This window comes from Mastigoproctus giganteus, chromosome 6 (genome assembly GCF_048544385.1).
Source record: "Mastigoproctus giganteus isolate SK-2022 chromosome 6, ASM4854438v1, whole genome shotgun sequence".
Taxonomy (NCBI): Eukaryota; Metazoa; Arthropoda; class Arachnida; order Uropygi; family Thelyphonidae; genus Mastigoproctus; species Mastigoproctus giganteus.
In genome coordinates this window covers 129,473,847-129,618,025 of record NC_143580.1, presented here as the reverse complement: position 1 = coordinate 129,618,025, position 144,179 = coordinate 129,473,847, and the positions used below count along the sequence as shown (strand labels likewise).

The window sequence follows — 144,179 nt, the reverse complement described above, 5'->3', positions numbered from 1 at the left end:
GGTCTCCACAAAGGTCCAAATCGAGACATCTCCAAATGAGTAACAAAATAACTAAATTTTCGTCTAACAATTTATTTTTAAATCAAAATAACCTTTCTTTAGCATTGGCATTACTAGTCGCAAATGATGCCAAAAAACAAGCTTATACACCATCAACCAAAAAAAAAAAAAAAAAGCACTTCCCATTTCATCTATTCATTCCCTCCAATAGTTTTGTCTAGTTCTTCCTTAAATATATTTAAGCTATCAACTTCCACAAGAGATGGAAGTTTCTTGAAATAATCGACCACCCACTGGCTTAAGGAAAACTTCCACACATCCATTCTGCAACCTTCCTTCCTCACTTTGAATTTGTGCCCCCCCTCATGAGTGTAATCTGAGCAAGAGGAAGAATCCTGTCAGCACTGAGCTTGCTCAGTACATTTAAACAACATGGCGCCTCCGTAGCCAGGTGGGAAGGAGCTGCAGTGCGTAGCCCATGCTTCTTGATTAGACCGGGGTTCGAGCCAGTCACCACCAAATATGGAGGATGCGGAAAGGTCAGGGAATGACCACCGCATATCCTGGAGCAATATGGCCTTAGTTGCTAATGCTCCTAAAAAAAAACCAAATCACAAAATCACAATCACATTTAAACAGATTGAACAAGCCCATGATCTAATTCAGGTGCCTTAAAGACCTCAATCAGATCACCTCACAAGTGCCTAGTATTCAGATGCTGCAATTTGCAGAACTGAAGCTTTATTTCTATGAGGCCGCCAACAAATCAGGCAGCATATCGAGTACTGAATGCAGTACTCGATATGCTGCCTGACCATTGCTTAATAAATGGGATAATCACTTCCTTTATGCTGCTGGAACAAGTACAGAGAAGGGCAATGAGATTGGTGAGTGGAACAAAGGTGTTACTAAGAAAGGCTTAAGTTCTGCAAACTGCAGCTTCTGGAGACTAGGCACCTATGAGGTGATCTAATTGAGGTGTATAAGGCTAATGCTAATGGGATTCTTCCTCTTGCTCAGATTACTCACCTGGGGCGACATAAATTCAAATTTAGACAATTGTAGACTAGATGTGCAGAAATTCACCTTTAGCCAGCGGTTGGTTGATAGTTGGAACAGACTTCCATATGTTGTAGTTGAGGTCAACAACTTAAATAAGTTCAAGGCAAAACTAGACAAACATTTGGAGTGAATGGATGGGTGAAATGGGAGGTGGGTTTTTTTTTTTTGATGATGCTATATAAGCTTGCTTTTTTGCATCATATGCCTCTACTAATGCTATCCCTGCTAGCAAAATTCCTGTATAACATTGACAACACCCCAATGAGCTGTCCTGGCAGCCTGTCTGTATTGTCAGAGAACTTCATATCAGACTGAACAATTATTCCAAGCCTTTTTCCTTTTCTGCAAACTTGAGTGTAGTACCACACAGTTGTATGTTACTCTGGGGTTACTGCTACCCATATGCAATACTTTGCATTTGTCAATGTTAAACTTTAAGTACCATTTCTCAGTCCATCTGCCTAACTTTTCTAGATCCTGTTGCAATAGCATACTGTTAGTCCTGCCATTTACCACCCTCACAAATTTAGTACCATCTGCAAATTTGGACAATAAGCCTGATATGCCTTCATCAATACCACTGATTAATATAAAAAAACAACATGGGCTGAACACCAAACCTTGGGGGCTCCACTAATAACATAAGTCCACAAAGAGCAGTGTCCAAAGAGCAGTGTTTGATTGCTCAAAGAAATGAGCACAGATTCAGATAATGGCAGTAAAAATCTGCAATCTACAAAGCACTACACACACGCACAAACAACAACAGTAAATGTGCAAAACAACTCAGAGGAGGAAGACATTATCCCAACTTCTGCTTCAAAAAAGAAGCAAAATACAAAAATCAAAGCTAGCACTGCCCTGGATAAAATTCTCATGACCTGACCAGACCCAAACTTGAGCACAAAAGAATGCAAACAAAATCAGGAATAATCCCAAGGTAAATGAGATGGGCCTGAAAAAAGGAAAAACCCAAAATTATGGGTCCAAACATTATCTTTGATATTAATAATTTGGTCTTGTTAATATCTTTGATATTAACAAGATCAAAAGTGATATCACTGCAGAAATTTATGAAAAGAATTTCCAATATTTCATGACTAAAGAAGAACAGAACAATTAATTTATACTATGATATAACTCTAAAGCCAAGTCAGCACAATCCACCAAACTGGATTGCTGAAATCTCAACTAGATTATGGCAATTACTTAGCAACCAGAAAAGAATATACATTAGTTGGGGAAGCCATAGGTATAGGGAATATTTCCCAATACCTAAGTGCTACAGATGCGTGAAATGTCTGGGCACATTTTGCACACTCATTCCCAAAAAGAGCAAACCTGTTGTTGTTGTTATTTGGTTTTTAGGAACATTAGCAACTAAGGCCATATTGCTCCAGGGATATGCGGTGGTCATTCCCTGACCTTTCTGCATCCTCCGTATTTGGTGGTCACGGGCTCAAACCACGGTCTAATCAAGAAGCATATGTTACGCACTGCTGCTCCTGCCCACCTGGCTATGGAGGTGCCAAGAGCAAACCTGTGGCCACTGCACTGTCAGGGGCCATGACTACAAGGGACCTAGAAAGACCCAAGAGGCCAAGTGCACAAATTGTAAAAATGCTGGAATGCCCCACAAGCACTGCCTTAGGGATCCAAAATGCCCCATGTATATCAAAGCAGCCAAACAACTGAAGCAGAAAATAAATTATGGATAATCAGAATAATGACCAAGCCTTGAAGTTCCTGCAACTAATTCCCAGAAAGCCCATGTAGTAGTAGTAGTAGCAGACTAACTCAAAATTATCAAGGAAAGAAAAAGAAACAGGCATTGCCTGTATCCAAGAGCCCTACGTCCAATGGGGGGGGATAAGGTTCAAGGATATCCTAGATCATATAGAATTGTTGAGGCCAACACAGACACCTTGTGAGCTGCCTTGATAATAAGAAACCCTAGTTTAACTAGTCAGAAATTTATGCAACACTTTAGTAACCTGTGCTCAAATTATCTCCCCCACCCCTCCCAGGAAGCCTCCATATTATATCACTATACTACAAAACTGGACAAATTATAGGGCCAAATTTAGAATACCTACAAACAGCTCTACTATCTTTACCTGACATTATAAATCTTGGTGTCTGTGGATGCCAACTGCAGATCTCTACTCTGGCATAGCCACAACTTTGACAAATCTAATTAAGACAGAGCATGGCTTGATTTGGAGGACTTTGTTGTTACTTCACCATTTAGAGTCTTAAACCAACTGCACCATCTTGCAACTTATAGGAGTACATTGCATGTGAATGTGATTGATGTAACAATGGTCATAAATGCCAATGCTCACAAATTCATAAATCTGATATATGATATCATCAGATATAATATTAATAAGGCATTTTGGACCAAATTTACTGAAGCACTGAATACTACCTGTCAGAGAATCTCCCAACAATATAATAATCAATTACACCCTGATGAACAAGTCTAAATTAACTAAACTAATTATAAAGGCATTTGATGCCACCTTTAGAAAGAAAAGGCCTCAAACAAATGCAGTTCCCTGGTAGGGCCCTGAAATGGGAAACCTCCGGGGAAGGGTGCACCAGACAAGAAGATCTAGATCTGGCTGATCCCCAGCTGAAATAAATGCCTGAAGGGAGACACATTGCTTCCTGAGAAATAACTATGCCTAACTAACTAGACAAATTTAACCCCAGGGGCTCACGTCCGGTGAGTATGGGCTTGGCACACCAAGGGTCCTGAGCTGAATATCATCATTCTTCTCTCTCTTGGTGATTCCTTTCTACTTCTGATTCTAGGCGTCTCCGTAGCCAGGTGGGAAGGAGCAGCAGTGCGTAGCACACGCTTCTTGATTAGACCGGGGTTCGAGCCCGTCACCACCAAATACGGAGGATGCGGAAAGGTCAGGGAATGACCACCGCATATCCAGGAGCAATATGGCCTTAGTTGCTAATGCTCCTAAAAACCAAATAACAAACAAACAAACAAACAAACTTCTGATTCTCTTTCTCTCTCTCTCTCTCTCTCTCTCTCTCTCTCTCTCTCTCTCAGGGTAACTCGTGAATTTTTTTTGGCTGGTGCAGCATAAGCCTCAGGCTTCCTTGCACCATATGGCTAATAATAATAATAATAATAATAATAAAATAATAAAAGGGAAAAAAAATCATGGAAGGCTCTTGTCAGTACCTTTGGTAATGCAGCCCACTAGGATGTTGTAGACTGCATAGTTACTAACAAGCTGCCAAAAGATGATGTTCACAACACTGATACCATGACAGAACTAACAACATACCCTTGGGATAGAACAATCAATAACATCCTTGACTCCATTCCCAGATGATGACCAAGCACTCACTTATGAACAAACCAACATCTGCAATGAGAATGAGGCCTATGTATCTCCAGATTATTTCATAACGGTAAAACTAACAAATGCTCTTAATAAAACCACAAAAAATAAATGTCCTGGCCATGACTTAATTGAACCAGAAATGATAAAAGTACTTGACAAAAGTCAGCTTCAACATCTACTCCAACTATTTAATAACTGTCTAAGCAAAGGTATATTTCCCACCACATGGAAACTGGCAAACTTGAGATTCATCTTAAAGAATTCAAAAAAACCTCCACATGATTCTAAATCATACAGGCTAATAGTCTTGTTCCAGTTCTGGGCAAAGTATTGGAAAGGCTAATACTATACTGCCTAGAAGCAGATTATCTGAATGCAAACCTTCAGTGGGACAGACAATTTGGTTTCAAACCTGGATGTTCGACTGAGGATGCAATGAACAAACTAATGACTGCAGCTCAAACAACTCGGGGAAACCTACAAGCTGGTGCCCTTGATACCTTATGGTGGCCCAGCATGCTCAGGGAGCACACCATGCTGGTATTCCACAGAACCTGTATAACTGTATCAATGTTTATCTCAATAACAAGAAAATAGGTGTGCAAACTAGGTTTGAATGTTGACCATGGATGCTCCCAGGGTTCAATGCTGGGTCCCTGTTTCTAGAACCTGGTGCTAGACAAGTTCCTAGAGGCTGACACAGGCCAAGTGGACAAGGTTGACTTTGCAGATAACCTTGTTCTCCTTGTGAAGAGAATCACCAGGGCCGACCGGGCTAGCCGAGTGGGTAAAGTACCTGCCCGGCAACCCAAAGGTCGCGGGTTCGATTCTCGCCTCGGGCTTGGATCAAAGTACTGCAAAAACCTTGGGAGGTGCAATATGGCCACAGAAGCCGATGCGCCAACAACTACCAAATCAAAAAAAAAAAAAAAAAGAATCACCAGAAGGGCTCTGAAAGAATAGGAAAATCATGCTGTGAAACTTCTACAGAATTCAGCACAAACCCATAAGCTGGTAATTTCTCGCACAAAAATAAAATCCATTCTACTAAAAGACAACTTAAGAAGATCACCTCTGATAAAGATTTCAGGAAAAACAATAACGCTCACAACAGAACTAAAACATAGTAAGTGTCAGTTATAGTGATTAGAATCAGCTGCTTTATAAAATCAAATTTCAAAGAACTAATTCAAATCAATAAAATGCACTAGACTTTCATTGTTATCGCATGCTGTTATAAGAATCAATTTTGAACGACTTTGGGATATTTTTCTAAAGCACATTTCTGGATGTCATGACCATAAAACAATAAAAACAATTTGCACTTTCCTGTTAGTGAAAGCTATTAAAAACAGATAGTAAATTTGATCTTATTGCATTTGCAATAATACCAAATTCCTGGAATTCTGTGTATTTTTACATTATTATGGTGAAATATGTTTCCCTTCACTGAAATCTGCTCTTTAATTCCTATATCTAAACTTCATAAACTTTTTACTCTGTATCTCACTTGTGTGTCGTGTTAGTTCAAATTTGTGTGCTTTGTTATTGATTGAGGCCTACCTTTTTTACTGTGTTTTAAATTTTACTACCCAAAAAAATGTCAGTGAATAGAAAGAGAGTGAATTTGAGTATAAAAGATAAGTTACGAATTATAGAAACATATGACAAATTAAAGTTAAGCAATATGTGTCAAAGGGAAATAGCAGCAGTAAAATTAGGAATGCCTCAGTCAGCTTTAAAAAAATTATTAAAATCACATCACACATTAAACATTAATGTGATTAGTGAAACCAGAAAAAGGAAACGTGAAGGGAAATGCCGAACAGTAGATGAAGCTCTGTTCGTTTGGTTCAAACAGGCCAGCTCGTTTAATGCAATAATCAATCGTAGCATTCTTCTTCAAAAACCTAATGATTCTACTGGAAAACTACATGAAGAGTTTAAGGCGACAAGATGGAAAGAGAGACAAGATATTTTTTATAAAAAACTTATAAACTTATAAAAGGAGAAAAACAAGATTCTAATGGTTCTGCAGCTGACAACTGATTGAAAACCTCTTGGCAAACTGTGTTAAGCACTTATAATCGTGAAGACATTTTTAATACAGATGAAATAGGGTTGTACTATAGGACAACCCCAGACCATTGCATGATTTTTAAAAATTCCTCTGTGTCTGCAGGTAAAAAGATCAGAGACAGGATTACAGTTCTTTTAACATGCAACATGATGGGAACAATCAAGGTGAAGCCATTAGTAAATTGTTAGTGAATCACCTAGATGTTTCAAAGGAGTAAAACAGCTGCCAGTTGATGTCATCCAAGCGTTGCCAATAACGCCAACGCTTGGATGACAGCTTCTTCATTTGAAGATTATCTTCGTAAATGGGACATGCAACTGGATAAGAAAAAAAAAATTGCATTAGTTTTGGACAACTGCCCAGCTCATCCAAAATTGACTTTCAGAAATATTGAATTAGTTTTTCTACCTTCGAATACCACATCACTGATTCTACTTCTCGACCAGAGAATAACAAAATCCTTTAAGACCTTTTATAAATCAGATATAAGGCAAAGAATCATCCAGTTTACAGATGATGGTTTGGGAACATCATCCAATATCACAAAGCAGATAACTGTTCTAGATGCACCTCATATGACAATGAATGCCTGAAATGCAGTTCCCGAAACCTGCATTAGCAATTTCTTCAAAAAATGTGGATTGATTATTCATGATGGTCAACTATGTCACGATACTGATTACATTGGAAAGCCTGAAGATATGGGTGAACAGGAGTTTAATGATTGGGTAGACATAGATGGTGATCTACAAGTTACTATAGCTTTAATAGATGAAAAAAATTGCCCAGTCTGTTACTGATAATTTCACCAAGGAGAAGGAAAATGAACACGAAACCGAACAAATTCCAGTTACAAAACAGCAAACTCATGAAGCTATGGCTGTCCTGAGGACAACATTAGAAGAAACGGGTGCAAATGATCGTGAATACAGACTGTTATACAATACTAAAAAATTTATAAATAGACTTTGCAGTGATAATTTAAAACAATTCAAAATAAGTGACTATTTTAAATTATAATCATATTACAAAATGTTATGTTTAATTAATATGTAATTAATATGTATATTAATTAAGCTATGCATGTAAGTATAAATATATTTTTATTTTGCTAACCTGTGCATAATATTCTTTCAATTTTCATGTATCATTTAATTGGTAATAAACTTCTGGTAATAAAGTGTCAATTTGTGCTTTAAATCTTTATTTTTATAGCCTGTGGATAATATTCATTAATTTTCGCTTATTAGAATTGCCATTTGTTAGAATCAAAATTCAATTTCCAAACATGATCACTATAACCAGTGCTTAGCGCTTAGTCATCTTAGACTCCAAACTAACAATTCACCCTCATCTAACATATGTTGGTTAAAAAAAAGTGAGAAGCTATGCTGGCATGACTGCCAGAATAAGTAGAACCAAATGGGGTTGAAAAAGGAAGACTTCAGCCCTCACTTATAAAGCTATTTTCCTCGCAGTAATTACTTAGGGGGCTGGCATCTGGTTCCATAGGATGTTACTAAGTAACAATAGAACTAAGAGCCATCCAACATGTCATTCTACTAATAATTATCAGGGCATGCTGCATGGTCAGCACCCCTGCCTGCAGGTCCTGGCTGGTGTGCTGCCATTAGATTTGGAAATAATTTGAAGAGGCCTCAACTATAGGCTTAGAAGGCAGATCCTTACTGACATCTTAGAGATCAACATAGACCTAACAGCTGATCCTAAACAAGAAAATAAAAGGATACCAGCATGTCTACACCAGCGATTGCAACATAGGTGGGCCCAATCAGATAAAGGAGACATCACTAGGAGGTTCCTGCAACAGGTAACCCTAAACCTCCACCTTGGTTTGCACCAAGGTGGAGGTTTGGGATAGACACACTACATTTTTGTTAACAGGGAATGGCTCCCTGAATACAAAACCCAGGAAGCAAAATGTACCTGCAGTACTGATGAAGGTTGGGTCCATGTCTTATATGACTGCCCCAATTATCATCACAACTTGAATGGACGTTGAATAATTTTATAAAATCAGAAATGAAATATCACATTAGATTTACAGCATGACCTCTTTAGGATTAATTCTCGTAAAATAATAAATTTTACTTTACATTACCTTTGTCATCTTATATTTATGATAGCATCCCATCTTACACCTGCATAAAATTGTAAGTGTTTAGTGTTTGTTATATGTTAAATGTTTACATGAATTTTATATTTATCAAATTGTTTTAAAGAATTATATGAATGAGTAGCTGAGTGTTAATGTTTACAGTCACCTATATGCCTGCCAGAATACATGTGTGCGTGAAGGAATATGTGTTAGTGTAAATATGCGTAACTTGCTGGGTGGGAAATGAGTCCACTTAATCTGGAAAAAAAAAAATTTTTTTTGTGTGATATGTCTTTCAGGGTACTATTAAAAAAGGATCAGTATGTGTGAATGAAAAGCAAATGAGAATGCCCAAAAGATGTTAAACTGTTGTACCCTGAATATCTATATATATATATATAAAAATAACTATTATTCTCCAAGTTAAGATGTACAAATGTGAGCGCAAATAAAGTCACCTGTGTAAACTGTGTGGTGGCCAAGTGAACGTCGTGATAAGCTAAAAAAAAAAAAATGTGAATGTCCTGATAGTTGTGTTTATTTAGGTGGCATCCTGTCTCTGAATGTGTTATGATTATGAAATGAGACACATGAGTGAGTGATTGTTGTGCATTATTACCTATCAGTTTGGCCCTAAATAAGTTAAAAAAAAAAGGAAAAAGTGTATACCTGTGTATCTGCAGGAATGTAAGATGTGCAGAAGGCTTGAACGTATGAAGAGTGTGTGTGTGTGTAGTTCTGGCAGGTTTCCTGTACTTGGGTTGCAGTGGAGTAACCAAAGGAGAACCTCCCCTGCCTTGCTGAAGCCATGCATCCTCTCTTTTGGGGTATGGTGGGATTTCATGCATAGTGGTACACTGTATCCACAGAGTGGACTCCACCCACATAGGGCACTCTGATCCTATGACTTTCCTCCCCCATACTCCAATCTCCCCCTCACCTCCCATCCCAACTTTTCACCTGGTGGATTCTATGGATTCTACCACCACAAACCTTTTACTTCTGCTTAACAGTTCCCCCCCCCCCATGTCAGGAAAGGTTCCTCCCACAGGGGTGCCCGTCTATCCCAGTAACTTCCTATTTCCAGGTGGACAGCCCTCCGATCATCCACCTTAAACTTCATCTGTTCTAGGGCTTACAATACCGGTCAAAATCTTAATACCGGTATTTCAGTATTTTTAATTTATAAAACTGGGATACCAGTATTCCAAAAACAAACATTTTTCTAAATAAATTTTGATGATAGTTAGGTGCAATAAAGTAAGGAAAAAATAAGTATTGTAATTACTTGAATTCAAGTTTTAAATAAACTTTTATTGCAATAAATATTCTGAAAAAAATCATTAAAATACAGTTATTCTAAAAACAAAAAAAATATATAATGTTACTGCAAAGTTTAGTTATGTTTAAGCATCCACACTACCTGTCCAAATAAAGTGAGCTCTTAAAAAACATAAGCAATCAAAAGTATGATCGTTTAAAATGGTTCTAATTTTGGTACATATTTGATTAGCGGCAATACAAGCCTTTTCGGATTCTATTCTGATACTATTGTACTGAGATAATTGTAGACAATCTCAGTCCATATTTTCAAGACTTTGAACTTTTTTAGCAAAAACAGTTAAAAGTATTTCATTAATTTCTGACTCAAGTTCATCTTTTAAAATCTCATTGGAGTCAGGTAGTTTCTTATTTTGGAAAGAATTTGTGGAACACTGATGTTCTGTTCCATGTTGGTCTTCCATGATTGAATTATGTTCATCATTTTCTGAAGGAGAAAGACATTTTATTCAGCGAAGTATAATTTTCACTTAGTATCTTTACTGAGTCTGGGAGAGAGCAAAGAGTGCAGTTAAGGAATTCTTCACATATATAAATGCAAAGAAGGGAAGGACAAATCAGATCGGATGCATATTTAATTGCATGGGATAGCATTAGATACCCCAACTGATGTTGCAAATGAACTCGACAGTTACATCGATTTTTACAGAAGAAAAACCCTTCACGTCAATGAGAAATTATGGGAGCAAAGTTGAAAAAAATGTAATTAATGATGTCGAAATTTCACATGTTGATTTATTGAGAAAACTTTCGCGCCCACAGGCAAGTAAGGCTCCTGTGGTTGATGGCATGTACCCTATAATCTTAAAGGAGGTGGCAAGTGAGTGCATTGAACCATTAAGGCTAGTTATGAAAGAATCACTGGACTCAGGAGAGATTCCGTTGGATTGGTGTAAACTGGAACATAATGGCAGTTCTAGAAGTAGTAGTAGTAGTAGTGGCATGTGATGCAAGAAAGCATGTGTATGAGCTTATCCAGCATCAGCCAAAAAAAAAAAAAAATCACACCATTCCCTCCAAATACCTGTCCAGAAATTTATTCAACCTATCAACTTCCACAACGACAGATGGAAGTTTGTTCCAGCAATTAACCAGCCACTGGCTAAAGGGAAATTTCCGCACATCTATTCTACATCTGTCTTTTCTTAATTTGAAGTTATGCCCCCTTAGGTTTGTAATCTGAACAAGTGGAAGGATCCCATCAGAATTCAGCGTGCTCAACCCATTCAAGGCCTTATACACCTCAATCAGATCACCGTGCAGGTGCCTAGTCTCCAGCCACTGCAATTTGCAGAACTTAAGCCGCTCTTGGTAAGAGGATCCCTTCATTCCCCTCACCCATCTTGTTTCCCTTCTCTGTACATGCTCAAGTAAATCTACATCCTTCCTAAAGTGTAACGGGAAATTACCAACCAGCCAGTCTAACTTCAGTAGTAGGGAAAATCATGGAGGCAATGATCAAGGGTGGAATTCAGGATCATTTAGATGGAAATGGAATTCTGTAGGATCAGCATGGTTTTGTAAGGGGAAAATAATGTTCAACAAATCTGGTTAGCCATTTTGAGAGGTCACTCATGAGCTGGATTTAGAGAATAATTCTGACATTGTTTATTTAGATACCAGCAAAGCATTTGACTCTACCCCACATGAGCGGTTACTTTATAAGTTGGAGCAGGCTGGAATCATAGGGAAAATCCTTAGATGGTTAGCATGATAGCTTGAGGGCACCAGGCAGGGGGTTGATAAATGATTATTCCTCAGATTGGGTTAATGTAAGAAGTGGGGTTCCTCAAGGATCAGTATTGGGACCACTGTCGTTTTTGATTATCTTAAATGACATCTATGAAGGGATATAGGGTGTGATGTCTAAACTTGCAGATGATTAAAGATCAGTGGAGTAGTTAATGATCGCCGTCAAGCAGAGCTTCTTCAGAGTAACCTAGATAGACTTACGGGATGGTCAGAAAAGTGGCAGCTATATGCTTTACTTCAGCAAAATGCACCTGGGGGAACAGCAATCCCAAAATAACTTATACACTTGGTGGAGTTGAACTAAAGTCAGTAGTGCAGGAACAGGACTTACGATACAGTCAGACATGAAGTTGTCCGAGAATTGTGGACAGGTTGCAATGTTGCATGGTGTCTTATCGATGATTTATCGAACATTTGCTAGTAGAGATAAGGACAACATAATCATATAAAGGTGATTTTATAACCTTTATGTGATTAAATTATAAACTTTTTTTTTTTAATTGGTACCGAAAAACCAGTATTTTTGTATCAATACCGGTATTTGAATACCAGAAAAAAATAACCGGGATCTCGGTATTGTAAGCCCTAATCTGTTCCCTCCTTCTTCACTGTCATCCCCTTTCTCCTCTCTCTACATGTGTGTGTGTGTGTGTGTGTTTTTTCGCTTGGGCCCTCCCTTGGCAAGCTCAGGCACAATCCAGGGTTCGCCCCTGTCAGAGAACTGTCTACCTGTACTACATCTGGCTACCTCTTCAAAGCCAGGAGGGGAAATATGTGATCGGTCCCTCTAGGGTCCCTAGGCTAAATGCCAGAGGAATAACAGACTAACACTACCCAACATTATACTAAGCAAACTAACACTTAAACATACACCACCTCTGGCATTTACAGTTTGTAGCATTGCAATGTATGTTAAGGTTTGTAGATGGAATCCCTGGTACCGCTTGACAAATTACATAACACACAATGTCCTTTCTGTATACATTGTACTCCCCATATTCCAATTCTGCATCCCTTATATTTGAGTGACATCACATCTTTGATATCCCAACAATGTCTGCATTTGATGTCTTGACCAGAATTTCAAATTCATAAAATTTATTTACTATGTTCCTAGCATTGGTATACATGCAAGTACAGTAATCATGCACCTGCTCTTACTCTTAGTTATCTTAACACAGCCCATGTGTTTACTTGTTTCAAATTGACTCCCAGAAGTTCTTGAAATTCCCAGTACCTTTGTTTCAAGACCACTGCTTGTTCAAATAGAAGCAGTGCAAGAATCAATATCACTTTAACCTCTGCCCACAACTATTGTTAATCTATTGATCTGTATATCCCCCAAATGTATTTTTAAAGTAAAACAGGTTCTGCTTAAAGTGGTCACTTTGTTATAAATAACTCATAGCAATAAAGGGTTAAATTTTGATATATTAAAATTATCCTCTTTGCATATTTTTCATCACTACATTAATCATTAAATGGGAGATAACAAGATATGGAACTTTCAACTTTTTTTTCTTACTATGCACTTCACAAATAAATCATAATTATATTTAAACATATAAAATTCATATTTATATAATTCGAAATTGGATTACATATAAAACATCACATGATACAGAAACCTATGGTAGATATAAACTAGTCTGCAATCAAGTCATAAAGGAAGTTAGGCAAGCTGGCAGATTATGAGAAGGCTGTGGAAAAAGATACAAAGAAAAACAGCAAAGTCTTCTTTACATAAGTAAAGAAGACTGCTGTTTTTCTTTGTATCTTTGACATCATGAATCACGTTGGACCACATGATATTAATGGTTTAAATGTTGATCCTGCACAGGTTGCTGACAAAACTGAATGCATATTTTGGATCTACATTAACACATAAAGAATTCATTAGGAAAGGAGATGCCAGATGTTTATCAAACTCTAACAGGGAGCAAAATGATTTTGTGATAAATGAGAAAAGTGGAAGAGGAATTGTTGAAGCTGAACAAAAAGGCACCTGGGCAAATGGAACCTATTCAATTATATGAAGGGCAGCAAAGGCAGTAAGAAAACCTTTAGTTATAATATGAGGGTTTCCTTGTATTCAGGGGAGGTTGCTGTGCACTGGAGATGTGTGAATGTATCACCAATTTACAAAAGGGATCGAAGGGCAACATGAGTACAGGTAGTTCCTGAATTTATAAGTTAATTCGTTCCTAGTGCACACTCATAAAACAAAAACTCGTAAAGCGGGAATTTATTTCCCATACACAATGTTAAAAATAGGGGTTACGATATCAACAATGAAATTAGTTAGCTAATTAGTTTAAACAATGATTGATTTATGAAAGAAATGAAAACGCAGCTTGTAAAATCAAGCAAATTATAATTATAGAGAAATTATTTATGACCTACAAATGTTAAAGAATGTTTATTCTTCATCATCATCAACTAAATGCACACTTGTTTATCACTTATTATTGGCTCGGCACTCGTTGGTTTGTTGCACAGAGTCGACTTTTTCAGAAACACTTCAAGAGGCATTTATTTCCAAGATAATCTTCTCTTTTCTTTATAAATTTCAATAGCATGCATAAGCATTTTTTAATGAAATGCACAAATTGCAACTAACACGATTTGCGCAGAGTAACAAGTTTATGAAGCTTAAAAAAAAAAAAAAAGAACGAAGAGAAGGTTCCAAAAATTTATTCATGTTTTTTATACGATTGAAGATTTCAGTGAAGGGAAAACACATTTCACCATAATAATGTAAAAAAACCACACAATTCCAGCTATTGGTATTTTCAGAAATGCAATAACATCAAGTTTACTACCTGTTTATAACTGCTTGCACTAACAGAAAAGCCCAATAAACTGGAAAGTGCAAATTGTTTTTATTGTTTTATGGTAGTGACTCCAGAAATGTGCTTTAGAAAAATATCTCAAAGCCATTCAAAATTGGTTCTTATAACAGAACATATGATAATGATGAAAGTATAGTGCATTTTAATGATTTGAATTGGTAACTAATACAATTTACACTATAAAAACGAGCTTTTAGAGAGCTATATAGTGAAAATTTCAGCTTCCAAGGTCGTGTAACGAATTACCAAAAAAACGTGTTATTGGGTTCACTACAATATTTTCATGTACAATGGTAACGAATTAATACTGAAAAGCAAGGTACACTGTATTGTATAGCTACGCGCATGGTTTGAAATGTGGTATTTATGAATTTTAACATTCATTTTTTGCAATTAATGTTCATATTTTCGATTTTGTTGATACTTGATACTTGAAAAAAAAAAAACTCATAAACCTGGGAACTCGTAAAGTGGGAACTGCCTGTATTTAGAAGCCCGTTAGTTCATCTGTTCCAGTGAAAATAATGGAGAGTCTAGTTAAAAATTTAAATAAAGCAGGACCATCTAAACAAGAGTGCAGCTATACTGCAGTCAAAGTATGGGTTAGTTAAGGGGCAATCTTGTCTGAACAATTTCACCGAATAATATGATTCAGTAACAAAGGAACCAGATGAAAAAATATCATATTCTTGGATACTATCATGTCATATACTTGGATTTCAGAAAAGCTTTTCATACTGTTGCACGTAAAAGACTACTCTACAAATTGGAGCAGCATGGCATTAAAGCCAAGTTACTGCTACGGATAAAAGGATGCTTGAGTGGAAGAAGACAGCGTGGTTATCAACACTCACGGATTGTTATTAGTGGAGTCTCCCAGGGTTCAGTGATGGACACATTGTTGTTTTCTATATTTCTTAATCATATTTATGAAAATATTTCATGCTTAATGTCTAAGTTTGCAAATGATACAAAGGTTGGCAGGGTGGTTAGTGACAGTAATCAAGGTAAGCTACTGCAAAAAGATCTATAAAAATTAGGCAGGGGCTGAGAAATGGCAGTTGAAGTTTAACACTGACAAATACCTTCATATCAGAGATAAAAAGATAACCGTGAGGTACATAAGAACAATCATCTTTCCACCTTTACTCTATGCTGCTGAAATTTGGGCGTCAGCGGCACCATCAATAAAGAAACGACTCTTTGCCACAGAATTCTCTCCTAAAGTGGGCCAACAGGAAGCACAACCTTCCAGCTCTGATTCGTATCACGCAGCTTGCCAACTCTCTCAGGATTCCACGGCTTCCCACCTTAGTCGACAACCAACACCTCCTAGCAACAGTCAAGATGATAACAGGCATAATCGCAACACCTTCATTCTGGGGGGGATACCTGTGGCTGGAGGATTCCTGCTGCCCTTAGGGCCAATCCCGAGCTCTACTCGCATTCAGCGCGACTCCATCTCTCGGACAGGTTCCTCCCTCAGCAGATGTTCAAGCAAACCCAGGCACTTGACGCCGACCTGAACAAATTCGCTGTTGACCGGACTTACAGGAAAAAAATTATGTCTAGTAGGACTAATCAGCAATGACATGCGTACCTTGCATCTGTTCCTGTCTGATTGAGCTGGTGCTCTTATCTCGATGTTAAGCCAGCTCAATCAGACCTAACTCTCGTAAGGAGTTCTCTCCTTTGTATCAAAATATGTTTTCTTTTGTAAAATTACCTGTTTTTGTAAATTAATTGTTCTATTTTCCCGGAAGTTTTGGGAGGCTGTAAAAATGTAAACCCCTGGCTTTTTGGCCGTGAAGGGCATTAAAGATTATCTCTCTCTCTCTCTCTCTCTCTCTCTCTCTCTCTCTCTCTCTAAATGCAAGGTACTGCATATGGGTAGCAGTAATTCCAGATTAACATACCAACTGTGTGTTACTACAATCAAGATGGTGGAAAATGAAAAAGGCCTGGGGGTAATTGTGCAATCAGATATGTAGTCTGAGCAATGCAGACAGGCTGCCACAGCAGCTAATGTATTGCTCAGACTGAAAAAAAGATTCTTGTTATGTCAGTGACATACAAGAATTTTTCTAGCAAGGATAAGAAGGTGATTATCCCATTGTAAAAGGCAATGGTTATGATGGATCTGAGTTCTGCCTATAGGTCTAGAGGTATCATTTTAACAAGGACATATGTCTGCTGAGTGCAGAGAAACAGATCCATATCCTTGGTGAGGTGAACAAAAAATTGTGCCCTTACCAAGAAAGGCTTCTAAAATCTACAAATTACATTATGTTTAGACTAGGCATCTGCAAAGCAATCCAACTGAGATGTTTAAGGTTTTGAATGGCTCGTGCTGAGGCATTCTTCTTTTTGCTCAGACCAAAGAGAGAAGACAAAAGGAGAATAAAGCTCTAAAAGGAAGAAATGTGGTATAAAGTTGGTACTACAAGAATGAAGCTCCAGGAATTTCAAAGCAAATTTTTCATCACAGCTGATGGCCAGCATGCATCAAATGTCTGAAAACTTTAATTTAGACAAAGGACACAACTTCTCTCAACTATGTTGGGGAGTTGAAGAATCTGGAATTTGGTAGTCATGTGCCTATAAGAAAGCCACTTCTTTCTATAAAAAATCAAAGTATTTGATTGGAGTCCTTAAAATGCTGCCAATGCCAAGACAACTGTGGAATGTGGAATGATGAAAAAAAAAAAAAAGGGTCCTGCTCTGACAAGTCTAAACTTACACTTTTGTAGAGTGAAATGCCACCAATCTCACAAAGCCATGAATTCAGATTGTTTCATGTCCACCACTTAAGCAGATGTAGGTGGTATCATGGCATGAGGTATAATGTTCTGTTGATACAGACTGGGTCCATTCATACTGAAGGTTATATTACCTCTAATGAATATCCTTCTGTTATATCGGACCAAATTCACTCACAATGCTTTGATTTTATCTGGATTGTGATGGAAAACAAGAATGCAAATATCGACTATGACTTGTATTTGAATAGTTCAGGGAACATTCCCAGTGGTTACCTAATTCTCCAGATGTGAATCCAATTGCAAATAACTGGGATATGTTGGAAAGGGTAGTTTGGCTTCAGTTCTCTACTGACAACAATACAGCAGCTGATAAATATCATTATGGAAGAATAATCAAATCGGAAGCTAGATTCTCGCAGACACCTAATGGAATCCATTCCAGATATGTACTGGCTGTAATTCAAGCAAAAAGTGGCCAGACTAGATACTAAATAAATGTTTTTTAATTTTCTAGCATCGGTGTAATATTATATTAAAACTTCAATTTCATTAAGCTAACATAAGAGTTTTTCTGGTTTATTCTGTTTTTATATCTTATGTTGGCATGATAGGCACATAACTTTTCAAACTTGACTGTTTCCCATACTTTGTTGCCCCTCCTCCCTTTTATCTGTTATTTTCATTATATTCAAAATTCTCACTCAGAAACATCTAGTATGAGTTGAGGAGTTATTGAAATATTAGGCTCTTCCTTTGTCCCCTGGAGTGCCTTGTAGTTTCCCTGAAGAGACAAGGCATCAGTGGCAGAAATTTCCTTCTACATTTTCTCAGGTACATATATTTTACCAACCTTTCTTTATATTTAATTTTCTTCAAAATTCTTTTTAGTTTGTGAGAGCTGTAGTCCAATAAAAGGAGAAATTATCTTGCTGGTTTTCTGGAATTTTTCACTTCTGAATATTCTCTTATAGTCAGTTTATGTAATTTATTTAGGATAAATTTATGTCTGAAAGGAGATTTACCAGCTCACTGACATTTTATAGTTATCCTTCTTTCTCCAATCACTTCATTCACTTTGTACAAAGGTGGTCTTTACTTATCTCCTTAAAATTTTGAAAAGTTTTTAGATTTCCACCCCTTCCCCATCTGCTCAGTCAGTGACTGCTAGAATGTTATGTGTTGTTAGCAATGTCTGAAGAGTGTCTCAAATTTCACTCAATTTTGGAACATACTGATAAACTTCAATAACCCTGTTATTGGGCTGTGTAGTTCCTTTTGACTTAACTTCATTCACTATATCACTCACTGTGTATTCTCCTATCACTATAATAGTTGCAACAATGCTTACTCAGGCTTTGAACTCCCAAGAGAAACAAAATCTATGCATTATAACAAGTTTACCTTCTATCGATTGCAAATTTTTGTTTTCTTTTAAAATATCAAATTCATTGGGTTTTTAAGAACTAAATTTAAGAAAAACTGTTACAGACTTTTTCTCAAATACCCAAGCATTGTCCATCACATATACTGCATCTAATAAGTTGATTTTTTTCACAATATCATTTAACCCAATTTCTGTTGGTCTCAATTTATGACTTTGCATTGCATTGTACACTGTTTTAAATATTTAGTACCCTGATCCAAAGGCTGCACAATTATAATTTCATCAGCCAGATAAAAGAAAGCTTCACACTTTCTAATTAAAGCATAGGGTGAGCTGTGCAGTTATCTGAGTGTTATTTTTCCTTATTTCTGGAAAGTTCTTTATCCCATTCAGTAAGGAAATTTATAAAAATCTGCTGAATTCATCCAAACATTTGTTGTTCCTCTACATAAAAGGAAAATTTTTGTCACCTCAAAAACAGCAAAACAAACAAACAACTTATTGTTTGATATGCAAACAAGAAGTTACTTGATTTATTTTCTGTGCCCATCATGTTGCATATGAGAAACGGTACCCTTTTTGTTTCTTTTCTGCTTCCGATGGAAACCAGAACCAGGAAAGAAACTTGGTAGCCGGCACTGCTCTAAAATATACACCAGTTTCATCATTTTCCAAAATTGCACAGCACTAAATTCCTCTAATGAACTAGGCCCATGGTTCTCAACTGGGGATACACACACCCCTGGGATACCTCAAGTGGTATCAAGGAGTACCTTGGGCACTGCGGTGCCTCCGTAGCCAGGTGGGAAGGAGCAGCAGTGCGTAGCACACACTTCTTGATTAGACCGGGGTTCGAGCCCGTCACCACCACATACGGAGAATGCGGAAAGGTCAGGGAATGACCACCGCATATTCCCGGAGCAATATGGCCTTAGTTGCTAATGCTCCTAAAAAAAACCAAACAAACCAAACCTTGGGCACTGCATCCAGAATGGTGGATTTTCAAGTGCTTAGTTTTTAAGCAAAATATTTATCAGCTAATTGCAAAATTTTACTGATTTTACCTTTATTTATTTCTGATGCCCTAGAATTTATCGTGTTTTGAGAAAACTAAATCAAAACCAAACTGTCTGGCTTATCATAGTGCGAAGTGAAGTGACATGATTTCTCCATAAATCACTTGTTGTGTATATTTTTGTCTAGTTTAACCCTTAGCAGTTTTTGCTATCCTAAGTGTAACTTCTATTCGACAAAAGGATGTAATGTGCTGTTGTTTACAAAAATTTAAACTTACTGACAAATGGTAGCCGTATTCCCCTCCAGAGGTAGCTGTTTGTAATTAGTGTTCCGGGGAAAAATACTCTTTTATTGCATCTCCAGCTGATGGGAGAAACTGGGTGTTTACAGTAATTATTCACTGACAAGTCCTGTTGTTAACAAAAATTACTAGGCAACTAAAAATTGAATAAATCGAAGCGAATATACAGCCAATTTTTAGCAACCCTCCCCTCTTACAAATATGGATGTATAGTAGATATGAGTCTTAGAAAGGCTTTGTGTTGTGCGTTTGGCTAGAGTGACATGGGGTTTTTCTGCATAACTGTTTCTCATTTTTATTTCACACCATCCAATCATGGATAAATTTTTAGTAAGAAAAATAAAGAGAAAATTAGATTCTATAGAGAAAACACAAAATTCTGAGAAAAGATGTGAAGCCAAGTCGAGAATACCTCAATATGAAAGACCAAGTGGCGAGTGTAATCATTACCATTCACCAAGTCCATCTACAAACAAATCAGCTCCATGATAAAGGGGAAAAAATGACAACATTATCAAAATGAATATTTGAAATATATCTTCTATTATTGGGGTAATAAGCAGAATCAAATTCTTTGATGTTTAATATGTAAACAGAAACTCAGCAATAATTGTATGAAACCCTCTCTGTTGATGAGACATTTTAAAAGAAATCACTGAGACTTGAACGGTAAGTCCATGGCTCACTTCAATAAGAAAAAGAAGAATTACATAAAAAAAAATTCATTGATGATATCTATATTTGTGAGTTTAAAAAAGAATTATTAGAAGCCTCACTGAAAGTGAGCTACTGCACTGCTAGTTAAGGAGTGGCCCACACTATTGGTGAAAATTTGATAATGCCATGCACTATTGACCTGTATGAGAAAATATTCATAGCCAACGAATCAGCAAAAATAAAACAGGTCTAGTGACACTGTAAAAAGAAAAATCTTATTTTGCTCAGCCAATCTTCTCAACGAACTCATTGGTAGTGTTAAGTTTTAGCTTTATTTTACTGTGCAACTCAATGAGAGCACTGATATCACAAGCCTAGCTGTGCTGTTGGTATTCGTTTGATACCGGTACAATGATGAGCTGTGCAAAGACATTCTTATCTGTGACGGTTTGATTTGAAACCACTACAACGGGAGCTGATATTTTTGAAAAAACTAACAGCTATTTTTGTGCTCATGAACTTGACTGGAAGAAGTGTATTGACATCCATACTGATGGTGCCAGGGCTATGCAGGGTCCCATTTCAGGTGTTGTTACAAGAATCAAAGCAGTAGCACACCCTTCCTGTTCAAGTAGTCACTGTGTACTCCACAGGTAAAATTTAACTGTGAAAAAAATTCCTGCAAAACTGAAAGATATTTTTAAGACACTAACAGAAATCATGAATTATGTGAAATCTAGTGGCTTAAATACAATGCTTTTCTGGCAGATTTGCAACAAAATGAGTAACGACTTCAACTGCTTCCTTTTTTTACACCGAAGCACGTTGCCTCAATCAAGGCAAAGTGCCGATAAGATTCTCTGAATTACTCTTTGAAATTGTGATGTTTCTTACTGATCGTAAAGCTGAAGCCACAAGAAAAAGAACTCAAGATAAACTGCAGAGATTCATCGACTTTATCTGTAGCGATTACAATTCACAAGAAGTTGCATACCTTGCAGATATATCTGACAAAACTGAACACACTGAATCTATCACTTCAACATAAAAACATGACACTTTTCAAGGCTAATGATAAAACCTCTACATTCAAAGATAAATTTATTCTTTGGAGCTGAAGCAGGACAATATAATACCTTTGATACTTTTATTACATAACTTGTATAAAAAAAATATCTCCGCAGAATAAGACTTACAGAAAGCAATAACTAACCACCTCACACAGCTGTCGATCTCTTTTGAAGAATATTTTCCTGTCAATACAGACACTGAAAATTACAAGTGGATGGCTAACCCTTTCTTGAAAAACCAAAACTCCTCTATCCTCTCCATAAAAGAAGAATTATATCTGATTGATATCTCTTGTGACATGCCACTCCAAGAAAAGTTTTTTAGTGTTCCACTGTCTTTGTTCTGGGCTAGTTTGTTGGACACTTTCCCTAATATAACAGACAAAGCAATTCACAAACTTTTACCATTTGTGACAACTTATGTGATCATGGATTTGCCAAATATTGTGACACAAAATCAAAAAGGAACAGACTTGATGCTTCAGCATACATTCTGTCAATTATCAGCTTTGACACCTAATTTCAGAAAAATCACTAAAAATCTGTAGTAACAGGTCTCATAAGATTCATTGAGTAAGTCTAATTTTTTTTTTTAATTTTTAATTTGGAGTCTTAATAATAATACTTAAATTTTTTTTTTGTTTAAAATTCTAAGAATAGTGATTATTTTTGGTTCCATTATAATACAGCCCATGTGCAAAAAAACAAAAAAGCCCCTTTCTTGCTGAACTTCCAGAAGGCACACTGGCCAAAAGGGTTGAGAACCACTGAACTAGGCAAAGCATTTTCCATTCAAATATTTGCTGTGAACATGTCAAAGTCTCATTTATCTCTATGCAGTTTCTTATTACAGTGTTGTACCTTTCCTTCCACCTGCTGAACCACTGGAGTTAAGTCTTCTTGACCAAGTTCATTTGTAAATTCCATTACTTTTTACTTTATCACACAGAACTCTGACAGAAACAATCTGTAATCCGTAGTTTTAAACCACTGGAAGAGTGCTTCTTGGATATTTGCACTCTTATTAATTCTTCCCTCTTCAATTTCAATTTTCATTTGCAATCACACCATCTCACAAAATTGACAGTGTTTTAAGTTTACATAACAGAGGCTGTGAATCAAGTTTTATCACTGCTTCTCTCTAACTACACCTGGACAGTGCATCACCACAAATTAAAAGCTTTAGTTTATCATGTGAACTAAAATATTTCTTCCAAGCAGGAAGAAATCCACACAAAACTATCAGTGAAAACTGAGTTTCTGAAAATAAAGTGAAATGGCCAAAAGACTTTTTTTTTTTTTTTAAAGAAATGCTAATTTTTTCACACAGTACAGTACAGTGTTGGCCAATTAACAGTTCATCCTACACTAAAAATGTGTAAACATATTAAGGGTAGGGTAACCACATCCATGAACTAATCCAGCTCAAGAAGCATTATCAATCAATTAGAGAGACAATACACTGGAATGAACAAAAAATGATGGTGAAACAACTCGAGCTTATAACATAGATTAAAGTTGAGAGTCAGAGAATCACAATTTCTTAGCCAGGAATAGATTAAATCTATGGATTAGGTTACCAATATCACGTTTACCAGAAAGGCCTTAATACCTATCGGGATTTGTCAATAAGTTCACTAAATTTCTCATCACAATAGGTGGAGGAAGTTGCATGTTTTTTAATGTTATTTGTTTTGGAATTCCATATTTAATTACACAAAATGGCTGATAACAATAATCAATGATAACATGCCAACCACTATAGCTGCAACCATTATTATTTTCATTTGGTTTACCAAATTTAATGTAATATTCACGGAAATGCTAATACTGATCTCAGGAACTACAGTGAAACTTCTCCTAACGGACACCTCTCGTTAACGGACATCTCTCTACAACGGACATTTTCAAATTCCCCAACTCACCTCCATTGGTTTTAACGTGTTTGCAGCTTCTGTCTAGCGGACATTCTCTGTAACGGACGCGGACAGGCAGTCTGCACTGTTTCGTTTAGATTAGCACTTAATTTGATCTCCCCATAGCGGACAGAGGGCGAGCTCACGCCATTTTTCTAGGAACCTTTCTTCCACGTATTGTCTCAATCGTGTGTTTATTTTCTATTTCCGATTCTCTGAATTTTATGAAGGTTTACGTTGCGGTTCTAAACCCTTTTTCGAGAATTTTAAGGCACGTGTAAAACTTCTGATGAATTCGTTGTGTGCAGAGGGGGGGGGATTTGGTCGGCCTTTCGTCTTTTCAGTTTCCAGTTTTGTTCAGTGTCGTGTGAAGTGCACAATGTCTTCTCGTAAACATTTAACTTTAAAAGATAAAGTTGAACTCATTAATGCGTATGATCGGCAAAAAAATAGTCTTCGCAATCTCGCTGCAAAATTCAAAATCGGGAAGACGCAGGTAAGTGACATCCTAAAGGGAAAAAAATTAAATGCTCAAACAATTTTGGCAACACGGAAATAATCAGGTTCAAAAATCATTCCCGAAAACTGTTGGACTTCAAAATGACAATGTTACGCATGAGTGGTTTTGTCGCAAACGTGCTAAAAAAATTCCCATTAATGGACCTATTATTAGGGAAAAGGCTTTGGAGGTTCCGAAATCTGTGGGAGTAAATGAGTTCAAAGCTTCTGTGGGATGGCAAGACAAGTTCAAAACTCGGCATAAAATTTCTTGGAAAACCGTAAGTGGTGAAGGTGGATCTGTTGATACTGGGGTTGTAACAGAGTGGACCGTCAAATTGGAAGATTTATGTCGTGATTTTGAAGCTAAGGATATTTACAACTGTGACGAAACAGGGTTGTTTTTTAAAGCTCTTCCTGAAAAAACAATGAGTCTAAAAAACGAAAAGTGCCAGGGCGGAAAAATTTCTAAGGAACGCTTGGCTGTACTATTTTGTTCAAATATGCTGGGAGACTTTGAACAACCTCTTGTTATAGGAAAACCACAAAATCCTCGTTGTTTCAAGGACAAAAAGTTGAATCTTTTGAATGTTGACTGGAAGTCTAATAAAAAAGCGTGGATGAGAAGAGATATGATGAGCGAATGGATAAGTCACTTTAACCAAAACATGATTCGTCAAAACAGAAAAATTATTCTTTTCATGGATAATGCTGCATCTCACCCGCACATTGAATTGTATCATTCAAACCGTTTTTCTGCCACCAAACACATCTGCAGAGTGTCAGCCCTTGGATCAAAGGATAATAAAAAATTTTAAACTTCACTACAGAAAACGTGTTTTAAGACATCTCATTGCAAACATGAACGATGTAACATATGCGAGTGACCTTGCAAAGAAAATCAGCATCTTAGATGCGATTCAATGGATTTCCTCTTCGGGACACGCAATTAGAAAACAAACTGTCGTGAACTGTTTTGTAAAGTCTGGCTTCTCAAACGCAAAAATTGAAGTTGTGAACAGCAATGTGGAGCACCAATAAGAACAAGAACTTCAACATCTATTGATAATGTATGACACTTCAGCTACAAGTGACCCTGGCTACAAAGATATAGACTCGAACCTCACTACAGAAGATGGTGCTATAGATATCAACAACATCATCGATATTTTTCAAGAAGTTCCTCATGAGGATGAAGAAATGGAAGGTCATTCTGTCGAAGAACATATTAACGACGAACCATCGATTAAAATAGAAGCGCTCATACAAATCAATCATTTAAAAATGTTTTTTGCCGCTGAAGAAGATACTGAAGGACTTTCGATGGTTTCTTCAAGCCAAACAAATGTTGAAAACGAAATTATCAGCCGGAAGAAGGTGCAGAAGAAAATAAGTGATTACTGTATGTATTTTTCTTAAGATAAAGTCATAATATGCATAGCACAATTGTATGTATATTATTTACAAAAATATTGTGCAAAATCTGTATATAATTTAATTTAATTTTACATTAAACGTTTAACGATTTTTCTTTCTTTCTTTCTTTTTTTTTTCTCCCTCAGACTACTTGTTAGCGGACACTTCTCTCTAACGGACACATTTTCGTTCCCCATGGCTGTCCGTTAAAGGGAAGTTTCACTGTATTTTGTGGTCTATCACAGAATTATAATTCTTGCATATGCTATTATTTTTATTATTTTTTTTTTATTCAACTAAATTGCAACATTTTGGTGGGACATTACACTAATATTTTGTAATTTTTTCATAGTCCATTACATCATTATACATGTCTGTCACAGGACGATCTTTGTCTGCAATTTTTGTTGCACATGACAAGCCTATGGGTGGGGAGAGAAATGGTGGTATCATCTGTAATGTGAAATAGTACTTAATCAACTGCAATAAAGAGTTTTTAATGCAGGAAGTGCTCAACTTTTTGAATCAAACTTTAATACAGGTACAAACACCAGAAAACCTGTGCTTTTTTATTTGGTACTGTAATTGTTATATAAATTATTATTTATGAAACTAATTTATACAAATTATTAAAATATGCACTACTTTATCTAAAAAGAAAAAGCCAACAAGTGCAATCATTTTAAAGAACACTTACCCCCCCAAAAATTTTTATAATGTATGAAAGTATTGGAGTCTTCTAAAACATGCCTCCTGATGAAGGAAATGGTTTATCAAACTGACAGGAACTTGAAGGCTCTGATTCATCAGTGTTTTCGGGTGCATGGTTTTGTTCCCTGTCTGACTCAACTAAATTGATTTTGGAATAACAATTACATAAGCATCTTGTATTCTGAGTTTTTTTCTTGGAGACTGCAATATTTTCTGAATTATCAGTACAAAGAACAGATGAATGAAACTGATCTTCTTTGACTAGTACATAATGACACTCACAAGAACATTCTTTATATGTTTTTTTGGCATATTTATCACCACAGTTCTCAGTAAGCCTGCCACTGTTTTGCAGTTCTTGGGGTGTTGCCTGGTCACTTAACACTGGTGAAATATATTTAGATTCACAAACATTCCCTTCACTTTGGTCACTCTCATCCTCAAGGTTTATATCAAATGTTACCCACTGTTTTTCACTCAAATGTGCTGTATCGTCCACCACAATACATGAATTTCTTTTTATTGAATCATATGCAACTTGATCACTGGAGTCTGAAATAACATCAGTTGGTGTTTTCTGAAAATCACCTTCATCTCCTTGTGATCTTTTACGAAGACGAGGACTATGAAGACCTTCTTCGCAAAAATCTAGCCAACTTTTAGCATTTCCTTTCTTTGGACTTTTGGGCCTTGAAATAAACTGATCACCAGGAAGAGAAAGTCTAATTTTTTCAACTGCTGTATCTGGAGAGGGTAATGCAGACTGAATGAAAGCTTCTAAAGGAGCAATATTAATAGGTGTAGTGCTTCGTGGTCTTTCAATAGGTATGGTTGTTATTTCAAGTCTTTGACGGCGTGTTGGAGTTTTGATTTGGCTCCTTGCTGTTTCTAGAACAGGAGAATGGAATTCTATAGATGAATAGTCATCAAGTTCAATTGAATCTTGAGTCAAAAGTGTTTCAGCTTCATAATCTTCCTCACTACTCCTTTTTTGCAAACTACATTTTGTGGAATTTACTTCAAAAGTCAATTCTGACTCAGATGATTCATGATCTTCATCTGCAACTGATATGTGAGAATGCACATCATATGAGGTGCATTCGGGATAATCTGAAGACTCACTTTGTATATATGCTAAACCACTTTCTTTCACCTGATTTGTTGGATAAAATTTAGATGTATTGTTTATACTGTTCTCCTTGATTTCTGTTATGTCAGAGGAATCCCCATTTAAAATACATGAAGTGGTTTCTTTATCCACTGCAAATTTATTTGATATTTTATGATCATGAAATTTAATATTTTCATGTGCACTAATTACTGCTTCATCTGAAATTTGGTTATCTATTGTCTTTTTTACCTCTATGTGTGAATGTACGCTATCTACAGGAGTTCCTGGTGCACCTTTTTTAAAATCAGCAACAGTAATTACAGGCACTTCAGAAAGCTCAGCAGGTGACTGGGGAGGAGATGGTGTCACACTCTTTGGCGACTTTCTCCCTCCTATTTTAAATAGTGATAAAAATTTTCCCTTTTCTTTCTTTTTTGATTCATTTATTGCAGAATTACATTCTTTATATACTATCTCTGGATGATGACATTCCTGTATAACTGAAGCCCTCTTAGGAGACCCATGGGGTGAATGACTTTTCTGACTCCAACCATGGCTGTGAAATATATCTGTCCACGACCCTTTTCGTTGCGGTTCTCCACCCGAAGATTTTGCACTTTCATAAGTAGCCAAAAGTAATGAACTTGAGGAGCCCTTTTTCTGTTCACAACTTATACTTTTATCATCATCCCTTAAGGATCTAGTGAGAGATGATAAGGATCCTGCTTGCACACTTGGGGTTCTACTTTTGGCAACTTCGTAAGGAGTGATAGTAGACTGAGAATCAAAATCACTCTCAATTTGTGGTGTTGATGAAGTAGATGCTGTAAGGGTTTTTGGCGAAGATGCAGTACCAATAACACCTCTGGTTAAATCCAAATTTACAGAAGGTCTACTCTCGCGATTTCTACCAGTGGTGTGAATACCTTCTTGGGACACACGCTGACTGTCAGGACTTTCAAGTTCATCAGACGGTAAATCTTCAAAAGAAGCAAGAGGTGCAGGACCTGCTCTTACTTGTTTTGATGGGTAGCTACTTTTCTTCCCTTCAGCCATGAGGATTCTGTTCACCTATAAATGTCTGCATGCACTACAAACAGGACTCCTTCCCTCTTAGTTAAGAATAACTCTTCTTCTCCATTATCCTGAAAATTAAAAAAAAAATAGAAAAAAAGAAAATTGATAAGGTCACATAAAAATATATTCATTTCCCTTATATTACACAGATGAATTTTCCTTTTTATAAATAATCAAATCAAATCAAATCAATAAAATATTAATGAAACCACAAACAATAATTTAAACATAATGTGTATTTACTTTAACTCTTAAATGAATAAACATGCAAAGCTATCCTCCAATGCTATTTACTTGTTTGTTATGAAGGTCAAGCATAGTTTCTGCTTTGAACTTAAGCAGCAGGGGCACATATTTAAATGCATAGGGAAGAAAGTGCCAGTGCCTGCACACATCTTGCAAAACAGCTGATGTTAGTGATGGTGTGAGGATTATCTGGCAGTGCACTGATAGCAGTTTTCTTAATAAGTGCAACTTTCTTTAGTATATAATAATTTATTACATTAATATAACCCTTACAGTGTAACAGACATCTGTCGTTTATAAATTTCAGTTAATTACTGTGTGAAAAGAGCCAATTTTCCATATTTACACCTGAAAAGTGTGCATTGATGTTCACTTTCATTGACATGATTATAAATTGAAATGTGAGCATTAGCGCTTGCATTTCAATTTACAATTAAAAATATGGAAAATATTAAGTTACTTGATAATAACACTGGAAGGTACATCAAAACAAAGGACATACATTTGTCATATGTGAAAAGTGCAGTCTTTACCTGAGCAAGAACAAAATTGGCTTCAAAGTTAATTAGGCACAATAACACTTTTTTACACAACTACTTTTGTAAATTTGATTTCATCTCAAAAAATACATTGAATTACAGTGTTTAAATTAAATTTTTAAAAAAAGGAAAAAAAACTTCTATAACCACAATTAACCACTATAACCCTGCCAAAGTTCATATTCCAGTGTTTCAAAGAAATCTCTGCTATAATTGCAAATTGTACAGTAGCATAAAATTAATTGCTTTCTGAAATCAATTATAATTAACTAGCAACATAATGTATGTTGTTTCAATGTATATTTTTTGGAACTGGTGACAGAGTAACAAAATAAGAGGTTTTGAATAAAAGCAAAGAATAAAAAAATTTGAAATATCAACTGTTTGCCATAAAGTCAATTTTTATTTTTTCTATGATACAAAACCAATCCTAAACCTACCAGAAAAAAATTCATCACTTAAAAAAAACTGTGCACTTAAGGGTAAATAAATTGTTAAACATCATATTCCCAGTGTAACATTGAACATACCAATTTGCCTCAATGCAGAGCTTAATCCATTTCCACAAAGGGCCCTATCAGAAAGGGCAACAGCTTTGGAGTAGGCTGGATCTTTCAGGTGGCAATGCTGCTAAAACAGCTGCCCTGATATTGCACAAACAAATAAACAACACTAATGTTAAGAAGTACAAGTGTTATTTATTTGTAATGTTATTGGTATTATTAATGGTAATGTAGAAAAAAATAAGGAAGCAAAGTGCATTACAGCAACATTCACTCATTCAACTTCCATTCTCTGGAACAACCTTTCTTCATACGTATTTCCTGAAAATCACATTCGACAGAAGTTCAAATCTTATGTCAACAAATATCTTCTTTCATCTTTTCAACCTTCAACTCATGCACAGTACTAAGTACTATAGGTTCTAATACCTCTCTTGTTTGGGGTTTTCATATTAAAAAAATAAATAAACAGCGAAAAAAAAATTTGTTACCCAATCCGCTTCATTCCTTCTGTAGTTAATGGGATGGTTATGTGGAAGGAGACAATGAGTATTTAAAAACATAATCAAACTATCCACTTTCACAATACTACATAAAAGTTTATTCCAACAATCAATTACTCTCTGGCTGAATGCTGCACTTCTATTTTACAACTATCCTTCTTCAATTTAAATTTATGTCATTTTAGCATTAGCATCAGTAGAGGCATATGATGCAAGAAAACAAGCTTATATAGCATCAGACAAAAAAAAAACGCTACCATTTCACCCATTCATTCACTCCAAGTGTTTGTTTGTTTTTTTTTAGTTCTGCCTTGCACTTATTTAAGTTGTTGACTTTCTGCACATCTATTCCACAATTGTCTTTCCTCAATCTGAATTTATGTAACCTCAGATGAGTAATCTGAACAAGAGGAAGAATCCCATTAGCATTGAGCTTGTTCAAACCATTCAAGCCTTATACACCTCAATTAGATCACCTCCCAGATACCTAGTCTCCAGAAGCTGCAATTTGCAGAACTTAAATCTTTCTTGGTAACAACAACCCTTTGTTCAACCCACCAATCTCATTGCCCTCCTCTGTACTTGTTCCAGCAGCTCTACATCATTCCTAAAATGAGGACTACAGACATGTATACAGCACTCAAGCTGTGGCACTCACCATTGTCTTATACAAGGGAACAATTACCCCCTTATCCTTGCTATCAAAATTCCAGTATATCATTGACAAGATATCATGAGCTACTCTTGCAGCCTATCTGCGCTGCTCAGAAAACTTCATATCTGACTGCACAATTACCCCAGGTCCTTTTCATTCTCCACTACCCTGAGTGTAGCACAACCCAGTTGATACATTACTCTGGGGTTACTGCTATCCATAGGCATTTACATTTGTCAATGTTAAACTTCAGTTGCCACCTCTCAGCCCATCTGCTCAACTTTTCCAGATCCTGTTGCATTATTGTCATTAAGAACCCTGTAACCTTCGTATTGTGTGCAAACTTGAACATTAACCCTGATATACCTTTATCAATATCCTTGATAAATACTGAAAACAACAATGGGCCCAACATCGAACCCTAGGGGACTCCACTAATAACATAAGTTCACAACCCCAGGTCCTGAGCTGAATATCATCATTCTTCTCTTTCTTTGTGATTCCCCCCCCCCATCTCTCTCTCTCTCTCTCTCTCCCTCAGAGTAACTTGGGAAGTTTTTTTTTTTGGCTGGTGCAGCATAAGCCTCAGGCTTCCTTGCACCATATGGATAATAATAATAATAATAATAATAATAATAATAATAATAATAAGAGCAGTGTCCACTGATATTACCATTCTCTGGCTTCTCCCGCTAAATCATCCCTTTATCCATAGCAGCAATTTACCCTTAATGCCATACTGCTCCAATTTGAATAGTAGTCTTCCATGTGCAACAGTATCGAAAGCTTTCCTAAAATCCAAGTATATTATATCAAAATTATTATTTATTTATTTTTTTTTTTGATTTGGTAGTTGTTGGCGCATCGGCTTCTGTGGCCATATTGCACCTCCCAAGGTTTTTGCAGTACTTTGATCCAAGCCCGAGGCGGGAATCGAACCCGCGACCTTTGGGTTGCCGGGCAGGTACTTTACCCACTCAGCTAGCCCGGTCGGCTTATCAAAATTATATTTTGCATCCAGTTCCTTTGTGACCAGACATAGTATCCAATCAAATGTTTCAGATAAGACTTCCCCTTAACAAACCCATGCTTTGTCTGAACTACAACTGTAGTATTGTCTAGATGATCCTGCATCGCTTCCTTAAACAGTGGCTCCATTATTTTCCCTGGAACTGAAGTAATTATTCGTGTCACCCTTTGATCCCCCTTTGTGAATTGGGGACATATTTACACATCTCCACTCTATGGGGACCTCCCCCAAGTGAAAAGAAGCTTTCATAATTATGGCTAAGGGTTTGCTTACTTCCTTTGCTGCTTCCTTTAAAATAACTGGATAGATCCCATCCACCACAGGTGCCTTTCTTATGTTCTCCTCCACTTTACTCTCAGTTATTACAAAATTATTTAGCTTTCTACCAGAGTTTGATAAGCTTCTGGCCTCCACTTTGCTACGGACCTCCTCATGTGTGAATGTATATACAAAATACTCATTCAGTTTGTCAGCTCCCTCAGTAGGTTCATTAACAATCAAATCGTTGATATCAAATGAACCATTCTGATTCATCACCTTCCTTCTAGCTTACATAAGTAAAGAAGTCATTACTGTTTTTCTTTGCATTGCATGCCAAAAATAATGCTCTTAATCTGCCTTTGCTTGCATAATTGTGCAAATTTTATTTGAGAAAATATTATGCGACTACGATGGACTGAGACAGTATTTAAATTCTATACAGTGGGACCAACTGATGATGTTACCAACAGCAAATTCAAAATGGGAAGCATTCAAAGAACTTATCTTGGAAGCTACTAGGCTTTACATACCAACTAAGACATATTGTTCAAGGTTTAGGCCTAAGTGGATGTCAGATGAACTAATGAGACATACGGCAGAGAAGAAAAATGCATGGGATACATACAAATTAACACATGACACAGAAGCCTATGATAGATACAAGTTCATCTGTAACCAAGTTACAAAGGAGGTTAGGCAGGCGAAGGCAGATTACGAGAAATCTTTGGCAAGGGATGCAAAGAAAAACAGCAAAGAGTTCTTTGCTTATGTAAACTCTAGAAGGAAGGGGATGAATCAGATTGGTCCACTTGATATCGATGGGTCAACTGTTGATGATCCTGCTCAGGTAGCTAACAAACTAAATGAATATTTTGCATCGACATTCACACATGAGGAGTTATTCAGCAAGGGGAATGCCAGAGGTGTATTCAACTCTGGCAGTAAGCTAGAGAATCTTGTCATAACTGAGAGTAAAGTGGAGGAGAAATTGCTGAAGATAAATACAAGAAAGGCACCTGGGGTGGATGGGATCTATCCAGCTATATTAAAGGAGCCAGCGAAGGAAGTAAGCAAACCCTTAGACATAATTATGAGAGCTTCCTTGGACTCAGGGGAAGTACCCATGGACTGGAGACAAAGGAAGATCAAAAGGGGACACAAGTAATTATAGACCTGTTAGTTTAACTTCTGTTCCAGGAAAATTAATGGAGGCACTGGTTAAAGAAGCACTGCAGGATCATCTAGACAAGACTTCAGTTATAGCTGGAACACAGCATGGTTTTGTTAAGGGGTCTTGCCTGACCAATTTGATTGGATACTATGATGCAGTCACAAAAGAACTGGATGCAGGGAATAACTCTGATATTATATACTTGGATCTTAGAAAGGCTTTTGATACTGTTGCACATGGAAGACTGCTGCACAAATTGGAGCAGTGTGGCATTGGAGGCAAATTGCTGCTATGGATAAAGGGGTGGTGAGGGGGGGAAGACAGAGAGTGGTAATCAATGGACACTGCTCATCGTGGACTAATGTTATTAGTGGAGTCCCTCAGGGTTCAGTATTGGGTCCATTATTGTTTTCTGTATTTATAAATGTCACTGATGATGGTATATCAAGCTTAATGTCCAATTTTGCAGACGATACGAAGGTTGGCAGGGTTGTCAAGGACACTACTGACACTATGCTACTGCAACAGGATCTGGAAAGGTTGAGCAGATGGGCTGAGAGGTGGCAAATGAAGTTTAACATTGACAAATGTAAAGTACTACATACGGGAAACAGCAACTCCAGAGCAATGTATCAACTCTGTGGTACAACACTGACAGTGGTAGAGAATGAAAGGGACCTGGGGGTGGTTGTGCAGGCAGATATGAAGTTTTCTGAGCAGTGCAGACGGGCTGCAAGAGTAGCTCATGGTGTATTGTCGATGATATATAGGAATTTTTCTAGCAGGGATAAGGAGGTGATTATTCCCTTGTATAAGGCAATGGTCAGACCACACCTAGAGTACTGTATACAGGTCTGGATGCCTCATTTCAAGAAGGATGTAGAGATGCTGGAACGAGTACAGAGAAGGGCAACAAGATTAGTGAATTGGTGCTTTTACGAAGAAAGGCTTAAGTTTTGCAAATTACAGTGTCTGGAAACTAGGCACCGGCAAGGTGATCTGATAGAGGTGTATAAAGCCTTGAATGGTTTGAGCATGCTCAATGCTGATGGGATTCTTCCTCTTGCTCAGAATAATCACCTGAGAGGGCATAAATTCAAATTGAGGAAAGACGTGAGGAAATTTGCCTTTAGTGAGCGGGTGATTGGTTGGTGGAACAGACTTCCATCCCTTGTCGTGGAAGTTGATAGCCTAAATAAGTTTAAGGCTCAGCTGGACAGGTATTTCGAACGAACAGAGGGGTGAAGTGGAAGTGGTTATTTTTTATTTAATTTTATTTTATTAAAATAAATAAATACATTTATTTATTTATTTATTTTTTTTTTTTTTTTTTGGCTGATGCTGTATAAGCTTGCTTTCTTGCATCAAATGCCTCTACTAATGCTAATGCTATTTTTTACTCTATCAGAATTCAGTCTACAATCCTTTTAAAGCCTTAACCCTTAAATTACTTCACATACAGATAAAATATAGAATCACAGACCTCGGTGGAAATAATTTCCTTCTGTGCTCTAACTAACCTTGTTCTTCTTTGCACCCTTTCAACAGTTGCATGTCCATTCTAAAATGAGGTTTCCAATGTATGCAGTATTTCAGATGTGATCTACCCATTCCTTTATAGATCAAATACCAGAACCTTATGAGATGTTCTAGCAACCTAGCTGCACTGCTCACATAGCTTCACATCAGACTACAATTACCCTTAAGAATTTTTCCTTATCAACAACCTCTGTTTGGTGCTACCTAATTGGTATGTAATACTGGGATTACTGCTACCCAAATGGAGTACTTTGCATTTATCTATTCAGGTTTATGTTAAACCTCAATTGCCATTTTCCAAACAATCTGTCTTGTTAATGTAGATTGTGAAATCATCATCAGCCATTTTCAATTCACTGCAGGATGAAGGCCACTCCAGCAACCTTCCAGTTACTTCTGTTTGCGCAATGGCCATCCATTTACTATCCACAAACTCATGAATTTCATTTTTTCCATCTCCGCCTTTGTCTTCCAGGTTTTCTTCTAGCTCCTCTTGGGTACCATTCTGTTATTTTCTTAGTCCATCTGTCATCATATCTTTGAGCTATATGTCCTGCTCAATACCATTTTAGTTCTATAGTTTTGATAAGAATGTCCTTTACTTCAGTTTGCTGCCTAATCCATGTGTTTTTCTTCTTATCTAATAGACTGTTCCCAATACAATTCGTTCCATTCTTCACTATGTAGTTCTCGGTTTCTCTTCCATTCTTTTGGTGAGTGCCCAAGTTTCACTTCCATAAGTCATGGTGGGGAGAATACATTGGTTCATTATTTTACGTTTCAGACAAATTGGGATATTGCTTCTCAGTATGTGACTATATTTCCTGAATGCTATCCATCCAAAATTTATTCTTCTCTTGACTTCCAGCCATTTATCATTATTACAGCTAATGTCCCAGATAAGTATATGACTCCAGCTTTTCAATTATTGCTCCTTCAATGATTATATCCCTTTCTGTGGCTTACTTGTTCATCATTACTTTTGTTTTAGCCATATTCATCTTTAGTCCAAAATCCTTACTAACTCTGCATAATTGATTAAGATTTTCCTCTAATTCTTTGGGATCGTGGCTTATGACCACAATTCGTAAGAGGTTTAGGTACTCTCCATTCACATTGACTCCTTTCTGCAATCAGTCTAATTTTCTGAAAGCTTCCTCAAAGGCAGTAGTAAACAATTTCGGGGATATTGTGTCTGCTTGTCGAACTCCTTTCTCAATTTTAAATTTACTACTGTCTTTGTCTAGTCTAATAAAGGAGGTAGTATTTTCATATATTTTCTTCAAAATCATAATATATGGGGTATCTATACCTTGTCTTTCCAGTGCCCGAAACATTGCCTTATGCTGTATAGAGTCAAATGCCTTTTCATAATCCACAAATGCCAGACATAATGGTGTTTTATATTCATTTTCTTTCTATATTGGTTGTGATATTATGTGAAGGTGATCCATAGTTGAGAATCTTGTCCTAAAACCAGCTTGCTCTTTCGGTTGATTCTGATCAAGTATTTTCTAATCGGTTAGTAATGACCCTTGTGAAAAACTTGTAGATGTGGGATAACAAGTTAACTGGTCTATAATTTACAATTTATCTCTTTTCTTATGCAGCAAAACTATGATTGCATTATTCCACTCCTTAGATGTCACACCTTTTCTAATGCAATTTGTGAAGAGTCTTGCCAGTTTTTGTGTCATGTCTCTTCCTCCCAATTTTAACAATACAGTAATTTCATCTTCTCCCCACGGCTTTCTGATTCTTCAAAGCATGTTCTACCTCATCAGGAAGGATATCGGGTATATCATATGAGTTACTAATTTGTGACCTATCTTGCCCACTGTTGGCATCATTCCCTCGCTCCTTGTATAATTCTCTATAATAGTGTTCTGCTATTTGAATTATGCCTTCTCTGCTATTTATAAGTATGCCATTGCTATTCTTCAGTTTCATTTGTCCTTCTGTATTACTGCTCATGGCTGCTGATTTAAATCCTTTGTTTTCCCTTAATACTTGTTCTACTTTTCTTGCGTTAAATTTTCTTATGTCCTCTCTGAGTCTCTTTCTAATGGCTTTGCATAACTCAGTATACTCGATTTTCTCCTTGTCAGTGTTTTTCTTGCCCTTCATTTGTCATCTTCTATTCATCATGACAAGTGTTTCTTGACTAATTTTTTCTTCTTTGGATTTCTTCTTACCTATAGATTTCTTGGGCTTTATCATTTTCAGAAAGTTGTAATATTCCTCGTCGATATCTTGGTCTTAGGCAGTCTGCAGAAGCTGAAACTTGTTCTTAAGTTCCAGTACATACTGCTTTTTCTCCTCTTCTGTTATCTTAAAGACCTTTGTATTATTTACTGAAGTCAGTTTTTTCCTTTCTTTTCTTACATCTATATCGTGTTCATCTCACCATTCTGTGATCACTTCCAACATTTCCTTGTTCAGGACTGTAACATCATTCACGATATATCTTCTGTTAGTGAGGATGAAGTCAATTTCATTAGTTGTTAATCCATTTGGGCTCTTCCATGTCCACTTTCTGTTCACCCTTTTCTTGAAAAAAGTGTTCATTACTGACAATCCTTGAGATTCTGCAAATTCCAGAAGTCTTTCATTTCTTTCAACAATTCCAAAATTTCCTATAGTTCCCCTTTCTGCGCTGTTTTGTCTCTTTCCAACCTTAGCATTGAAGTCCCCCATAAAAATAGTGTAGTGAGTTTTCTGTTCATCTAGAAGAATCTCAATTTCGGTGTACATTTCTTCAACCTCTTCATCATCATGGCTCGATGTTGGTGCATAAATCATTATAACCTTAGAAATCCTGAGTAGCAGTCTTGAAGTGAAAAGACCTTCGCTCCTTTCACTGTTTCCATTGGTGTACAGCAGATTTCCACTTGATAAACTTATAAGTGATTTATTTCTTCTTCTTGTTTCAGCAAAACCGATGATATTCCACTTCACATTTTCTACTTCCTTTTCCAGCTCTAATATCCTGTCTTCCCCGATCAGCGAGCTTACGTTGTAACAGGCCAAGTTCAGTTTCCGTGATCATGAAATAGTATGCCGTAATTAATATCACAGCATGCTATTTCAAGATTTTTCACTGGGTATACCTTCAGAGTTCAGAAAACTGCTAGCTGGGGTGGCAGATAATATAGATATGAATTTATCTGATGCTTGCATCAAAGTAATGCTTCACATATCAAAATTGTTGTTTTTTGCCCCAATAAGTTAGACATCTTAAAGGTATGTGATGTTTCAAATAAATGTAAAGCTCATGCTAGGAAAACAAGCTTAAATAACTATAAGAGGCGTACCAGGATGTAAACTATAGAAGAATGCTTACCCTTAACGTTTTACCCGTAATGTCAGGAGTGTTGTTAATAAAACAAGTGAATTTGAAATCCTGGTTATAACTAATGTTGACAATAAACTCAACAAAAACAAGGTGTCACCTGGAAATAAGGATGATGAGTTTCACTAAGGTATATACAATATATTTAGGAAAAACAGAGGAAGGAAAGAGTGGCTGATGTTGTTATTTGGTTTTTAGGAGCATTAGCAAATAAGGCCATATTGCTCTTGGAATATGCGGTGGTCATTCCCTGACCTTTCCACAAACTCCGTTTCTGGTGGTGATGGGCTCGAACCCTAGTCTAATCAAGAAGTGTGTGTTATGCACTGCTGCTCCTTCCCACCTGGCTACGGAGGCGCCGGAAGGAGTGGTGGGATCATGCTTCTTATCAAAAGCAGCCTGAGTGTGAAGAGAGCTTTTGCAGATTCAAATGTTATGTGCCAGCAGACAATGTGAGATGTGAATTAGCTGGAAGCAAGGACTTCTGGCTGTGAAGGAACAGTAGTGTTCATTTTTTTCATAGCACAATAAAGGGGGAAAAAATGTTCTTGTTTATACTCAAGCACGACCACCAGGTCAGTGCAGGCTAGGGAGAGTAATCTACAGACCAGAAGATCATAATGGGTATGATATGTCTCTATATGTAGATAGAATCGGCAAAAAAGTGTAAGTGTCTGATTATACCCTTAGAAATAATTAAGAAATAAGAAATTAGAAATAAGAGAGCTTCCTTGGACACAGGGAAGGTCCCCATGGAATGGAGATGTGCAAATGTGTCCCAATTTCACAAAGGGGATCAAAGGGTGACACGAGCAATTAGAGACATGTCAGTTTAACTTCTGTTCCAGGGAAATTAATGGAGTCTCTGGTTAAATAAGTAATGCAGGACCATCTTGACAAGACTGCAGTTATAGTTCAGACACAGCATGGGTTTAAGGGAAAGTCTTGTCTGACCAATTTGATTGGATATTATGATGTGGTCACAAAGAAACAGGAAACAAAAAATATTTTTGATGTAATATACTTTGATTTTAGGAAAGCTTTTGATACTGTTACACATGGAAGACTACTGTACCAATTGGAGCAGTATGGCATTACATAATAGCAAATTGCTGCTATGGATAAAGGGGTGGTTTATTGGAAGAAAACAGAGGGTAGCAATCAATGGACACTGCTCTTTGTGGAGTCTCCCAGGATTCAGTGTTGGGCCCATTGTTGTTTTCTGTATTTATTAATGATATTGACGAAGGTATATAATGACAGTACTCTACTGCAATAGGATCTAGAAAAATAGAGCAGATGAGCTGAAAGATGGTAACTGAAGTTTAACATTGACAAATGCAAAGTACTACATATGGGTAGCAGTAACCCCAAAGTAACATATCAACTGTGTGGTACTACACTCAGGGTAGTGGAGAATTAAAAAAGACCTGGGGGTAATTGTGCAGTCAGATATCAAATTTTCTGAGCAGTGAAGACAGTGAGAAAGAGTAACTCATGGTGTCTTCTCAATGATATACAGGAATGTTTCTAGCAGGGATTAGGAGATGATTATCCCCTTGTATAAGGCAATGGTCACGCTACACCTTGAGCACTATATACAGGTCTGGAGGCCTCATTTTAGGAAGGATGTAGAGGTGCTAGAACAAGTACAGAGAAAGGCAACAAGATTGGTGAATGGAAGGAAGGCTTGCTCTGATGAAGAACGGCTTAAGTTTTGCAAATTGCAGTGTCTGGGGATTAGGCACCTCCGAGGGGATCTGATTTAGGTGTATAAGGCCTTGAATGGTTTGAGCAAGCTCAATGCTAATGGGATTCTTCCTCTTGCCCAGATTAATCGCCTGAGGGGGACATAAATTCAAATTGAGTAAGATTTGTCTTCAGACAGCGGGTGGTTGATCGCTCGAACTAACTCCCACCTGTTGCTATGGAAGTTGACAGCTTAAATAAATTCAAAGCAGAACGAGACAAACATTTGAAATGAATGAATGGGTGAAATGGGAAGGGGTGGTTTTTTGGGTTTTTTTTTTTTTTTGGCAGATGCTGTATAAGCTTGTTTTCTTGCATTATATGCCTCTACTAATGCTAATGATTGGCAATTTCAATTTACACCTAATTGATTGAAGTAAGTGAGAGGAAACTCACCATGGGATTCAAAATTTTAAAATAAAATAGGTTAGGTTAGAAGGTTAGGTTAAAATAAAATAGGTTAGGTCTTCTTATAAAAGACTGTTAGAAGAAACTAGAGGTAAGAATAGTCTAGACTTGATCATTACTTACAAATCAGTTGTATCACAGGGCTCACAGTAGAGGAACCATTGGCAGGAAAGGATAATGCAGTCATTACGTGGAAGATAAAGAAAGATGTTTCAGCTGTTAACAGTGAAGGCATGAGTTTTAATATCAGGAAAGGGAACTACAACAGATAAAATGCTACATGACATCAATCAATTGAGCAAATTATAGGTAGGTGGCTACCATACAATGATGGAATACTTTTAAAGCAATAGTCACAGATGCCATGAATGCATATACAGGGTGATTCACTACCAGTGTGACAAACTTGCAGGAGGTGTAGGGGGCACAAAGACAAATGGGAATCACATAGCATTGCAGGGTCCGAAATGTCTTCATCATGCGGTAGAGGACGTTGAACGGGAGGTCGCGTGAACAGCGATCCCGCTGGAAGGTTACGTGAGACTAGTTGTTTCACGAGAGGTACCATGAATCGAGAGCGAACGACGAGGACGCCAGACAATGAGGAGAATGTCCTACGTCTTGCAGAAGGCAATCTGAGTACGAGTACTCGAGTGATAGGCCAACGATTGGGTATTTCCCAATCCACTGTATGGAGGATACTGTCAACAAACCAAATGAGTTCATACCATCTGCAATGCGTCCAATCATTGGAGCCTGCAGATTATCCACTCCGGAGGACTTTTGCTACTTGGTTTCTTCAACAGAAATGGTTCACAAATGCTGACTTCCAGCGGGATCGCTGTTCACGTGACCTCCCGTTCGACATCCTCTACTGCATGACGAAGGCATTTCGGACCCTGCAATGCTATGTGATTCCGATTCGTCTTTGTGCCCCCTACACCTCCTGCAAGTTTGTCGCACTGGTAGTGAACCACCCTGTATATACCATTATCAAAATATAGCACAAGAAGGATGCCACGATGGATGGTAAGTTACAGAAGAAAAAAATGGCTTGGAAAGTTACAGAGCTATGAAAAGTACTGAAGCCTACAACAGCTGTTGTTGTTGTTGTTGTTGTTTGGTTTTTAGGAGCATTAGCAACTAAGGCCATATTGCTCCGGGATATGCGGTGGTCAGTCCCTGACCTTTCCGCATCCTCCGTATTTGGTGGTGACGGGCTCGAACCCCGGTCTAATCAAGAAGCGTGTGCTGCACACTGCTGCTCCTTCCCACCTGGCTACGGAGGCGCCGCCTACAACAGCTACAAGGTTAATCTGCAAGAGTACCAAGGAAAGGTTATAATGGCAAAGTGTATGACAAAGCACTGGCTGAAAGAACAGACAAGACGTTTTTCAGGTATGTGAATAGAGAGAAGAAGAAAACGAATCAGACTGGACTGTTATGTAATGGGTAAGCGAAAGTCTTAGATAACCCAGCTGGTGTTAATGATGAACTGAATGGGCACTTCACACCAATTTTTACCAATAAAAGATACAACATGGTGTTGTATCTTTTAGGGCTGTACGACTGTGGGTAAGATATGTGAAATTAGCAATTTCAAAATTACAGATGATTGTTTATTAGAAAAAAATTTTGAGCCATAAAGGAAGTAAGCCTCCTGGCATGTATCGAGCAATTTTGAAAGAAGCAGCAAGAGAATTCACTGAACTAGGTTTAATTATAAGGGCATGGCTGCACTCCAAAGAGATTCCTTTGGACTGGAGAAGTTTCTAAGTATTGCCAATACATAGAGGTGTCTCTCTACAAGTGAAGTGAACAACTGCAGATCAGTTAGTCTGCTTTCACTGGTTAGGAAAATTCTGGAGGCAATGATTAGAAGTGCAATCCAGGGACATTTAGATGTAAATGGCATTCTGAAGAACACATCATGATTTTGTTATGGAAAAATTATGTTTAACTATCCTGATTAACTGATTTGACACAGTTACTCACGAAATGGATATAGGAAATAAAAATATATACCTTATTTTATATATATGTACATAAATTAATAAGTTGTAAAAAGTTAAAAACAGTTGACACATTTTCATTGTCAGATAAAATCTGACTGAGCATATAAGGCTCAGTCAGATGGCTAAAAGTAGTAAAATGTGATTCATTAAAAATCAATTAAAATATGTTTAAGAGATAGAACACTGTCACAGGACTCACACCTAAGAGGATCATCAGCCTCAGCAAAAAAGAAATGTGTAAGATGACTGTGTCCTATTAGGAGTCGAGCAAGAACAACTTCCTTTTTCATGATTCTGCATATAGACTGTCTATGTGCAGGAATCATGGGCAGGCTACGCAATTACAGGCAGGCAGGCTTTATCTGATGTAATTCATTTATATTCTGTCTATTCCATGAATCTGCCATTAGGAAAATATCTTGTGTATTACAGTAGAACAATATTAAGAAGTTTTCCAAAGGAATGGAGGTTTAGAACGTCTTAAGAGGGAAAACTTCTTTAGAAGAGAATATGACCTACAGGTATTAAGTACACAAATAAAAATGAAACGATTACCTTAATAAAACCCATTTCTGTGGCAAAAAGCTAATCATGTGAATTGTAGAAAAAAAATTGTCATTTAATGCAGAACAATATTTATTAGTCATAATTTAACAAGATTTCAAAATTATAAAGAGGATATAAGATGAGAAGAAAGGTAATGAAAATGATAAAAATCAATTACAATAATTAAAATATATTACAAAAAATAATAAAAAATGTTTATAATTTTTTCAAGTAGCTAGAAAAGATAAGTATCCAGAGAAGACTGCTTCAAATATTTTGGGGAGAGAAAAAATTAATTTCCCTAACACATGTCAACACTGACTCAGGAACATCGGACACACTAAGAATGAATTGATGCACTGAAGAGAAGCCAATCATTGCATCTCAGAACGTTGGTACAGTAGGCTTATCTTTTTGTTCAAACTAACTATCAGTCTTGTTTTGATCTTCATTGCAAATATCCTCAATACTTTGCAATTCACATGTGATATAAATGAAAACAATTACAATACGTCACTTTCATTATATCAAAATGTTTATATTGTTTAATATTTTTTAAATATAGAAATAAAGAATTTCTATATTTAAAAAATATATTAAGTGGGAAAACATTATAAAATACACTGTATTCTTTAGCATGTACTTTTTATGCGAGAAAATGTTTTAGTTGGGAAACTTCTTACACGGAAAAATAATAGATTACAATACACAGAGTTGAAATTGGGAATTACTCGGATAATTTCTTATCCGAGTTCTACTGTATTTGTCTGTAGTCTGTAAACTAACAGGCTGCAATTATTAGCGAGAATTAGCTAGGAATCTGGCAGAAATGGACAGAGAAGTGGATTCACGTTCATAGAGTGGACCATCTGCTGGACTCAAGACAAAACTGGATGAGGGTTTTATCTCACTGATAATAAATCCTGTAATACACTCAAAGAATCAGAATATAAAATGACAGTGGGTAAAATGACAGTGGGTACTGGCCTTGGATCATATCAGTGATTTGAGGCTAACTCAGCATGCAGCTCTGCAGTAAATATGCTACATCCAGGAAGAATCTGCTTGGATATTATAGTGTCTGGAAAGACAGCAGCAGCAGATTATACATATGATTCCGACTCAAGATGTCTAAACTAGCAAGAAGTCAGCATGTTCAGCTTAACATACTGAACAGAGCTACAGGTATACAGATGATGGAGACCATGACTTTCCCCAGTTTCTCACATTCTGGTGTGCGACTTTTCTTGAGGGAAAAGTCGCACACCAGAATGTGAGCATGCCAGGGTGGAAGTGCCTTCTTTGGTAATTGAGAAACCTTGTCTACCATGATGTCTCTGAGTAGCTCTTAGACACAAATACTGAATGGACAATACGAAATCTGACAGGCATTGTACAAATTTTCCCATCGTTGCTCAAAAAGAGATGTCCACAAAGGATGGTTTGGCAGGGATTTCAGTTTTAAAACTTATTTTAGAGAGAAATGCTTATGTCAAAGCAATAATGGCGGATCATTTTCTTCCGAAATGCTCCAATAGCAATATGGATAGCCTGATGATGGATAGGATCCAGTCATTGAAGTATAGGCAAATCAATCATTTGCCTAAGGCATATGGATTACCCAAAAAATAAAATAATCTGCAAAACAGCAAAGTGTCCCTATCCAAATGGCACCCTAGGCATTTGCCTGGAAGCCTACCATGCCACGACGGTACTGGCTACTGGAATAGCATTTCGTCCAAGTCTCAATTCAGGTCCTGGATGAAGATTATGCTTAAAACAAAAATGTATGCAAACAGTCTTTTGGGGCGAGAACTTGAATCCATTAGCCAATTGCCCAGGAGTTGAAGCGATCAATAGCTTGTTGCAGTTGTATTTCAATAACGCTCATATTGCATGACTGAGAAAAATGCTGAAGTCATCAGCATAGAGGGCACTGTTTAGCTGGAGGAAGTTGTTCTGTGATGGAATTTACTTTGATAGCAAAAAGCACAACACTTAATACTGATCCTTATGGTACTCCATCCTCTTGACAAAAGGGGTGAGAGAGTGAGGATCCTACACAAATTGGAAAGACCAACCAGCTAAAAAGTTCTTAATAAAAACAGAGAGATGTCCTCTACACCCAAGGTTATACAGGTCTTTTAAAATTCCAAATCTCCAAGTTTGTCATACATGCTCTCCAGGTCAAAGAATATGAAGAATATGACTGGAAACATCCCAGATGGATGTTTCCAGTCTACTTAAATGGTCTAGAGTGGACTGGTTTCTTCGAAAGCCATGTTGCATGCTGGAGAGTACATTTGATTCTAAATACCAGCCAAGATGAGTATTGACCATTCTCTCCAGAATTTTGCACAAACAGGTGGTCAGGGCCATAGGACAATAATTAATAGGAATTTTAAGATCCTTGTCTGGCTTTGCAAAGGCAACAACAGTTGCCAATGTGCCAGGCATCCATAAATTGCTCTTGAATAAAGATTGCTATACAGAAGGAGTAGGTGATCCACATATTTTGGTGAAAAGTGCTTAATCATTTCATAATGGATGCCATCTAGTCCATCTTGCCTTAGAAAGGATGAGAGCTCTTTTTAGCTCCTGCATAGTGAATGGACAGCTGTTGGAATAAAGGCCCTTTGATGTAGAATTAAGTGTCTCATTCCTGCTTTTGTGTTTCAGTACCAGGAACATGATGATATTGCAGAGATGTCAGAAAATGTTTCCCAAGAGCATTGGCTATTGCAGTTGGCTCTGCAATAGTACATCTATTATATTCTAGGACTGATGAAGGGTGAGATGCATATTTTTGCTTCCTTTTCTAGATTTTATCCCAGACCACCTTACTACTACTGGACTGGGTAACTGATAATGTGAAACGGATCCACGATTCCTTTTGACTCTGATGGCCAATATAGTGTGCTTAGGCTCATGTACATTTAAAGGCTATTAGATTGGCCGGGGTAGGAAATTTTTGGAATATCCCCCATAAACACACAAAGGGCCAGAGCAGTGGAACACCAGCTAACACTCAAGTCGCAAGATTGATGTCTTTCTTCTTCAGGAGCCATACACCCACATGGGGAGGTGTGATGGGCAATCCCACCTCCTACAAGGTTATCCAGTGTACTGACGACCAACCATGGACTGCCATTATTATGTCGATTATCAGCAACCCTGAGACTGTTGCTGAAAGCATCACTCCACTCTGCACATCCATCACTGCCTGTGCCCAAATCTCAACATCTATGGGCTCACTGCATCTTTCGTCATTGTACAGCCACCTTGGAGAAGATATTGCCATTGTCACACCGATTATACAGGCTGCTCTAGACCTCCTTACTGGGAGGCGACTGCTGATCTGCATGGGTGCCAATTGTCATTCTACTCTTTGGCACATTCTAACTCCAGACTGCGATATGTTAAAGTGTAAAATGTGTTAGTTGTCTGCAGGCAACAGGGGGTTTCCCCACGTCCACATCATATTCTTTGTACATGTGACAAAGAACTCTGTGAAAGCCATAGATTTAAAGGTGTGTGGGGAGTGGAATGTCATACAGTGTTATGTTCTGTTGTTGTTTCTCTGACCATTTAGCCATTGGGACAAACTGTTAACCACACTTTGCCACAAGGAGGCAGGTCAGGCACCCAGTAGATTACTTAAGCACTCTGGCAAGTCCCGCCACCTAATTTCAGAGGATTTCAGTGGGGACGCTTTTATATATAAAAAAGAGGGAGGGGAGAACACAACAATTTGAAAAGCCAAAAGAGATTTACGAGAAAGCGATAATATTTAGAATTTGGCAGCACAGATTAGAATTTGGCAGCATTGTTAGGGGCATACTCGGTCGGTTTAGTCAGAGTAGGGGCTGGGAACTGAAGACTGGGGGGGAAACAGGTAGAAGGATGGGGACGATAGATTAGGCATTCCCAAAAAGGTCAGTGGGACTGAGCCCCACTAAGCAAAGTATGGGGGAGGCAGGGATGGGAGGAGACATAGAAACATTCTTTCCCCCAAGCCTAGGGATGGGGTTTTAAAGGGAACTGGGTTTGAGTACCCAGTTCAGATCGCCAAATGGTATGCCGACAGCAGAGCTGCAGCAATTCGTCTCCATCGGTGATCGTTGTCAGGTCCATGTAAGTGTCGAATCCAGCAGGAAGACCAAACTGCCCATCCTGCTCTGGGGGTGGGATATGTTACAGGCAGTACGGAAGCCACCAGACAAGGGGGGGGGGGGGTAATCCCCCCATCCAGTGTGGAAAGAGACAGATTTATTTCATTCATAATCTGCATTCTATTTTTACAATTTTTTCTTATACTTTATGATAATTTTTTTTGTTAGGTTATATAGTGTGTGTGTGTGTGTGTGTGTGTGTGTGTGTGTGTGTGTGTGTGTACACAGTGGTATTCAAAGAAAGTGCATCACCCCTTAAAATTGTAACTGTCGTCTGATGCAATATTTCTTACAGATTGCATCAGATATGATTGACACACACCGGTCATGACGTAATATTGCATCAGCTGTTACTTTCAGCTATATAAGTACACTCTGCAAGAGTTGCAGTCATTCCTTGCTTGTGTTAGGATGGCAAGTTACGAGTAGTTGATGCCATGAAGAAAGAGTGCTATTGTTGCTTTACGTGAGGAAGGATGTTCTTCCCGTCACATTGCTTACAGAGTGTCTTGTAATCAGTCAACAGATTTCTTTCCAAACTCAAAAAATACTGGTTATGCTGATAGGAAAAAAGTAATTGAACGCAAACAAGTCTCCATGCCAAAGCAGGACCGAGCTTTGAAGCAATTATGCCTTAAAAGCCGTAAAGCTTCTTCATCTGAGCAGAAAAGAGAATGGGAAGAACATACAGGAGTGGTAGCAAGTGCAGTAACAGTCAGAAGATGCCTCTTCAAAAATGGACTTGTAGTCAGTCGTCCTAAGAAGAAGCCCCTCCTCACACAAAAAATGAAAAAGGCCCGATTAATTTGGTGTAAGGAGAAAGTCAAATGAACCCCCGAGAAGTGAAAATCCATTATTTTCTTGAATGAGAAGAAATTCAAACTGCATGGCTCTGACGGGAGACAAACAATTCGTCGTAGACGTGGTGAAGAATACCATCCAGACTCTATGGTGTGTACAGTGAAATTCACTACCAGCCAAGTGATATGGAGGTGTATTTCGTATCACGAAGTAGGTCACCTGCAGTTTATAAGTTTCCGTAAATGCCAATAGATACCTGGCTATACTGGAAGGCAAACTGCTGCCAACAATTAGAGACCATTTCAACCTGCCAAGTAACTGCATCTTCCAAGACGACTCTGCTCCTTGTCATGGGCGAAAAGTGTAAGTAGGGACTTCTGTAGTTACTTTAGCTTCATTTCTGCATTAGAGGTTTGACAATAATGTGTTTACATTTGTTACAGGTGAAAAAAGTTGTTAGAAGAACGGTCCATTACAACTCTTAGCTGGCCAGGAAACAGCCTGGACCTGAATCCTATAGAGAACTGTTGGCATCGTGTGGAATCTGCAGTTGCCAGAAAGAAACCAAAGACCCTTCGTGAACTTCAATAAGCCATAATTCGTGTTTGGAACCACAAACTATCAGTTGATTAACTTCAGAAATTGATCTCGTCAATGCCTCGACGGTGTGCTGCTGTCATCAGGGCCAGAGGCGGTTCAACTAAATATTAATTCGCACTTGGCGAACTTTTCATTTTGTTTTCCATTTAAAATGATAAACTGAAGCAAACTGAGGGCGTCTGATAACATTTCAGCCATAATTGTTGTGTTTACCAAAACTATTATATAAAGGCTGCAAATGCTCATTTTGGAATATTTGGGAGCATCTGTCAAATATTACTTAGCTTTACCTTAACTATTAATAAATATCTTATGTTTATATTTCTATTTGTGATGCTAGTCATTAATGTAACATACCATCATAAAAAAGGGTTAGAAATGTGAAATTCCTAGGTGATGCGCTTTCTTTGAACACCAGTGTATATACAGGGTGTTTCAAAAGTGATGGTCAATAATTTAACGGTGAACTGTACAGGTGAACTTTTTTGCTTATTTTAGTTTGTACTTTCCATCTTTAAATTATTGACCATCATTTTTGAAACACCATATATAGGCAGTTCTCACTTTACGAGTAGTATCAAGTATGAACAAAATCAAAAATATGAACATTAATTGCAAAAAATGAATGTTAAACATTCATAAATACCGCATTCTAAACCACGTGCGTAGCTATACAATACAGCGTACCCTGCTTTACAATATTAATCAGTTCCAGAGACAACTTCGTATCATTAAAATATCGTAATGTGAACCCAATAACACTGTTTTTTGGTAATTCGTTTCAAGGTCTAAGAAGTTGAAATTTTCGCTGTATAACTAAGCTATTTATCTCTCTAAAATGTCATTTTTAAGGGCACACTCATGACCTTAAGGCCATATAAAAGGTTATGAGCATTGTTTATAAATTGTATTAGTTACCAATTGAAATCATTAAAATGCACTACACTTCCATCATTATCATATTTCCGTTATAAGAATCAATTTTAAACGCCACTGTGATATTTTTCTAAAGCACGTTTCTGGAGGTCACAACCATAAAACAATAAAAACAATTTCCACTTTCTTGTTTATTGGGCTTTTCTGTTAGTGCAAGCAAATATAAATGGGTAGTAAACGATGTTATTGCATTTGCGAAAATACCGATAGCTGGAATTATGTGGTTTTTTTAAGTTATTATGGCGAAATGTGTTTTCCCTTTACTGAAATCTTCAATTGTATAAAAAAATTTCAGAATATTCTCTTCGTTCCTTTTTTTAAGCTTCGTAAACGTGTTACTCCACACGAATCATGTTAGTTGCAATTTGTGTGCCATTTAAAAATGCTTATGCATGCAATCATGAAATTTATAATTAAAAGAGAAGATTATCTTTGAAACAAATGCCTCTTGAAACATTAAGACGATGACTCCTTGTGCAACAAACCAACGAGTGCCGAGCCAATAATGAGTGATCAACGAGTGTGCATTTAGTCGATGATGAAGAATAAATATTCTTTAATATTTGTAAGTCGAAAATAATTTCTCTATTATTGTAATTTGCTGGATTTTACTGGCTATGTTTTCATTTCTTTGGATAAATCAATCATTGTTTAAATATAAACTAATTAGCTAACTAATTTCTTTGTTGAGAACGTAACCGAGTTTTCGCTTTACGAGCGTGCGCTAGGAACGAATTAACTCTTAAAGTCAAGAACTACCTATATATATATACACACACACATATATATATTTTTTTTCCAACTCATTATTTTTTCTCACACACCAAGGGGGGGGGGGGATGCAATGGTGTGCAATGTAAATGTAAATACTAATGCATAAAAATTAAACTAAATAAGAAAGAGTGCAAAAGATTAAAACTACTTCATAATGCCACCTGGCTGGTAAAGTTTTCGGGGGAGAAAACTTTCCCAGCCGTAAGGTAGTCCTGGGGGGGTATCCAGTTCAATCCAGTTTTGCCATGTCAGGTTTCTGTAAGGATGCAGAATACTGCTGACAGTGTTTAAGTCATCATCTGGGTGTGGTGGGAAAAGTTGGCAATTTTAACTATTGATTACTCTTTAATTTCTAGGGGGCTGAATTGTCCTTCTTTGAATAGTTCTGGCATTTCGAGTACTTTCTGTGCGAAAGTTGTAAAGGCTTTATAATTTTCTTCTTCTCCCCTGAGAAGGGGACCAGTCTGTGCTATTAACTGTGTTCTGGAGATGTCATAAATTAAGTATTCATATAGAATGTGGCCCAGTCTTCACGCTCACCACAGATGCAGTTTGGGTCATCAGTCAGCCCTAAGGAAGTTAGTTTCGCCTTTAGGGAGCTGTGACCTGTCAATATAAACATTGTAAAAGTCCAGGTGCATACCACTTAGGTGGCTTTGGGCTAACCATTGCCACTTGTGGCAGAAACATTTTGGTAACCAGACCTCTGGTTTCCTGCTCCCACTTTGTTTGCAATAGCTGATGCAATTTTGTGGCTATTCTTTTTCTTTCAGCGTTGAAGGTATTGGCTGTATCAAGGCTATTCCTAGAAAATCTGTGAATATGCCATTTCTAAGTCTATAATACAAACCTCTTTTGGCTACTTCCAGGTAAAGTGGGAGAGCTGCGGCCGGCAACTGTGGTGCAGGTGTGCTTACTGTGTAACATGCTCTGGTAATAGTGAGAAGTATTGTCCTTTGTATCGATTCTAATTTATTCCTATTTCTTACTATGGCTGAGCGAGTGAACCACGCAACAGCTCAATATGTGATAGCAGTAGTAACATCTTTTGGAATATGATTGCCAGAGTATTTCTTTTGAGTCCCCAGTCTACTCAACTGATCCTAACAATCATACCTGCATAACTTCTCACTTTCTTCGCCATGTAGATCAAATGTGGATAAAAAGTTAATTTTGAATTTTTTTTTTTTTTTTTATGTGAACCCCAAACACGAGAGGTATTAGAACCTATAGTACTTAGTACCGTGCTTGGGTTGGAGATTGAGAAGACGAAAGAAGATATTTGTTGACATTGGACTTGAACTTCTGTAGATTGTAATTTTCAGGAAATACGTGTGAAGGAAGGTTGTTCCAGAAAACGGCAGTTGAATGAATAAATGAGGAAGATGAAAAGTTGGTTCTGTGGGTTTGAAGTTGGACAGTAAATGGATGTTGGCTGGTGGCGGCACGTGTTCGGACTGTTATGAAAGAGAGAGCGGGAATTATAGAAGCTAATTCAGAAGAACAGTGCCCGTGGAAGTATCTGTAGAAGAGGCATGCAGCAGAAACAGTGCGTCTATGAGACAGCGAGTGGACAGACTGTTAGAGATGAATCATTAATTAACCTAACTGCCCTCTTCTGAATGGAATCAAGAAGCCTGAGAGAGGTTTTGGGGGCACAACCCCAGATGTGGGAACAATATTCCATGGCAGGGCGGATTTGCGATTTATACAGAGTGAGCAGCTGTTTGGAAGAAAAGTAACGCCGAGAGTGAAAGAGAAAACCAAGTTTTTTAGATGCAGAAGAAGCAATATTTGTAATGTGCTTGTGCCAAGAGAGATTAGAAGTCAGGGTAATCCCCAAAAGAGATATATCCTTTTGCCAAAAAATTGGAGTGTCACTAAAGATAAGCATAGGAGCAGAAGAATCCTTTTTGCGAGATATAAGACAAGACTGAGTTTTAGAAGGGTTGAAATCAACTAAGTTGTCTTTGCCCCACTGGAGAATTACCTGAAGATCGGCATTTAAGGAATTGGTAGCAGATTTTCGAGAAGTTGAAGCTGATTGAGCAGGACAAGGTTTCTCAAAATGGAAAGTTCAATGCAATGTGCTATCATCGGCAAAACTATGGATAGGATTTCCAGTCAATGGAAGAAGGTCATTGATATACAAGAGGAAAAGAACTGAACCTTGGGGGACACCGGTATTAGTGGAGAAGTTAGAAGACAGAGAGCCATCAACCATCACCCTCAGTGACCGATCAGAGAGAAAACTGAATAACCAATTACTAAAAACAGTTGGCAAACCATAAGATGGAAGCTTGTTTAGAAGACCTTTATGCCAAACACGATCAAAAGCCTTTGAGATGTCAAGAGTAACTACTTGTGTTTCACCGTACCTTTCCATTGAATTAGTCCACAAATGGGTAACATAAGCCAGAATATCACCAGTGGATCGACACTGACGGAATCCATACTGGTGATCGTTGATCAGACGGAAGGTTTCTAGGTAGTTTAAGAGTTGGCGGTTAATTGATTTCTCCATTACTTTAGAAACAGTTGAAGTAATTGCAATGGGACGATAATTGGATGGGAGGGATTTGTCACCCTTTTTAGGAACTGGCTGGATATGAGCAAATTTCCAAGCAGAAGGAAAAACACCTTTGGAATAAGAAAGTGAAAAAAGGCAGCAAAGAATAGGAGTAAGTTCAGGAGCACAGGTTTTGAGAACAAGTGGAGAAATACCATCAGGACCTGGAGCTTTCTTAGCATCGAGATTCATCAAAATCCTTCTGATATCCTTTTGATGGAAGACCACAGGAGGCATTGAATGGAGTGTGTTGGGAATGGTGGGAGGTGTTTTACCCAGATCATTAATACATGAGCTGGAAGAAAAATGGGATGCTAGCAGGTCAGCTTTATCCTTGGCTGAACTGACAACAGAGCCTTCTGGTTTGGACAGAGGTGGGAGCAGAGATAGGCAAAAGTTGCGGCCAATAGCTTTGGCAAGAGACCAGAATGCTCGGCTACCATTAGGGCAAGAAGCAAGTTTTCTACTCTTAGCCTGTTCAAACTCTAGTTTGGACTGATTAATAACTGCTTTACAATTGTTGCGATCTTTGGTGTAGGCAGAAAATAAAACTGAAGAATTAGAGACAAGCCAATTACGATATGCAACATTCTTCTGTTGGACAGCCTAAGCACATTTATTGGAAAACCAAGGTTTAGATAAAGGACGAGATTTTAAAGTGGAGTGTGGGATAAAGGATTCCATTCCTGCAAGAATAATTTCGCTGACACGATCTGAGCAAACGTTGACATCAGAACTTTTGAAACAGTAATCTGACCAAGGAAAAGATGAAAAGAAGTCTCGCAGGTCATCCCATTTTGCATTCTTGTAATGCCAAACAACACAAGGTTGGGAATAGCCATGAGATAAAGGTTCCATTGGAGAAGAGACAATCACCAAGTTGTGATCTGAAGTGCCTAAAGGAGCTCTCACTTTGACCGTGTACTTGGAAGGGTTGTTTGTGAGAAAAAGATCAAGCGTATTGGCTGTATGATTAGGATTGTCCGGTATTCTTGTAGGTAAATGAACAATCTGTGCTAGGTCATTAGTAATTGCAAAAGCCTCAGCATCTCGACCTGCTGGGTCGGTGTGACTAGAAAACGGAAGCCAGCTGGGGTTGTGAACATTAAAACCACCAAGGAAAATTACCTCACTGTTAGGAGAGTTGGACTGGAGAAAGTCAAGTTGCAACGAGAGGAAGTCAAAGAGCTCCAAGTGATTAGTCGAGTTGGGAGAACGGTAGAGACAACAGATGAATTTGACACAATGAGGTAGAGAGATTTTAAGCCAGAGAAGATCAAAGAGAGGAGATTCCAAATTGCCAAGTCTCTGACAGGGAATATCAGAACGGACATATGCACAAGTACCACCTTTGAGGCGAAAGGAATCATACAGCGAATAATTTGGGCATCTGAGATGAGCAGTAGTTGAATCAACCGATAACTGAGATTCTGTCAGAAAAAGTACATGAGGTTTGGCAGACTGCAAGTGGAAATGGACATCGTTGAGATTAGAATTGAGACCACGTATATTTGTGAAATGAATTAGGAAGTCCTTGGGAGGTTTAGATCTTTTCGCAGATAAGCTTGCTCTATTAGTTTGACAATTCATGGTGTATTCAATAGTAAGAAAAAGTGGGTGGGACATGCTGTATAAAGTAATGAAATTTTTGGATATGGCGTACATGTGGTAAGAATATACCCAGATCCTTGACATAACGTGGCCTCGACAATGCTCCCCGCATACACAGTACTCGGACTCCCTCCAGTCACTATCTGGCAAAGTAGAGGTAGCAAGATTATACACTAGCTGATCCGGAAGCCTCCTAGAGAGTTACCAATAGGTCCGGTCCGGTGTACTAACTAGCGGCCGGCCTGCGAAAACCGTTTTAGAGCTGTACCCTCGAAATGTAAGGAATATTGGATCTCGCCACGACGTTCATCATAACCTCAAAAGTCATCAATCATACTGCATGATGGAAGAGATAGGGAAGGGTTGACCGGAACTTAGCTCTAGAGACTAAACATGGGTTCCACCACTTCAAGCCTCCAATAAGCAAAGTGGTGGTATTTCACCGGTTGATGAGAGTCATCTTCCACCTAGTACTGCCTGGTAACATAGAGGGGTGGCGTTGCTCCATGTGGTGTGGGCGCCACACCTCGACCCCTGCTTACGTTGGTTCACACCTGGGTGGTCACCCACCATGTACTTGTGCATGGGGGTTATACCCAGGATTACTAACAGTCCCACCATCGTGAAGGTGCAAGCAGAGGATTTGGCTGTCAAAGACTTCGCCGAAATTGGGTCCACTTGACTTGAGTGTCACCCGAATATCAGTTCCATCAGCGTTTTAGACTCCCAGGTAGCAAGTACAGCTTGTCTGGCATATCTGAGAGAATGTCTGTGACAACCTCAAGGACCATTGGACAAGGAATCAAAGACTACTCCAAGATATTTTAGTTCTGTTACCATTTTTATAGTAGTTGTGTTAATTTTAATTTGTGGACATCTTTTTGTGTCCAAATTGCCTTTTAGAAGTATTTATTTAGTTTTGATTAGCGATATTTTGAGCATATTCATTTATGGCCACTCCTGCAGCTGGAAGAGGGTGACATTTGATCTTTGCTCTACAACCACTTGCATGTTACTTTTTACAAGGAAAATCATTAGCATTAGTAGAGGCATTTGATGCAAGAAAGCAAGCTTATGCAGCATCAGCCAAAAAAAAAAAAAAAAAAAAAACCACTTCCACTTCACCCCTCTATTCGTTCGAAATACCTGTCCAGCTGAGCTTTAAACTTATTTAGGCTATGAACTTCCATGACAAGGGATGGAAGTCTGTTCCACCAACCAACCAACCATTTGCTGGCTAAGGGCAAATTTCCGCACATCTATCCCATATCTGTCTTTCCTTAATTTGAATTTATGCCATCTCAGGTGATTATTCTGAGCAAGAAGAAGAATCCCATCAGCATTGAGCATGCTCAAACCATTCAAGGCTTTATACACCTCTATCAGATCACCTCGCTGGTGCCTAGTCTCCAGACACTGTAATTTGCAAAACTTAAGCCTTTTTTTGTAAGAGCACCCCTTTGTTCCATTCACTAATCTTGTTGCCCTTCTCTGTACTCGTTCCAGCAGCTCTACATCCTTCTTGAAATGAGGCCTCCAGGCCTGTATACAGGCTCCATACAAGGCTGTATACATGGGCTGGAGCACCTTCACGATGGTGGGACTCTAGGTGTGGCCTGACCATTGCCTTATACAAGGGAATAAGAGAACTCCTTATCCCTGCTAGAAAAATTCCTATATATCATTGACAATACACCATGAGCTACACTTGCAGCCTGTCTGCAGTGCTCAGAGAACTTCATATCTGCCTGCACAACCACCCCCATGTCCCTTTCATTCTCTACTACTGTCAGTGTAGTACCACAGAGTTGATACATTGTTCTGGGGTTGCTGTTTCCCATATGTAGTATTTTACATTTGTCAATGTTAAACTTCATTTGCCACCTCTCAGCCCATCTGCTCAACCTTTCCAGATCCTGCTGCAGCAGCATAGTGTCAGTAGTGGCCTTGACAACAACCCTGCCAACCTTCATATGGTCTGCAAACTTGGACATTAAGCTTGATATACCATCATCAATATCATTTATAAATACAGAAAACAATAATGGACCCAACACTAAACCCTGAGGGACTCCAGTAATAAAATTAGTCCACGGTGAGCAGTGTCCATTGATTACCACTCTCTGTCTTCTCCCCCTCAACCACCCCTTTATCCATAGCAGCAATTTGCCTCCAATGACACACTGCTCCAATTTGTGCAGCAGTCTTCCATGTGCAACAGTATCAAAAGCCTTTCTAAGATCCAAGTATATAATATCAAAGTTATTCCCTGCATCCAGTTCTTTTGTGACTGCATCATAGTATCCAATCAAATTGGTCAGGCAAGACCCCTTAACAAAACCATGCTGTGTCCCAGCTATAACTGAAGTCTTGTCTAGATGATCCTGCAGTGCTTCTTTAACCAGTGCCTCCATTAATTTTCCGGGAACAGAAGTTAAACTAACAGGTCTATAATTACTTGTGTCCCCTTTTGATCTTCCTTTGTCTCCAGTCCATGGGTACTTCCCCTGAGTCCAAGGAAGCTCTCATAATTATGTCTAAGGGTTTGCTTACTTCCTTCGCTGGCTCCTTTAATATAGCTGGATAGATCCCATCCACCCCAGGTGCCTTTCTTGTATTTATCTTCAGCAATTTCTCCTCCACTTTACTCTCAGTTATGACAAGATTCTCTGGCTTACTACCAGAGTTGAATACACCTCTGGCATTCCCCTTGCTGAATAACTCCTCATGTGTGAATGTCGATGCAAAATATTCATTTAGTTTGTTAGCTACCTGAGCAGGATCATCAACAGTTGACCCATCGATATCAAGTGGACCAATCTGATTCATCCCCTTCCTTCTAGAGTTTACATAAGCAAAGAACTCTTCGCTGTTTTTCTTTGCATCCCTTGCCAAAGATTTCTCGTAATCTGCCTTCGCCTGCCTAACCTCCTTTGTAACTTGGTTACAGATGAACTTGTATCTATCATAGGCTTCTGTGTCACGTGTTAATTTGTATGTATCCCATGCATTTTTCTTCTCTGCCGTATGTCTCATTAGTTCATCTGACATCCACTTAGGCCTAAACTTTGAACAATATGTCTTAGTTGGTATGTAAAGCCTAGTAGCTTCCAAGATAAGTTCTTTGAATGCTTCCCATTTTGAATTTGCTGTTGGTAACATCATCAGTTGGTCCCACTGTATAGAATTTAAATACTGTCTCAGTCCATCGTAGTCGCCTTTACAAAAGCAATAACCCTTCCCTTTACCCTAATGGTAGTTACCTCTCTGAGTAAATCCCACTTCAGCACACTGTGATCACCGCCACCCAGTGGTTCATTTATCTACAGATCCTTAATGCATCAAGAATCACTACTGATAATCAAATTAAGAGTATTACTCCCTCTAGTTGCCTCCCGAACATGCTGATGAGTAAACAATCATCCAATAAATCCACAAAAGCCTTGCTAGTGTGCGAGTGACCAGCCCCTAAATTCCAGTCAATATCTGGGAAATTAAAATCCCCCATTATAAGACTCTCTGATTTACTGGCCCACTCTATTTCCCTGTACAATTTCTTATTATACTCTTCAGAGTCATTAGGCCTATAGCACACTCATACTCTCAATTTTGATCTCCCAATGCTTATGTCACACCAAACTGACTCGACACTGCACTGTTGTTGTTGTGTTTTCTGGCGCAAGAGCTACTTAGGCCATTTTGCGCCTTACACTGCACTGTTCCCGCGATGTCAACTGGCTTCACTTCCTTGGATTTTATGTGTTTCTTAACTAATAGCATAACCCCCCCCTCCCTTCCTATCCTGTCTAGCCTTTCTGTAGACGTTGTACTCCCCAAATTCCAGTTCTGCATTACTTATGTCTGTGTGACACCACATCTCTGAAATCCCAACAATATCTGCCTTTGATGTTTTGAGCAATACCTCAAATTCATCAAATTTATTTACTAAACTCCTAGCAATGGTGTACCCGCAAGTATACATGCACCTGTTTCTATTCTTAGCTACCCTAACACAACCCATGTGTTTACTTGTACCGCAATGACTCCCAGCAGTGGTGGACAATGCAATGTTGAGTCTGTTTGGTGTGACAATAATCACAGGGAAAACAAAAACGAGAGTAGGTATGAATCTGATGAGTATAATGAGCAATTTTGCAAAGAAACAGGGTGGGCCAGTAAATCAGAATGTCTTATAACGGGGGAATTTAACTTTCCAGATATTGACTGAAACTTGTGGTTTGGTGACTCGCACACTAGCAAGAACTTTTTTTGGATTTATTGGATTGTTTTCTATAGCAGCATGTTCGAAAGGCAACCAGAGGGAGTAATACTCTTGATCTGATTATCAGCAGTGATTATTCATACCTTAAGAATTTGCAGATAAGGAACTACTGGGTGCGAGTAATCACAATGTACAATAGCGAAATTATAGTAACTTTATAATACCGTGATAAATCTGACTAAAAAATGAATAGCAAATGCTTAGAAAACGGTACTCACCTTGTATAAATCAGCAATAAAATATTTTTGGTAGATGGTGGTTAAATTTAGGTTGGAAGAAGCATTTAAAAGAACTAAGGCGGGGAATGGGGTGAAAATATTTTAAACAGATTTTAAAATGAGCGCAAGGAAGTAGAAATGCAGATCTCCAATCCTTGGTTGTCATAAAGAGGTTAAAAAACGTAAATGAAATAAAGAGAGAAGACCGGTGGTGCCAATAGTCGTTACGAGGGACTTTCATGAGTAAACCGTCATCAGTTGGCAAATGGAAGAAAAGTGAGCACGTGTTGTATTTAAAGTTATCTAAACTCCCATGATGCTCTTTTTGACACGTGGGAACTTTAGCTGTGAGAGGTTCCAAGCCGGTGAAAGCTTGAAGGGAAGTTTAGCGTTAATAATGTTGAGATCAGAATGGTGTCGGTACCATTCGATGGTGAGGGCTTCATATTGAAGAATTCTGTAGCTCGGTCTAAGTTTAATAATAGTAATGGCAGAGTCAACAAGGGGGGTGTGGTTGTGGGTTTAGCATGGGCTGTTAACTCAGTGCAGGATTGACTTGTCTTGAAACTGTTGAAGTGGTAGTATGTGCGAGTATTGGAAGTTGTGGAGGAACAGAATTTGGTGGTAGTGTAGCCGATGTAACAGGTGTCGCAGTTCAGTTGACGTTTTATGAGATATATTAGTTATTGAGATCACTGATGGGATATTTGTGTGCATCTTTGTAAGAATTAAATAGGGAACCTAGTTTATTGTAAGTGGAGAAGGTGAGGGAGATGTCGGTATCTTTGAATGTACGTCGGAATTGTGCTGAGAGTTCACTATGGTAAGAGAGAACTATGCGAGTATTTGTCGTGTGACTGTGTCTGGTGGGATTATTAATACTGTTTTTAACAGTGTATATTGTGTGTTGGATGAGTTGAAGGGGACAGCTCCTGGCTATGAATTTATCAGTAAGGTATTGAAGTTCATTGTGTAGATCGTTTTGTGAAGAGGTGAATTTGATAGCGTTGTAGATTTGGTTGGGTAGGACGGCTTTTTTGGTACTAAGGGGATGATGTGAAGTGAAATGTAGATATTTACCGGTGTGCGTATTTTTTCTGAAAATCTTGGTATTTAAATTTGTGTCCGTTGTATAAATAGTAAGATTAAGAAAATTAATCTGGTTGTCCATTGCGATTTCGAGGGTAAGGTTTAGCCTGTCATGTATTGTATTGAATTTTAAAAAAAGATTGTCTATGGTTGTTCTGTTGCCTATTATTAGGATATCATCGGCGTAGCGGATGTATAATTTAATTTCAGAGGGGAAAGGTTGTAAAATTTGGTTTTCATTTGTAGCGAGATAAATTTCAGAAAGGGGGCAGAAATGCCTAAACCCATTGGTAAACCAAATGTTTGTCGATAAATTTTATTGTTGAATCTAAAATATCTAGCGTCTAATAAAAGAGTGGTAAGTTCAAGGATGTGGTCAACTGAAAGAGAGGTACATTCCGTTAAAGTGTCATCAGCTGTTAGAAGTACGTGTAATGCTTGTAGGGTGAAAGGGATAATGCACATTAGTGTATAAGGATATGACGTCAAAAGAAGCTAATACGTCTTCGTCGGATATGGTCGTGTTTCTGATTTGTTGGAATGCTTGGTTGGTATTATTAATTTTGAATGTAGAGAATCGAGTGAGCAGGGATATAATTTTGACAATGAAGGTGGATAAATTAGCAAAAGCTGATTGACTAAAAGAAACGATAGGTCTTAGTGGGTGGCCAGGTTTGTGTAACTTGGTTATTCCGAACATGTGGGGCAGAATGTTGTTGCGAATACCTATCTGTTGTAATGTAAAGAGGTTGATTTCTTTGTTCTGTCTGAGATTTCTGAGAATTGTATCAAGCTTATTTTTAAGTTTTGTAATGTTGTGGTTGCTGTCATTTGTATATGTATCTTGGTCGGCTAAAATTAACTCCATTTTTTCTGTGTAGATGTTCTTGTCCAGGATAACGATTGTGTCTCCTTTGTCAGCTTTTTGGATGATGATATTTGGGGTTTTGCTTAGTCTTTGTAAATCCGAGAGTTGTTGTTTTTTTATGTTAGGGAGAGATGTGAGTTTAGAATTTATTATCCTATTAGACTGGTGTATAAGTTGCCACTAATCAGGATGTTGATCGAGTTTAGACTAGAGTTCGATTATACAATCTTTTATTGGTTAGTGTTGTTCTTTAATGGCAAAACTGAAGCCAAATTCTAGGCCAGAGAGTTCAGAAGGGGTGAAGGATTTTGAGGAAAGGTTAACAGTGGAGATTTGGGGGGGGGAGTTGGATGTGACTGTGTTCCATTTTTTGGTGTGTGTTTGTGCTGTGTGTTGGATGGTGGCGTTGATATGTATATTGTTGTGGTTAATATATTCAATCCAGGCGTCCGGTGGCATGTTTCTTTTGAGAACGAATCGTAATTGGTGTATACAGTTTAAAAGTTGGTGTCTTTTGTTAAATCTTTTCTTAAGTTTTTCACGTATGATCGTGATACACGTGCAGTGTATGATATGTGGGTATTTTTTACAGTTATTTTTGGGAAAAATGCGGGCAAATTTGGGGATGACGTTGTGATATAAGCATTTTGTTATATCAGAATGGTACCGACACCATTCTGATCTCAACATTATTAAAGCTAAACTTCCCTTCAACCTTTCACCGGCTTGGAACCTCTCGCGGCTAAAGTTCCCACGTGTCAAAAAGAGCATCATGGGAGTTTAGATATTTGTACAGTAGTCAGTATGATTCACCTCCATATTGTCACTTTGATATTCGTGCTTATCTGAACAGAGATCACTTTTCTTCCATTTGCCAACTGATGACGGTTTACTCACAAAAGTCCCTTGTAACGACTATTGGCACCACCGGTCTTCTCTCTTTATTTCATTTACGTTTTTTAACCTCTTTATGACAACCAAGGATTGGAGATCTGCATTTCTACTTCCTTGCGCTCATTTTAAAATCTGTTTAAAATATTTTCACCCCATTCCTCGCCTTAGTTCTTTTTAATGCTTCTTCCAACCTAAATTTAACCACCATCTACCAAAAATATTTTATTGCAGATTTATACAAGGTGAGTACCAATTTCTAAGCATTTGCTATTCATTTTTAGTCACAATGTACTAATATGGGAATTACTTAAAGATGTAACTACCATCAAGGCTAAAGGAAAGGGCTTTTGTTCAAAGTTGTACAGTGGCTCACTAGATTTATCAGAAAAGTCTGTGATATTGCCTTTCCTAAAAGAAAACCATACTGTTAGGCAGTACCCTGATGGAGTGCCAACCTGCAAGATCTAAGAGTTAGGGTCCACCAGGCCCGCAAGAACTTCCAATGAGTCCCGGTACACTTAACAATCTGTGAAACTGAGGCTGCAAGAGAGAATTTTATCGCATCCTCAGGAACTCTTACCCAGCTGAAATCAGACGTAACAAGAGAACCTCATGGTGGACGCTTGTTGAAACCACTAGCAATTTGGAACCCTGGGGATGTGTATCACATAGTTAGAAGAAACTCCCCAGGGGCAAAGTCCTCACCACTACAGTTAAACCGGACGGTACACACCTACTCCTGGGAAGAGTTCCTAAATAATTTGCTCAATGTACTCTTTCCTACTAAAGCAGGACCACCTCTGCAGGAGCAGCAAAGATCATAGACAGCAATGAATCCTATACAATTAGAGAATCGAGCACACGTTCACACAGAGTTCAATATGGCACTAATGAAGGCTAAAGAAAGCAAGACTCCTGGACATGACCACTTGGATGTGGTAAAGAGGTTTGCAGAGAGCTGCCCCAACAAACTTCTTGGCATATTTAACAGATGCCTCAATGAAGGTACCTTCCCCTCCGTCTGGAAGGTGGCCTCCTAAGCTTATACTAACAGGTCCTGTAAACCCCCTACAGCTCCCCAAGTCCTACAGACCTATAGCACTCTTCTCAGTACTAATTAAACTCCTGGAGTGACTTCTGCTATACAGTTTATCTAGTCACTACTCTGAGGAGTGCCAGCACAAATCCTACCCTTATCGGGTTAGCAGGGCAACTTGCCTTTGAAATCCTGCACCCAGAGGTGCTTGCATTATCCTACCCCATTTGGGGTTTGCAGGGGTAGTGGGTTGTTCTGTTCTGAGCTCCTCTAGTCTAACTCGTCTAGAAGTGAATACAGCCAGGTCGAAGTTGTACAGTCGCTCACTAGATCCATCAGAAAAGGCTGTGATATTGCCTTTTCTAAAAGAAAACCATACTGGAGTATGGTTTTCATTCATTTAAAATAGGCCAGTAACACAGAAGATGGTGTCTACAAACTCATCACTTATGCCACAGAAACCAATCGCAAATATTCACTTGCCATTGTGGCAGACTTCGCCAGAGCTTTCAATGGATTTTGATGGGCGAGCATCCTCAGGAGGCTCTGCCAGGCCAGAATCCCATACAACCTCTATAACTATGTGAAGTCCTATTTCACTGGCAAGATGATACAAGTCAGAACCAAGTATTAGCATGTTCTAGAACAGTTATCCAGGACTGTCTCAGGGCTGAATCCTTGGGCCCTTCCTCTGGTCTGTAGTGTTGGATGAATTCCTAGGGTTGGTCCTCAGAAAAGTTTTTTCGCTAGCCTTCACAGATGATCTGGTTCTTGTCACTCAAGCAGATACAAGAACAGCCTTGGAGATCACAGTTAGCCAGACAATGACCAAGCTCCAGAATTGGAGCTTGCTCATTGTCTGGCTAACTGTGATCTCTCCAAAGATGGAGATTGTTGTTGTTGTTATTTGGTTTTTAGGAGCATTAGCAACTAAGGCCATATTGCTCCGGGATATGCGGTGGTCATTCCCTGACCTTTCTGCATCCTCCGTATTTGGTGGTGACAGGCTCGAACCCCGATCTAATCAAGAAGTGTGTTCTACACACTGCTGCTCCTTCCCACCTGGCTACGGAGGCTGCCAAAGATGGAGAGATCACAGTTAGTGATCTCGCCATCTTTGGAGTGTAGGCCACACGTCGTCTCTCCATCTTTGGGGAGAAAACTAAATCCATTCTCCTGAAAAGAAAACTGCAAATCAGAAGACCTCCTCCCATTAAAATAGATGCCCTCCCTCATATGGCTGTATGAGGAGGCCATCTATTTTAATTGTAGGATATGATGAGATCAAATACCTCAGTCTCTACCTAGACTCCAGGTTGACCTTTACTCACCTGAAGTATCTCGCAACAAAAATTCAAAGATATGCATACATGATAAGTTGTTGTTGTTAGTTGGTTTTTAGGAGCATTAGCAACTAAGGCCATATTGCTCCAAGGATATGCGGTGGTCATTCCCTGACCTTTCCACATCCTCCGTATTTGGTGGTCACGGGCTCGAACCCCGGTCTAATCAAGAAGCATGTGCTACACACTGCTGCTCTGCCCACTTGGCTACGGAGGTGCCGACATGATAAGGAGCATTAGCAGAGTTGACTGGGGGGCTTAAGAACAAGGTGCTGATGTTGATCTACAAGGCTGTATATGTACCTATAGTATGATATGGAGCCTCAGTCTGGTGTCCCAAAGTCTCCCTGGAGAAAATCAAGCGAAAATTGGAATCAGTACAGCACTACATGCTACTTTCTGTTACCAGGCCATCCTGCACCATCAGCATCTCTGCCCTCCAGGTTATAGCAGGATGCCCACCACTGTACCTTGAGATAGCACACCAAGGACTCTTCCAGCAAATTAGAAAATGGATACCAAGGCACCTCCTGGGAATAGAGCTAGATCTGGTCAGTGATGTCAGACAGGAAAAAAGGCATATCTCCAAGTACCTCCTAAATCTATGGCAGGAACCATGGATTCACACTGAAAAAGATAGAATCACCTAACCTATAAGTTTATACCTGCAGTCAACTTCCAGTGGCACCTTCCACAAAACACTATGCCGTGCATGATGAAGTATATCGGACAAATCTTTCTGAAGCTTTTTCCAGAGAAGAAAGAAACAAAGGTTTCACCCCTAGGTATACAACACTGAAAACATTGAAGACTAATGTAAACTGGATTGTTTAGCCCACTCCACTGATTTAGAAGACAATCTCCATCAAACAGGGATGTACATAACTGAACATCACATAGATATAAAGAGCATGTCCCTGTCCCTAAATGCTTTCGATGTCTAAAGTTTTTGGGTGTGCAACTCATTCTCGTTGCCAAACTGTGTCTACCTGGGCCACTGTGCTGAGCGTGGCCACACGTTAGACTGGCAGAAGAAAACTGAGCCCCCCATCTGCACGATCTGGAAGTCCAACAAGATGGACCACTCTCATTCAATCAGAGATGCAAACTGTCCATAAAGCCAGACATCTAATCAAGCAAGAAACTGACTATAGTGGTATGTAGTGACCAGCTCACAAGCAATGTAATAAACTTTATCCAGTTCAACGCCCAGCAGACTAGACTGGTCATGGACCAACTTAAGAAAAAAGCTGATGAGGTGAATGCAGATGTCCTGCTCATCAAGGAGCCATATGTCTGCTCTGGGAAAATTCAAGGTTACCCACTCTCCTACAAGGTAGTTTAAACTGGTGATACCCCAAAAGCAGTAGTCATCATCAGAAATAATAACATGAGTATCACTAAGATGAACTCTTTATGTACCACAATGCTGCATGTGGACGTCATTACTGAACTTGGATCCATCTATGCCATCTACACTAGGCCCAGTGAAGACATTACTCTAACAGTGCACTATTTACAAACAGTCACATCAATTCTGACTAACCAAAAGATCCTTGTTGCCATGCTGCAACTGCCGCTCTCGGCTTTGGCACAGAACAAAACTGATTGTTGATGGTGATCGTTCTGCAAATGGCAGTCTTCTCGAAGACTATATTGCTGCCCCCTCATTTGAAATCCGCAACGGGCCTGGACATCTAGCAACATTCTCCATGAATCTACTACTGATGTTACTATGGCCACCTGTCCCATCTCGCCAAAGTTCCTCCTTATGGAGGGTAAATGAAGCCTGGACCACCTCAGACCAAAGGGCCATCTCATTCTGCCTGGTCCAACAGGTAGTCCAGCTCCTCCTGTCAACAGCAACATCACTAGGTTTGCCCTCAAGCACACTGACTGGGACAGGTTTTCCACTGTCCTGCATTCTTCTCTTCAGGACTGCCCACCCTCAGCACTTGTCTGACTCTCCCCAGAGCAACATGCAAACAAGATCACAAGCATCATCCTCAATTCCAAAAAGGACACATTTTCGAAACTGGGTTTCTTGGTGGAATGATACACTTGACATCCCCAGGAGACAAGTAAATAATGTCTGTATAGAACAGTCATATAGAACAGTCTGCAACAATAATACAAAGGCCATCAGGGAGAGAAAGTGGAACTCTTGGCATCACTTGGTCATCACCACCACTGGAAACAACGATTCTTGGAGTATAATTTATAAAACTGTTACTTCAAAGCTCCCTCGTGGTGAAGTGAGCTCTATACTCACCTCTGAAGACACCCTTACCAACTCTTGGAGGAATCCATATCAAATATTCCAACTACCATTTCCTGAAAACAACCAATAACTGACAGAAGCACAGAGAGCAATCTGCAATGAAAATGGATCATACACTACGACAATGACTGAAGAGCCTTTTAGCACTGAACTAAATCTGGTGTTGGAGCAAACTAAAAACAATAAAGCACCTGGATTTGACCTCCTTGAGGTAGAAATTAAGAAATTTCATAACCTATTCCCTCATCATCTTCTGGTTCTCTACAACAAATGCCTTGCCCTCTCCTTCCCAAACTGCTGGAAACTTACATCTCTTCATCTCATCTTAAAAAAGCCTAACAAGCCACCGACCCACCTTAACTGTTACAGTCCAATCGCTCTTCTACCAATACTGAATCTTTGAGCACCTCTTTCACCACAGGACCAATCTCTTATATTCCACTGCAAATCTCCATTTTCCCCTTCAGTATGGATTCAAACAGGGCTGCTGTGCTGAAGGTGCTCTCCTCTCCCTTACAACTGCTCCAGCTGCTACTCAACAGAAATATCTTATCGGCATAGCCATTGACTTCACTGGTGCCTTTGATGCTCTGTGGTGGCCAAGTGTTTTGCATTTCAGGCAAGCAGCTATTCCTCGAAATCTCTAGCACTGCCTCTGTGTTTATCTCAACACCAGAACCATCATGGTCAGGAATAAATAAAAAGGAATCTACCCGACAAGTATTCAGAGGCTGTCCACAGCGTTCAGCCCTTGGTCCACTTTTTTAGATGATCGTTTTTGTACGAACTTCTTGCCACTGAAATCGCTCATACCTCATTCCTTGCTCAAGCGGATGATCTCATCATCCTCATAAAATCTGACTCCCAAGATAAACTTGAATCCAGAACAAACTTTGCTCTGCACCAAATAAATTCCTTGGGTGAACTTCCATCAACTAAGCATCTCTGCTGAAAAAACTCAGGCCATTTTAATCAAGGGCTCCCTCGGCGCCACCAGGTCTCTTACTATCAAACTGGGCAATATACCCATTAGAATTGTTCAACAGATAAAATACCTGGAATCATTATTGACACAAAGGGTATATTCCTTCCGTACCATACTCATCTTGCAGCTAAGATCGGAAAGTACGCCTCACTTACTGCCAGGATCTCTATGTGTGATGGGGTGGGGGCTCAAATGTGCCCTCTCACCCTTTCACAATGCAATTTTTCTTCCGGTGATGTGCTGGCGTTTGGTACCATTAATCCATCATCGCCAGAAATCGACGCAAGTTGGATTTGATTCAGCAACATATTCTTTTAGCCATCACTTGTGCCTGCTGCACCATAAGAAAACTGGCCCTCCAGGTCCTTGCAAGGCTCTTCCGCTGCACCTCAAAATCATTGCCAGAGGCCTACTCTACCGTCACTAGAAGGCACTCTCTGAATTCATCCTAAACTACAATCTAAACCTTACAAATTACCAGAAGCAAGAAATGAAAAACATTATTGCTCACCTTATCTGGCAAGCAAACTGAAACAACATCCAAAAGGAAAGGTTACTAAGAGATTCATTCCAAATATCTCAATCACATATCCAAAACTTCCTCTGTAGTTCTCTCCGAGACTCTACACAACCTATTTGATTACAGGACATGGCTCACTAAATTCCAAGCTTGCTGAGCCAGGATCCATTGTGTTCCTGTGGACTCCCTGTGGATTGGGAGCATTGCAATCCTCTATCATTGCAATCACTTCTCGGCCTTCTGGCTTAGATTGTATTGTATCATTGCAATCACTTCTCGGCCTTCTGGCTTAGATCGTATTATATCATTGTGATCAATATCACCTACCTAGAAGCAAAATGCTCATCCTTGCTGTTATTCACACAACACACAAGGGGAAAATAAATATAACTTGAAAAAGGAAAAGATGTACAAAAACTTGCTTTCAGCCCGAGTAGTTGATTATTGGGAAAACTTCTATCTAACATTGTTAAAGTTGGTAGTTTTAATATATTTAAGGAAGGATTGGACAAAATACTGAAGGGAAAGGACAGATGATGAAGTGCTACCCAAAAGTTCCCGAAATATATTTATAAAATAAATTAGACTCGTCCTGGGTCTTATTCGCCACCAAATCACCTTTGAAGTAGTCCCCTTGAGAGCGTAAACACAGATCCCAGCACTTCTCCCATAATTTGAATGTGTCCTGAAAGTCCTTCTTCGTCATAGTGTTCAACACCACCTGCAATTCGGTTTGGATATCCTCTACGCTGTCAAATCTTCGACCCTTCAGCTTGATTTTCATTCTTGGGAAGAGGAAGAAATTGCAGGGGGCTGAGTCTGGCAAATGGGAGACGATTGTCACGTTGTTGGGTGCCAAAAACTGCACCACAGTAAGAGACGTGGGCCGGCATGTTGTCATGATGAAGGACCCAGTTCTTTGTGCACCACTTCCCTGGATGTTTCCTCCTCGTGGCTTTCCTTAACTGCCTCAGGACGTCGCAGTAGAACTTTGCATTGACGGTCTGGCCAGGAGGGATGAATTCCTTATGGATAATCCTGTCAGTGTCCAAAACACAAATCAGCATGGACTTCACAATGCACATGCACTTGTTTGGCTTTCTTCAGTCGGGGCAAAGATGGGCTCTTCCACTGGGATGATTGTTGTTTGGTTTCTAGGTCATTCCCATATACCCAACTCTCGTCACCAGTGATGACCACAGAAAGGAAGTTTTGATCACTCCTGGCCCATTCTTGAAGATCTCTGCTAACTGCCATGTGATGCTGCTTTTGGTCTTCACTCATTAACGTGGCACGAACCTGGCCGCAATCCTTCTCATGTTCAACTTGTCTGGCAAAATCTGCTGACACATGCCATATGATAGTCCTACAACGCCACAAATATCATGTGGTCTGCCTGCAGTCTCACAGATCACCGCCTGAACTTTTGCAACATTTTCCGGGGTGGTGCTTGATGATGGATGCCCAGAGTGATCGTCGTGATCAACCAACATCGACCATATTTAAAATGGTTAAACCACTAGTAACCAGTTTTAAACCATATTTAAAATGGTTAAATTGGTTAAACCTGCATCTGGCCTAAAGCATTGTCACCAAAAGCTTGTTTCAACTTCTTATGGGTTTCTGCTGCTGTATCGTTAAGGAAAGAAAACTTGATGCAAGCACATTGCTCTCTCACATCAGCCATTGCAACAATCGCAAACTATGCAAAACACACCACCAAAGAACTGTGCATATATATTCAATGGGTCTATCCAGTCTTGTGCAACATGGCACACTGATTCATGAAGGATGCATGCAGTGTTGCCTAGTGCCACAAGTCCATATTAGACGTAGTTTCCGCACAACATTCAAATTTTAAGAACATTTGGGTTGCACCTCGTATGTTTTTTTTTTTTTTTTTGGCCAAAGCTTGCTTCCTTTCATCATTTGCCGCTACTAATACTAAACACTGGAAATATCTTTTCTCTTAATAAGGTGGCACAATCTATAAGACATGTTTAAGTTACAAAAGGATAGCTGCAAACTAGACAAAAAAAAATTTTTTTAGCCTCAGTAATTATCTACTGTTGGTTGCATGCAACTGCCATTTCTAATGTTAAATCTAACCAACATTTGTTTCACATCATCCAATGAGACATAAACCCTCCTAATCACATGAAATTGCCATGGGGATTTATTGGCACAAGGGCTATTACAATCAAACTCTGCCTATAATTTGGAGGGATAATCAGCATAGCACAGAAAAGTCTTAGAAGCAGCTATATAATTAGAGCTTTCAAAAGTGGTGTCACATGGGTGGTAATATCAGCACTGTTTTTCCTCTGATTTCCTTTTACTACATACATTGATGTAACTGATTGATTAAATTACTGAATAATATATTAAAAATTTATGACATTTATTTCTTCACAAACTTCATACTCAGCCACTAGTGAACTCTGCATATAGTCCATTTCAGGCAGCATTAGTTATACTTATTACTGCACAATAACCCCAGGGGCTCACATCTGGTGAGTATGGGCTTGGCACACCCAGGGTCCTGAGCTGGATATCATCATTCTTCTCTTTCTTGGTGATTCCCTTCTACTTTTCTCTCTCTCTCTCTCTCTCTCTCTCTCTCTCTCTCTCTCTCTCTCTCTCTCTCTCTCTCTCTCTCTCTCTCTCTCTCTCTCTCTCAGGGTAACTCGGGAATTTTTTTTTGGCTGGTGCAGCATAAGCTTCAAGCTTATGCTGCACCATACAGCTAATAATAATCATCCCTCTCTCTTACTCTTGTTTACAGGTTTTTGGCCTTAAATAAAGGAAATTACATATAACTGCATTTATCATCAACTTAAAGATAAGGAACCAAAAAGGGTGGGATGTAGAATTATTCTGTCATGAGCAACTATGCTCATGACATACTAATATCACTATCAAAAAATATGGATAGAAATGGTATGATTGCTTGTTTTTAGATATGTGATCATCATCTCCAATAACATGGCTTGGGTTTAGAGGCTCTCTTAAGTCAGAAAGAGATCAAAAGAAAGAAACTCTAGTAGTATAAAAATGTTCATATTACAGAAGGATACATTTTACAGTAGGTGGGGAGAAGCAATGTAAGAAGTGCAGAGGATCATTTCCGAGCAATAAAAAGAGATGTGTTACATGAATATGAACAATTCTCGCTCTCACCACTGAAACTTATTTATGCCTATTTTGTTAGAAGCTGGATTTCCATATTTGTAGTTTCAGCTTTATTTCGAGTAACTTGTTGCCTGCTTGAGGTCCTCCACATGAACCAAATGTGTAAGTATACTGAGTTTATAAGTAGAGTTTTTGAGGCCTTTCACTTGCTTGGAAATATTAACTCAACTTATGAAGTAGCTATCACAGGAAGGTACATGTTTGCAGGGAACATTGGACTGCATTTTAAGTCTTCAAATATTTATCCAGATGGATATTCCACTGCTGCATAGTTCTTGAAAGGGTGACCAGGCTTCTAATCAGACTCCTGTAGGTTTTTATTTTCATTAGGCTTGTTTCTGAAAGAATTTATGCAGTAAAGAACAAACAGCTACGTCTTTCAAAACTTGAAATAAATGAAAATCAAAATCCTGCATGTGTCAGTGACTGGAGACTGGAGATGCAAACAACCTCTGACACCAGTAAGTATTTCTGTTTGCTTACTTTGGATCAAAGGCTTTGCTAGCTTGGATCTTTTATTTGATGCTACAGATGCTGCTAATTTTAAATTCTTGCTTTAAAGCACTTAATAATTATATACAAGAAATCACTTTATGAAGTCTACAAAAGCTCTACTATTATTTTTTTATGGCCAAACTTCTATAAACAAAAGAATGAATGAATGAATACTAAAAATCACATGACTACCAATGTGCTTGGCAAATAGTTAAAGAGTAGCATCTTTCTCCTAAGATGCAGTGGAGGTTCATTAGCATCTATATACAAGGCTTAGACTGGTGACGTTCTGAAAGCTCCAAGAGCAATCTTGAGTGCACTGTGTTGGAGCAGGTTAAGGATTGCCTAGTACAAACCTTTGTGCAAGTAATGCCAGGGCTCTGTGGTACAAATGGAATCTAATCAAAGTCAGAAAAAGATGGAGGAGTGTTTAGCAATCAGCATCTCAGTCATCAATCATCAAGAAGCAGTTCAGATTCTGGATGTCAACAATGTTTTTTTTACAAAAGTACCTAAATTATGGTTGCTACAAGATCCACCTACAATACAAAATCCAGGGACATTGGAACTGAAATGGAAATGCCTGAGGCCATTTCCAGTGTGAGTTGCGACTTTGTCATTTGTATAGCCTTTGCCACATATTCTAAGGCTAGTCTAATACACAGACCTAGCTCATTTGGTGATTCTTTTCTTTACAACCGATATAGGAAGTGTACCGATTTCAAATTAAAATTTGATGCATTACAAGAGGAATTTGAGTCACTGAAGAAACGAGTGCTTGCCCTAGAAAAAAAATGTAACTGGGAGCTCGTTGGGGACTCAAGTATCTCCTGACCAGCCATGCGATTCAACCCAGATTTGGGTCCCAGAAAAGAACAGTCAAGTGCAGACTACTCTGATCGAAGTCGATCTAGTTTTATTGGGAGACTATTGTCAGGGAAATGGGTAACCTTTTTTGTAATAAAGATAGATGGTCCAGAACCAGGGTGTAACATCATCAGTTGTTGCCAGGAGCAACAACTGATGATGTTACCAGCAGACTGTCAGGTTTTAAAAGAGAGAATTATTATTCATTTGGGGACTAAGAATACTAAATGTATATGACTTGACCATCTGTTGGTAAATATAGGACTATGCTGAAAATATGCCATGATTTAGGTCAAAATGTGTGTCTGCAATTCTGCTCAGACACAATAGCAAGGTTTATATGCTGAAAGCCTTGTGGATTAACCTGAGACTTGAGGGAATCTGCAAGGCTCCAGGAGAGGAAATTGTTTTACCAGCGCGGACTGATTGTAGGTAGAAGGAATCTATTTTGTAGAGATGGTATTCATTTGAACAAAGGTAGTGCAAGGATTTTTTCCAGTATCATTGAGGATACCCTAGGGCAGGGGTCTGGGAGCTTTTTTGGGCATTACCCCAAAGTCTATTTATATTAAACGATATTACCTCCAGATGCTTTTTTTTAATATGACGCTGCTTACAACCAAGTACCATCTATTAAATATTTTATAATACTTCTCTTGAATTTAAGTTTATGTATATAAATACTACCAGCAAATAAAGTTGTCCGGCCTAATTAATAGCAATGTTAAATATAATTAATACATGTTAGTTTGTCAAAGAGTGTTGTTATATACTCACTAGACACCTGGTAAAAAAAATTTAATTTTACTTTTTTTATTTATATATTCATAAACGTACGTGCAGGGCCTTACAGCTACGCCAATGTGCTCTGCACATTGAACAATAAACAAAAATAAAGAATAATAATAAAATAATAAAATTATAACTATATACAAAGCCACACATTTTGTAACAAAAATAACATAAATACAAAATTAATAAAAAGGATTAAATAATTAAATCATTTAATTAAAAACATCCTCACTTCAGGATTTGGAAAAGTGGTATTGTTTCAATTTCGATAAAACATCGATATCAGGACTTTTTGATGTCAGAGCAATTTGGATGCAGTCTTCGGGGTCCAAACCGATTTCTGTATTTTGTTTTTAAATTCATAAGGGTAGAAAATCTTTGTTCACAGAGGTAGGTTGTTGCAAAAGGCAGCAGTATTTTTGTCGCTTCTTCATGTGCAATTTTAAAAAACTTTGCAGTTTCTGACATCCAAAAAGACGAGAGATCTGTCTTGTTCTGAAATTTCATGCATGCTTCACTGTTGGAGCGAAGTTCAAGAAGTGCCTCTACTAATCCTTTAAACTCTCAGGTATATTATTTGCAAGTTCACAGTTGAAGCAGTTTACAACCCAGTTGACAGTATGAGAATCAAGCTCTGGAAAGTACTCGGAGAACCACTTTTTGAGTTTGGTCAAATGCCTTGTAACTGACTCCTTGATGTTACAAAGACTGAGATCTTCATAATTTTCCAAAAACTCTGCTAACTTTGGAAAAGCAGCTATCTTATTTTGTTCCACTTTCTGGTTCCAGTACAAAAGCTTTGATCCAAATGCTGAATTCTTTTCTCTTGCAAAAATGATACTGATGTTCTTTCCTTTCAATTCCTTGTTCAAGGAATTCACATAACCAAAGATGAGCTAAATATGCAAGATGTGAAAGCCAAGTGGAGGTTCTCTACTTATCTGCAAGGCCATGCTTTTGATCCACCAAAAAGCTTTCTAGCTCAGTTCTGAGAGCACACACTCAATTCAGAACATTTCCAGTTGAAAGCCACCTCACATCTGTATGGAAAAGGAGTGTTGAATATTCAGCCTCCCCATCCTCACATAAATTACAAAATAACTGCATGTTTAGTGCATGTCCTTGGACAGTACTGACAATTTTAATTACATTATTCATGATGATTTCCAGTTCAGGTTCCAATTGCTTCACAACCAATGCTTGATGATGATATTACAGTGAGTAACTTCAATTTTTGAATTTTGTTTTTTAGCCAAAGCCGAAAAGCCACTAACTTGACCCAACATGGCTGGAGCTCCATCAACAGATAACCAATACAGTTTTTCCACTTTAAATCAATGCCTGGTGTTTTGAAATATGCATCAGCCTCGTTGAAAATATTGATTCCGCAAATTCTTAACTCAAGAGGAGAACAGAAAAACATTTCTTCTTCAATTACATCAGTTCCCCTGTATCGAACATACACCATCAGCTGCAAATTGCTACTGACATCAGTAGTCTCATCAAGTTGAATAGCAAAATGTTTGCTCTTTTTGACTGAAGAAATCACTTGTTCCCTCATATTTTTTGCTAAGATAGAAATTTTTTCTTTCACAACTCTTGCAGACAAAGACACTGAATGCAGTTACATGGCTTCTTTCTGGCCACATGATTTCTGCCATTTTCACAGCTGCAGGTTTGACTAATTCTTCACCAATGGTATATGGCTTCTTGTTTCAGGCAATCAACCAAGCCACTTCAAAACTAGCTCATGATGCTGATCGTTGATCAAATGTACCTACTAAGTTGTTTTCCATTCTTTGCCTTTTGATAGCTGTTTCCAAATTCTCAAAGTATTCCTGCGGTTTGGAAGAAAAATATGAGTGCAAATTATCCAAATGTCTCTTCAATTGATTCTTTTTGAAATACTCTGCAGTCATCACTTTCAAACAAATGACACATTGTGGCTTCATTTGTCCTTTGTCTTCTATTTCTGTAAAACCATAATTGAGGAACTCTGCCAGGTATTTCCTTTTTCTATTTGATGCCATTTGAAGGGTAGAGAAAACTAACTGAAAAGGGAAAATTTTAAATTAATTATTTTTATTTTATTAATTACTTTTATTTTTTCTGAACTTTCGTTACCCCCAAAATTTTTACTTTTACCCCATTTGGGGTAATTTACCCCTGTTCCCCGACCCCTGCCCTAGGGGATTCAGGGAAACTACTAGTTAGGGGGAGAAGGATGATTTAGAACAGCATTTATCTGATGATATCAATCAAAGTAATGCTTGCACTCACCTCATTAATTCTTGTTTGTTGTCACAACAACCGATATTGATAAGATGTTCTGAGGGTAACAATGTTTCAAATGAGGGGAAAGAAAGTTTGGGATACAAACTTAAATAACTTCAAGGAATGTGTCAGGGTAGTAAACTATAGAAGATTACTTAGCCTCAATTGTATCTACAATAATGTCAGGAATGTTGTCAATAAAATGACTGAATTTGAACTCCTGGTTAGGAAAACTAATGCTGATATAACAGAAATGTGTTACCCACAAATTGACAAGTTTCGCTATAGTATGTATAATGTATTTAGGAAAGCTAAGGAAGATAGAAGGGGTGGAAGGGTCATGATTCTTATTAAAAGCAGCCTGAGCATCAAAAGAGCTTATGCTCAGTCTGAAGTTAGATCTGCCAGCATAGAATCCGTGTCATGTGAATTAGTTGAAAGAAAAGGAACAATGAGAGTGGTAGTAACCTACAGACCAGAAGATTGTGAAGAATATGATGAGTCTTTACATGCAGATGGAATGGGCAAGCAAGCGTTAATGTCTTATTATGAGTGACTTTAATCTACCCCAGGTTGATTGGAATAAGTGGGAGGGAAACCCACCATGGAGAAAAACTTTTTTAAATGAGCTAGATGATTATTATTTGTACCAGCATGTTAGAGAAAGTACTAGGGGTGAGAATATTCTTGACCTCATCATCACTAACAAATCAGGTAACATCACATGGCTTAAAGTACAGGAACCACTGTCAGGAAGTGATCATGCAATCATCAGTTGGAAGATGAAGAAAGACATTGCAGTAGGTCTAAATGGATGTCAGATGAAATTCGGATCTGAGGCTTTTGTTTTGCCTTCTTCCTGACAATGTGTGCCTTTGCTTTAATTATTTTAAAATTAATTAGGTTATTAGTTGTTTGGTGCTTACAGAACAGGTTCCACACTTTGTTCTTTTTTCCCTATGGCAGAGAAGAAAAATGTATGGGATGCATATAAAGTATCAGGTGACACAGAAGGCATGGATTTTAACTTCACGAAAAAAAATTGACAGATTCAGGCACCATATGGCATCTATTAATTGAATGGACTGCCATGGGATGGCGAATGCAATTGAATTATGGTATACTTTTAAAGCAAACATCACAGAAACGATGAATGCATACATATCTTTAAGGAAATATTGCAGGAGGAGGATGCCAAAATGGATTACTGTGGAACAAATAGAACAGAAAAAGATAAAATGGACAGTTACAGAGTGATGAAAAGTACTGAAGTCTACAACAAGTTGATTTGTAATAGTACCAAAAATAAGGTTGGGAGGCAAAGGCTGCATATGAGACAGAACTGGTTAAGAGAAGAATGGGGAAAGGAATTTTTCATGTATTTGAATACAAAAAAGAAGAAAGCTAGTCAGATCAAACCCTTATGCACCAGGTGTGGGAAAGTCAGATAACCCAGCTGATGTTGCAGATGAATTGAATAGGTATTTTGCATCTGTCTTTATTGATGAAAGAACCTTCATTCTGAGAAGAGACTGTGCATGTGAGACTGAGCCATATGAAATTAGTGATGTCATAATTACAGATTATTGTTTATTAAAAAAAAATGGCCCCAGGTGTGTGTGTGCAATGCAAGGAGTGTATCGATATCAAGCAACAACTCGGCGTTCTTGTGGGCCTATATGAGAGCTTGAAGGACAGGGTGGATGCCCTCAAAGAAACTAAATTGAGGGGCCCATCAAGCTCTCAGCTGCCCACATCAACGCCAGAGCTTGCACTTGGGCATCGCGTGACACAGAGACAAACCCCAAGGTAGAATGCGCTGGTCCCGAAGGAACTAGTAGTTGTTGGTGACTCTATTGTCAGGAAACGGGGAACATGCTTTGTAAAAAAGATAGGTGGAACAGGACCAGGGTATGTCTGCCAGGGGCAAAGGTTGATGACATTGTAGAGCGAATATCATCTTTTAAGGGCACAAAAGGTGATATAGTTGTACACGTTGGCACTAATAATATTAAGAGTAGGAGACCGGCAGAATTACTTAACAAGTACAGGTCACTGTTGAACAAAAGCCGAGAATTAGGGTTGAATTTGAAAGTGTCTGCAATTCTGCCCAGACACGACAGGAGGGAGTATATGATGAGAGCCTTGTCGATCAATTCGGCCCTGGAAAGATTGTGCAAGGCTCAAGGGGTAGAATTTTTTCAGCCTGGACTGTACTTGTTAACAGGAGAGATTGCTTCTACAGGGATGGGATACACTTAAATAGAAAGGGTGCAAGAATATTTGCTGATGCTATCAAGGCAGTGTTAGGTGGGTCGGTAAACTGCTAGCTTGGGGGGAGACAAAGACCAATAGATTGACAGTAGCCACTGGCAGAGGTGAAAGAGATTCTTGCACTGCTTCTATTAGAATGAGCAGAAGCCTGGAAAACAAGATGCATGGTATTTCAGAGACTGCTGGGAGCCATTGCGGTACAAGTAAACACATGGGTTGTGTTAGGGTAGCTAAGAATAGAAACAGGTGCAGGTATACTTGCGTGTACACCAATGCTAGGAGTTTAGTAAATAAATTTGATGAATTGGAGGTATTGCTCAAAACATCAAAGGCAGATATTGTTGGGATATCAGAGACGAGGTGTCACACAGATATAAGGGATGCAAAACTGCAATTTGGGGAGTACAACGTCTACAGAAAGGATAGACAGGATAGGAAGGGGGGAGGGGTTATGCTATTAGTTAAGAAACACATAAAAACCAAGGAAGTGAAGCTAGTCGACATCGCCGTACAGTGCAGTGTTGAGTCAGTTTGGTGTGACATAAGCATTGGGAGATCAAAATTGAGGGTAGGAGTGTGCTATAGGCCTAATGACTCTGATGAGTATAATAAGGAACTGTACAGGGAAATAGAGTGGGCCAGTAAATCAGAGAGTCTTATAATGGGAGATTTTAATTTCCCAGATATTGACTGGAATTTGGGGGCTGGTTACTCACACACTAGCAAGGCTTTTGTGGATTTATTGGATGATTGTTATCTACATCAGCATGTTCGGGAGGCAACTAGAGGGAGTAATACTCTTGATTTCATTATCAGCAGTGATTCTTCATGCATTAAGAATCTGCAGATAAACGAACCACTAGGTGGCAGTGATCACAATGTGCTGAAGTGGGATTTACTCAAAGAGGTAACTACCATTAGGGGTAAAGGGAAGGGTTATTGCTTCCGTAAAGGCGACTACGATGGCCTGAGACAGTATTTAAATTCTATACAGTGGGACCAACTGATGATGTTACCAACAGCAAATTCAAAATGGGAAGCATTCAAAGAACTTATCTTGGAAGCTACTGGGCTTTACATACCAACTAAGAAATATTGTTCAAGGTTTAGGCCAAAATGGATGTCAGATGAACTAATGAGGCATATGGCAGAGAAGAAAAATGCATGGGATACTTACAAATTAACACATGACACAGAAGCCTATGATAGATACAAGTTGATATGCAACCAAGTTACAAAGGAGGTTAGGCAGGCAAAGGCAGATTACGAGAAATCCTTGGCAAGGGATGCAAAGAAAAACAGCAAAGAGTTCTTTACTTATGTTAACTCTAGAAGGAAGGGGATGAATCAGATTGGTCCACTTGATATTGATGGGTCAACTGTTGAAGATCCTGCTCAGGTAGCTAACAAACTAAATGAATATTTTGCATCGACATTCACACATGAGGAGTTATTCAGCAAGGGGAATGCCAGAGGTGTATTCAACTCTAGCAGTAAGCTAGAGAATCTTGAAATAACTGGGAGTAAAGTGGAGGAGAAACTGTTGAAGATAAACACAAGAAAGGCACCCGGGGTGGATCGGATCTATCCAGTTATATTAAAGGAGGCAGCAAAGGAAGTAAGCAAACCCTTAGCCATAATTATGAGAGCTTCCTTGGACTCAGGGGAGGTACCCATAGAGTGGAAATGTGCAAATGTGACCCCAATTCACAAAGGAGGATCAAAGGCTGACACAGGTAATTATAGACCTGTGAGCTTAACTTCTGTTCCAGGAAAATTAATGGAGGCACTGGTTAAAGAAGCACTGCAGGATCATTTAGACAAGACTTCAGTTATAGCTCAGACACAGCATGGTTTTGTTAAGGGGAAGTCTTGCCTGACCAACTTGATTGGATATTATGATGCAGTCACAAAAGAACTGGATGCAGGGAATAACTTTGATATTATATACTTGGATCTTAGAAAGGCTTTTGATACTGTTGCACATGGAAGACTGCTACACAAATTGGAGCAGTGTGACATTGGAGGCAAATTGCTGCTATGGATAAAGGGGTGGTTGAGGGGGAGAAGACAGAGAGTGGTAATCAACGGACACTGCTCATCGTGGACTAATGTTCTTAGTGGAGTCCCTCAGGGCTCAGTGTTGGGTCCATTATTGTTTTCTGTATTTATAAATGATATTGATGATGGTATATCAAGCTTAATGTCCAAGTTTGCCGATGATACGAAGGTTGGCAGGGTTGTCAAGGACACTACTGACACTATGCTACTGCAACAGGATCTGGAAAGGTTGAGCAGATGGGCTGAGAGGTGGCAAATGAAGTTTAACATTGACAAATGTAAAGTACTACATATGGGAAACAGCAACCCCAGAGCAACGTATCAACTCTGTGGTACTACACTGACAGTGGTAGAGAATGAAAGGGACTTGGGGGTGGTTGTGCAGGCAGATATGAAGTTCTCTGAGCAGTGCAGATGGGCTGCAAGAGTAGCTCATGGAGTATTGTCAATGATATACAGGAATTTTTCCAGCAGGGATAAGGAGGTGATTATTCCATTGATGTAGGCAATGGTCAGGCCACACCTAGAGTACTGTATACAGGTCTGGAGGTCTCATTTCAAGAAGGATGTAGAGCTGCTGGAACGAGTACAGAGAAGGGCAACAAGATTAGTAATTGGAACAAAGGGGTGCTCTTACGAAGAAAGGCTTAAGTTTTGCAAATTACAGTGTCTGGAGACTAGGCACCAGCGAGGTGATCTGATAGAGGTGTATAAAGCCTTGAATGGTTTAAGCATGCTCAATGCTGATGGGATTCTTCCTCTAGCTCAGAAAAATCACCTGAGAGGGTATAAATTCAAATTGAGGAAAGACAGATGTAGGATAGACGTGAGGAAATTTGCCTTTAGCCAGCGGGTGGTTGGTTGGTGGAACAGACTTCCATCCCTTGTGGTGGAGGTTGATAGCCTAAATAAGTTTAAGGCTCAGCTGGACAGGTATTTGGAACGAACAGAGGGGTGAAGTGGAAGTGGGTTTTCTTTTTTTTTTTTTTTTTTTTTTTTTTTGGCTGATGCTGCATAAGCTTGCTTTCTTGCATCAAATGCCTCTACTAATGCTAATGCTAATGAATTGAATAGGTATTTTGCATCTGTCTTTATTGATGAAAGAACCTTCATTCTGAGAAGAGACTGTGCATGTGAGACTGAGCCATATGAAATTAGTGATGTCATAATTACAGATTATTGTTTATTAAAAAAAAATGGCCCCAAGAGTTCTGATGGCATATACCCTGCAGTTTTGAGGGAGAGTGCAAGGGAGTGTACTGAACCATTGAGGTTTGGACTCTGGGAAGATTCCCATGGATTGGAGAAGTGCCAATGTATCGCCAATGTATAAAAGCGGTTCTAAGAATGAAGTTGGTAACTAAAGACTGGTTGCTCTGACGTCAATGGCAGGAAATATCTTAGAGGAAATGATTAAGAGTGCAATCCAGGGACATTTAGATAGATATGACATTCTAAAGGATGCACAACATGGCTTTGTTAAGGATAAATCATGCTTAACTAACTTAGTAGGCTATTTTGACACAGTTACTCATGAGCTGGATTTAGGGAACAATTTCACCATAGTTTATTTGAATTTCAGCAAAGCATTTGACTCCGTCTCTCAAGAGAGTTTACTATATAAACTTGAACAAGTTCAGATTACTTGTAAGATTCTAAGATGGATTACTAGGTGGCTGCCAAGCAGAAGACAGAGGGTTATGATTAATGGATATTCTTCATATTGGTGTAATGTAAGGAGTGGGGTTCCTCAAGGATCAGATCTTGGACCACTGTTGTTTCTCTTCGTCAATGTCATTTTCATAAACGACATTGATGAAGGGATGAGAAGGCGTGATGTCAAAATTTGCAGATGACGAAAAGATTGGCAGAGTCATGAATGAATCGTTACTAGGCTTTTCATTCCAACTAGGAAATACTGTTCAAGGGATCTGACATCCTAAATGGATGTCAGATGAACTAATGAGGCTTGTGGCAAAGAAGAAAAATGTATGGGATGCATATAAAGCATCAGGTGACACAGAAGCCTTTGTCAGATATAAACTAGTCTGTAATCAAGTCACAAAGGAGGTTAAGCAGGTGAAGGCAGATTAGGAGAAATCCTTGGCAAAGTATGCAAAGAAAAACAGCAAAGAGTTCTTTACTTATGTAAACTTTAGAAAGAAAGGAATGAATCAGATTGGATCACTTAACATGGGTGGTTTGACTATAGATGATCATGCTCAGGTAGCTGATAAACTGAATGAGTATTTTGCATCTACATTTGCACATGAGGAGTTATTCAATGAGGGGAGTGCCAGAAGTTTATCACACTTTAACAGGGAGCTAAGTGATTTAACTGAGAGCAAAGTGGAGGAGAAATTGCTGAAGTTAAGCATAAAAAAGGCACCTGGGGTGGATGGGATCTATTCAGTTATATTAAAGGAGGCAACAGAGAAGTAAGCAAACCTTTAGCCACAATTATTAGAGCTTCCTTGGACTCAGGGTAGGTCCCCTTGGAAAGGAGGTGTGCAAATGTATCACCAATTCACAAAGGGAGTTCAAAAGGTGACACAAGTAATTATAGACCTGTTAGTTTAACTTGGTTTCCAGAGAAAACAATGGAATCACTGATTAAAGAAGCATTGCAGGACATCTAGACAAGACTGCAGTAATAGTTAACACACACACACACACAAACATGCACGCACGCACACCATGGGTTTGTTAAAGGGAGGTCTTTTCTGATCAATTTAATTGGATACTATGATGTGGTCACAAAGGAACTGAATGCCAAAAATAATTTTGATATCATATACTTGGACATGAAAAACTGCTGTACAAATTGGAGAGGTATGGCATTAAGGGTAAAAAAAAAAATAAAGGTAAGTTTCTACAATGGATAAAGGGATGGTTGAGTGGGAGACGACAGAGAGCGGTAATCAATGAACGCTGCTCTTCGAGAATTGTTATTAGTGGTGTTCCCCAGAGTTCGGTGTTGGTCCCATTGTTGTTTTGTATATTTATCAATGATATTGATGAAGGTATATCAGGTTTAATGTCCAAGTTTGCAGATGATACAAAGGTAGCAGGGTTGTTAACGACAGTAAAGACGGTATGCTACTCCAACTGGATCTAGATAAGTTGGCAAATGGGTTGAGAAGTGGCAACTGAAGTTTAACATTGACAAATGCAAAGTACTGCATATGGGTAGCAATAACCGAAGAGAAACGTACCAACTGTGTGGTACTACACTCAGGGAAGTGGAAAGTGAAAATGACCTGTACATAATTGTACAATCGAATATGAAGTTAGCTGATCAGTGTGAGCAGTGCAGATGGACTGCCAGGGCAGGTCATGGAGTCTTGTCAATGATATAAAGGGATTTTGCTAACAGGGACAGGGAGGTGATTATCCTGTTATACAAGGCAATGGTCAGGCGACACCTAGAGCACTGTGTACAGAGGTCTGAAGGCCTCATTTTAGGAAGGATGTAGAGTTGCTAGGACGAGTACAAAGTAGGGCAACTAGATTGGTGAGGGGAACAAAGGGATGCTTTTACCAAGAAATGCTTAAGTTCTGCAAATTGCAGTGCCGGAGGGTAGATCAGATCACTTTGCAGGTGCAAAGTGATCTGATTGAGGTGTATAAGGCCTTGAATGTCTTGAGCAAGCTCAATGCTGATGGGATTCTTCCTCTTGCTCAGATTAAGAACCTGAGGGGGGCACAGATTCAAATTGAGGAAAGACAGTTGTAGAATGGATGTGCAGAAATTTGCCTTTAGCCAGCTGGTAGTTGATTGGTGGAACAGACTTCCATCTTTTGTTGTAGAAGTTGATAGCCTAAATAAATTTAAGGCTGAGCTGGAGACGCATTTGGAACGAATGAAGGAGTGGAGTGAAACGGGAGAATTTTTTTTTTTTTTTGGCTGATGCTGCATAAGCTGCTTGCTTTCTTGCATCGTATGCCTCTACTAATGCTAATGATCAGTGCCAAACAAACTTCAAAGATGTTCGGAGAAGTGGCAGCTATGTTTTATATATTATGTACTTGGTGGAGATGGATAAAAAACAGTGGAGGAGGAGTAGCACGAAAGGAATCTGGGAGTTACAATACAGGCATATATGAAGTGTTCTGGACAGTGTAAACAGGCAGCCATGAAAACCCATGGTATCCTACTGATTTATCAAACGCTATCCTTTAGAGATAGGGAGGTCATACAAGGCAATTGTAAGACCATATTGGAATACTGCGTCAAGTATGGAGACCTCATCTTAAAAAAGACATTAAGCTTCTTGAATGGGTCCAAATAAGGGCAACTCGAATGGTGAGACCAGCAGAAGAATGACAGTATGAGGAAAGTCTGATTATGTGGGCTACAGAGCTTGGCAACCAGGCACCTCAGAGGTAACCTGATTGAGGTTTATAAGACTCTGAGAGGGATTAGTAAAATTAATAGGTAATTCTCACTGTTATAAGGAATTCCAGAACTAGGAGTGATAAATTCAAATTACAGTGGTTAAAATTTAGATTAGACTGTAGGAAGTTCTCTTTTAGTCAGTGAGACACTGATTGCTCGAACAAGTTGTTCTCCCAGGTAGTTCAGGCTGACAGTTTGAATAAATTCAAAGGTCAACTAGTTACCTGTGTGAGGAGGGAAGCATATAATTTTTATTTTCTTATCTGCTTAGGGATTTTTTTTTTTTTTTTTGCCAGTGCAGCAAAAGCTTGTGGCTTCCTTTCCAGTTTTTCATATTTATATAGCTGGTAACCATTACATGGTTGCCAGCTATATTTCAAATTCTATTCTACTTTACTCTATTGAGAGCTGTAGCTGTTGTTTCAACGGAATATGTATTCTGGAAGTGGCAAGACATTGCAAAATTATCAACACACAGGTAGATGTCAATGTCATTATGAATGTAGTAGTAGTGGCATGTGATTCAAGAAAGCAAGTGTATGAGCTTATGCAGCATCAGCCAAAAAAAAAAAAAAAAAAAAATCACACCATTCCCTCCAAATGCCTGTCCAGTTCCTCCTTAAATTTATTTAACCTATCAACTTCCACAACGACAGATGGAAGTTTGTTCCAGCAATTAACCACCTGCTGGCTAAAGGCAAATTTCAGCACATCTATTCTACATCTGTCTTTTCTTAATTTGAAATTATGCCCCCTTAGGTTCATAATAGGGTAGCTAAGAAAAATAACAGGTGCATGTATACTTGCGTGCACACCAATGCTAGGAGTTTAGTAAATAAATTTGATGAATTTGAGGTATTGCTCAAAACATCAAAGGCAGATACTGTGGGGATTTCAGAGACGTTGTGTCACACAGATATAAGGAATGCAGAACTGGAATTTGGGGAGTACAATGTCTACAGAAAGGATAGACAGGGTAGGAAGGGAGGAGGGGTTATGCTATTAGTTAAGAAATACATAAAATCCAAGGAAGTGAAGCCAGTCGACATTGCTGGACAGTGCAGTGTCGAGTCAGTTTGGTGTGACATAAGCATTGGGAGATCAAAATTGAGAGTAGGAGTGTGCTATAAGCCTAATGACTCTGATGAGTGTAATAAGAAACTGTACGTGGAAATAGAATGGGCCAGTAAATCAGAGAGTATTATAATGGAGGATTTCAATTTCCCAGATATTGACTGGAATTTGGGGGCTGGTCACTCACAAAATAGCAAGGCTTTTGTGGATTTATTGGATGATTGTTTTCCACATCAGCATGTTCGGGAGGCAACTAGAGGGAGTAATACTCTTGATTTGATTATCAGTAGTGATTCTTCATGCATTAAGAATCTGCAGGTAAATGAACCACTAGGTGGCAGTGATCACAGTGTGCCGAAGTGGGATTTACTCAAAGAGGTAACTACCATTAGGGGTAAAGGGAAGGGTTATTGCGTTCGTAAAGGCGACTACGATGGACTAAGACAGTATTTAAATTCAATACAGTGGGATCAACATGATGTTACCAACAGCAAATTAAAAATGGGAAGCATTCAAAGAACTTATCTTGGAAGCTACTAGGCTTTACATACCAACTAAGAAATATTGTTCAAGGTTTAGGCCTAAGTGAATGTCAGATGAACTAATGAGACATATGGCAGAGAAGAAAAATGCATGGGATACATACAAATTAACATATGACACAGAAGCCTATGATAGATACAAGTTGATCTGTAACCAAGTTACAAAGGAGGTAACGAGAAATCTTTGGCAAGGAATGCAAAGAAAAACAGCAAAGAGTTCTTTTCTTATGTAAACTCTAGAAGGAAGGGGATGAATCAGATTGGTCCACTTGATATCGATGGGTCAACTGTTGATGATCCTGCTCAGGTAGCTAACAAACTGAATGAATATTTTGCATCAACATTCACACATGAGGAGTTATTCAGCGAGGGGAATGCCAGAGGTGTATTCAACTCTGGCAGTAAGCTAGAGAATCTTGTAATAACTGAGAGTAAAGTGGAGGAGAAATTGTTGAAGATAAATACAAGAAAGGCACCTGTGGTGGATGGGATCTATCCAGTTATATTAAAGGAAGCAGCAAAGGAAGTAAGCAAACCCTTAGCCATAATTACGAGAGCTTCCTTGGACTCAGGGGAAGTACCCATGGACTGGAGATGTGCAAATGTAACCCCAATTCACAAAGGAGGATCAAAGGGCAACACAAATAATTATAGACCTGTTAGTTTAACTTCTGTTCCTGGAAAATTAATGGAGGCACTGGTTAAAGAAGCACTGCAGGATCATCTAGACAAGACTTCAGTCATAGCTCAGACACAGCATGGTTTTGTTAAGGGGAAGTCTTGCCTGACCAATTTGATTGGATACTATGATGCAGTCACAAAAGAACTGGATGCAGGGAATAACTTTGATATTATATACTTGGATCTTAGAAAGGCTTTTGATACTGTTGCACATGGAAGACTGCTGCAAAAATTGGAGCAGTGTGGCATTGGAGGCAAATTGCTGCTGTGGATAAAGGGGTGGTTGAGGGGGAGTAGACAGAGAGTGGTAATCAACGGACACTGCTCATCGTGGACTAATGTTATTAGTGGAGTCCCTCAGGGTTCAGTATTGGGTCCATTATTGTTTTCTGTATTTATAAATGATATTGATTATGGTATATCAAGCTTAATGTCCAAGTTTGCCGATGATACGAAGGTTGGCAGGGTTGTCAAGGACACTACTGACACTATGCTACTGCAACAGGATCTGGAAAGGTTGAGCAGATGGGCTGAGAGGTGGCAAATGAAGTTTAACATTGACAAATGTAAAGTACTACATATGGGAAACAGCAACCCCAGAGCAACGTATCAACTCTGTGGTACTACACTGACAGTGGTAGAGAATGAAAGGGACCTGAGGGTGGTTGTGCAGGCAGATATGAAGTTTTCTGAACAGTGCAGATGGGCAGCAAGAGTAGCTCATGGTGTATTGTCGATGATATATAGGAATTTTTCTAGCAGGGATAAGGAGGTGATTATTCCCTTGTATAAGGCAATGGTCAGACCACACCTAGAGTACTGTATACAGGTCTGGAGGCCTCATTTCAAGAAGGATGTAGAGATGCTGGAACGAGTACAGAGAAGGGCAACAAGATTAGCGAACGGGACAAAGGGGTGCTCTTACGAAGGAAGGCTTAAGTTTTGCAAATTACACTGTCTGGAGACTAGGCACCGGCGAGGTGATCTGATAGAGGTGTATAAAGCCTTGAATGGTTTGAGCATGCTCAATGCTGATGGGATTCTTCCTCTTGCTCAGAATAATCACCTGAGAGGGCATAAATTCAAATTGAGAAAAGACAGATGTAGGATAGACATGAGGAAATTTGCCTTTAGCCAGCGGGTGATTGGTTGGTTGGGTTGGTTGGTGGAATAAACTTCCATCCCTTGTCATGGAAATTGATAGCCTAAATAAGTTTAAGGCTCAGCTGGACAGGTATTTCGAACGAACAGAGGGGTGAAGTGGAAGTGGTTATTTTTTTATTTTTTATTTATTTATTTTTTTTTTTTTTTTGGCTGGTGCTGCATAAGCTTGCTTTCTTGCATCAAATGCCTCTACCAATGCTAATGCTAATAATCTGAACAAGGAAGGATCCCATCAGAATTCAGCTTGCTCAACCCATTCAAGGCCTTATACACCACAATGAGATCACCATGCCTAGTCTCAGCCACTGCAATTTGCAGTACTTAAGCCTCTCTTGGTAAGAGGATCCCTTCATTCCCCTCACCAATCTTGTTGCCCTTCTCTGTACAAGCAAATCTACATCCTTGTTGCCCTTCTCTGTTCAAGCAAATCTACATTTCCTAAAATGAGGCCTCCAGACCTGTATGCAGTACTCAAGGCGTGGCTTGACCATTGCCTTATACAGAGGAACAATCACCTTCATTTCCCTGCTAGCAAAATTCCTATATATCATTGACAAAACCCCATGACCTGACCTGGCAGCCTGTCTGCATTGCGCAGAAAACTTCATATCTGACTGCACAATCACTCCCAGATCTGTTTCATTTTGTTCCAAACTATATCATTTATTCTTACTGCAGAGAGTGTGGCACTGAGCACTGATCCTTGTGTAATATATTCCATCTGTACTACAGGTTGTGAAAAGGTATTACAGTAACTCACTTGAAAAGTTCTACTTTGAAGGAAATTTTCTATGATTAATAATAGCCAAATGTAAAATCCTCTGGAATATAGATTCTGAAGAATTCAATATTGCCAGGTATAGGATACTTCATGATTGAGTTAGTATCAGAGACTATCTCAATGTCCAGGTACACCATGACAAGATTTTGGATGAAAGTATTTGTATGTTTGATTACACCTTGACCAAAAGATCTAATGTGGATCAATTTTTCAGAAAGCATACTGATTCTTGTTCGTGAAAGCCTGCAATTACAGTACTCTAACAACTGAATATGAATGATCTTTTAAAAATATCTTACCTAAGCAACTGGCAAGGAATACTGACCAATTATTAATTGGATTGATCTGGTCTTTTTCGAGTTTAGGGAAGGCTACAACTATTGAATGATTCATAAGTTGGGATAGTTGCTATCAGTGAAAACATGTTAAGAAAAAAACAGTATCAAGTTCAGTACTTTATTCCCTATGTGTTAAAGCATGATATAACAAATCCCATCAGTGCTAGAAATTCTGTTTACTGATCTGCTTAGGGATTCTTGGAGTTCAGACATTGTGAAGAGTTGATTATATGCAGTTTTCTCCCCAGGACCTATTGAATGGGCACACCGCCCGGTGAATTTAACTGCCTGCCCAGCTAAAATTTAAGCAATTCTTGCGGTACCATATGGTACTGCTCACTGATCTTGATCAATATTAATTTGAACAAACTATGCAATAGAGGTCAATGTGACAGGAGCATATAATGTTAAATTATGCAATTAACTGTTGCTCTGGATCACTTAAGTCACATTTATAAATAACAGAAAATTTTATAATATTGCTAAGTATTACACACTTCCCCACCGGGCAACTTCATAATGCCACCTGGCTGGCAAAAGTTTCTGGGGAGAATGCTGATATGGAAAAGAAGGCATACTGAAATTTAATTTGCAATGCTCAGCTTTTATTTTATCATCTTGAAGGGATGATCCATGTGCAGATATATTGGGCAAAAGTTTCTGCCACAGAATTTCGCTTTTTCCACTGGAGATGAAAGATACTATCCATTCCAATTCAAAATCAGAGAGCATGCCATTGTAAATTTACCATTCAGTTTAATTTTGTGCCACATTATTCTGCTATCTGTATTCTTCATTATAATGAAAGCCAATTGGATCTGAGGCTTTTGTTTTGCCTTCTTCCTGACAATGTGTGCCTTTGCTTTAATTATTTTAAAATTAATTAGGTTATTAGTTGTTTGGTGCTTACAGAACAGGTTCCACACTTTGTTCTTTTTTTCTTTGGCAAAGTGAAATGCATTGTTCCACTTAGTAATTAGCACATCTATAAGGAACAGTATGGGCTTTAGGTATGCTATAATTGCAGCTGTTAGAATCTGTTTAGTGATGTGTTTGGTAACCTAATCAATAGGTTGAGACTTCATAATTTGGTCATCAAAAGATATACTAAAAATGAATAAGTCCCAATTCACCTAGGAAATGTTTCATTTCATGTGAATCTCTCTCTCTCTCTATCTCTCTCTCTCTCTCTCTCTCTCTCTCTCTCTCTCTCTCTGTGTGTGTGTGTGTGTGGAACCAGTTGTTTTTATTTTGCAGATAATCAGACAGTCACAATTTAGTAGGTTATCCAAAACTGACCAACAAAGATGCTTGAAAACAGTTAGAGAGAAAACTGATAAGTCTGTAGACTGTGGGTGTTCCAGCTGCAAAGTGAATGTAGGTATTAGTGCCTGTTTTTTTTTTGTTTTTTTTTTTTGGTAGTTATTGCCACATCGGCTTCTGTAGCCATAGTGCACCTCCCAAGGTTTTTTGCAGTACTTTGATCCAAGCCAGAGGCGGTATTCGAACCCGTGACCTTTGGGTTGCCAGGCAGGCAGGCACTTTACCCACCCGGCTAGCCCGGTCGGCCATTAGCGCCTGTGTTCAGAAGTGCAGGATAATGCTTTTTGAGAAGAAACTCAATAAGCTTTCCTCACCTGTCTATACATGGGGTGCCTCGTAGCAGATGGTGTGTGTGTTAAAAATACCCTAATAAGCAAAAATGGAGGTGGAGGAATCTGCAGGAATTCTTCTATGTCGTTAAAAATACATTCTGTTTGGTAATAGATGGAAACTATGGTTAGCATAAATCCCAATGCAATGCATGTATAGCTATGGCATCTAACTGGCATATCATATTCGATCCCTCATTTTTCCTCAAACTGTTTGCTCAACAATGAACAGACTTCTCAAATTTTCGATAAGAAATCGAAGGAAACATTTTGTTTAAGGTAGGCTGAGTTTCAATCACATAGATAAAGTAGTTAGAGAACATGAAAGTTAAAAATTACACAGTTTAGGATGATCCCTCAGGCATACTGGTGGGTTAAACTTGGTGCTAAACATTACAACCATTTTGTTATTATCATCACCAGCTAAGAAAATAATGAAAATGTGTAACTTACCTTTATATACTAGAATCCTCCTACATAACTTATTGGTTGTTATAATTAAAATTTGCCTTTTTTTGATATATATATATATATATATATATATATTTATTTCAGAATTATTTTCCATTACCATGTGTGTTTGTAATGCTACATGAATAGGAATTTGCCACCAGTGCAATTAAACAAGGGGTAGCACTGCCAAACAGGAAGGTTCTTTAAAAAAAAAATGTTAAAATTACAAGTAAAGAAGAGAAATGAACGATGGTTGAATAGGAGTAATGAAAACCCATTTGCAGTAAAGCATAATTACACTTGCTATGAGTTTGTACATATTATATAGAAGAGAAGAATAGTTAATTTATGAAGTGTGTAGGTGTGTTACAAGTGGGAAAAAACAAAAAAAAGTAAAGTTACTGAGTACAAACCAGCAGTTGAGCTGTTACTGATGTTTACCAGAGAAGTTACAGAGTTGCCAATTTGGAAACCAATTTCATTTTAATATCTATTAAAAAAAGGTATTCCAACCTTTTTTTTTTAATAAATATTAACATCCTAACTACAATTTAAACCTCTATTACACCATGATAATTACTTGATAAACAGCATCATGTTCTGGTACCCATATCAGCCATCAATCATATGCATTACTTCGGTGGTCAGGACATCCAAGCAAGTGAAGGGAGAAGATGTCATTAAAAGTGGGGGCAAATGACCCCAATGAATAATCAGTTAATTAGAGAGACCATAACCTATCTTACCCTCAAAACATTAGTTCTCTTCTAATTCAAAGGACCGTTCAGCTGGTAACAATTTATTTCCCCTGATCACAATGTGGCTTGGGATTCAGCTTAAGCGCATGCCAAATTCAAATTTGATGAGAGAATAAAGCATCTGCTGAACTCATGAGAAAACTGATGAGGATGATATCTCTCATTAATAAAGCCTGAAACACAATTGACAAATTAGCATTTATGTATCTTTGGTAATGGATATCTCTGATGTCATAAAGGATGAGTTTCATAGCATGCTACTTTCTTGTGGAATCTAGCTGGATACTGTTTCCCCACATATGATTCTGACTTTAAGCAATCTATATACTCTGGCAGGAAGTCAATGTGCTGCAAAGGACTGCCAGAAGACAGATGGCAGTGTAGCACCATTTCCCTGATTTTACAAGAGAAGTTACAAGTTGAAAGTTTAGCAAACGGGGGGGGGGGGGGGGGGGGGGGGGGGGAAGGAATTGCCTAGGTAATTTGACAATATTGTCTACCATCATGTTTAGCTCACTTAACAGTCCTTGGATTCGAATACCCTACAAGGCGGCAGTCAGATGAGTGTTGTACAAATGTTACCATCATGGCTTAAAAACTGAGGTCCACATAGGCTGGTCAGGCACAGAGTTCAATTCAAAAGGGTACTATAAAGACAACTACTTACAATGAAGAGAGAGATGATTATTTGCTTCAATGCAAGGACGATAGACAGGAGATGCACGAAATACAGATGGTCTGACAGTGAACTGGATCTAACCAGCCAAGTGCACTATGTCTAGCAGAAACTTACAACAAGGTACTATAGCGAAGTTTCGAGCACAGAAGCATGGCAGAGACGATTTTTTTTGATTTGGTAGTTGTTGGCGCATCGGCTTCTGTGGCCATATTGCACCTCCCAAGGTTTTTGCAGTACTTTGATCCAAGCCCGAGGCGGGAATCGAACCCGCGACCTTTGGGTCGCCGGGCAGGTACTTTACCCACTCGGCTAGCCCGGTCGGCTTGGCAGAGACGAAGTAGAGTACACTGATCTACATCCCGTGAAATAGAATAATGTTAAGCTCTTTTGTACAGCTTTTTCCTAGCTGATGAATATGTTGGAGAAATGCCAGCTTCTTGTCAAAAATAATTTCTTTCTAGGAATTTGGCTTTTGCTACCAATACAATGATGTTTTGGTCAAATCTTAATTCTAGATCAGGATGAAGATCACACTTGCAGCAGAAGTGTACACAAACGGTCTTCTGTGATGAAAAACTGAATCCGTTAGCTAAATTTACGGGATATAAGATTATCAATGACTCTCATATCTCATGAATGATAAAATACAGCAAAATTGTCAACATAAGGCACTGTTTACAGTTGGAAAATAAACTTTATCACAGATTGTTCTGTGATAAAGTTTATTTTGATTGAAAAAGAATGATGCATTAGTAGAGGCATATGATGCAAGAAAGCAAACTTATATATAGCATCAACGAAAAAAAAAAAAAAACACCTTCCCATTTCACCCATCCATTCACTCCAAATGCTTCTCTAGGTCTGCCTTGAACTCATTTAAGTTTTCAACCTCCACTACAACAGATGGAAGTTGTTCCAACAATCAACCACCTGCTGGCTAAAGGCAAATTTCTGCACATCTATTATTCTGCAATTGCCTTTCTTCAATTTGAATTTATGTCCCTCAGATGAGTAATCTGAGCATGATGAAGAATCCCATCAGCATTGAGCTTGCTCAAACCACTTATACACCACAATTAGATCACCTAGCACGTGGCTAGCTTCCAAATGCTGCAATTTTCAGAATTAAGCCTTTCTTGGTAACAGCAACCCTTTGTTCCACTCAACAATCTTATTGCCCTTTTCTATACTCATTCCAACAGCTCTATATCCTTCCTAAAATGAGGTCTCCAGATCTGAATGCAGTTCTCAAGGTGTGGCCTGGCCATTGCCTTATACAAGAGAACATCATCATCATCAGCCATTTTCAATCCACTGGAGGATGAAGGCCTCTCCAGCAATTTTCCAGTTCCTTCTGTTTTGAGCACTGGCCATCCATTTACTACCCACAAACTCGTGAATTTCATTTTTTCCATCTCCACTTTGTTTTCCAGGTTTTCTTCTAGCTCCTCTTGGGTACAATTCTGTTATTTTTTTAGTCCATCTGTCATCATGTCTTCGAGTTATGTGTCTTGCCCAAAACCATTTTACTTCTTTAGTTTTGATAAGAATGTCCTTTACTTGAGTTTGCTGCCTAATCCATGAATTTCTTTTCTTATCTAATAGTCTGATTCCCAATACAATTCGTTCCATTCTTCGCTGTGTAGTTCTCAGCTTCTCTTCCATTCTTTTGGTGAGTGCCCAAGTTTCACTTCCATAAGTCATGGTGGGGAGTATACATTGGTTCATTATTTTACGTTTCGGACAAACTGAGATATTGCTCTTCAGTATGTGACTATATTTCCTGAATGCTATCCATCCAAAATTTATTCTTCTATTGACTTCCAGCCATTTATCATTATTACAACTAATAACTTGTCCCAGATAAGTATATGACTCCACCTTTTCAATTACTGCTCCTTCAATCATTATTTCCCTTTCTGTGGCATACTTGTTCATCATTACTTTTGTTTTAGCCATATTCATCTTTAGTCCAAAATTCTTACTAACTGTGCATAACCATTTAAGATTTTCCTCTAATTGTTTTGGGATCGTGGCTTATGACCACAATGTCATCTGCAAATCGTAAATGGTTTAGGTACTCTCCATTCACATTGACTCCTTTCTGCGACCAGTCTAATCTTCTGAAAGCTTCCTCAAGGGCAGCAGTAAACAGCTTCAGAGATATTGGGTCTCCTTGTCAAATTCCTTTCTCGATTTTAAATTTCCTACTGTCTTTGTGTAATAAAGGAGGTAGCATTCTCATATATTTTCTTCAAAATTATAATATGTGGGTATCTATGCCTTGTCTTTCAAGTGCCTGAAACATTGCCTTATGCTGTATGGAGTCAAATGCCTTTTCATAATCCACAAATGCCAGGCATAATGGCGTTTTATATTCATTTGCTTTCTCCATTAGCTGTGATATTATGTGAAGGTGATCCATAGTTGAGAACCCTGTCCTAATACCAGATTGCTCTTTCGGTTGATTCTCATCAAGTATTCTTTCTAATCTGTTAGTAATGACCCTTGTAAACAACTTGTAGATGTGGGATAACAAGCTAATTGGTCTATAATTTCCAATTTCTGATTTATCTCCTTTCTTATGCAGCAAAACTATGATTGCATTATTCCACTGCTTAGGCGTCACACCTTTTCTAATGCACTTTGTGAACAGCCTTGCCAGTTTTTGTGTTATCTTCTTCCCAATTTAAACAACTCTACAGTAACTTCATCTTCCACTTGGGCATTCTGATTCTTCACTTTCTTCAATGCATGTTCTACCTCATCAGGAAGAATATCGGGTATGTCTAATGTGTTGATAATTTGCAATCCATCTTCCCCACTGCTGGCATCATTCCCTCACTCCTTCTGTAATTCTCTATAGTAGTCTTCTGCTATTTGAATTATGCCTTCTCTGCTGTTTATAAGTACACCATTGCTATTCTTCAGTTTCAGTATCATTTGTCTTTCTGTATTACTGCTCATGGCTGCTGATTTAAATCCTTTGTTTTCCCTTAATGCTTGTTCTACTTTTCTTTTGTTCAATTTTCTAATGTCCTCTCTGAGTCTCTTTCTAATGGCTTTGCATAACTCAGTATACTCAATTTTCTCCTTGTCAATGTTTTTCTTGCTCTTCATTTGTCATCTTCGGTTCATCAGGACAAGTGTTTCTTGACTAATTTTTTCTTTTTTGGATTTCTTTTTACCTATAGATTTCTTGGGCTTTATCACTTTCAGAAAGTTGTAATATTCCTCATCGATAGCTTGGTCCTGAGCCATCTGCAGAAGCTCAAAATGGTTCTTAAGTTGCAGTACATACTGCTTTTTCGCCTCTTCTGTTATCTCAAAGACCTTTGTATTATTTACTGAAGTCAGTTTTTTCCTTTCTTTTCTTACATCTATATCAAATGTTCATCTTACCATTCTGTGATCACTTCCAACATTTACTTTGTTCAGGACTGTAACATCATTCACGATATATCTTCTGTTAGTGAGGATGAAGTCGATTTCATTAGTTGTTAATCCATTTGGGCTCTTCCATGTCCACTTTCTGTTCATCCTTTTCTTGAAAAAAGTGTTCATTACTGACAATCCTTGAGATTCTGCAAATTCCAGAAGTCTTTCACCTCTTTCATTTCTTTCAACAATTCCAAAATTTCCTATAGTTCCCCTTTCTGCATGGTTTTGTCTTTTTCCTACCTTAGCATTGAAGTCCCCCATAATAACAGTGTAGTGGGTTTTCTGCTCATCTAGAAGACTCTCAATTTCGCTGTACATTTCTTCAACCTCTTCATCATCGTGGCTCGATGTTGGTGCATAAATCATTATAATCTTTAGATTGTACCTCTTAGAAATCTTGAGTATTAGTCTTGACACCCTTGGTGATGAACTTTTGAATTCCAAAATGTTCTTTTTTAAATCTTTATGGACCAGAAACCCAACTCTACCTTCACTCCTTTCATTGTTTCCATTGGTGTACAGCAGATTTCTACTTCATAAACTTATAAGTGATTCATTTCTTCTTCTTGTTTCAGCAAAACCGATGATATTCCAATTCACATTTTCTAATTCCTTTTCCAGCTCTAATATCCTGTCTTCACCAATGAGTGATTTTACGTTGTAACAGTCCAAGTTCAGTTTCCGTACATGGCAGCCTGGTCATACCCAGAGATTCTTAGCACCCTCTGCTTCCACTCTGATCCTCTCGCTGCCGTAAGAGGGGGAGTGAAAGCCGCTGGGGACTGAGGGCCATTTGTTTTGTCATGTTGTCATATGCTGGAGGGTTTGGTCTTTTCCTCTTTACACTGACCAGGCGTCTTGAAGAGAACCACTACACGTTCGTTGCCACTTAAGTGACGTAACAGGGCTTACCATCGAGGTGTGCATGAGTGGATTTTAGGGAGGCAGACCAACCGGACTTCTCCTAAATCTTCTGTAATAGAAAGATATTGGATCCCTCAGTGTTTTAGACTGAGTGTCTGATAACACACAGGATACTTGTTCCCCTCTAAACCCCTACAAGGGGACAATCACCTCCTTATCCATACTAGAAAAATTTCTGAATATCATTGACAAGACAGCATGACTTACTCTTGCAGCCTGTCTACACAGCTCAAAAAACTTCATATCTGACTGCACAATTACCCTGATTGTAGTACCACACAGTTGGTATGTTACTCTGGGGTTACTGCTACCAATATATAGTAATTTACATTTGTCACTTCAGTTGCCACCTCTCAGACCATCTGCACAACCTTTCTAGATTCTGTTGCAGTTATATACTATCATTACTGTCATTAACAACCATTCCATCCTGTGCATCGTCTGCAAACTTTAACATTAACCCTGATATAGCTTTGTCAATATCACTGATAAATACAGAAAACAACACTGGGCCCAACACCAAACCCTGGGGTACTCCACTAATAATCGACAAAAAGCAGTGTCCATTGATTACCAATCTCTGTCTTCTCCCACTCAACCATCCTTTTATCAACTTCAGCAACTTGCCCTTAATGCCATACTGCTACAATTTATACAATAGTCTTCATGTACAACAGTATGGAAAGCTTTCCCAAAATCCAAGTATATGATATCAAAATTATTTTTTGCATCAGTTCCTTTGTGAACACATCATAGTATCCATTCAAATTTGTCAGACAACACCTCCCTTTAACAAACCCATGCTGTGTGTGTGTGTGTGTGTGTGTGTGTGTGTGTGTGTGTGTGTGTGTGTGTGTGTGTGTGTGTGTGTGTGTGTGTGTGTGTGTGTGTGTGTTACTGCAGTCTTGCCTAGATGATCTCCTGCAATGCATCTTTAACCAGTGATTCCATTATTTTCCCCAGAACACAAACTAACAGGTCTATAGTTACTTGTGTCACCTTTTGAACCCCCTTTGTGAATTGGTGATACATTTGCACACCTCCAATCCATGGGGACCTCCTCTGAGTCCAAGGAAGCTTTCATAATTATGGTTAAAGGTTTGCTTACTTCCTTTGCTGCTTCCTTTAATATAACTGGATAGATCCGACCACCCCAGATGCCTTTTTTACGTTCAATTTCAAGAATTTCTCCTCCACTTTGCTCTCAGTTATTACAAAATCATTTAGTTCCCTGCTAGAGTTTGATAAGCTTCTAGCCTCGACTTTCCAACTGACTTCCTAATGTGTGAATGTAGATGCAAAATACTCATTCAGTTTGTCAGTTACCTCAGCATGTTCATCAACAATTGAACCACTGATATCAACTGAACCAATCTGATTCATCCCCTTCCTTCTAGATTTTACATAAGTCAAGAACTCTTTGCATCCTTTGCCAAAGATTTCTCATAATCTGCCTTTGCTTGATTAACCTCCTATGTGACTCGATTACAAACTAGCTTAGATCTACCACAGGCTTCGGTGTCACGCATTTTTCTTTTCTGCAACGAGTCTAATTAATCCATCTGCCATCCATTTAGGCCTAAACCTTGAACAATATTTCTTAATTGGGACAAATAGCCTAGTAGCTTCCAAGATTACTTCTTGAATGCTTCCCATTTAGAATTTGTTGTTGGCAACATCATCAGTTGACCCATCTATATTCAATGCGCCATAAAAAACCAAATCAAATCAAATCAACCCATCTATATATATAAAACGCTCAGGTATGCTGCCCAAAATTTCCAACTGCTAATTGTTGTTAGCACTTGTTCACGTGGTTCACCTCACATGACCACCATACTAGGTAATCTTTATTAATTTCTGTACTAACATTTTTCGACTGAAGAAAGGCAACCTATGCCTGAAAGCTATCGATGTACGTTTATTTTAACTGTTTATTTTATGTCTTCAATTTTAATAAACCATTTAAAGTTTCAAGAAGTGTAAAAATGGCTGAACAGTGTATAAGAACTTTGTGAAAATGTAGAAGAAATGCTAACGAAACATTAGACGAGAGATCTAATAAACCAAGAGACTGAAACGAGACTCTATGACTACAAAGATGGATATAAAACATTGAAGAAAAAGAAGCAAGGTCGGAAATGAGAAGACGGGCAAAATGCCGTAGGACTAATCAAATAGAAGTACTGGATGTGAATAATCAACAAGCTGTAATTAATGTGGAAGAGCATGACATACGAAATATGTGTTACAACTCTGGGTATTTTAATGCATGATATTGAGGACATGAGTTAAACACATCAATTAAATACACTAAATGGTGTCGTGATGGAATGGTTTAACTTGACTCACTGTGCGAGACACCTACTCTATTAAGAGATATACTTACAGCAGATACACGTGAAGCAAATAACTACGGAGAACATATACAAGAGTACAACTCAGCAATGCCGTTCACATCAATGGGCACAATGGGCACTCACTGCCTGCAAATTGTCCATACTATTTTAGAATACATGGTCAGATTTACCATTTGGTCTCACTGCTATATCCAAATGAGTCAAATAAGCCAGGATATGAACAACTTTATATTTTCGATTCTGCAAAAGCAACAACAAAACGGCTTGAAAAACAATCAATGCAAAGGCGTATGGCTGAAGCAACAATTGCACGAGATTCTGCGACAAGTTAACCCATTTGCTGAGCCATATAAACGAATGCATCAAATAATCCAGGCCAATCCAACAATGAATATGCACATGGCATTTATAGAAGACCCGGACTTAGATAAGAGACGATATAATGCACCTACATCCAAAACGGAGGTTGCTGCAATATTTGTTGGAGAAGACAGGGAACCAACTGCAAATAGAGACATATGCATATATCCCACAGGTGACTGCTGCAGAATTATATCGCCACTAAACAAGAATGGTGATGACTGAAGGATCTAGATTTAATTATTTACGTCATAATCAGAAATATGGCATATGTTATGCCGGGTACAACTAGTTGTACAGAATTTAAAAACTGCATGAGACCACTGTAGTCACCTTTACAAAAGCAAAAATCCTTTCCTTTACCCCTAATGGTAGTTACATCTTTAAGTAAATCCCACATCGGCAAATTGTTGTCACTGTCACTTAGTGGTTCCTTTATCTGCACACTCTTAATACATGAGGAATCACTGCTCTGCTCATGATCAGATCAAGAGTATTACTCCCTCTGGTAGCCTCTCGATCAAATTATAAATGCGTCCAACACCTGTGACCAAAAATATTTCCTAGTCATCTCTGTCGCCTTTGCTGGGGTGTTCGACACCCTTTGGTGACCGAGCGTCCTGGAAAGGCTCAGAAGGGCAAACCTCCCTACAAATATCTTTAAATGTATCTCTCGAACAGGAAAATCACTGTGAGAGCCCCCATATGCTCAAGTCACATGGCAGGTGCACCGAGGCTGTCCACTGGGCTCAATTCTCGGCCCCATGTTATGGAACATGGTACTTGACGAGTTCCTGCAAAAAGACCTAGGAAACATTTCATCTTTGGCTTATGCCGATGACCTGGCCTTGATGCAGGCAGCAGGACACAACTGGAAGCTTCAGGAAATAGAGCCCTCGAAACCCTAAAGGAATGGGCAACTCAACACAACCTACAAATCTGTGCCACTAAAACCTGCTCAGTCCTACTAAAGGGACATTTGCACCCAAACAGACCACCACTGATAAAGATTCAAAATAAAACAGTTCGAATGGATACCCAGCTTAAATACCTGGGTCTCCTGCTAAATAACCTTACTTTTAAACCATACCTACGTACCTGCAGAGGAAAATTAAAAACTATGCAGCACTGTTTTCCAGGATTACCAGGAAAGACTAGGGGGTCAAAAGGAGAACCCTCAGTCTATTCTACAAGATGGTCTTTCTACCCGTTATTACGTATGCCACACCAGTCTGGTACAACAAAACCCCAATGGTCTCCAATCAACGGAAGCTAGAAACTATCCAGAGGACAATATTACTGATAACTTCTCTGGCCGTGGGTGCTGACCCACGGCCTACAGGCCTTCCATGGCCCTAATGGTTTTCTGCAGTTGCCTTTAATGACTCTCATATTGCATGAATGACAAAATATAGCAAAGTCATCTACACAGAGGGCATTGTTTGCAGTGGGTGGAAGTTGTTCTGCGATAGAGTTTATTTTGATTGCGAAAAGCGTGACACTTAGAACGGATCCTTGTGGGACTCCCTCTTCCTGAGAGAAAACTCGAGAGAGGGTAGATCCTAAACGGACTTGAAATTGGTGATTCGAAAGAAAGTTTTTAATAAAAACAGGAAGGTTACCTCTAAGACCAAGGTTATAGAGGTCTTTTAAAATTCCAAATCGCCAGGCTGTGTCATACGCTTTTTCAATATCAAAGAAAACTGCTACCAAATGCTCGGATTTAATAAAAGCATCATGAATTGACGTTTCCAATCGGATTAAATGGTCCAGAGTGGACCTATTTCTTCGGAAGCCGCACTGTGTCCTGGAAAGCAGACCATTTGTTTCTAAATACCATACCAGTGGTGCATTAACCATTCTTTCCAGGACTTTGCACAAACAGCTTGTCAGAGCAATAGGACGATAGTTACTTGGATTGCTAGGATCTTTTCCTGGTTTTGGGAAAGCAAGGACGATAGCCCTTTGCCAGGAATCCGGAAATTGTTTGTAAATAAAATTTCTGTTAAACAGAATTAAAAGGTGATCCTTAGATTGTGGTGAGAGGTGTTTTAGCATTTCGTAGTGGATGTCATAGGGCCCCACAGCACTTGCATGCGTGAGAGCGAGTGCTGCATTTAACTCTTCCTGTAAAAAGGGCTTGTTATACGATTCAAGCCCTTTTGAAGAGAAGTTCGGTGGGTTTTTCTCAATTTACTTTTTCAGGGCCAAAAACTCTGCGGGAAAAGATGTTATCGCAGAGATTTTTGCAAATGTTTTCCCTAGACTATTTGCAACTGCAGTTCGATCAGCAATTGGACATCCGTTGTGCTGGAGGATCACTGAAGGGCATGGTGGATATTTTCTCTTCATTTTCCGGATCTTATCCCAGACTACTTTTGAGCTAGCAGCCTGAGTTATGGAAGATGTAAAACAAATCCAAGATTTCCTTTGGCTCTGACGTCGTACATAACGTGCTTTTGCACATGCACGTTTGAATGATATTAAATTTTCAGTTGAGGGATATCGGCGGAATATCCCCCAGGCTTTGTTTTGTGCTTTTTTGCTGCTGTGCATTCGGAATTCCACCAAGGTTTCAGGAATAGTGGGAACTGACTGGATGATTTTGGGATTGCAATTGCAGCTGCTTGGACAATCGTTTCTGTGACATGAATGACTGCTTCATTGATTGGCTCCTGACTGACTGTACGGATATCAAGGTTTGCCAGAAGTTGAAAGGCATTCCAGTCAGCCTGATCAATCTTCCACCGCGGTAAACTAAATGGCAGACACTGTCTTCCACTAGTTAGGGTGGTTATCACGGGGAAGTGATCGCTTCCATGTGGATTTTCTTCTACCTCCCAAGTAAGTGAAGGAAGGAGAGAAGGGGAGCAGATAGAAAGATCAATGGCAGAGAATGTACGGGTAGCCATGTGGAAGAAGGTGTTTGTTCCCACATTTAAGAGGGAGAGGTCATTGTCAGTGAGCATATGCTCTCTGACTCGTCCCCTTCCATTGATGTGAGCACTACCCCACAGAGTATTATGTCCATTGAAATCCCCAAGAATTAAACAAGAGGAAGGCAATTGCATGATAAGATCATCAAGGTCTTTCTGGGGGATGTCAATCCCAGGTGGCAAATAGACAGAGCAAACAGTTAATAAGAACCCCACTGTAAGGCGAATTGCTACAGTCTCAATGCTAGTTATAAGCTGCAAAGGCTGAAATGGGATCTGGTTGCCAATGAGGATTGCGACTCCTCCGTGAGCAGGACCATCCACAATTCTGTCCTTACGAATGATGGTAATGTTATGCATGGTGGGGTCATCATTTGCCTTTAAGTAAGTCTCCTGTATGCAAAAGCAAACTGGTTTGTGCTTTTACAGGAGTGCCTTGATGTCATCAGTATTTTGCCGGAATCCACGACAGTTCCACTGTAGGAATTTAACCATTATTTTGGCTTAGTGGGTCCATCAGGCGGCTTCCGAGGTGCTGAGGGCTTACCTTTTTCAGTCTTGGATTTATCCTTCCTGGGGAAGTATGGACGCTGTCCAGTGTCCATTTCCTCCTCAGCAAAGAGCTCCAAAACTGAGTCTTCTTGTACCTCCTTCTGCTCGACATCCATGTTTTCTTGGGTACTAGGTGGTATTTCACCTTTCTTATTCTTTTCTTTTCCAGTCGCTTTCATTACTTGCGGAGCATTAGGAGGTACCGATATAGGAGTGGCAGCTGATTGGTCCTTCTGTGCAAGTTTTTGGGAGCTTAAGAGATAACGTGTGATGGGAGTAAACGATTCTTTTGGAGGGATGGACATGTCCGTCTGAGTTCTAATGGAACACCTCCCTGCTACCTTCTGGGCATAGGTAGGTTTTTTGATGTTGAGAGATTTCACTGCTTTCCTTGCCTCCTGGTACGTTATGTTTAGCTCTGCCTTCAGCCGTTGAATTTCTTTTTCTTCTTTCCACCTCTGGCATGCTCGTGAGTAGGCCGGGTGTTCGCCTTCACAGTTAATACAGGTGGGTTTTGCGGCTGAACATGCTGTTGTTTCGTGGTCCTTTGCACCGCATCGAGCGTATGCAAGGACTCCACGACAAGCCATTTGAGAATGCCCATACTTCTGGCATTTAAAACGCCATAAAGGGTTCAGAACATATGGATGCACTGAACAATTAATGTATCCAGCTTTAATCTCATCAGGAAGTTTAGGAGAGTTAAAAGTCAGGATAACACTCCTGGTTTTAACAATTTTTCCATCCCTTCGCGCAGTAATTCTCTTAACGGCAGTAACTCCTTGTGGTTTCAATTCTAAGCAGATTTCCTCCTCGGTTACGTCGAGAAGGTCCCATTCCGAAATGACACTTCCCGATGAATTGAGTGTTCTATGTGGTGTCACTGTTATGGGTACTCCTCCGATTGATGTTGCACGGAGTAGCTGCTCAGACTGCCTGTCAGTTTTGGTTTCCATTAAGAGGTCTCCAGAACGGAGCCTCTTAACCGATTTGGGTGACCCTCTAACGCATCTAACCCTTTCTGTATGAAGAAGGGCGACATTTTGCCAATCGGTTTTTCTGTGGTAGAATGAATAATTAAAAATCTTGGAACAGGCCCTGATAATATTTCTGTTCGCTGCCTCTTTGTAGCAATAATGCTATCTGCCTCTCCGTCTGTATTTTCAGATAGGGATCGGGTTGGGGCCCCTGAAGAAGTAAGTATCAGGATTCATATAGTTTTTAAGTTGTTCAGTGCCCAGGCTCCCCACCCACCACGGAGCCCAAAGGGACACCCACTACCCGGCATGCAATAAATGCGCTCGGGAGTGGAACGCCAGGCTACCCAGACACTATACCAGCACCGCCGCCAGCCTGAATCCTGTCCCTCGGACCATGAGGGTAGGGGCGTGGCATTGACACGGATGACCCTCGCAGGCGAGCCTACTAGCCGATTGATCCTAGCCGGGCCTTCCAGGACCACCCGTTTTGTCGAAGCAGGGGCCAAAGTGGTGTATTGAAGCTGGGCCCCTCAACCACCAGGATCCCCCCTTTCCGAATTTCCACGGGTCGCAGCGCACGGCAAACATGCCGGATTCCATTGATGTAAGCCTGGAACCTGGGCTGTGGGCGTTGGATCCCAGTGATGCTAGTCTGGGAGTGCAGCAGCGTCACTGGGAGGTCCCCTCACCACGTACAGGTGCCCACGTCGAGGGGTCCAAGCAGAAGGAAAAACACCTTTGGAATAAGAAAGTGAAAAAAGCGGCAAAGAATAGGAGTAAGTTCAGAAGCACAGGTTTTGAGAACAAGTGGAGAAATACCATCAGGACCTGGAGATTTCTTACATAAAGATTCATCAAAATCCTTCTGATATCCTTTTGACGGAAGACAACAGTAGGCATTGAATGGAGTGTGTTGGGAATGGTGGGAGGTGTTTTATCAAGATCATTAATACATGAGCTGGAAGAAAAATGGAATGCTAGCAGGTCAGCTTTATCCTTGGCCGAAGTGACAACAGAACCATCTGGTTTGGACAGAGGTGGGAGCAGAGATGGGCAAAAGTTGCGGCCAATAGCTTTGGCAAGAGACCAGAATGCTCGGCTACCATTAGGGCAAGAAGCAAGTTTTCTACTCTTAGCCTGTTCAAACTCTAGTTTGGACTGATTAATAACTGCTTTACAATTATTGCGAGCTTTGGTGTAGGCAGAAAATGACACTGAAGAATTAGAAACAAGCCAATTACGATATGCAACATTCTTCTCTTGAACAGCCTTAGCACATTTATTGGAAAACCAAGGTTTAGATAAAGGACGAGATTTTAAAGTGGAGCGTGGGATAAAGGATTCTATTCCTGCAAAAATAATTTCACTGACACGATCTGAGCAAAGGTTGACATCAGAAGTTTTGAAACAGTAATCCGACCAAGGAAAAGAAGAAAAGAAGTCTTGCAGGTCATCCCATTTTGCATTCTTGTAATGCCAAACAACACGAGGTTGGCAACAGCCATGAGATAAAGGTTCCACTGGAGAAGAGACAATCACCAAGTTGTGATCTGAAGTGCCTAAAGGACCTCTCACTTCGACCGTGAACTTAGAAGGGTTGTTTGTGAGAAAAAGATCAAGCGTATTGGCTTTATGATTAGGATTGTCCGGTATTCTTGTAGGTAAATGATTGTTTGTTTGTTATTTAGTTTTTAGGAGCATTAGCAACTAAGGCCATATTGCTCCGGGATATGCAGTGGTCATTCCCTGACCTTTCCGCATCCTCCGTATTTTGTGGTGACGGGCTTGAACCCCGGTCTAATCAAGTAGGTAAATGAACAATCTGTGCTAGGTCATTAGTAATTTCAAAAGCTTCAGCATCTCGACCTGCTGGGTCGGTGTGACTATAAAATGGAAGCCAGCTGGAGTTGTGAACATTAAAATCACCAAGGAAAATTACCTCACTGTTAGGAAAGTTGGACTGGAGAAAGTCAAGTTGCAAAGAGAGGAAGTCAAAGAGCTCCAAGTGATTAGTGGAGTTGGGAGAACGGTAGAGACAACAGATGAATTTGACACAATGAGGTAGAGAGATTTTAAGCCAGAGAAGATCAAAGAGAGGAGATTCCAAATTGCCAAGTCGCTGACAGGGAATATCAGAACGGACATATGCACAAGTACCACCTTTGAGGCGAAAGAAATCATACAGCGAATAATTTGGGCATCTGAGATGAGCAGTAGTTGAATCAACCGATAACTGAGATTCTGTCAGAAAAAGTACATGGGGTTTGGCAGACTGCAAGTGGAAATGGACATCGTTGAGATTAGAATTGAGACCACGTATATTTGTGAAATTAATTAGGAAGTGCTTGGGAGGTTTAGATCTTTTCACCGATAAGCTTGCTCTATTAGTTTGACAATTCATGGTGTATTCAATGGTAAGAAAAAGTGGGTGGGACATGCTGTATGAAGTAATCAAATTTAACCATCATAAAACATCATAACCTCAAAAGTCATCAATCATACTGCATGATGGAAGAGATAGGGAAGGGTTGACTGGAACTTAGCTCTAGAGACTAAACATGGGTTCCACCACTTCAAGCCTCCAATAAGCAAAGTGGTGGTATTTCACCGGTTGATGAGTCATCTACCACCTAGTACTGCCTGGTAACATATAGGGTCGGTGTTCCTCCATGTGGTGTGGGTGCCACACCTCGACCCCTGCTTACGTTGGTTCACACCTGGATGGTCACCCGCCATGTACTTGTGCATGGAGGTTATACCCAGGAGGTTATACCCATTTAAAACATGAATTCAAGTAATTACAGTACTTGTTTTTTTTCCTTACTTTACTGCACCTAATTGTCATCAAAATTTATTGAGGAAAAACATTTGTTTTTGGAATACCGGTATTAATACCAGTATCCCAGTTTCAAAAATTAAAAATACCGAAATACCGGTATTAAGATTTTGACCGGTATTGTAAGCCCTAAGCAGAACCCCTGAGAATTATATTATGGCAAGAAGTAGTAGCCGTTTTTATTGTGAAGAAGGGAAGAGCTCTGTGGATACTCCTAATTCGGTTAAGAGTAAATCTCCTGTTTTGAAAAGGAGTAATTGGAGGAGAAATAAATGTAAGAAAAATTTGAGTAATCTATTAAATGATGTAGAGGTAATAAGGATAATGATGACGAACTGAGATAAGTCAACAAGAATATCAAAATGGACTTGAATATTAAGAGTAGTTATGCAAAATCCTGTTAAGGATATTGAAAATTTTAATAATTCTGTTACCACTGGCACTGACAAACATCAGTACGGCCCGCAAGCTTCTGAAAATCAGTCACAGGATTTTATAGAGAATGAACTGGATTATGAACCAGATTTCATAGATTCACAGTTTGGTAGGGATAAACTAAATGACCAAAATAAGCAGAAACAAGTGCTTAATGAATTCCATAATGAACTAATCAATGTTGTCATTGCATGTATAAGAAGGTATTTAGAGGAATTTTTGTTTGCTAAGGAACCAATAATGATGCTATCTCTCAAATATTGGCTAAATGGAGTTATCTGGAAAGTTTGGCCTTGAAATTGAGAATAGATAATGAATACTTGAAAGATACAAATAGATGTTTTGAGGGGTCACTAACTGAATACCCACAGCAATAATTGTGCATTTGCAGTGTATGGCAAACTATACAATGAGGTTGTTAAAAATGGTGTTAAGAAGGAAAATAGGAAGAAAAGTGTAACTAATTATGACAGCTATGCAAAGCACAGTAATGGGTTTAGAAATATTGTTAGTTCTAAAAATGTATTTCTGATGAGGGCTGAGCATGATTCTAAACTTAAGTCTGGCATAGATGTCGAAAAGGCGGTCTTTAAAATCATGGAAAATTCACTTAAAAGGCTACGAATTAGGAGAATACGAGGACTACCTGACAAGGGTATTGTGATTGAGACTGAGTCTAACAAGGAGCTTGAGGATATTAGGACAAATGACCTCATAAAGAAATTGAGATTGAATATCATTAAGCCTAAAAAACTAGGTTTAAAAATAATATTGTATGATGTAATTAAGGACATAAATAAAGAAGATCTATTTAATGAGTTATATGAAAGAAACCTAATTTATTATGGGTCTATGCCAGTAGCATCGTGTGCCCATTATGATTGGGTGTGCTTTTGTTGGGGGGGGGAGTTTTATGCAACTCGCACTACAAAATTCACATGTTAATTTGAACGCACAATTGCATTTTTATCATCGTGTGAAAGTTTTAAGAGTGTATAGTGCAGCATCACTCTTCTTAATTAGTCCAATGCAATTAATTGCAGAATAATTTTGAATACTTTAAATTACTAACTAATATAATTTTAACTATACAATCCATAATGATGGACAACATAAGGGTTTCCCCGTCAAATAAACAATAGCGTCATGTGTGCTCTTTTATGTGAAAACCGTAGAGGATTTAATGTCAGTCATGACCTGAAAATACGTTTTTCTAATGAAAACAAAAACAAAAATGGAATTAACTGGATATTGGAAATATCCTGTAGAGTTATAAAGTTTCTTAATAAACAAACACGAATCTTTAATGGATTGATTTCCTACAGGTTTAAGGAATTTCATTTGGTTATTATTTTTATAATTTTCAGAGATATGGGCACACTTCTAAGACATGTAGAAGTAATAGGCCGGTTTGAAGTGATTTGTGGTATGACTGGCAATAATTTAAAATTCTGTAAAAATAAAAACAAACCTCAGTGTTGTTCCAATTGTAGGGAAAAAAAATAGGACTGCTGCTCATTCAGTTAGAGATAAGAAGTGCCCTGAATACATATTTGCATTGAAAGTTACTAAGGAAAGAAAGTATTCTGCACTTTAAGGTAATGAGCTATTGCTCATTGCTATGGGTAAGTATCTCTTACCCATAAAAATAACATGTATGGCGAACTCAAGGTTCGCCAAATTAATGAACAGCAAGCAAGGTCTGTAGCAGATGAACTAAGATTAGTTTGTGAATGTGAAAGGATTGACACTGTTTGTGTTCAGGAGCCCTATGTTTATAGCGGTCAGCTAAATGGATATCCCCAGTCCATTAGAACTGTCTCAAAGAAATGTGACAAACCGAGGGTGCTATACTAATTTTCAACTCTGATCTGGTTGTGACTAGAATTGACTCCTTATGTACATCACATGCAGTCTGTGTAGGCATTGAAACTAGTTGGGACGATTTTTCATTAAATCTATGTATCATCAGCCTGATGCTGACCAAAAATGCTCTCTTGGCTAATTAGAAGGGGCATTATTCAGATTGGCAAGTAGAAACGTGATTATCTGATTTAAATGCTAAAAATTTTTTATGGTATTCTAGAATTAAAGATTCCAGAGGCAGGTTCTTGAGGTTGTCCTTGAGGTTGTCACAGACATTCTCTCAGATATGCCAGACAAGCTGCAATGCTACTTGGGAGTCTAAAATGCTAATGGAACTGATATTCGGGTGACACTCAAGTCAAGTGGACCCAATTTCAACAAAGTCTGGAAAGTCTGTGACAGCCAAATCAGCTGCTTGCACCTTCACGATGGAGGGACTGTTAGTAATCCTGGGTATAACCTCCATGCACAAGCACACAGTAGTTGGCCATCTAGGTGTGAACCAACGTAATCTGGGGTCGAGGTGTGGCGCTTATTGTGGCGCTACACCAAAGCTTGCAACAATTGTAAAGCAGTTATTAATCAGTCCAAACTAGATTTTGAACAGGCTAAGAGTAGAAAACTTCCTTCTTGCCCTAATGGTAGCCGAGCATTCTGATCTCTTGCCAAAGCTATTGGTCGCAACTTTTGCCCATTTCTATCCAAACCAGATGGTTCTGTTGTCACTTCAGCCAAGGATAAAACTGACCTGCTAGCATCCCATTTTAATTCCAACTCATGTATTAATGATCCTGGTAAAACACCTCCCACTATTCCCAACACGTTCCATTCAATGCCCCCTGTGGTCTTCTGTCAAAAGGATGTCAGAAACGATTTTGACGAATCTTGATACTAAGAAAGCTCCAGGTCCCGATGGTATTTCTCCACTTGTTCTCAAAACCTGTGCTCCTGAACTTACACCTGTTCTTTGCCGCCTTTTTTCACTTTCTTATTCCAAAGGTGTTTTTACTTCTCCTTGGAAATTTGCTCATATCCAGCCAGTTCTTAAAAGGGTGACAATCCCTCCCATCCAATTATCGTCAAATTGCAATTACTTCTATTCTTTCTAATGTAATGGAGAAATCAATTAACCACCAACTCTTAAACTACCTAGAAACTTTCCATCTGATCAACGACTGCCAGTATGGATTCCATCAGTGTCAATCCACTGGTGATATTCTGGTTTATGTTACCCATTTACGGACAAATTCAATGGAAAAGTTCGGTGAAACACAAGCAGTTGCTCTTGACATCTCATAGGCTTTCGATAGTGTTTGGCATAAAGGTCTTCTAAACAAGCTTCCATCTTATGGTTTGGCAACTGTTTTTTGTAATTGGTTATCCAGTTTTATCTCTGATCGCTCACTGAGGTTGATGGTAGATGGCTCTGTCTTCTAACTTCTCCACTAATGCTGGTGTCCCCCAAGGTTCAGTTCTTTCCCCCACTCTTTTCCTCTTGTATATTAATGACCTTCTTCCATTGACTGGAAATCCTATCCATAGTTTTGCTGATGATAGCACATTGCATTCCACTTTCCATTTTGAGAAACCTTGTCCTGCTCAATCAGCTTCAACTTCTCGAAAATCTGCTACCAATTCCTTAAATGCCAATCTCCAGGTAATTCTCCAGTGGGGCAAAGACAACAGTTGATTTCAATCTTTCTAACACTCAGTAACAATCTTTCTAACAATTTCTAACAATCTTTCTAACACTCATATCTCGCAAAAATGATTATTCTGCTCCTGTGCTTATCTTTGGTAACACTCCGATTTCTAGTCAAAATGATATATCTCTTTTGGGGATTACCCTGACTTCTAATCTCTCTTGGCACAAGCACATTACAAATATTGCTTCCTCTGCATCTAAAAAACTTGGTTTTCTCTTTCACTCTCAATGTTACTTTTCTTCCAAACAGCTGTTCACTCTTTACAAATCGCAAATTCGTCCTACCATGGAATATTGTTCCCACATCTGGGGTGGTGCTCCCAAAATCGGCGCCTCCGTAGCCAGGTGGGAAGGAGCAGCAGTGCATATCACATACTTCTTGATAAGACCGGGGTTCGAGCCCGTCACCACAGAATACGGAAGATGCGGAAAGGTCAGGGAATGACCACCGCATATCCCGGAGCAATATGGCCTTAGTTGTTAATGCTCCTAAAAACCAAAACAACAACAACAGCCCCAAAAATCTCTCTCAGGCTTCTTGATTCCATTCAGAAGAAGGCAGTTAGGTTAATTAATGATTCATCTCTAACATAGTCTCTCCACTCGCTGTCTCATAGACTTACTGTTTCTTCTGCATGCCTCTTCTACAGATATTTCCATGGGCACTGTTCTTCTGAATTGGCTTCTATAATTCCCGCTCTCTCTTTCAAAACAGTCCGGACACGCCACTACCAGCCAACATCCATTTACTGTCCAATTTCAAATTCACAGAACCAACTTTTCATCTTCCTCGTTTATTCATTCAATTGCCGTTTTCTGACAACCTTCCTTCACACGTATTTCCTGAAAATTACAGTCTACAGAAGTTCAAGTCCAGTGTCAACAAATACCTTCTTTCATCGTTTCAACCTCCAACCCAAGCACGGTACTAAGTACTATAGGTTCTAATACCTCTCATGTTTGGGGTTTACATAAAAAAAAAAAAAAAAAAAAGGTTATTGGAAAAGCTAATATCCTCATCAAAACTTGAGATTACTAATAAGCCTGGTAATGAACCATCGTTTTTAATAGATGTAATGTTACCCAATAGTACAGCCTTTAATTCAATATGTAAATGGCAAGTTAAACCAGATTGGATTAACAATGATTAAATAGCGATTACTTTCAACTTAGGCTGTAATAGACGTAGATTTATTGAGCCTCATTCGTTACAACTTCGAAGAACTGTGATCAAGCACGCTGACTGGAATAAGTTTGACAGATCTGTAAGGACGATTTTTGGTGGAATGTCATTAAATGAGTTAGATACAATTAATGCATCTGATTTGGTTCAGTTATTTCATCAGAAGTTGTTTGATGCTTCAAAGGAGTCAATGAAATTAAAGCAAAATAGACATGCTCCAGTGATCTAGTGGTCCTCTGAGCTCTGGAAAGAGATCAACAAGGCATGCAAGAAGTTCCAACATAAGAAATTGTGGGATAATGAAGAATCTACTACTAGGTTAAAATACACTCATTTAATAGCTAAGAGGAAATTGGATGCAGGGAAACACTTAGTGCAAACAACTTGTAATGAAGATCCTTGGGGTATTGTTTATAAGTTTTGTTTCAACAAATTAAGGCCATCTGGGGATGTGATAAATTCTATTTGTTGTGGAGGCTCTGAAACTCTAGACTAGCTGGGCAGTATTGATGTTATTCTTGATCACCTAGTCAATGGATCTTGTTAACTTTTAGATAACGTGGAGCGTTCCGACCAATCATTTAAATTGTGGTTATATTAGTGATATTCGGGAGGAACCTTTTTCAGTGGAAGATCTCAATTAAGCTGTTAGCAAAATTTGTAATAGCAGGTGTCCTGGTATGGACCTCATTGAAGGTGAAGTTATTAAGTGTTTCTTCAAACTGTTCCCTGAACACCTTCTTGTTTTCAACATGCCTGCGTAAAGGAATTTTTCCCTCACCTTGGAAGGATGCTCTTCTTAAGATCATTTTAAAATCATCTGAGAAACCTAAAACTGAGCCCTCCTCTTATCGTCCAATTGCTCTTCTTCCAGGTTTGGGCAAGGTCTATGAATGCATGCTTTCACAGAAAATATTGCAATATACACAAGAAAATTTGGAACTTTCAAACAAACAATATGGCTTTACTTCGGGGCGTGGTACAGAGGATACTTTAAAGGCTTTGGTTAGATTTATTAGAGATTCAAATGCTAAATATGTTCTTGGCATCTTTGTTGATTTTGAAGGGACTTTTGATAGTATTTCTTGGGATAGTGTGTTATTGATGCTTCGCCTCCCAAAATGTTCCCAACAGCTTTATCACGTCATAGTGGATTATTTTAAGGATAGATCTTTTAAGGTTAACCACTTCATGGATTATCCCGAGATATCTCGTTTTTAGTTTTAAAAACTATTTGGAACTACACAAAATATCTTGGGATACAATAATACACGAAGCAAACAATAATACCTCCAAATTTAGGACTGAAATGTATTTTCTCTGGCATTTATCTGGCTAATTTTGCATTAGGCAGGAAAATCCTGAGTTTTCTCAGGATTTACTTACACCTGGCAGCAAACGACTGGCTTTCATTTTGCTTATATTGTACAGCAATGTCAGAACAGTAGCGCACGTTCCTGTGCCACCAATTAGCAAAATATAATTTGCCGAACTAAATGCAGAATACTGAACCCACGAAAATAATTCACAAAAACAATATCGAAAAATATTTCAGTGCCCTCTTGAACTGCCGCCTGTAAGCAACACTTAACTCGCCTGTCCACTTTTGGCGGTCGTGTGTCAGAATGTAGCTAGTTTGCGATTACTGCTCGTGCGTTCCACTTGATTTTTTAAATTTATTTATATGAGTAATGAAGACTTTTTCTGTGCCTTTCTTTCAGCTCATGCATTAATTTATTAAAAAAATCTGTATAATTTGCACACTTTTTGGCGTACACAAGATAACTCGGGATAACCCAAATGGGTTAATTACTCCCACGTATTTTCTACGAAAAAATTAATAAAAAACACAAAAAACTATACAATGAGTATTCGCATGATGCATACTTTTAATCTGTAAAATAAAAAAAGTCGATCCGTTATGGCACATTTTCCAGAAAAAAATGTTCCGGGAAGGAGTTAAGTCTAGTTAGAATTCAGTAGTTTGATCTGCTATTCGAGGATCTCTGCAGGGATTTGTTTTTGGGCCACTTAAGCAGAAATTAAGTTTTGGAGGATTGGTTAGGGAAGCAACATAATCATGTTCGTATTATTGCATATGCTGATGACTTTGTAATCCTAGTTGAAGGCACTTCATGGCTACAAATCAAACAACGATCAAATGAAAAAATAAAAGATTTGAATGCTTGGAGTGACTTCCATAAATTAGCAATATCTAAATCAAAAATAAAAATATTGTTGCTAAAGGGGAACTTCATGTGCTAACTGGTTGTTCTAGTAAAGTCAGTTAAGAATATTAAATATCTTGGAGTATCCACAGACAGAGGTCTTAGATTTGATGCCCATATCAATTTTCTATCTGAAAAGGTTACAAAGTTTGTTAACATGATAGCAAGGATTATTAGGAAGGATTGGGGTATTAAAGGTAGGGCACTATCTCTTCTTTATGACTGTGTTTTCCTTACTATTTTTTCTTATGTTATCTCAGTTTCAGGAGAGACTGCGTTAATTTTAAAAAATATGTAAAAAAACTGTATTCCATTCAGAGGATGATGCTCCTGAAGATGGCTCTAGTTTGTAGAACTGTCCCCAATGATACGCTACAAATTATCACAAGGAAAATGCCAACTGACCTCTTCCTCATTTACAGAGTAATGACTTTCAACATTCGATGTGAAACTCCTTTTATTATTCCTGATCTTGAGTTGGATTTGGCTAATGATCCTAAGAATGAGGCCAAGTGAATCTTAGATATCTTAATGACTCTTTGGAATCATAAATAGGCTAACTCAAATAAAGGTGAAATAACTTGTAGGTTCTTTCCCTCTGTTGTTGATGTTCCACTAGAAAAATGGTTTATGCCTAATCTACAAACTATGTTTTTATTAACCGGTCATGGCTCATTTCCAGCAGAGCTGAATCAGCTGGGTGTTTTATCAGAAAGGTCGCACTGTCACTGCAAATCTCTGGATACATGAAGTCATGTTTTATATTATTGTCACGAGTACTTGGATCTCAGAAGGGAATTTTTATGTACTGATCCTAACCTTGCTCACCTGACTGAGGGCAATGAGGCTCAATTAATTAAATCTGAGCAGGATTTTCAGGCTTTTCAAAAATTCTCCAGGAAATTATTACAGAGAAGATCTGTACTATATGAACTTAAGAAAAAAATATTAGAGTTTTATCTGCTATTTGAGGATCTCTGCAGGAACTGTTTTTGGGCCACTTAAGTAGTAGTAGTAGTAGTAGCTGCAGTGGCATTTTATGCAAGAAAGCAAGTGTATGAGTATGCAGCATCAGAAAAAAAAAAAAAAAAAAAAAAAAAAAATCACACCATTCCCTCCAAATGCCTGTCCAGTTCCTCCTTAAATTTATTCAACCTATCAACTTCCACAACGACAGATGGAAGTTCCAGCAATTAACCACCCCCTGGCTAAAGTCAAATTTCCGCACATCTAATCTACATCTGTCTTTTCTTAATTTGAATTTATGTCCCCTTAGGTTCGTAATCTGAACAAGTGGAAGGATCCCATCAGAATTCAGCGTGCTCAACCCATTCAAGGCCTTATATACCTCAATCAGATCACCACGCAGGTACCTAGTCTCCAGCCACTGCAATTTGCAGAACTTAAGCCTCTCTTGGTAAGAGGATCCCTTCATTGCCCTCACCAATCTTGTTACCCTTCTCTATACACGCTCAAGTAAATCTACATCCTTCCTAAAATGAGGTCTCCACACCTGTACGCAGTACTCAAGACGTGGCCTGACCATTGCCTTATACAGAGGGATAATCACCTCCTTTTCCCTGCTAGCAAAATTCCTATATATCATTGGCAAAACCCCATGACCTGCCCTGGCAGCCTGTCTGCATTGCTCAGAAAACTTCATATCTGACTGCACAATTACTCCCAGGTCTTTTTCATTTTCTACCACCTTAAGTGTAGTACCACACAGTTGGTACGTTTCTCTGGGGTTACTTCTACCCATATGCAGTACTTTGCATTTGTCAAGGTTAAACTTCAGTTGCCACTTCTTAGCCCATCTGCCCAAATTATCTAGATCCTGTTGCAGTAGCACACTGCCATTACTGTCATTAATAACCCTACCAACCTTTGTATCATCTGCAAACTTCAACATTAAGCCTGATATATCTTCATCAATATCATTGATAAATATACAAAACAACAGTGAACCTATCACCAAACCCTGTGGGACTCCACTAATAACATTAGTCCAAGAAGAGTAGCACCCATTGATTACCACCCTCTGTCTTCTCCCTCTTAACCATCCTTTTATCCATTGTAGCAACTTACCCTTAATACCATTCTGCTCCAATTTGTACAATAGTCTTCCATGCGCAACAGTGTCAAAAGCTTTACTGAAATCCAAATATATGATATCAAAATTAGAAATTAGTTTTGGAGGACTGGTTATGGAAGCAACATAATCATGTTCATATTATGAAAAAAAATTAGAGGGCTTATACTGATGACATTAATTCTGTATGACAGTTTAAGATGCTGAAATAAACTGTGTAATTGTGTGTGATTGATTATTTCAGTCTTTTCTGGATCACCCTTATATATATATATTGTTTCTTAAAGCTTGGCTGAAATTCGAGAAATCCTGAGGGTCTCTTGTTGTGGGTTATTTTACACAAAGGATGCTTGGAGCTTGGGTTACATTATAGCTCATTCTTGAATTTGGTAATTGGTCTTGATAGGCTGGTATTAATCTGCACAATTCAACTACAGTGGCAGACAAAAAACTGCATCACTTTAAAAAAAGTAACATTTGTAGTGAAACATATAAGATATTGTTTGATTACAGTCATTTTGTTTGTCAAAGCAAGGGTATTGTGTCAGATAACACTTCTATTGCATGAGACAATAATTGCAAAGTCTATAAATACATCAGCCATTTCTATAAATACATTGTTGGAAGGGTATACACGCTCATTAGTGTCCTGTTTTGTGGAGGTGTAAGCATGGCTCCATATGTTCAGTTGATACCAAGAAAAAAAAAAAGTTTGTGTGAAACTGGTGATGTGAAGAGAAGACCTGGATCGGGCTGTAAGAGAGTGACTACGCCTTCCCAAGATTGATATTTGAAACAGCTTTGTAATCACCGTGCTAGTGCTGATCTAAATCTAAAACTGGACTTTGAGATGACTTCTGGTGTTGAAACAAGTGCATGAACAATCCAAAGACAGCTTTCGGAATGTGGTCTGCATGCCTATCGGCCCAAGAAGTCTTGACCCAACAAATGAGGAAGAATCAACTTGCTTGGGCTAAAATATGTTTCATGGACAAAAGAGCAATGAAATACCACTGTCTTTTCTGACAAATCGAAATTCAACCTCCATTGCTCGGATGGAAAGCAATATGTCAGAAGACGAAAATCGGAGGCATACCATCCTGACGGCATAACACCGACTGTAAAGTTCCCTGATGGTCAGATGGTCTGGGGATGCATAACAAGCAAAGGGGTGGGACGAATTAAGTTTATTAACAGAACGGTGAATGCAGAAACCTATACTGCTATCTTGGAGGAGTGCCTGAAACCTGTTATTAGGGATCACCACACAGATGCCAAAAACTGCATTTCCTGACAGGACTCAGCACCTTACCACACAGCAGAATAGCTAAGTTTTATGCTATTTAGATTTGTTTTTATTTGATTTTTAGGAGCATTAGCAACTAAGGCCATATTGCTCCAGGGATATGCGGTGGTCATTCCCTGACCTTTCTGCATTCTCCGTATTTGGTGGTTACGGGCTCAAACCCCGGTCTAAATCAAGAAGCATGTGCTATGCACTGCTGATTATGCTCACATGGCTACGGAGGCACCCTATTTAGATTTAATGATGAGTTTGTATTCTTGTCTCACAAAGCTTAAAACATACATACACCAATGTTTTCCCTCGTATTTCTCCCTTAAGGTAGTCATACCTCAGAAATGCTGGCATTACAGTGTTGGACTGGCTTGGCAACAGTCCAGATTTGAACCCTATTAAAAATTGGTGGTACATAATGTCATCTAAAATTGCTCAGAAAAAGCCAACAAGTAAGATGCATTCATTGTAAGGGTGTGGTACCACAAAATTGGGCAACAGTATATCCAAAAGTTGATTAACTGTATGCCAGATTGTTGCAACGCTGTAATTGCAGCTCAAGGAGAAACAACAAAATATTCAGGACTTATTTTGCTGATTTATAATACATAATACTATTACGTTAACATGTGATTTCAGTTTATACACATAAATGCAATAAAATGTATGTTTGGATATCGTGATTGCCATTTGCATGATTTCTCATATTTCTATTAATTACGCATTTTATCCTTTGGGAAGATATATTTATGGCAATTAGATATATCAGGTGGAGTCTTTTTATTGGATTTCGTTCACAGAGATATATATATCCCATTTAACAAATACATTTCGAACATTTCTGCAACCCACAATGCAGTACAAAACACATTATTTTCAAAATTCACAAGTGATGCAGTTTTTTTGTCTGCCACTGTATACTCCGGAGATTTTCTTTTTTCTCCCTTCAGATCAAATTTTTTATTTATAGAATAGGCAGGATGAGCGGTACTGTTCTGAAGTATTGGCGGGATGTTGTCACAACATGTGCAATATAGGATCATTTTTAGATTCTTGTGACTCCCTCAACTGATGATTGAATGTGCTTCCTTTTTAATGGATTAATGAAGAGGATTGCAGTAAATGTTGCAATTAGTTATGATACTTTTATTGAAACAATATTAGCTCATTGTAATCAACCAATTTTCTGCACTTTTAGGACCAGTTGGGATTATTGAAGACTTTTGCATTTGCTTTCATCTCACAGTTGACTTCATAAGATCAGCGACTCCTTGTGTCATATTTCTTCTTTCGTGTTATATCGCTCATTGTGTGATATGCATTGTCAAGTGGTTCCTTGCACCACAGATCATATTTCTGACTTTATTTCAGGTGATTTGTTATCTGGACATGTGATATGTTGATTGAGAATGACTATACTTGAATTCTCTTGGCTTGTAATTTATGATCATTTGTATATAATATGTGTGTAGTATGTATGTACTTACGTACTGCAGAGTTTACAGCAAAGTTGCCAGTTTCTGTCAAGGGGCAGCTTTTTAATAAAAATGAAATTAATGCATCTTGAGTACTGCATAAAGGTCTGGAAGCTTAATTTTAGGAAGGATGTAGTTGTGCTGGAACAGGTACAGAGAAGGGATAAAATTGGTAAAGGGAACAAAATGGTGCACTTACCAAGAAAGACTTCAATTTTGCAAACTGGAGCATCAGGAGACTAGGCACCTGCAAGAAGATCTGGATGATGTAGTTTCAGCCTTGAATGGACTGAGTAAGCTAAATTTAAAAGTTAATGTAATTTTTCCTCCTGGCGATACTGCACGAGAGAGCATAAATTCAAACTGGGAAGGATGATTGCCGGATAGATTCAGGGAAGGTTGTATCGGCCAGAAGGTGATTGATCGTTGGAATAAACTTGCATCTGTTGTTGTGGAAGTGGGTAGTTTAAATAAATTCAAGGAAGAACTAGACAAATTTTATAATTACAAGTCCTGAAGTCATCAAATTTGTGAGAATAAGTTAAAAAAAGATGGACAAAATAAATCATACAGCAGTATTTGGGGGAAAAAAGGAACTAACACCAAAGACAATTAATGAGGATAAAGTTAAAACAATGGGTAAGAATGCCTCTTCCTACTCCATGGTTAAGACGTGGGTAGCAGAATTTAAATGAGGAAGGGGGGGGAGTCTATAAGGTGACCAAAGGTGTGCAGGAACTGTAAGACCCTTCACTCCATAAGTTGAAGTATGCATGATCTCATAATGAGTGATCAATAATGAGTTCAGTACACTGCCAACACCTTGGCATCTCATCTGAACGTGATACCACATAATAACCAAGGTTCTCACTATGAAAACAGTGTCAGGCCGATGGGTCCAAAGTTGTTGACAGAGATCAAAAATACACAAGATTTGTCAAGTCAAGTGAACATTTACATCATTTCAAGCAGATCCAGCAAATTTCTTTGCAAAGTTAGTGACAAAGAGAGACAAATCCAGAGACATAGGAGCAGTCCAAATAGTGGAAACACAGTTGGTCCCCCCCCCACACTTCAAAGAAAGCAAAGTCAATTCCTTCTACTAGCAAGTTGACAGCATCAGTTTTTGGGGGATGCCAATGGAGTGTTACTAGTGGATTGCCTACAGAAAGGGCAGGTAGTCACAGAGGCATATTACACAGACATTGTGAGGCATTTATGAAAACATCAAAGACAAACCCAGGAAAACTGAGCAAAGGGGTCTTGTTGAACTAGGGCAACATGCCTGCTCACAAATCTGTCAATGCCATGGCTTCACTGAATGAATGTGGCTTGAAATCTTGAGCCATTATACATTCAACTATTTCCTAATTTGAAAAAATACCTGGTTGGCATCCATTTTCCCACAACAGGGACATCCCTGCTGCAGTGAATGCATTCCCAAAAATAAAAAAAAAAATAAAAAAAATAAAATTCTTCACTGCTGGAATCTACACATTGCATTACTAGTAGTAAAAGTGCATTGACTCCAAAGGGGACTATGTCAAAAAGTAATATGTTACCAGACTCCTCAAATAAACCCTTCCTACACAGGCCACATAATTTTCAAATGCCACGCATTTGAAATCAAATGCCATCTATGAGAGAGGATCTATCAATACATTGCATAATCTCCAACAAGTGATCAAATAAATGAACAAAACTCATATTTCTATCAGTGAATTGTTATCACATCTGAGCCGGTTGGTTAGAATGCAGTGATTACATTATCTTTTTTTTTTTTATGAAAACCCCAAACACAAGAGGTATTAGAACGTATAGTACTTAGTACCGTGCTTGGGTTGGAGGTTGAGAAGACGAAAAAAGATATTTGTTGACATTACACTTGAACTTCTGTAGACTGTAATTTTCAGAAAATACGTATGAAGGATGGTTGTTCCAGAAAACGGCAGTTGAATGAATAAACGCAAGAAGATGAAAATTTGGTTCTGTGAGTTTGAAGTTGGACAGTAAATGAATGTTGGCTGGTGGCGGCACATGTTCGGACTGGTTTGAAAGAGAGAGAGAGAGAGAGAGAGAGGGGGAATTATAGAAGTCAATTCAGAAGAACAGTGCCCATAGAAGTATCTATAGAAAAGGCATGCAGCAGAAACAGTATGTCTATGAGACAGCGAGTGGAGAGACTCTGTTAGAGAAGAGTTATTAATTAACCTAACTGCCCTCTTCTGAATGGAATCTAGAAGCCTAAGAGAGGTTTTGGGGGCACCGCCCCAGATGTGGGAACAATATTCCATGGTAGGGCGGATTTGTGATTTGTACAGAGTGAACAGCTGTTTGGGAGAAAAGTAACGCCGACAGCGAAAGAGAAAACGAAAGAGAAAAGTTTTTTAGATGCAGAGGAAGCAATATTTGTAATGTGCTTGTGCCAAAAGAGATTAGAAGTCAGGGTAATCTCCAAAAAAAGGATATATCATTTTGCCTAGAAATCGGAGTGTCACCAAAGATAAGCATAGAAGCAGAAAAATACTTTTTTACGAGATATACGACAAGACTGAGTTTTAGAAGGATTGAAATCAACTAAGTTGTCTTTGCCCCACTGGAGAATTACCTGGAGATCGGCATTTAAGGAACTGGTAGCAGATATTCGGGAAGTTTAAGCTGATTGAGCAGGGCAAGGTTTCAAAATGGAATGCAATGTGCTATCAATAACATCTGACAAACCTTGTGATATTGCTGAAGTAACAGCAATATCAAAATCAAACGTTAAAGTCCAGTGTCTTTTTTCAACAGCTTTCTACAATTAAAAGAGATTCCATTAGCATGGTGGCCAATTAATTAGTCCTTAAAATTTTATCAATACAAATAAAAGTTCAATACATAATACTTAGTCTAGAATCTCATATAACTAAAATTCCCATCCCCTTAAAAAAAAAAAAAAAACTCTGAGACAGCAACGGAGCACTAACACTCACCAGACCCGCCAAAACATAACATACAGCACCAAATTGCCACACTGATTGCATGGCTGAGTAGGGAAGAGTCACTGTTTCTTCAGTGTGTCCAATCTGTATATGTCCACATTTGTAAACAGGAGCTGCAACTTCCAGAAAACATGGAATGTCCCAGAGCTACCTAAGGATAATTACAAAAATAATAAAACCTTTTCATGCAATGAAAAGGTTTTAAAGATTATAATTTAATGGTTTTAAAAGGTTTTAAAAGTTATAAATTACATACAATGATACCCTATCAACAACATGTCAACAAGATATAATAAAAACATATGGTTCTAATTGCAAAAATACACAATTTTCAACCCTTAGGGAAGAACACTATAAATGCAATGTATATTTGAAAAACTAATAAAAAATGCAACATTACGTGCAATAATCTTAAGTGTACCTGCTGATGAAAATTTGCTATAAGTGAACTAGAATGTCATTTGACATATCTTAGAAAAAAACTTTTTTTTGCTGAAAAAACATGACACACCACTGTATATACATAATTTAACTAGTTTAATAAATTAACACAATTTCCTATGATATAGCAGTATTATAAATAAAACGAATAGATATATGGAGGTACAGAAAGTAGACGTTTTTGAAACAATTCGCAGCTGTCTTCCTCCACCAGAAGCACTGCAGTAGCATCAACAAAATTGTGGATTTCACCAGTGCCAAAAAAAAAAAAAAAAAAAAAAAACAGTGTTTCTTTTGGTTTGAAGAAACAAAGTCAGCCACAATGTGGCTATTTTGCACTTGATTTATGAAGAAAGCTCCGAACAGAAATTCAGCACAGAAATTTTGGGAATACGGAATGTTGCATATTTCATAAAAGAAAACCCTTAGCCATAATCATAAGAGCACCCTTGGATTCGGGGGAGCTCTGCGTGGGTGAATTCTGTAAATGTATCCCCAATTCACAAAGAATGATCAAAAGGGTGACATAACTGATTACAGAATTGATAGCTTAACCTCTGTTCCTGGGTAAAATAAAGGAGTCACTGATTAAAGAAGTAATGCAGGATCAACTAGAGAGAAATGTAATTATACTGCCATCACAGCACAGATTTGTTAAGGGGCAGTCTTGTCTGACAAATCTGATTAAACACTATGACACAGGGACCAAGGAACTGGATACAAAGAATTATTTTGATATCATATACTTGGATTTCAGGAAGGAATTTGATAGTGTTGCACATATAGAACTGCTGTACAAACTGGAGCAAATGGCAAAAGAAAGTTACGCAAGTGAAGGAAGATTAAGAGAAATCTTTGGCAAAGGATGCAAAGAAAAACAGCAAAGACTTCTTAACTTATGTACTCTAGAAGAAAGGGGATGACTCAGACTGGTCCACTTGACATCGATGGTTCAATTGTTGATGATCCTGCACGGATAGCTGACATGAATGAATATTTTGCATCTACATTCATACATGAGGAATTCTATAGGGAAGTGGAGGCCAGAAGTTTATCAAACTCTATCAAGGAGCTAAATGATTTTTAAATAACTGAGAGCAAATTGGAGGAGAAATTGAGGAGAAAAAGTGGAGTAAGAAATGCACCTGAAATGGATGAGATCTATCCAGTTATATTAAAGGCAGAAAAGGAAGCAAAGCCTTAACTATAATTAAGAGAACTTCCTTGGACTCAGGGGAGGTCCAGATGGACTGTAGATGTGCAAATGTTATCCCAATTCACAAAGGAGGTTCAAAGGGTAACACAAGTAATTACAGAACTGTTAGTTTAACTTCTGTTCTGGGAAAAATATTGAAGTCACTGGTTAAAGAAGTACCACAAGATCAACTATAGAAAACTGCAGAATAGATGGATCAACTATAGAAGACTGCAGTTATAGTTCAGACATGGGATGGGTTTGTTAAGAGGAAGTCTTGTCTAACCAATTTTATTGGATACTACAATGTGGTCACAAAGGAACTGGATGCAAAAAATAATTTTGATATCATATACTTCAATATCAGGAAGGCTTTGATACTGCTGAACATGGAAGACTGTTGTACAAACTGGAGCAGTACGGATTAATGGCACCGCCAACGGACCGTCGGACTGACTCTTAATGCCTTCCCGGCCACAGAGCTGTTGTGAACAGAGACACCCGTAGACTAGAAAAAAACAGGCCAGAGGGCGTCACTTGAACGGTGCTAGAATGCTATCTGTAATGCTTGTATAAGAGCAAATTGCTGCTAGCGATAAAGGGACTGCTGAGTGGGAGAAGACAGAGAGTGGTAATCGATGGACACTGCTCTTCAAGAACTAATGATATTAGTAGAGTCCCCAGAGTTTGGTGTTGGGCCCATTCTTGTTTTTTACACTTGTACCAATCCCTGTTGGATATTAAACAAAAGGTATAACCTTAAAAAGCCAAACTGGCAGATTTTTGGAGAACATACAGCAGCTGAGCTGCAAAAACAGAAAAATGAGTGGTCTAGCTTAGGCAACAACTGTAGCCCAGACCAGCAAGCACTGACTATGACAAACATTTTAATAAAAACAGCAAACTTGTCTATCCCACAGAAAAAACTAGGGGAAGCAGGCAGTCCCCTGGTGGTACCCTGAACTGACTATACTCAGGAGAAGGCACCAGGGAGGAGATATTTTCAAAGAGCCAGAACATCTTGGCCACAAAATGAGGTGGATGCACAGAGATTCTTATAGAACTCTCAGGAATCAGTATACTGCCCACATAAGAGACAAGAAAAAGGAATCCTGGAGGCACTTGGTGGGAACTACTGGAAACAATGATCCTTGGGGAGTTGTCTACAGAACAGTGACCAAAAAGCTGCCAAGAGATGTCTAGGAAGCTACTGTCAAACCAGATGGAATCCCAACCCTGTATTGGGATTCGGCAAATAACATCCTAGACAGTATTATTCAGACTGAAACTGGGGATTATTCCCCCACACAGCAAGACATTACAAAAGAAAACACTGAATATGACAATGCAAATATTGAACCTGTTTACTATACAAGACTTAGAAATAGCACTATCTAAAAACAAAAATTAATAAATGCCCAGGATTTATCAAAAAATTAGCAGAAAGAGTACCAGACAAATTAATAGCTATATAATAACTGTATGAAAGAAGGTATATTTCCAAAAATATGGACAAAAGCTGTGACAAAAGCTCAGGGTTTTTGAGAATTGATCTTAATTCTCAAAAACCCTGAGAAACCTTCTACTCATTCCAAATCATACAGACCAATAGACCTACTCCCTGTACTAGAAAAAAATATATGAAAGACTAATATATAGCAGATTAGCTCAATACTACACGGAAGCATGTTTACATTCCAACAATTAGTATAGTTTAAGCAGGGCAACTCTACAGAGGATGCCATGCACCACCTACTGAGACTGCCAGGCAAATGCCCCACAAAACCTCTATAAAGTAATAAACAGCTACCTTACAGACAGAAGTGTCTCGGTACGCACAAGGTTCCAAGAATCGACACGCCCTGGGGGACATAAGAAGGCATCCACAAATTAAAATTAATACAACCACTATAAAATTGGTAACCGAATTAAAATATCTCGGAGTAGTCTTTGATTCAAAATTAACTTTTTACCCCATTTGACCTACTTTGCGAAGTGAGAAATTATGTAGATATGATTGCCAGGATCAATTGAGCAAATTGGGGGTTCGGAAGAAGGACCCTGGCAATCACATACCGTGCAGTGTTCATCACCTATAGAGCTGGTGTATGGTTCCATCATCACCTATAGAGCTGGTGTATGGTTCACCCGCTTGGCCATAGTAAGAAACAGGAATAAATTAGAATCAATACAGAGGACAATACTTCTATTACCACAGCATGACGCACAGTAATCACACCTGCGCTACAGGTGCTGGCTGGAGCTCTCCCACTTTACCTGGAAAAAACCAAAAGAGGCTTGTATGAGAGACTTAAAAAGGGCATACGCACAGATTTTCTGGGAATAGCCTTTGACACAGCCAATACCATCAAAGCTGAAAGAAAAAGAATAGTTACAAAGATCCATGAGCTATGGCAAACAAATTGGGAGCAGAAAACCAGAGGTCTGGTTACTAAAAGGTTTCTGCCATGGGTGGCAATAGTTAGCCCAAAGCCAGGCCAAACAATAAAAATTATTCATTAAAAAGTCCAGGTGTGTACCCCCCCCCTGGACTTTTTACAACATTTATATTGACAAGTCACAGCTCCCTAAAGGTGAAATTAACCTCCTTGGGGTGGACTAATAACCCAAACTACACGTGGTGAGAGTTAAGACTGGGCACACATTCTATATGAATGAAATAATTTATGACATCCCCAGAACACAGCCAATAACACAGACTAGTCTCCTTCCCAGCAGAGAAGAACATCCATTCATCACAGAAGAGGAAAATTATAAAGCCTTTACAACCTTCACACAGAAAGTATTTGAAATGAGCAGAACTATCCAAAGAAGGGCATTTCAGCTCTCCAGCAATTAAACAATAATCAATATTTAAAATTGCCCACGTCTCCCACCAAGCCCAGATGATGACTGAAAAACTATCAGGATAGCAGTATTATACCCTGACAGAAACCTGACATGACAAAAGCAGATTGACCTATGTACCCCCCACCACAGGACTACCCTGCCATGTGTAGGAACCTGGAGTCCCACACCAAATAAATAATCATGTAGGTAGGGGGGGGAGAGATGTACATGTAGCCAGGGAAGCAGATCAGTTGAAAAATAGTAGTAGCTAGTAGTAAGGGAATGCAATGTAGAATGAATGAAGAAAGAATGAGGAGAAAGAAAGAAAGACAGAATGAATGGGCTGGGCACTGAGTGAAAGAGTGAATTAGGAATTATGGTAAAAGGGAATAAATGTTAGTTTTGGTGAAAGAGAGAGTGACCCAGCATGAGAGAAAGAGAGAGTGAATGAGTGTTATGACGAATGGGAATGAGTGAAAGAGCGAATGTAATTGGCTGAAAGAATACAAACTTAATAATAACTTGCATTTCTTTATATATGCTAACAAACATTTACTAACACAACACAAACACTATTACTGCATTATCCCCTGGGTCTGCACCACAACTAAAGAATAATAAGTTGAGTTACCCTGAGAATGCAGTGCAGAAAGCAAGAGTTAAACAAATTAAACGAACGAGCCAGAAAAATGAATGAGGGTAAGTATGAGAGGAAGCAACAAACCATAAATGTTACAGTTAAGTACACTACTGCCCCCTCTATCTTTCTACCACTTTCCCATTCCCAATCTCCTCACTACCACTTCTAACTTTTGCTATTTTCTTTTTTTAACTGGGCTCTCCCTGTTTGTAGCCTTGACTGCCACAATATTTGCCTCGCCAGTACTTTATACTCCCTACTGCCTGGCCCGCCCCCTCATGGTGCTGTACGGTAAACTAAAGGTTTTTGTGTAAAAACACAAGCCTTTAGGCTAAGCAGCAGGATGAACAACACAACGAACACAACCACACACTAATACTACACAAACACTCACTAACCTGCATAAATCTGATCTTTACAGAGTTTTGTATTCATCACATTGCTTGACATGGAGTTGGGCGATCCCCAGGAGCCGTATTACAATTAACACTATACACTATGTTCGCCCAAGAAGCTTTTACCAGATGCAGGAATACTCTGAGAAACCTCATCAATGTCGCTGCCATCGTTGTCTGAACTAAACACTTTTAACTAGATGTGTGGACACGTGTATATATGTAAAGGGCAGCACCTGGAACATCTTTTCAACTCCACCTTATGTCAATGTATGTAATAGAATCAACTGTAAAATGGTCAGAAATGTGGTTGGTGTAGGTTTGTGTGAGAAGTATGCATGTTTTGTCATTGTGTTATGGCCACTGGAGTCAGTCACCACCACATCAGTCACCTGGAGGGGTGATCTCTCCTGGTGACTGATGTACTTGTCCACACCACAGGATGGTGGGCCAGTCCCAGTAAGGCACGCACTGTCTCAACAAAGACTCTGACCAATCTGGTGTTGCCAGGTGGGCCAGGAACCTCTGGGGACCCATGACTATCAAGGACTTGGCCTCTTCACTATTACCAGGATGTGACTTGCTGATATCGGATCGCCAATGTGGGATTGCTAGTGCCTGCCAGAGCTGAATGCCACAAGGCGATCACGTAGGTCAGCCTATGTCTTTTACTTTGGACTCCCATCCTCCCCTTGCTGCCCCTTTTCATTCTTTACTTGGCTAACAGCCACTATTTGGATGATTGCCTTCACTACATTATGTCATCTATTGTTCTACCTTCAACTAATCCCATGTGCTCCTTTCCTAAAAAAACTTATTCTTTCATTAGTCCCACCATGGAAAGCTCAGGCAACTCTGTGGTAGAACTAGCTAAAGTTTTCTTCCTAACTAATGACTGTCTTACCTCCATGTGGAGATGAGGGGCAATGTGGGGGGCTCCAGCAGGGGCTCCACAGTTGAATGGCCAGAAAAACAACACAACCCCACACAATACTGACAAAAACCATACACACATTCTGGCCTTTACAGAGTTCTGTACACTTTGGTAGAAACAAAAGCAGAGTTGTGAGTAACCACCAGTGCCGCTGGACAAACACTATGTCATTATGTGCATTCTGTATTAAACAAAAATTTTGAAAAGGATGGAAACTGGGTAGATGCTTTCTGAATTTTAATTTCCGCTGCAGGGACAATGTTTTCTATGATGTACACCACTGCATTATTGACAGGAACCTGACTGCAGCAATGTTAAGCTCTGCCAAACACTGAAAGGCATTCCAGTCGGCCTGATCAATCTTCCGCTGCAGTAACCAAAAAGGAAGATATGGTCTCCCACTAAGTAGGGTGGTTATCACAGGGAAGTGATCGCTTTCATACCAGTTCTTCTCCACCTCCCAAGTTAGTGAACAGGGAAGCATGCAGAAAGATGAAGAGGAGAGAATGCACAAGTAGGCATATGGAATAAGGTGGTTATTTCTCGCATTTGGAAGGGAGAAGACAATGAGCAAATGCTCTATAACACATCCCCGTCCATTAATGTCAGCACTACCCCACAGGGTGTTATGTCCAATGAAATTGCCGAGGAGTAGGACAGGAGTGGGCAGTTGCTCTACAAGATCAAGGTCTGTCTGGGAGATGTCATTCCCAAGTGGCAAATGAATTGAACTATTAAAACTCCTACTGTTCCTACGTTTATGGAAAGCAGAACATGTTGAAATAGGGTGTCGTTACCCAGAAGGATAGCAACTTCTCCATTTGCAGGTCCCAACTGTCCTTACATATAAGAGCAGAATTATGAAAGGAAAGGTTTTTATTTTCCTTTAAATATGTCTCCTGCAATCAAAAGCTAACTGGCTCATGCTTTTGCAGGAGAGCCCCTTGATCTCATCAGTATTTCGCTAGAATCCACGACAATTCCATTGTAGGAATTTAGCCATTATTCTGGCTTGGTGGATCCATCAACTGGCTTCCAATGTACTGAGGGCTTACTTTTCTCAGCTTTCGATTTATCTTTTTCGGGGAAAGTATGGACCCTGTCCTGTGTCCATTTCTACCTCAACAAAGAGTTCCAAGACTGAATCATCTGATACTTCCTTCACCTCAACATCCATTTTTTTCTTGAGAACTGGGGAGGGGGTGCACTTCAGGACTTTTATTCTTTTCTCTAGCAATTTCTTTTGTAACTGGTGGAGCATTAAGAGGCATTGATATAGGAATGGCAGCTGATTGATTTTTCAGTGTTTTTTGAGCTTAACAAGGCAGTGTGCAATGGGTGTGAATGACTCTTTTCATGGGATAGTCATTTCCGTTGGCATTGGGATAGAATGTCTCCCCACTACCTTCTGAACTTACGTAGGTTTGTTTGTATTTAACAGTTTCACTGCTTTTCTTGCATCCGATATTCAGCTCTGCCTTAAATCTTTGTTTTTCTTCTTTCCACCTCCGGCATGCTCAGGAGTATTCAGGGTGCTCTACTTCGCAATTAATGCAGGCGGGTTTTGTAGCTGAAACATTATGTTATTTCGTGGTCCTTTGCAACATAATGTGTCAGCTACAAAACCCGCCTGCATTAATTGCCAAGTAGAGCACCCTGAATACTCCTGAGCATGCCGGAGGTGGAAAGAAGTTGCTGAAGATTCCAGAAAATAAATTCGAAAAATATTGTGAAATTATCAACGCTTTGAATGACGACTTTTCACGAAGATTTGGCGACTTCCGAAAAATTGAGATGTGGCAATAGTGCGCGACCCATTTTCAATAGAAATTGATAGTGCACCGAGTGAACTACAGCTTCAGATTATAGATCTGCAGTGTGATACCGATTTAAGAGAATTGCACCATCGTGAGGAAATCTGTAAATTTTACAATACTCTTAATTTGGGCAAATTCGACGAACTTAAAGATTTTTCCCGAAAAATGTTGGTTATTTTTAGATCAAAATACATACATGTGAACAAACATTTTCTGTCATGAATCTAAATAAAAATTCTTTACGATCAAGCATCGCCGATGAACATTTACAAGCAGTTTTAAGAATCTCAACTACAAAATTAACACCCGAAATTAAAAAAAATGGTAAAAGATGTAAAACAGTTCCATTCATCTCATTAAATTCTTGGTTGTTAGAGAATAATTTTATGTTATATTTCTTCTTCATGATAACAAATAATATATATCTAAAAATAGTATTTTACGTGCGGCCCGCCTTCTTTTTGAATTCCTAATGTGGCCCTTCAGCCAAAACGTTTGCCCAGGCCTGTGCTACTGAATATATATGCGTGTTAAGATATATGAATTATGTGCCATTACAAAGTTTTGTCTCAGGCGCCACAAACGCTAGCACCAGCCATCTTACCAAATTCTAAAAGGGAGCTAAATGATTTTGTGATAACTGAAAGGAAACTGGAAAAGAAATTGAAGTACACATAACAAAAGAATCTGGGGTGAACAAAATCTATCCAATTATATTAAGGAAGGCATCACCTGAGGTAAGCAAACCCTCAGCCATAATTATAACAGCATTTCTGAATTAAGGAGGTCTCTATGGACTGATCGTGTACAAATGAATCCACAATTCACAAAGAGTGATCAAAAGGTGACATGAGAAAATACAGATATGTTTACTTAACTTCTGTTCCACAAAAAATAAGTGTCTCAAGTTAAAGAAGTAATGCAGTACAGGAATACAATTATACTGCAGTCAGAGCATGGATTTGTTAAGGGACAGATTTCTCTGACCAATCTCATTGGATACTATGATGCAGTAACAAAGGAATTCGATGCAAAAAAAAATAATTTTGTTATTATATACTTTGAATTCAGCAAGGCTTTTGATACCGTTGCAGATAAAAGAATGCTATACAAAATGGAGCACAGTGATATTAAAGGCATGTTACAACTATGGATAAAAGGATGGTTGAGTGGGAGAAGCCAGAGAAGTTATTAATGGACATCGTTCTTCATGGCCTAATGTTATTAATGCAGTCTCCCCCCTAGAGTTGTGTGCTTGGCCATTCTTTTCTATATTTTTTAATGAAGTTATATCAGGCTGAATATTTCAATTTGCAGATGACAGAAAGTTACCTGGATGATTAATGACAATGATAAAGGTAAGCTGCTACAATAACATCTAGAACAGTTAGCATTAGCATTAGTAGAGGCATATGATGAAAAAAAGCAAGCTTATACAGTATCAGCTAAAAAAAAAAAAACTTCACATTTCACCCATCTATTCGCTCCAAAAGTTTGTCCAGTTCTTCCTTGAATTTATTTAAGTCATCAACTTTCACAGCAACAACAGATGGAAGTTGTTCCAGCAATCAACCACCCACTGCCTAAACAAATTTCCGTACATACAGTCTATAACTGTCATTCCTCAATTTGAATTTATGTCCATTCAAATGCATAACCTGGGAAAGATAAAGAATTGCATCAGAATTGATCTTGGTCAAACCCTGCAGGTGACCAATCTCCAGAAGCTGCAATTTGCAGAACTTAAACCTTTCTTGGTAACAGCAACCCTTTGTACCCCTCACCAATCTCATTGCCCTTCTCTGTTCTCATTCCAGCAGCTTTACATCCTTCCTTCCTTCGTATGGTCCGCAAACTTGGACATTAAGCCTGATATACCTTCAATATCATTCATAAATATAGAAAATAACAATGGGCTAAACACCAAACCCTCTCAACTAATAATATTAGTCCACAAAGAGCAGTGTCCATTGATTATCACTCTGCCTTCTCCCACTCAACCATCCCATTATTCACAGGAGCAACTTGCCATTAATGGAATACTGCTATTATTTGTACAGAAGTCTTCCACATGCAACAGTATCAAAAGATTTCCTGAAATCCAAGTATATGATATCAAAATTATTTTCTCCACCTAGTTCCTTTGTGACAAAATCGTAGTACCAATCAAATTGGTCAGACAAGACGTCCCCTAAACAAACCCACGCTGTGACTGAATTATAACTGCAGACTTGTCTAGATGACCCTGAGATGCTTCTTTAACCAGTAACTCCACTATTTTCCATGGAACAAAAGTTAAACTAACAGGTCTGTAATTACTCATGTCACCCTTTGTGAATTGAGGATACATTTCATTTGCACATCTCCAGTGCAAGGGGATGACTCCAAGGATGCTCTCGTAATTATGGCTAAGGGTTTGCTTCCTTTCTTTGCTGCCTCCTTTAATATAACTGGACAGATCCCAACCACAGTAGGTGCCTTTCTTATGTTTAACTTCAACAATTTCTCCTCCACTTTCCTCTCAATTAATACAAAATCAATTATCTTCCTGTTAGAATTTGATAAACTTCTGGGCTCCACTTCACTACAGAATTCCTCGTGTGTGAATGTAGATGCAAAATACTCATTCAAATTGTCAGCTATCTGAGCAGGATCATCAACAGTTGAACCAGCAATATCAAGTAAACCAATCTGATTTACACCTTCCTTCTAGAGTTTACATAAATAAAGACGTCTTGCTATTTTTCTTTGCATCCTTTGCCAAAGATTTTACATAACCTTCTTTCACTTGCCTAACCTCCTTCATGACTCCATTACAGACTAGCTCATATCTCTGTTAATCTATATGCAACCCATGCATTTTTCTTCTCTGCCACAGGTCTCTAATGTTCATGTGACATCCATTTAGGCCTAAACCTTCAACAGTATTTCTTAGTTGGAATGAAAAGCCTAGTAGCTTCCAAAATTAATTAAATGCTTTTCATTTTGAATTTTAGAAGTTGCTGTTGATAACATCATCAGTTGGTCCCACCGTATAGAATTTAAAATCTGTCTGAGACCACCACAGTCACCGTTACGAAAGCAAAAACCCTTCTCTTTACTCCTGATGGGAGCTACGTCTGAGTCAATCCCACATCAGTACACCGTGATCACTGCCACCACATAGCAGTTCCTTTATCTGATGATTCTTAATACATGAATAATCACTGCTGATAATCAGACCAAGAGTATTACTCCCTCTGGTCACCTCTCAAATATGCTGCTGTGGAACAGTCATCCAATAAATTTTGCTAGTGTCTTGCTAGTGGCTAACCCACAAGTTACAGTCAATATCTGAAAAGTTAAAATTCCCCATTATAAGGCATTCCGATTTACTGGCCCACCTTATTTCTCTGTACAGTTGTTCACTGTACTCGTCAGTCATTAATCCTATAACACACTCCTACTCTCATTTTTGCTTTCTCAGTGGTTATGTCACACCAAACTGACTCAACATTGCACTGACCACCCATGTTAACTAGATGCACTGCCATAGCTATATTTGATGTGTTTCCTTACTAACAGCATAACCCCTCCTCCCTTCAAACTTGGCGGTCCTTTCTGTACACATTGTACTCTCCAAATTCAAATTCAGCATTCCTTATATCTGTGTGACACCACATCTCTGATATCCCGACAGTATCTGCCTTTGATGTCTTGACCAGCACTACAAATTCATTGAATTTATTTACTATACTTCTAGCATTAGTGTACATGCAAGTATACATTGAAAGGACAGAATTCATGGTATACCTGGTTCCTGGGCAATCATTTTAGCATAACACCAGCTTCAAGGGCCTTTTTTAATGCATTACCACTCAGTCTAGTAAAGAAATTACTCTTCCTGATTTTTTTACTTATAGTATTATTATTGTTATTATAACCTGGAAATTTCAGATATGAAATTCTGTAAAATTAAGTTTATTTAAAATTCAGATTTATTTAACTGCTGAAAACCAGCAATCTTTCTTCTTCCGGATGAACTGCAAAAATTCAAGTTAGACATCGTAGTGTTATCAGAGACAAAGACAAAGGGATGTGGAGAGGAAATAATGGGAGAATACTACCATTTTTGGAGTGGCATCGATAAGAATGAAAGGGCAAGAGCAGGAGTTTCTATTGCTGTTAAAAAGAAATTGAGACACAACATCAGAAACTGGCAATTTATTAATCAAAGAATGATCTCATTGGAACTGAAAATGTATGGGAGAGAAATATGCATTGGGAATATATGCCCCGACTAATGACACCGCCGATACCTTGAAGGTTGAATTTTGGGAGGATCTGAGAGAACTAATAGAAAAAATCCCTAAGAACAAAGAAATATTTATAATGGGAGATTTCAATGCAAGAGTAGAAACTGAGCAAAATAGCAAAGTTATTGGAAGATTTGGTGAGAAAGAGAGGAACGACAACGGAGATAGACTATGCAATCTTTGTGAACAGTTCGACTTGAGAATAAACAACACATTTTTCCAACACAAGGATATCCATAAATATACTTGGTCAAAGGAGACAAGACAAATTAGATCAGTTATAGATTACATTATTTCAAAACATTCAGGGACATATGTATTGAAAGATGTCAGAGTTTATAGAGGAGCTGAATGTGGATATGACCATTTTCTTGTTAAAACAACACTGAGGTGGAACTGGATTAAGAAAATATGTGTGGACAACCAACAATGCAGGGAAGGAGAAATGCTACAAGTGGATCAATTTAATGTTGACCTACTCCAGGACGACAGCATTAGAAACAACTTCACCCAGAGACTGGATGCTGCAATTAACATAGAGATAAAAGGTAATACAGAAGAAATCTACAAATATTTAAAAAATACTGTTAAAAAAATAGCTCATGAAATCGTAGGCAAAAAGAAGAGCCAAGGACCAAAAAAGACCTGGATTACAGAGAAAGTAAGAGCTGCTGTAGAGGAAAAGAAACTTGCATATCAGAAATGTCTGGGTGATAGGAATGATGCATATAGGAACATTTATGTTGAAAAGAAGAAAATAGCCAATCGGTTGGTGGTAGAAGTGAAAAATGAAGAATGGGAAAGGAAATGCGCAACTATTAATAGCAAATTGGGCTTCAAGCAATCAGTGGAATTGTGGAAGGTCCTTAAAGACGTGAGAAAACAGAATAAACACAACGCTGGTTTGCAATTAATACCTTTGAAAGACTGGACGGAGTACTATGAAGGACTTTTAAAAGAAGACCGGGAAGAGTTCAAGACGATGGAGAATTTTGGTGTAGAAGACTCGAGCTTAAAAGTTTCTGTTAGGGAAGTGGAACTCCTGCTAAAGGAAGGAATGGCAAATCACCTGGACCTGGAGGAGTTTACATGGAACTTCTGAAATATGGAGGAAGAGGAGTGGCTGTTCTGATACAAAAACTGTTAAATAGTATACTGAGAGGAGAAGAAATACCAAAAGAAATGATAACAGGATATATTACATCAATTTATAAGAAGGGCGATCGGAAAAGCTGTTCAAATTACAGAGGAATATGCGTCCTGAACCCGCTGTTAAAGATCCTTGGAAAATGGATCAGGAACCATTTAGAAGCCCGAATCGAGGTATCAAAAGAACAAAGTGGTTTTTCAGCCGGGAGGTCATGTACAGACCATATCTCAACAGTCCGACAAATCCTTGAAAAATGCCAATCAAAAGGAAAAAAAATCTTTATGATTTTCATTGACCTTTAAAAGGCATATGACAGTGTTCCAAGAAAACTCTTATGGGAAGCACTGAAAGAGGCAAATATTGATGGACAACTGATTAACATTATTAAGGCAATTTACAGGAATAATAGATGCAGAATTAAAGTGGAATCAGCTTTGTCACCTGAATTCCACACTTCAAAAGGCTTATTACAAGGTTGTTGCATGTCACCAACACTTTTCAAAATTTATATCGACATCTATCTAAGATCCTGGTCAAAAAAATGTAATAAAATGGGATTGCTGATTAATAAGAACACCTATATTCACAATTTACTTTTTGCAGACGATCAGGTGGTGATAGCACAAGACCTAGAAGATGCAAAGTATGCATGTCGTCAATTGTTTGAGGAATATAAACAATGGGGTCTAAAAATCAATTTTAGCAAGACTGAAATGTTGTCTTCAGGGCCAGGACACATTCTAAATATTGCAGGTTTTAAAATCAAACAAGTCGATAAATTCAAATATTTGGGATCAATGTTACAAAATGATGGAACATCCCAAGCAGAGATCAATAAAAGAATTGCAGATGGCAGAAAGGCTATCAGCATGTTAAACTCTATTCTGTGGAGCAAAAATATCCTAAATAAAACAAAGAAACTTATATTTCAAACGATTGTACAAAAAGTCTTCTATTGTATGGAGTGGAAACCTGGACATTGAATAGGCGAGCGGAAAACAAATTGCTCTCCACAGAAATGGATTTTTGGAGACGTTCAGCAGGAACTTCTAGAAGAGACAGAAAATGGAATGAAGACATAAGGGAAAAAATGGAAGTGAAAAAGACTATTATTGACACCATCAAAGAAAAGCGTCTAACATGGTATGGACAGGTAAAACGGATGCAAGAAAACAGATATCCAAAGGCTATCCTGGAAGAAGGAGAAGTGGAAGACCTAGGAGGACATGGATGGATGGAGTACTGGAGTGCATGACAGCCCGAGGCTTAACCGACCAAGACACCTTGAACCGCACTTTATGGCGGGAAAAAATTCCTAACAAGAAATAACTTGTAGGCTGAGGAAACCCATTGTAAATGGAAACACTCCTCTTGAAGAAGAAGAAACCAGCAATCTTAGCATCACATCACTGCTGGATTTCATAGTGAAACCTTGTTAACACTTGGCCTTACTATCATATTAATATCATATGTTATTGACATTTGGCCTTATTTACATATCAGTGTAGCATACATTATTTTTCTTATTCATTCAATGTATAATGTGTTTAAAATTTCAAATTTTGATCTTATGAACTTTTAATGAAGTCCAGCAATCTTACAGTATGTTACCTTTTGAAAGTAAAATGAATCAGGATGAAACACTTCCAACAATTATGTTTTTAACCTACAGTTTATTATGCATACATGTACAGTTATAATCTTTAATCATTCCAAGTTGAATATCCTTGATGACCACCTGGAAGATCACAAATCAGTGATCAGCTGAGCCTCAATGTATAAGAAGGTACAAAACATGACTGAAATCACTTTTCAATGATTAATCATTAACTTTACCGAAAGCTGAACAAGTTAGCACAAAGCATCATTTTAGTTCACAGCATCACTGAAGTGGTTGAAATGGCATCGTTTTGTCACATCTCATATTGTGAATGCCTTCAATAACGAGTGGCCTTGTATTCCACTACCTTGAATCCCAACAATATCCACCTTTGATGTCTTGACCAGCACTTCAAATTCAACAAATTTATTTACTCTATTCCTTGCATTGGTGTACATGGAAGTATACCTGCACCTGTTTTTACTCTTAGTTAACCTAACACAGCCCATGTATTTACTTGTTCCATGATGACTCTCAGCAGTTCTTGAAATCTCCAGCACCTTGCTTTCCAGGCTGCATTTATTAGCCCATCTGCAGTGTAGGCTGATGGGCTAATAAATGTACTTGAAGTTTAACATTGACAAATGCAAGGTACTGCATATATGTAACAACAATCCAAAATTAGTGTAGCAACTGTGTGGTACTACATCAGTGTAGTGGAAAATGAAAAATTGGGGAAATTGTGTAGTCAGATGTGAAGTCTAGGACAGCTCGTGGGGTTTTGTCAATCATATATAGGAATTTTTCTAGCAAGGATATGGAGAAGGTTATCCATTATACAAAGCAATTATTATGCTAAATCTTGAGTAATAATAAGGGTCTGGAGGCCTCATTTTAGAAAGGATGTAAATCTGCAAATGGGTGCAGAGAAAGGCAACGAGATTGGTAATGGGAACTGGGAACAAAAGCGTGGTCTACCAAGAAAGGTTTCAGTTCTGCAAACTCCTGAAACTGGAAACCAGGCACCTGCGAAGAGATCAGACTGAAGTGTTGAAGGCTTTGAATGGACTGAGTAAGCTATCATTCTTCCTCAGATTACATACATGAGGAGTCTCAAATTCAAACTGAGGAAGTTTAGCTGCATGGTAGATAGCAGAAGTTTGCCTTCAACTAGTGGGTCGATAATTGTTGGAAGAAACTTCCATCTCATCTTGGGAAAGTGAATTGTTTGTATAAATTCAAGGAAGAACTACACTAATTATTGGAGGGGATGGATGGGTGATATGGGAAGATTTTTTTTTTTTTTTTTTTGCTGATGCTTTATAAGCTTGCTTTCTTGCATCATTTGTCACTGCTAATACATGTATCCCCAGGGTTGGGTTATTCAGGTTACCATGAAGCAGTTGCTAGAGACAACAACAAATTTAGTCACTGACTAGTAGTCATGACTTGCTAATTGTTTTGGATGGGGCTGAAACCTGCCAGTTTGACTTTGCATACCACCCAGTTACATCTCTGATATAATGTAATGAAAATTCACCTTAGCTGATCATTATAAATTATAGCAATATCTTAATTTCAACGATTTTAACTGTAACCTAAAGTAACCAGCACAGTAATGATTAATTGTTAGCACTTGCCAAGCAACAGGTACTAATTAAATTCAAGACCAATCACATTCATGTCTGAGACCTCTGGATTGGTTTGTTTGGAATTAATACTAAGTCCATGAAACATGAGAATATCATGTCTGTAAATGTCATGTATTCTAGTTTGTCTGTTTTTGGGAGTGAAAAACTGTGCAGCCTCACTAATTAACTACCGACCGGGCTAGCCAGGTGGGTAAAGTGCCTGTCTGGCAACCCAAGGGTCGCGGGTTCGAATCCCGCCTCTGCTTGGATCAGAGTAAAATGCTTTGGGAGGTGCATTATGGCCACAGAAGACGATGCGCCAACTAACAAAAAAAAAAAACTAATAACTCGGGAACGTCAACTAATCTGGTAAAGGGAAAGCTGGACTTTCATTGCACAATTAAGCAAATTAATGTAAAGTTCAGCATAAATGCAACTTCTGCCTCTGAATAGCTATATGTCATTTGAATTGTTTATACATACTGAAAAACCATAATGCCTAACATTATGATTTTGCAATAATAGTAATTATTATACCTGAAAAAAAAATTAAGTAATGCAACTAATTCAATATTTCGCCAATAAATTCCTTTAAAAAATATTTGGTTCGAATGGAGGAGCGGCAAGAGCAGATATGGTATGGTATTCTATCACTCACTTTAGTAATTTTGATGAAGTTCAAACCTTCGATTATTAGGGAATACTACATATTTCACATTAACATTTTTTCATGCTTATACATACAATTAGTAAACAACTAAATCATCGTTACAAAACAATAACCGGTGTACTCAATTAATATATTCGTCAAAATCCAAAATACACAGAATCACATCCGACATGTTTACTGTTATTACACATGTGCTGCCATCTGATATTTAAGGAACACAAGACATCTGTTTTTAATACAAATATACTGACAGTGGCATATGATTGTATTACCTTAATTACATTTAAAGGTTTTTGCATAAAAATAAAAATCTCAAAAACTGTTTATCATGTTTCAATAACACTCTGCTTGACCTCGAAGATGTTTGCCAAACATAAACATAAATACAATGTAAATACAAATAATTTAAGTGTATTTATGGTGAGAGAACCCTTAGACTCTGGATTGTCCTCGGGGACTGGAGCTGTGCAAATGTACGGTATCTCCAATTCGCAAAAGGGGAACTAAGGATAACACAAGCAATTACAGACCAATTAGTTTAACTTCTGTTCGGGGAAAATAATGGAATCACTGGGTAAAGAAGCATTGCAGGATCATCTAGACAAGCCTTGCAGTAATAATTCAGACACAGCATGGATCTGATAAGAGGAAGACTTGTCTGACAAATTTGATTGCTTACTATGATGTGATTACAAAACGACTAGATGCAAAAAATAATTTTGATATGACATTCTTGGATTTCAGGAAAGCTTTTGATACTGTTGCGCATGAAAGACTACTGTACAAATTGGAGCAGTATGGTATTAAGAGCAATTCGCTACAAGGGATAGAAGGGTGGGTGGTTGAGTGGGAGCACACAGAGAGTGGTAAACAATGGACGCTGCTCTTCGTGGACTAATGCTATTAGTGGAGGCACCGGGGTTCTGTGTTGGCCCACTGTTGTTTTGTATATTTTTCTCAATGATATTGATGAAAGTATATCAGGCTTGATATCCAAGTTTGCAGATGATACAAAGTTTGGCAGGGTTGTTAGGGATATACTAAAATTGCACATATGGGCTTAGAAGTGGCAATTGAAGTTTAACATTCACAAATGCAAAGTACCGCCTAGGGTAGAAGTAATCCCAGAAAAACTGGGATTACTTCTACCCTAAGTGTAGCACCAACTGTGAGGTACTACACTTAAGGTTGTAGATAATGAAAAAGACCAGTCAAATATGAAGTTTTCTGATCAGTGCAGACAGGCTACCAGAGTAGCTCATGGGGTTCTGTCAATAATATACAGAAATTTTATTAGCAGGTTTAAGGAGGTGATTATACCTTTGTGTAAGGTAATGGTCAGGCTATGCTTTCAGTATTGTGAACAGGTCTGGAGGCCTCATTTTAGGAAAGATATAGAGTTGATTGAGCATTTACAGAGAAGGGCAAGAAATTTGGTGAGGGTAATGAAGGGGTTCTCTTACCAAGAAAGGCTTGAGTTCTGCAAATTGCAGGGTCTACACACTAGGCACCTGAGAGGTGATCTGATTGAGGTGTATAAGGACTTGAAGGGTTTGAGCAAGCTCAATGCTGATGGAATTCTTCCTCTTGCTCAGATTGCGCATTTAGGGGACATAAATGCAAATTCAGGAAAGACAGTTGTACAATGGAAGTGCAGAAATTTACCTTTAGTCAGCAGGTGGTTGACTGCTGAGGAACTGGGCAAACTTTCACAGGGAATCGATGTGCGAAATGTTTTTTTTTTTTTTTTTTTTGGTTTATACTACATAAGCTTTCTTTCTTGCATCATATGCCACTACAAATGCTAATGTTAATTTTTCGGAATTCGTTATTATTTCTGAACAATAACTAAAACATCTCCCGGTTTATTATTCGAAAAAAGATATTCACTTCAAATAAAGATTTTACAACATTCAAATTTATCACTTATCAGGGTGTGAAAAATTTTGAAAAAAAAACAGAAAGAGAATGAAAGAAATTAATAGCTATATTTTCCTTGTTTCTTTTTCATTATTTCATTATCATTAAGTTTATATATATAAATAAATAAATATATACACTGTCTGTAAATTGCGTGTGTTGTTTGGTAGTATCTCTGTTTTGCAGAACGAAAAACCATGCTACCCTCGCCTAAGCCCAAATAACTCATTCACGTTTTGAAAAAGGCACGATGAGTAAATATTCCTCATGTCATTAGCATTAGCATTAATTGGGGCGGATGATGCAAAAAACAAGCTTATATAGCATCAGCCAAAAAAAAAACCTTCCTATTTCACCCATCGGATCCCTCCAGTTGTTTGTCTAGTTCAGACTTATTATTAAAAAAATTATTATATTACGGTTGCCTGTAATTTAATACATTAATCTGTATTTATATCTGTTAATTGCGTGTGTTCTCAGGTCGATTTGCCTGTTTTGATGGACGAAAAAACCCCCAGGTTCTGGGGGAAACCTTGCTATCTACCCCTGAAACCGACTAACTCAGCCACGAAGTTAAAAAAATTCCTCTCGTCATCGACGATATTCGAACCCGGTCTCTTTCAACCTGGCGTGGGGAGAACGGTCACAATACCATTGTGCTACCCGCGCAGACTGTTCAACATTAATTTATTTAAGCTACCAATTCCCACAACAACACATGGAAGTCTGTTCCAGCAAACAACAACCCGCTGGCTAAAAGCAAACTTCCGCACATCTATTCTACAACTGTCTTATCTCAATTTCAATTTCTGCCCCTCAGATTCTTGATCTGAGCAAGCAGACGTGTCCCATCAGCATTGAGCCTGTTTAAACCATTCACACTTCAATCAGATCAACTTGCAGCTGCCTAGTCTCCAAACCCTGCAATTTACAGAACTTGAGCCTTTCTTGTAAGAGAACCCCTTCGCTCCCTTGACTAATCTTCTTGCCTTTCTTGTAAGAGGACCCCTTTGTTCCCTTCACTAATCTTCTTGCCTTTCTTCTAAGAGGACACCTTCGTTCCATTCAGTAATCTTCTTGCCTTTCTCTGTAATCGCTCAAGCAACTGTACATCCTTCCTAAAATGAGGACTCCAAGGCTGTACCCAATACTGATGGAAAGGCTAACCAAGCTTTCAGTATATATATATATATATATATATATATATTATGAATAGGAACATGTGAAACTTAAATTACCACTTCTGAGCCCATCTGCCTAATTTTTCTAGAGTTTGCTGCAATAGTATGCCCAGATTTCTGTCATAAACCACCCATTAACCAACATTTTTGTAATCGTCAAACATAGGGCTCTAAACATAGAAATTTCTTAACCTCTCTCTCTCTCTATAAATATATATACGAAGTAGTAGTAGTAGTAGTGGCACGTGATGCAAGAAAGCAAGTGTATGAGCTTATGCAGCATCAGCCAAAAAAAAAAAAAAATCACACCATTCCCTCCAAATGCCTGTCCAGTTGCTCCTTATATTTATTTCAATTATCAACTTCCACAACGACAGATGGAAGTTTGTTCCAGGAATTAACCAGCCCCTGGCTAAAGGCAAATTTCCCCACATCTGTTCTACATCTCTCTTTTCTTAATTTGAATTTATGCCCCCTTAGGTTCGTAATTAAACAAGTGAAAGGATCCCATCAGAATTCAGGGTGCTCAACCCATTCAAGGCCTTATAAACCTCAATCAGGCCCCCACACAGTGCCTAGGCTCCACCCACTGCAATTTGCAGAACTTAAGCCTCTCTTGGTTAGAGAATCCCTTCATTCTCCTCACCAATCTTGTTGCGCTTCTCTGTACACGCTCAAGCAAATCTACATACTTCCTAAAATGAGGCCTCCAGACCTATACGCAGTACTCAAGGCATGGCCTGACCATTACCTTAAAGAGAGACATTAATCTCCTTTTCCCTGCTAGCAAAATTCCAATATATCATTGACAAAATCCCATGACATGCCCTCGCAGCCTGTCTGCATTCTTCAGAAAATTTCATATCTGACTGAACAATTACTCCCAGGATTTTTTCATTTTCTACCACCTTAAGTGTAGTACCACACAGTTGGTTGGTACGTTTCTCTGGAGTTACTTCTACCCATATGTAGTACTTTGCATTTGTGAAGGTTAAACTTCAGTTGCCACTTCTCAGCCCATCTGCCCAAATTTTCTAGATCCTGTTGCAGCAGCACACTGCCATTACTGTCATTAACAACCCTGCCAACTTTTGTATCAAATGCAAACTTCGACACTAAGCCTGATATACTTTCACCAATAACATACAAATAAATATACAAAATCAACAGTGAACCCCGCACCTAACCCAGAGGGAATCCACTAATAACAGTAGTTCACGAAGAGCAGCACCCATTGATTACAACCCTCTGTTTTTCCTCACACAACCATCCTATTATCCATTTTTTTTTTTTTTTTTTATGTGAACACCAAACACGAGAGGTATTAGAACCTATAG

At 38.6% G+C, this 144,179-nt stretch overlaps 1 protein-coding gene across 2 annotated transcripts; it reads right to left on the bottom strand.

The window, feature by feature from the left end:
• Positions 1–26,308: 26,308 nt before the first annotated feature.
• On the bottom strand, positions 26,309–139,838 carry LOC150084575 (uncharacterized). Of its 2 annotated transcripts, none has more exons than XM_090375337.1 (3): positions 139,730–139,838; positions 122,115–122,274; positions 26,309–28,568 (listed from the first exon to the last, which is right to left on the bottom strand). In XM_090375337.1, exon 3 carries the CDS (start codon positions 28,477–28,479, stop codon positions 26,341–26,343), a length of 2,139 nt encoding a protein of 712 aa, XP_090231463.1. In that variant the 5' UTR covers positions 28,480–28,568; positions 122,115–122,274; positions 139,730–139,838; the 3' UTR covers positions 26,309–26,340. The 2 variants fall into 2 exon arrangements, with proteins under 2 accessions (XP_090231463.1, XP_090231464.1); XM_090375338.1 differs by having other exon boundaries at positions 122,115–122,302; positions 139,730–139,825.
• Between the last annotated feature and the right edge of the window lie 4,341 nt (positions 139,839–144,179).

What these genes read in the sequence shown, in the direction of transcription:
- LOC150084575 (XM_090375337.1), bottom strand. Translation starts at nt 28,479, where the DNA reads ATGGCTGAAGGGAAGAAAAGTAGCTACCCATCAAAACAAGTAAGAGCA.